The sequence below is a fragment of the Apodemus sylvaticus genome, chromosome 7 (assembly GCF_947179515.1).
Source record: "Apodemus sylvaticus chromosome 7, mApoSyl1.1, whole genome shotgun sequence".
Taxonomy (NCBI): Eukaryota; Metazoa; Chordata; class Mammalia; order Rodentia; family Muridae; genus Apodemus; species Apodemus sylvaticus.
Genome location: NC_067478.1, coordinates 71,285,273 through 71,410,606, shown reverse-complemented (window position 1 = coordinate 71,410,606; position 125,334 = coordinate 71,285,273). Strand labels below are relative to the sequence as shown.

Here is a 125,334-nt window from a genome sequence, read left to right as displayed (position 1 = left end):
CTGCAAGCCTTGGGGTCTGAGGCAGGAGGATTGAGAATTCCAGGTTAGCCTGGGGTACATGGTAAGATTCTGGTCTCAAAAACAAATAGGCTGGAGAGATTGCTTGGCTGGTTTATTGAACACACATCCCAAGACTGATTGATCAAGGATGCAGACTAGATTCAGGAGCTAAACTGCAGCCCTGAGCCAACATGCCACAGAGCTTTTAAACCTGAAACCCACTAACATTTGTGGCAAGCTATTCCACCAGTCAGGGTTTAGGGATAGAGGACTCCCAGTCGGTTGGGGTAGTCAACTGTGGCAGGGGGCTTGCCTTACTTAACAGGTTTGTCTTAACTTGCCAGCCAGATGTTGGTTGCCCAGGTACATGATTCTTTCTGCCAAGTAGGATGCCAATTCCCAGGGAGGTCTGGGGAACTTAAAACTTTATTCAACCCCTACTCAAAATGGGTTCTTATATTGGTGTGGGTGTCTCTCTTATGTTGGGGTCTATCCCATTTGCAGCTTGTAGTAGGTACAGGAAGTGCTGTCAGGCAGTTGGATCAGGTCTAAGCTTATTGTAGCTAATTATACAAAGCAGCTCCAACTGACCTCTATTGTGCTTGGTTTCCAAGAACATCAAAGCACAAAACTTAACAGAATATGGGATCAACTCAGGCATGAAAAAGTTTCCTAGAAACAGCACACATGAAAGTTTCCTTGTAACTGTAACAGCATAAAATGGCTGGCTAGACAGGCCACAGTTACACAGAGGACCTGGGTTTGATTCCCACCACCCACAAAGTGGTTCACAACCATCTGTAACTCTTTCCTGGAGACCCACTGCCCTCTTCTTATCTCTAAAGGCACTGAGCACCTGTGTAACATAGACATGCCCAGGGGCAAAACACTTAACATGCAAAATTTAAATAAAAAAATAAGAACAAAAAATAAAAATCGTGAATGTTAAGAAGGCCATATATGTTGGTCTGGAAAAATCTTCACATCAAGGAACTGCTGTATATAGGTCTGTCCAATTTTTAGCCATTTTAACTATTACTGGTTTCAGTGGAATACTGAGCCGTCCTGAATCACATAGAGAAAATTTCCAAACATAAATAGTTGTTGTTACTCTTGTTCAGTTTCAGGGTTTGTAAAAGAAGACTTATTAATTTTTTATTTTGTGCGTATGAGTATTTTGCCTGTATGTTTGTACACCATATATATGCAGTGCCTGCTAGCGCTCGGGAAAAGGATATTGGATCCCCTGGATTGGAGTTTTATAGGGACGTGAACTGCCACGTGAGTTCTGGGGATCAAATTCCTGCCCTCTGAAAGAGCAGCCAGAGTTTTAAGCTGGCTCTCTTTTGAGCCACCTCTGCAGACCTTTGTGTTTGTTTTCGTTTGAGGTGTTGTCTCACAGTGTAGCCCTGGGTTGGCCTGGAACTTGCTCCCTAGACCAGGCTAGCCTCAAATACACAGAGCCTCTGCCCTCTGAGTACTGAGACTAAAGGCGTGCACCAGCCCTGAGACAGCAGATCTGCGCCCACGAGTCAGCCTTTCAGTGTTCGCTGGAGTAGCATTGCCAAAGCAATACCTGTGTCATAGTAAATTGCATGCCTGCAAAGAGGCTGAGGCAAGGGGCAGGTGTCAAAGGTAAAATGAAGAGGCTTTCGTAAGTTATGTTGATGTAACGATCCTTGGCCACAGCATCAATAACAAGGGCCGTTTCTGTCCAAGGTTGAGCAGACAGCAATGGGGCAGACGTCCTTGCAGAGTGCTCTTGCTTCTCTTAACTCTACCTCCTAACTGCTGGGATTGTGGGTGTGTAGCACCACAGCAAGATTATGCTGATACTGGGAATATAACTCAGGGCCTCGAGCATGCTGGGTAAGTTCTCACAAATGATCTGTAGTTAAAAAAAATAATTAATTAATCCCCACTCAGGGTTTCTTCCTGCCTTTGACCATATATGTTCCAGGATTAAAGACACACACACACACACACACACACATACACACACACACGCACGCACGCGCATGTGCACGCGCATGCGCACGCACACGCACAGCCGTTCTTTATATTTTAATTTGCCTTAATCAGCACAATAGTTGAGCCACTGCCTAGCCTTCATGCTTTTAGAATCCACTTCCCTAAATTGATGACACCTACTATAAACTGTTCCATCTGGGCTGCTCTTAGCTCTGATTGGCCAGCCCACATGGCCACATTTTTACTCCTACTCCATGGCGTGTCTCTCTCTCTCTCTCTCTCTCTCTCTCTCTCTCTCTCTCTCTCTCTCTCTCTCGCTCCAGGCTTCTGTGACACTCTAGGGCCCACTCATCCTCTCACCTCAGTCTCTCAAACACCTAGAGCTGTCTGAATACACCACTGTCCCCAGTCATGTCTTGATAACATTTTCTTTTTAATGACAGAGTATCCTGTAGCTTGATGGGTAAAATCCACACACTGCTTTTATTAGCGTTTTCTCTTTTACCTTCCTTTTAAAAGTTATAGCCTTTGGCCAAGTGTAGCATTGCCTATAATAGCAGCAGTTGGGAAGCTAAGGCAGGGGCGTGGCTTTGAGTGCCATGCCAGCCTGTTATACATAGTGAGATTCTGTCCCAAGAAAACAAAAATGAACAAATACGTAAATGACTGAATGAATAATAAAGTTTTGTTATCCTTAAAAAGTCAGTCACAGGAGCTCATGCTTGTCATCCTGGCTCTCCAGAGCGTGAGACAGGAGTGCTGTGACTTCCATGGCAGTCTGGGCTAGCCTATGTCAACACCCACCACGCCAGATTAAAAAATAATATATATCATATATGTTTATAATGTATTCATATATAATATATTTATATGTATATATGTATATATACATATATAGTGGGGCGTTTTTGTTTTTGCTAGATATGCAGTGTATTCCCGTAATCCTAGCACTGGTGAGGCTAAGACAGAAGGATTTCTGTGAGTTAGAGGCTACCTTGGTCTGTATATCAACTTCTACGATAGCCAGGTCTACATAGAAAGACAGTGTCAAGACACACGCACACACACACACACACAGAGAGAGAGAGAGAGAGAGAGAGAGAGAAGACAGGGAGGTGTCATTCTCCTGTAACCCTAGTATTTGGGAGATGGAGGCAGTAGGATGAGGAACTTAAAGACAGCCTCATCTATACAATAAGTTCCAGGCCAGCCTGGAGCACATGCGTGCCTGGCTCAGATGCTTTTCTCTGAAGGAAGCCATGGGGAAGGCAGTCCAGTGATGCAGACTATAGATGTGGGGGTTGGGGCAAGGCCTGGAAGAGAGAGAGGGTCCTGAAACTCCCACAGGGCTGGCAAAAGGGGGGCGGTGGCCTCTCCCACTGGGAGATGAGTTTCCTTCCTGAGGCTCCTTCTCACGAAGTTCCTTCTCACGCAATGGGCCGGAAGGGGTTATGGGCCTATTGTTCCCTGGCACGCTATCCACCCCCCCAGCCCTCCCCAGCTTTCAGGTGGGTGGGAGAGGAGGAAGGGAGCTGAGCCTGGGCCCTGGCAAGATCCCAGTGAAGAGGGTGCAAGTCCTGGGGGTGCTGGCTCACGCACGGGTGTGCCCAAGGTCTACCCAGCTGCTCATGGTGTTTCCCAGCGTTTCTGATGTGTGTACGTGTGTGAGTGCATATGTATGTGCATGTGTGTGCACACATGCAAACTCACCTGAGGCCTGACACTTTAGACACACTATCTCATTAAGCCTCTTTCCAGCCCTGTGAGGTAGACTTATTATCCTCAGTTGCAAGATGAGAAAAGCCGGATTCAGGTTATGCAACTGGCTAGTGAATATCAGCCAACCGCCTGCTTTTCACTTTCTGCTTCCCAATCCCTGCTGGGCTGGAACACCTCTTTAACTGCTGGCCCAGGACAGCAGTGCAGAGATGAAGGAAGGGAGGGGGCAGGGAAAAGCAAACAAATGTCACCTTACTGTCTGTCCTTGGGAGAGCACAGGTGGCCTCAGCAAAGACCAGAGGCTGCCTTCCTCCTCAGCACGGTGTGAGGTGCACCAGGTGCAGTCCTTGCCTAGAAACATCCCAGGTATCTAACCCAAGAGCTGCCAGACCAGAGGGTCTGGTCTGTGCTGTGTCCTGATAATCAGAGAACAGGGCCCAGGGGAGCTCGCTAAGGGGGGTCACTGAGAGTTGGGGAGCTCTTAATAAGGTCCAGGGCTGTCTCTCTGGACTCCATCAGCCCTGGTCTAGGAGAAACAGCATCTGGATTCCTTGTTAGAGGCGCATTTGCATCTGCTTCCAGACACCTTACCTTATCCACAGATTCCTTTGCCAACTGAAAAATCCTTGCTTGGTAAGTGAATTGCCTTAGGAAGAAATTTACCTGACAGATCTGGGTGAGAGGAAACTTAGTGATTGGATTTATCTGCTGAGGGATGAGGGGTACACTGGGAGAGAGATGACTTTTAACATAAAAGGACCAGGAAGGATCACCTGGATTCGGGGCCACAGCTCTCTTCCAAAAGGGTGAACTACTATGGAATTAAAGCAGTGGAGTCTGGCTGTGGAATTCGCAGCAGACCCTGGCTGGGCGTCTTCAGGCCCCTCTAGAACTGGAGTGAGCTTGGTTTTCACTGTTAGGAGAGAGATCAGAAAGGTGACACCTGACAACCCTTGAGTACCCCCTTAGCTTTCTCCTGTGACATTATTTCCCGTGGGCCTATTTTATCAGGCTCACTTCCCAAGGTAGCTCTGGATATTGTGATTAGCATCCTACCTTGTTCGTCACTGAATCAAAATTCCCAGTGCTGGGGTCAGAGTAGAGGCTGACCTGAACAGTTTAAAGGGAAGACCTGATTGGTGGGAGATGCTTAAGATAAAGATCTGGAGACCCGGAGTGAGAACAGCCTGACTTGGTGTATACCCAGGACCTGCCCAGGACACAGCTGCCAGAACTGGCTCCATCTGCCTCTTACCTGCCATCAGAGACTGTAGTGAGCGAAGAAGCAAAGTCTCTACTTCCAATTCCTCCTGCCTTGGCTCAGGCCAGAGCAGAGCCCGAGGCTACCTGGTTAAAGATTGGCCAAGTGTGCGTGAGAAGCTCAGGCCAACTCCAAGTCCACTTGTGGTCAGATTGGGCAGTGACCATTAGATGTCAATCAACCTACCTGTCCTGAATCTTCCCAGGAAGCTGAGCCCTGCAGAACTTGGATGGAAGAAGTATGGAGATGTCTGCCTGGTGCCTCTTAAGGGTTTCTGTGTGCCCCAATTAGACAGTGGTCTCCAGAGGAATAGCAGGGCCAGATTGGACATGCATTAGGAAATTCAGTTGGCTTTTACAGTATGGGCTCAGTAGACACTCAGCAGCAAGAAGCAAAGGTGGATCTGGGGGTGGTGACTGCTTTTAATCTCAGCAGTTGGGAGGTAGAGGCAGGAGGATCTCTGTGAGTCCAAGGCCATGTTGGTCTACAGAGTGAGACCATGCTTCAAAACAAACAAACAAATAAACAAACAAATCCCACAAAAGCAAAAACCAAGCAAACAATGGAAGTGAAATAGAGCAGGGGAAGCAGCAACTTCTTTCACCTGTTGTGTTTTTCTCTCTCTTCTCCTGCTTTCCTTTCTTAAAACAACAACAGCAACAATAACCTACTTTTATTTTTATTTTGTGATGGGTGTTTTGCCTGCATGCATGTCTGTGCACCACATGTTTGCCTAGTGCTTGAAGAGGCCAGAGGACCCCTTAGAGCTGGACCTATAGACAGTTGCGAGCCACCATGTAGGTGCTGGGAATCAAGCCTGGGTCTTCTAGAAGAGCAGTCAATGACCTCAACCACTGAGCCGTCTCTCCGGCCCCCCTGCGACCTCTTTCTGTCTGGGCTGCTGTTGGGGAGTGCTGCCTCTCCATTCTGGTGGCCAGCCTTCTCTCCTCAGTTAATCCGTCCTGCAAATGCCCTCAAAGATCCATCTAGAAATGTGTTTCTTAGTTGACTGCAGATCCAATCACCTTAAAAATCAAGATTAACCATCAGTACGTGCCCACTTGTGTAATGGCGGCATGACTGTTAGGGTCCAACTCCTCTCGGATTGAATTTGAGGTCTGCTGTCAAAGGCTCATAGCTGGGGAGCTCCTGGGCCCTAAAGGGATAGCTATCACTGTAGTTTTGCTGATGGGGTGCTGGTAGACTGCCTTCTAAATGTGGATTTGTTTATGACCACCATTAGTGCTCCTCTCAGCTTTGTTGAGACAAGGCTCTTTTCCAGAGGTAACAGCCAATGCAGAGACTCGTGACTGGACAGGTGCAGAGGACAAGTGGCTGTCGAATGCTCAGCCCTAGGCAGAAATCTGTCTCAGAGCTTCTAAAGCTTACTGAGGAGGCGGCAGGAAGTCTGTGAGAGCCAAGGAAGTGATGGGTGCCGTGACCCCACAACAGCCCATCCCTACACAGTACGCGGCTTAGTTTCTGGTCAACTTCATTCTAAGCTCTGGAGAGATTTCCCTGTGGTTAGAACGGATACTGCTTCCCCTGGAGTTTCATTTCCCACCATCCACATCAGGAGGTTCACAACTGCCTGTAACTCTGTCTTCAGAGGATCCTTTTGATTTCTAGGTGCCCGCACGCATGTGTGGACATACACACACACACACACACACACACACACACACACACACACAGAGATACACTAACCCTAACCCTAACCCTAACCCTAACCCTAACCCTAACCCTAACCTAACCTAACTCTAACCCCAGGATTTCAAGACTGATCAGGTCATAAACCAGTCCTAAACATCTCAAGCTGTAAGAAGGAGATAGAGTAGGGAATCCCCGTGCTCAGAAACAGCCTATTTAAGGAGGAAGATGCAGCCCAGGCCTTGGAGTGGAACAGCAGCTTTGCTCTAGGATTCCTTGTAGAGAGACATGGCTCCAGTCTGAGGGGGCACGGACCTCCCTCCAGAGCCTCTAGCCAGGTGGAAGGCTTCCTGGTTATGATAGGTAATCTTGTAATATGTTAGTCATACATGATAACAGGTTTTAATTGTGACCTTGTCAGAGGTGTGTTTATGTATCTGAGTGTGCGCATATCACTACTCTCTCTTTGCAGTCTTCAGTCCCACTAACACCCTTCCTCTTCCTGTCAGTCTTCCTTCTGATTCCATGGGTGTGTATGGGGGGAGCCACACCCCTCTGAACTTAACTAGGGTTTCTTACATGAGCACAGGTGAGGGATGATTATTTACAGGAGAAAGGAAAACTCGCACTGCTTATACCACTGAAGAAAACGTGCCTCCCCCCCCCCCCCCCAGGAACCATTAACTGTCAGTACTGGAAAAGAGTGGGGCCTCGTGGTCACATCTCTTACTTATGACTGAGCATTGGCTGGCCCAGTCCTGTCAGTGAATCACAGCTGCTGTGAGTTCATGGGGGCAATAGCCATGTGGTACCTGGAAGACAGCATTTTCCAGCACCCACCCTCCACTTCCTTGGCGATCACAGGCTTCCTGCCTCCTCCTCTAAGCCTTCGAGGGTTGGGACAGGTGTTCCGCCTAGGCCTGAGCATTCCACAGCCACTTGTTCCTGGCACTTTGATCAGATATTAGGTGCTGCAATACTAGCTTTTTTCAGAAGTAATAAGCCTCAGTGTCAATATTTTTCAAAGTCACAGACAACTGTGATTATGGCTGTCTAGAGTGTTGGGTGATAGCACTGGAATATGCCCCTTGGAAATAAGTTTGGCTCCTTCTTATTTCGGCTCAGAGAGTCATAACTTGTAGGTCATATTTGTTTTGAATCTTATGAGTCATAGAAAAAGCAACAATGAACCTAGGAAGCAAGAGCGCAGGCGGAGCCTGACATGGTGGTGGTGGTGGTGGTGGTGGTGGTGGTGGTGGTGCACACCCTGGATCCCAGCAGTCAGGAGGCAGAGGCAGGTTAATCTCTGTGAGTTTGGTGTCAACCTGGTCCACATAGTGCATTCCAGGCCAGTAAAGGGCAACATAGCGAGACCCTGTCTCAAATCAAAACTCAGACAGAGTGCAAGCATGCCCGGGCTTTGCGCAGGCCGCACTGAGCCTCCAGCCCTACGGCTTTGGTTTTTGTGTCAGTCTCTTCTTCCTCCCTTCAGTCTCACCCTGAGTGTGCCACTAACATTTTCCCAACACCTGGAACCCAGAGGTACCCTTAATCCCACCATAGCTGGCATGAAGCCAAGTCCTTAGAATTACAATAGTGATTAAAAAGTCTAAAGAGGCCTCAGGTTAGTTTAGATGTGTTGGCTCAGAGCTGGATGAGTTTGTCCACTGAGCCTCTGAACACTTCACAGCCTTGTCTCTGATTTCCGCAGGAAACTGGTGTTGTTCTCACAGAGGAAACACCACAAATATCTTCTCGTCTTGTTATTTTTATTATTTTAGATTTTTATTCTCATCTTATTTTAAATTATGTGTATGTGCATGTATCTGTGTGGGAGTATTTGTCCGTGAATGTAAGTATTCATGGAGATCAGGGACATTGGATCCCTGGAGCTGTCCAACCTGGGTGCTGGGAACCAAAGTCCAGTCCACTGCCAGGGCTGTATGTGTTCTCACCCCCTGAGCCATCTCTATCCCTATTTATTATTATTATTTTTAAAGATGAGGTCTCTCTAGATGTTCCTAGTTGGTTTGAATCTTGCTGTGTAGCTCACGGTGGCTTTGATATCTCATCTCTTTTCATCACACAATATTTTATTGTGTCATTTGCCATTTTAAAAAGATTGTGGCAAAACACAAAATAATTTGCCTTGTAAGTATGCAACTCACTGGAGATAAGTACATCCAAAATGTGGTACAATGGTCACCACCATCCACTTTCTAGAGTTCTTTTGTAATCCTAAACAGAAACTGTATTCCTTAAATGCCAAGTTTTAATAAAACAAAACAAAACAAAACAAAACAAGATGACAACCGGATCCTCTCTCCTCGTCTGAACCTATGGAAACCTCTAGTTTTTTTTTTTTTTTTTTTTATTCGATATAATTTATTTACATTTCAAATGATTTCCCCTTTTCTAGCCCCCCCCACTCCCCGAAAGTCCCGTAAGCCCCCTTCTCTTCCCCTGTCCTCCCACCCACCCTGAAACCTCTAGTTTTTGTTCTGTGAAGTTACCTAGTTAGTGCTGAAGAGTTCTTTCTGTGAACTTAACTCTAGCAAGAATTGCCTTTCTCATGCCTGTGACCGAATATCTCATGAGAAACAACTTAAGGGAGGAAGGCATTATTTATGGTTACAGTTTGAGGAGATACACTCTACTATAGCTGGGAAGGCATGGAGGAGAAGTGGAAGAGCCAGATCACATGATAGGCACTGAACCGTTTTTAAGTGATCCGTTTTTTGCTGAACCAGCACTTTCTAGAGTTCTTTTGGTGGTGTTTATTTCCACCAGCAATGTATGAAGGTTATACTTCTCCCACACACTCCCCCAATACTTATTATGTTCCATTTTAAAAATTATTGACATCCAATTTATAATGGCTGGTTTTTGTCAAATGAACACAAACTAGAGTCACTCGGAAATAAAGAACCTCAATTGGAGAATTGGCTCCATTAGATTAGCTGATGGGCATGTCTATGGAACATTTTCTTGATTAGTGATTGATGTGGGAGAGGCCAGCCCACTCTGGGCGGTGCCACTCCCAGCCAAGTAGTCCTAGGTTGTATAAGAAAGCAAGCCATGGGGAGCAAGCCAGGAAGCAGTGTTCTTCCATGGCCTCTGCTTCAGTTCCTGCCTCCAGGTTCCTGTACTGTGGCTTCCCTTCATGACTACAACTGTACATTACTTGCTGTGCCATGGTATCTCATTATGATCTTTTAAATTATTTACTTCTTAGGCGGTCTTACTGTGTAAGCTGTAGCTGGCCTGAAACTCATAAAGACCCTTCTGCCTTAGCCTTCCTAGTGCTGGGATTAAAGGCATATGCCACTACATCTAGCTAAAATTGATTGCGTGGGAAGAGAGTTTTGCTATGTTGCCCAAGACTATGTTAAACTCCTGGACTCAAGTAACCCTTCTGTCAGTCTCCTGAGTGACTGGGCTCACAGGTGTGTGCCACCACACTCCCCTTATTCTGGTTTTCATTTACATTTCCTTAGTGATTTGTGATATTGGATGTCTTTTCTTATGCTTATTGGCTAGTTATATAAATTTTAAAGATTTGTTTATTTTTATGTGTATGGGTGTTTAGCCAGCATGTCATGTATATCTGTGAGTCATATACCTGCCTGGTACCTCTGGAGGTCAGAAGAGGACATCACATCCCTGGGAACCAGAATTATAGACAATCGTGAGCCATCATGTGGTTGCTGGGAATTGAACCTGGGGCCTGTGTAAGTGCAGTCAGTGCTCTTAACCACAGAATCATCTCTCCAGCCCTGACTGCATATCTTTTTAAGAGAACTGTTGATTCTAGTTCCTTGTCCACCATAAACTGGAGGTATCTTTGAATTACTGAAGGTCTTTACATGTCTTTGACATTAACCTCTCATTAGAGGTTTTGTAATTATTTTCCATTCTATGAAGTATATTTCCACCTTCTCCCCGTGTGTGTGTGTGTGTGTGTGTGTGTGTGTGTGTGTGTGTGTGTGTGTATGAGTGTATCTTGTGTGTATGTGCACATGCATGTGGAGGTATGTGTGCCCAACTCATGCACATAAGTTCAGAGCCCAGGTGAGGTTCCTTCGTCTATCACTCTCTGCCCTGTTCCTCTAAGACAAGTTCTCACTGAACCTGGAGCTAGCTGTTTGGCTAGGGTAGCCAGCAAGCGTCCCAGGATCTACTTGTCTCTGCCCCACAACTTTGGGTTTACAGGCGGTTATGGCCATGTTCCTGTTTTACATGGGTGCTTGGGATTCCAACTTAGGTCATCATGCTTGCACAGCAATTGCCTTTACCCACAGAGTCATCCCCTCAGGTTCCTATTTTCACTCTCCAGTAAACTTGAATATATCTGAAGACCATGAGAAGTCACACCTTCTATTTGAGGCTAGGACATAGGAGCTACCTATCTACCACAGGCTGCATTCCTTCCTCTCTGTCCCTTTCAAGTGTCCAAAGTCTTAACTCCCGGAAGAACAGCCTGAGGAGAAAGCAGTAAACTAAGCACCCACTGTGACTATGAGGAAACAGACTGAGGCCTGCTTTGAGTCCCAGGATTCAAGAAAGCCAGGCCCATGAACACTGCATGACAACATAAATGAACCTGGAAAGAACTGTGCTAAGTGAAAAGAGCCAGTCACAGACCGTAACTCATTGGATTTATATGAAACAGCCAGAGCAGGCAAATTTATTGAGTCAAAAACTAGATTAGCATGTGGTGTGGCAAGCAAGACAGGGTAGGAGGAATCTTAAATCATTAATCATAACGGGTATGGGTTTGGGGCAAACATGATAGACACTATTGTAACACTGATTGGAGATGAATTAAATGGTGAAAGAATTATATCTCAAAAAAAGCTGTTATAGAAAAGAAGAGAAAAGAAAAGAAAGAAGGGCGGTGGCCCCACTGCCGCCTTGGCCGTCTTCACTTGGAGAAGCGTGGCCATGCCTGGATGTGTTCACAGGTCCTGGGCTTCATGATCAGCCCATAGGTGGGTGTCAGGTCCACCTTCACGCCTGGCAACACACTGAATTCCAGCTGCTGCAGCAGGATGGCTAAGAAGAGGAAGACTTCCCACTTGGCCGGGATCTCCCCGATGCACCGGCGCTTTCCCAAGCCGAAGAGCATCACCTTCTCACTCTGGGTCTTGTCGATGGCCGAGTTGTTATCAGTAAGAAAGCGCTCAGGGCGGAACACAAAGGGGTCCTTCCACTGCTTCCTGCAGGAGGAAGGTGGAACCTGAGCTGTGTGGGGAAGGCTCCAACTTCGCTGTTTATTTCCTTCTGCTATTGCTCCGTTAGTGTTGGCTTTGAGACTGGGTCTCATGCACCTAAAGCTGGCCTTGAACGCCATTCGTGACTCCACGGTCACCTTGTATAAAATTCTGATCCTTCTGCCTCTCCCTCCCAGGTACTAGGATTACAAGCATGTGCTACCACACCTGGTGTTTCAAATGGAACCTAGGCCTTGGGCATGGCAGGTGAGCACTCTACCAAAGGACTGCACCTCCACCATACTAATGATTTCTTTAAAGACAAAATTCTCTGGAAAATGATCACCTTTAAAGACAGTGGATTTCGGGGGTGGGAATCTGTGGGAGAGGGGAGATGGGGGAAAGAAGGGGAAGGAGAGAAAAGGGGAGCTGATGTTGGGATACAATATAGAAGAATAAAAAAAGATAGTGGGGCTGGAGAGATCGCTCAGCGGGTAAGAGCACCGACTGCTCTTCCAAAGGTCATGAGTTCAAATCCCAGCATCCACATGGTGGCTCACAACCATCCATAAAGAGATCTGACACCCTAATCTGGTGTCTGAAGACAGCTACAGTGTACTTACATTTAATAAATAAATATTTTTAAAAAAGATAGTGGGTTGTGATTGTTTTTTAATTTTTAAATTATATTTTTATTTATTTACTTGTGTGCACACATAGAGGACAGAAGACAACCTGTAAGGGTCAGTCCTCTCCTTCTTGTATGTGGGGCCTGGGGATTGAGCTTGGGGTGTTAGGTGTCTTTCCCTAATGAACCATTTCCATGATCCAAGATAATGGTTTTAATATTTATTTAGTTCTTTTTTTTTTTTTTTTTTTTTTTTTTTTTTGGTGAGGGCCTTCCATATCACGTATACTACCAGTGAGCTATTTAAAGAAGGGAGATGCACTCTGGGAGGCAGAGGCAGGTGGATTTCTGAGTTCAAGGCCAGCCTGGTCTACAGAGTGAGCTCCAGGGCAGCCAGGGCTATGCAGAGAAACCTTGTCTGGAAAAAAAAAAATCCAAAAAAAAAAAGAAGAAGAAGGGAGACATGTTTCTCTCCCTCCCCTTCCCAATAGGCCAGTGGCACAGAGCTCACTACACGCTCAGCTTATGCTCATTTTTGTGACTAAAAGTTGACAATACAAGTACAGATGACGTTCTCATATTCAGTACATCCTGGCTTGGATAGGTCTCCTACCTACAGTTCAGAGTGGACTTTCTCAAGGAGGTCATTAGATGATTCCCATAAATCATTTGTGGGATCCTTGTTATATATCTATCAGACTGGAACCTCAGGTCCTAGCTAATTTCCCCTTCCTTTCTTCCTTCTATCCCTCCTTCTTCCTTCTTTCCTCTCTGTCTCTTTCCCTCACTCACTCCTCTTTCTTCTCTCTCTCTCTCTCTCTCTCTCTCTCTCTCTCTCTCTCTCTCCTTCCCTTCCTTCCTTCCTTCCTTCTTTCCTTCCTTTCTTTGTTTCTCTTTCTCTCTCTCTCTTTCTCTCAAGAGCTATGGATCCTACACTAGCCTAAAACTCATCAAGAAGCCCATACTGGCCTTGAACTCATTGTAATTCTGCCTCAGTCTCCACCTCAGTAGGCTGGATTATGGGCATTTGCCACCCACACCACATACCTAGTTAAGTTCTCTGTACAATGAAGTTTGTAAAACAGGGTCTAAATTTTGTCACTTAAAATAAAGGTCATCTAGCAATGAGGCGTTCCTTTTAGAAGCACTTCCTGAAGGGATAGACAGCCTCCCTACTGCAGAGCACGCCCCTTTCCCTGTGAGGGCCATGTACTCACTCATCATGGTTGACCTGCCACTGGTTTATGAAGATACAGCGCTCCTTGGGAATGTGGAAGCCATTCAGTGAGGTGTCCCTCGTTGTGCTGAGGAAAGAAGACAGCTATGTCCAGCTCAGGGCTTGGAAAAGCTGAGACGTCGCTTATTCCTCCCTCCAGTCCATCCCAGTGTCTGACTCCCAGTCTTCAGAGCCAGTACTGAGCGGTCACGTGAGGGTCAGGGAATATGGGGCAATTATCCTTCCCCTTTCTGGGATTCTGCTCTTCAACATTTGTTTGCCAGACTCACTTTGCGCTCAGATGTGCACTGGGGCAGTCTGAAGCTAAGAAGTCAGCCGTTGGTGCTTGCCCTGAGGAATCTGCAGCCTTTTGCTCCAGGAATAACTAGGCTAGGGTGTGAGCTGAGGTAAAGGTTCGTTCTTACAATCAGGGGACACGGGCTGAAAACTCTACACATCATCAGAGGATTAGTGAGCCAAAAGGAGCGTCTACATGGAAGAAGGAGTGCACGAGTCAGGACTGGCGTTGGGCAAGAGTAGAATTTGGGAGCCAGATATGTGGGTAGACGTCTTTCCAGAGCAGACGCCTTTCTTAAGAAAAGTTGGAAGGATTACCCTTGTGACGGACAATGGGGAGGGCCTGACTGGAGAAGATGTCCAAGGGAGTAAATATAAGTGGGGGTGAGTGAAACTGGGGCCGCAGGGACTGGAATGAATGGGGTAGACTGGAGACTAAGATAGGAGCTGAGGACACGCTTCAGGAGGAGACTGAGGTCAGGAATGAGATGGAGCCTGAGTTGGGGCCAGAGCTGGGAAGTTGGGTAGAGGAAAGTATGAGAACTTGGGGGGTGGGGCACAGAACAGGGTCGTTACCTGTGAGGGATGGTGAAGGGGACAAAGGATGTGTATCGGTAGATCTCCAGGATGAAGGCCTCCAGGTATGGCAGCTGGGGTCTGTCAGAAAGCCGTGGTTGCCGATCCCTGCCAATCACTGTGTCTGTAAGTACAAGCAGACCTCAGGGGATGTTCTGTTTGCTCCATGTACTTGGGCCCCAGTGTACTAGTATCACTCTGCCTGTGTTGGACTGTTCACTCATGTTTCTGAGACCCCCACAATCCCCCCACCCAACACCGTATCTGGCCGAGTGGGGGATGCCATATGCCTGCGACTTCCACAGAAGATGCATTTGTAGGTCTCGTGACTCAGAGTCTCAGGGCTTCTCTGACTCAGGGTTGGGAACACTGCATACCCAGCTCCTCATGGACCTTCCTCTGCACCTCAGGCTGGGTCACAAGCAGCAAAATGCTCCAGGAGATGGCTGTGGTGACTGTGTCAAATCCTGGGTAGCAGGGAGTAGGGGGAAGGGGAAAAGAAAATGGACAGAAGGAAAACTCTTTGCTTTTTGTTTTGTTTTTTTCTTTTGTTTTTTTTTTAACTAAGCACTAGCATAAATGGAATAAGCTTTCTCTCTCTCTCTCTCTCTCTCTCTCTCTCTCTCTCTCTCTCTCTCTCTCTCTCTCTGGTTCCCATCCTGTCTACCTTGAGGAAAGAACTGAGTCCTCAATAGACTCTTAAAAGCTGAGCTTGGTGGCTTATATCTAGAATCCCAACATTACAGAGTCAGAGGCAGGAGAATTGCAATAAGCTTGAGGTCAACCTGGGATATAGAGGTGAGGCCAATCTCAACCATAACAAGTCAAAACCAACCAAATCTGAAACCAAAACAAACAAAACCCAATAGACACTTGTCTCTCGGTCAGGAGCTGGGATTATAACCTGAGCTTCTAGGTAGAGAACTTTTATGCTTTTCCCCGCAGGTAAACCTAGACCTCCAAAGGAGAGGGACTTAGTGTAGTTACTCCTAGGAGTTGGTGTCACAACGTGAGGTCACACCTTGATCCTAGGGTAGATGTCTGTCCTGTGTCACCTGACAAGGATGATTAGTGAGCTGAAAGGTTGGGTATGAGTGATAGCAGTTGGTGGATGGAGGGGCAGGAATGTGGCTCCTACCAGCTCCAAAGATGTCATTGACAATGTTGACAATCTTCTCCTGAGGGATGAGACCGCTGTTGTCTTTGTAGTTCTCGCTGTGCTTGAACAGGGCACCTGTGATGTCCTGGATACTGTTCTAGGAGGACACAAGTTTAGGGGAACTTTGGCACTTCGAAGGCCAAATACCCAACCTTGCCCATCCCAATTGATATGTCCCAGGAGCCTGGGAACTGCCTTGGCCTCCAGGCCCTGGGCTGGAGCTCAGATTTTTGAACCCTTTAGAGCATAGTCATTTCGTGTGAGTATTTCCTATAACCCCAGTGCTCAGGTTTCCCAGCAGGAAGAGGTAGGGTGAACACAGGGAAGAAAAGTGACATGAAGCTGGAGCTTACTTAGCCTTTGTTGAAGTTCATTTTCCTGCAGAACAATAAATAGCCTTTAAGTTAGCAACCTACCCGCCCCCCCCATATTGCAAAGCTGTGCCAAGGCTCCATTAACAGGCCTTTGCTTTCTGGGGCCTGGAACAGTCCCCAGAGGCCAACTGCAAGGAAGAAGGAAAGGCTTCGGGTCACACAGGTGCTAAGAGGCCCAGAGCTTTCCAAGGCAGCACATGGCCGTCTTGAGTACTTGGGAGTAGGGTTCCTGAGGGCGTTCTCTGTCGGTGGTGTGGGTTACAGCCTGCCTCCCGACAAGGTCTTACCTTGTTGAAGTCTTGATAGTGCTCCTGGACTGTTTTCTGAAGAAACAGCACAAATTTATCATTGAAGTTCTTAAACCTCTTGAGGGCCGGGTTGGGCAGGTACCGCAGGACCGGGAAGAAGTCCACAGCATTCCCTGAGGAGGCATTCTCCACAAAGTCCCTGCTGCTCCTCACGATACTCAGCATCTCCTCACTCTTCCGGGGGAAGTTCTTCCCAAAGCACATGGCTCCGATGACATTAGCCACTGACTCCACCACCTGGTTGACTGGCTCGAAGTGGCCGACCTCTTTCATCAGCTTCTGGAACTTGCTGATTAGATGGTTGGCCTCCTTGCTCACGTGCTCCTCTAAGTAGCAAGAGGATGCAGATGTCGGGTCTGAGGCTATGGAGAAACTCTTCAGAGCATCCTGGGCCAGGCGCCGGCGGGCAGCCCACACTGGTCCAGAGTCTGGGTTGAAAGTCATGCTCTTGCCGTCAGTGATGAGTGTGAAGCTGTAGAGGTCTGGCCGGCCCTTGAAGTCATCTCCCTGCCTCACCAGGGCCTGCTTGATGGTGTTCAGGCCGCTCAGCACCACCACGGGGGTGGAGCCAATGCGGATCTGCAGCACGTCTCCATACTGCTGGCTCAGTTTTGTCAGTGACAGGTGTGGGTTCTTCCCCAGGGTCAGCATGTGCCCAATGAAGGGCAAGCCCCAGGGTCCTGGCGGGCTCTTCAGTCCTTTGGGAACCTGGGTCCTTGTGGCTCTGACCATCCAGAACACTAAACAGAAGATGGCAGTGGCCAGGAGCAGCTCTGGGGCTAGGGAGATGGACTGGAAGAACGCCATCTCTACCACTGCGGGGGAAATGGAAAGATGGAGTGGTTGAGGATGGATTCTGAGCCTTCCCTGTGCTCTTTCACTCTCTCACTCAGTAGGCGCTGACATACATCCTACGCTTGGCTTTCAGCCACACATCAGAAAAGTGAATGTACCTGCCCTGCATCTTGTTCTGTCAGGGATTTGCCCTTACCCCATCACGAAAGCCAAGGGCTGGCAACTCTGGTGTCTGGATGTCCGGCCCAGGCTGTTCTGTCTACCTCTCTCATTTCCAATTCTGAGACTGGCGCGGATGCAAGTGACCACTCCAAAACAATGACTCTCAAGGCAGCTCCTCAACAGCCCCAATAACAGAGTGTTTGCTGCACTTTCTGCCAGAGAGCCCAACACGTGGTTGGTACCCAAGGAACAGAAGATGCCTCCTTGCCCAAGCGACAGAAGGCCACTGTCCCTGGGATGATATCCATGACCCGTGATATCTTCCTTTCTCAGTAACTCTATCAATACCCAGCAGAGGTACCACCTCCAAAAGTGAGTCTTCATTTATCTCTATGCTTAGAGGCTGGAGTGGGCTACAGTGGGCTACAGCCAGGTCCAGGGCTGCCCAATGGCTGGTGAGTATTCTCTCTCTACCTCTTCATTCCAGGCAACTGTCCTTAGAAAAAGCCCAATTGGAACTGTTTAATTAAAGATAATGGACTAGTGAGATGACTCGGTGGTTAAAGGACTTGCTGGTAAGCCTGATAACTTGAGTTTGATCCCTGGAATTGATGTGGTGGAAAGAAAGGACTGACTCCTGAATGCTGTCTCTGAGCTCCACGCATAAGCTGTGTTCTGACTGACTGACTGACAGACAGACATACAGAGACAGAGATACACATACATATAAACACATACACACACACACACACACACACACACACACACACACACACAGAGGGGTGGGCAGCGGGTTTTAAAAAGAGAAGCTATGGTTCAGGGCTAAGAAGTAAGAAACAAAACCTTAGACCTCTCAGATTTCCTTCACTTCTACAGGGTCCCCGTTTCTCCATCTCTAACAGCATTTAGGTCTCATGAACTGGGAAAACACACAGACGTACCTGACAGGCAGGGACTGGAGACTAGCAGAGTTGTGGGAGTCAGTCCACGACCTCAGGCTTCTGATGAGGGACCTTTTATAGCACCACCCCGTCTGCACTGGCCCAGCTGCCCAGGTCACTTGATATCAAAGCTGGATCCTGCCCGAAGCCAAAAGGATCAATTCTTGGCTTCAAGCCCTGATCCCGCAGCTCCACCTTCCACTTGGGGCTCAGGAATAGCTCTTTGGGTCAGAGAGATAAATATTCATGGAGATTAAAAAATATGACATTTTAGCGGGCATGGTATATTTCTTAGAAAGAATATACTTGTTTCAAATACAGGGCAGAGTTCAGGGTGCAAAAATTAGGCTAATGGAGAAGTATAGCCTCTTTTCCACCCATGAGAATGGGATATGCCTAACCAACCAGGGACAGCTCATGTTCTCACGGAGGCAGATAGGGAGGTACATTATACTAGTGACTTTTCTTGATGTAACAATCTACTAAACAAAAGCAAGGGAGGGAAGAAAGGAAGGAGGGAGGGAGAGAAGGAAGGAAGGAAGGGTTATTTTGGCTCACACTTTTGGAGTATAGTCCATTGTGGCAGAGGAGTTGCAACAGCAGGAATGTGAGGTGACTGGTCACATGGCATCTGCAGTTAGGTGGTCACATGGCCTCTATATCTATAGTCAGGAAGGAGAGAGAGAGAGAGAGAGAGAGAGAGAGAGAGAGAGAGAGAGAGAGAGAGAGAGAGAGAGAGAGAGAGAGAGAGAGAGAGAGAGAGAGAGAGAGAGAGAGAGAGAGAGAACTGCTGGTACTAGAGTCCTTGTTGTTGTCATTGTTGTTGTTAGCCAGGGACTGCGGCCTACACACCGGGGGTCTGTGTGTGTGTGTGTGTGTGTGTCTGTGTGTCTGTGTGTCTGTGGGTGGGTGTGTTTGTTTGTTTGTTTGTGTGTGTCTGTATGTGTGTGATTGAACCTATATCCACAAACCTATATCATACTTGATGAGGACCCTGCCACTGAACTATATCTTGACTGCTCTCCTAATTTTGATTTTCTTTATAATTTTGTATTTTAAAGGGAGGCTCTCCCTCCTGTGGAAGATGGTAAGGAATTAAAAGCCAACAATGGGGCAATTCATGGGGACTGGAGAGAGAGGTTAAGAGCACTGGCTGCTCTTTCAGAGGGTTCAATTCCCAGCACCCACATGTCAGCTCACAACTGTCTGTAATTCCCATTTTAGGGGATCTGACACCCTCACACAGACATATGTGCAGGCAAAATACTAAATGTACAGAAAATAAAAGTAAAGAAATTATTTTTTAAAAAAAGAATATTCGTAACAAGGTTGCTCCTATGGCAACTGGCTTCGTCAACACTACTGGAGGGGGAAAAAATCCAAATAAACCAGACAAGTTCCAGAACCAAAAAACAAAAGAACTAAAAGCAAATGCAGGGCTGGGTATGGTGGCACACATCTCTAATCCCAGCATTTGGGAGGCAAAGGCAGCTGGATTTCTATGAGTTCAAGGCCATTGTAGTCTACATAGTAAATTCTAGGACATCCAGGGCTACACCATAAGACCCTTTAAAAAAACCAAATACAATATGTGAACTTGATTAGATTCTCTTTTTAACCAAAAAAAAAAAAGGAATTTTTAAAGATATAGAAGGCATTTTTGGAGAGTTAACTGGGGACTCAAGGACATGGTCTGGACGTCGACAATTGTACTTACGTATCTTAGTTACAACTCTAGTAAAATGAAACATTTAACTGTGAGTTGGCTTGCAGTTTTAGAGAGTTAGCTCATTATCATCACAGCAGGAAGCTGACAGGCATGGTGCTGGAGCAGTAGCCCAGAACTTTACATCCTGATCTTCAGAGAGAGGGCAGAGAGAGGGCAAGATTGGGCCTGGTGTGGGGTTTTGAAACCTCAAAGCCCATCCCCAGTGACACATGTCCTCCAATAAGTTCACATGGCCTTATTCTTCCCTAGAAGTTCCACTAACAGGGGACCAAACATTCAAATGTATGAGCTGTGGGAACCATTCTCATTCAAACCACATGTAGGAAGATATACTTGTTCTTAGGAGGTTACTGCTGTATGCTTTAGGGGTGAAGTTTCATGATGCCTGCAACCTTCTATCAAATGATTCTGTTAGAAAACAACAAGAACAACAACAACAACAAAAAAACCCAACCCTACATTTTGGGACTGTTGAGAGGGCTCAGTGAGTAAAGGTGATGGCCGCCAAGCCTGACGACCTGAGTTGGATCCCTAGGACCCACGTGGTAGGAAGAGTTGTCCTCTGATCTCCTCGTGTGTGCTTTGGCACATTTACATCTTAACAAATGTGTACTCTCTTTCTGTCTCTTGTCTTTCTCACGCAAAATAGATAAATACAATTTTAAGATATGTATGCCAGGTGGTGTCCGTAGTTGCGGTGGTGGCTGCAGCCAGGTGGTGGGAACTCAGGAGGCAGAGGTGCATTTCTGTGAGTTCAAGGCCAGCCTGGTCTACAGATTGAATTCCAGGATTACAGAGAGAACCTCTGTGTATACACACACTAAACTTCAGGATTAACTTCTGCAAGTGTTAAGGATGAAGATTCCAACAGTGTCACAAAGCTGGTTTGAAGACAACTGGGAAGGAAGGACCACAATTTCTTGTCTTGAGTCTTTACTGGGTTCAGTTCACTTAATTAAAAGAGTCAACCTGGGCCGGGCGGTGGTGGTGCATGCCTGTAATCCCAGCACTCTTGGAGGCAGAGGCAGGCAGATTTCTGAGTTCAAGGCCAACCTGGTCTACAGAGTGAGTTCCAGGAACATACAGAGAAACCTGTCTCAAAAAAAAAAAAAAAAAAAAAAACAACCAAATCCAAAAAACAAAAAACAGCAAAAACAAACAAACCAAAAAAAAAAAAAAAAAAAAAAGTCAACCTGGAAATTAGGCTAAGTTTTATACAAATTCGTTTTCTTCTTTCTCATTGACTAAGTTTAAGGCTTACTCTATTTAGATGCCTGTCCTCCATTTTTTATGAGACAGAATCTGTCTATGTATTCTTGGCTGTTCTGAATTCACTCTGTAGACCAGACTGGCCTCCAATTCATAGAGATCTGCTGTCCCTGCCTCCAGAGTGCTGGGATTAAATGTGTGTGTGTCACTATATATCGTTACAGCTATATATGTGCTTAAAAAAAAAAAAGAACATTTAAATATATGTGTCACTTCATACAACCAGATGTGCTTTGAAAAGAAACACAACAAACTGAACAACCCACCTGGTGCTACATGACCAGGACAGAGCATGAGCCCAAAATGACTGCCTGGTGCTTTGAAGGCCCAGGCAGGCTGACCACACCCAAGACCATCCCCACCTGGAGGCATGTGGCCTGGGCAGGGTATGGCATTCCTGAGACCACTCATGAGGCAATCCCAGATACCCAGAGTCCCCGAGGCACCACTGAGAGGAACAAGTGAGTGATGGGGAGATGGAAGAGAAAGAGAAACAGAAGGAAGTGTGCAGAATGAAGGGAGGCGGAACTGGAGACTCAAGGGGAGTGAGGAACCGCCCCATGTGAGTAGCCAGTGATGCCACCTAAGGTCATGGTGATGTCCTGGCCTATGCTGCCACAGAGGGCTGTGTCTGGGTCAGTGGCCCTGCAGCAGCAAGGTCTGTTACCACTCAAGGCCAGGTAGATGTCCCTGACCTAGACTGCCACCTGGAAGGGGGTTGGGGGTGGAGTGGGGAGGGGATGTCTGAGGGCTGTGCAGAACTGGCCCCACCCCCTGCCTAGGTATTGTGGGAGAGAGCTGGCCTGGAGGGTGAGAGCAGGAGAGGGGTCCCGCCCCTCACCAGATGCAGTACTCAGAAGAACAGCTCGCAGGCCCACAAAACACAGTAGAACTGAGCCTGGTTTTGGGAGTTGTGGGAGAGCCAGCTGCAAGGGTGTGACTGTAGGAGATCTAGCCCTGTGAGTCATCGTCATGCAGTGATATGGATGAGAGAGAGAGGTGCCCTCTTCTGCCCCTTTTCCTCGCCACCTATGGCAGGTGGGAGAGCTGGCCCTGAGGTCGTGAGAGAGGGAGAGCAGGCTCTGCCCCCTGCTGGCTGCAGCACTGGAAGAGCTAGCCAGGGCAGTGTTGGAGAGCTCACCCCAGTGGTGTGGTATAGGAGAGCTGCCAGGCTGACCAGCCCAGCTTCCTCCCAGGCCCAGATCCAGGGCTCTGAGCTGGCCCACTCCAACATCTCCCCCATCTATGAGCTGCTGGAGCACGTGAAGGGGCTGTTCTCTCCAGAATAAACAGTGTTAGGCTGAGAAGTAATTTCATCCATTTTAAGTCATCTCCCCTCTTTCCATTCAGCATTCTTTTAAAGAAGTCACAGTACACCTGGGAAGTGGGGAGCAGCTACATAAATATTTGGACACTACTTACCTGTGACAGATAGCTTTTATTTTTAAAAAGTAAACTACAAGAGGGCAGGGATGTAGCTCAGTTGGTAGGAGACTTCCCCACCATGCACCAGGACCTGGTTTGATCCTTAGCATTTTGTCAATGGAACATGGTGATGCATGCCTATAAGGCCAGCACTTGGGAGGGGCAGCCAGGAAGATTAGAAGTTCAAGATCATTCTCAGACACATAGGGAGTTTGAGGCCAGCCTGAGCTACATGAGAGTGTGTCTCAAAAACAAAATCTTACAATAAAGAAAAGTGCACATATCATACCTAGCTCAGTGAATTGTTTTGTTTTGTTTTGCTTTGAGACAGTCTCACTACATATAATGCAGTGTCCATGCATAATTCCAGGATTTTGAATATGACTGGGGAATCAAGGGAGTGAAGAAAAGACATACAGAAGACACCACACACACACACACACACACAGAGGGGTGGGGGGTGGGGGGGAGACAGAGAGAGGAGGAAGGGAGGGAGAGAGAGAGAACAGCACAGAGAGCTGGGCTCTCACATGGAGAAATTAAAGTACCCTAGAAGTTCAGTGAGTTTACTGTATAGAGTTTAATGGAAAGGTGGGATTTTGCAGTAGCTGAACAAGGAGATGGGGTTATCACATACAGATAAACAAGGAGGTGGAGTTAATGGTACACAGCTAGAACAAGGAGAGAGGTTTAGCTAATCTCAGCAGTAGTACTTTCTGTAAGGGAGGAGTCTTCGTATTGTACATATCCAGAGGGAGAAAGCTGTGGTGGACATTTTCTGCACACACCATCAGTATCTACACACAGATCAGAAGAAAAGCCTTTGCCTCTGAGTCTCAACTCAAGGAGGAGGCTTTGCCGTGTTCTCCATGGGTCTGCGGCTGGGGGTTAGGGGCTCCGCCTGGCTGCACCACGTCAATACCACACATTCACTCAGGACTTTACTCACTTGGGGCTTACTTTGCTTTCTATAGTCTAGTCCAGGCTAGCTTACAATTCAAGAGCCTCCTGCCTGAGGTCCATGAATACTGTAATTATAGGCACATAGCGCCAATGCCTGGCTTCAGTATATCTTTACAAACCTGATCACCTGACCTGGTGACTTCTAGGTCAGAAGGTGTAATGTCATCAGACCCCAGAATTTCCTGCATGTCGTTGTCCACCCCTCTCCCCGCAAGTAGCTACAAGCTGACTTATAATTGTATGGCTTAACTTGCTCTGGCTTTTGAAAAATCTATTTCTTTTATTATTTATGTTACATTATATGCACTTGCTGACACAGTGTGTGTATACCACATTGCATTCAGGAGCTTGCAGAGTCCATATCCTCTGGAACTGGAGTTGTAGATTCCTGTGATATTCATGTGGGCCCTAGGAACTGAACCTGGGTCCTCGGGAAGAGCAGTAAGTACTCTTTAACTGCTGAGGCATCTCTCTAGCCACAACTTTGTTTTAGAAGATTTACTTATTTATTTTATGTATGTGAGTACCTTGTCACTCTCTTCAGACACACCAGAAGAGGGCATTGGATCCCATTACAGATGGTTGTGAGCCACCATATGGTTGCTGGGAATAAAACTCAGGACCTCTGGAAGGGCAGTCAGTGCTTTTAACCACTGAGCTATTTCTCCAGCCCCTAACCCCAACTTTTACATGTTAATTTTATTTGTTTTTGAAACAGAGTCTCATTGCATATCTCTGGCTGGCCCAGAAGTTGCTATATAGACCAGGTTGGCCTTAATGAACAGATCTGCCTTCTCCTCTCTCCTAAATGCTGGGATTAAAGGTATATTCCACTCTGCCTGGCCCCACCATGTTGAGACAGGGTCTCTCTACATAGTCCTGGGTATCCTGAACTCACTATGTAGTCTAAGCTAGCCTTGAACTCACAGAGATTCAACTACCTCTATCTCTCAAATGCTGAGATTAAAGGTATAACTTATCACATTCAGCCACTTTTATTATTTAAAAATAATTTTTTTATTTCAAATATTGAAAATCTTTATTTTATGTGTGTCTTAGTCAGGGTTTAATTGTTGTGATGAAACACCATGACTGAAAAGCAAGTTTGGAAGGAAAGGCTTTATTTGGCTTACACTTTCAGATCACAATCATCCATCACTGGAGGAAGCCAGGACATGAACTCAGGCAGGCCAGGAACCTGGAGGCAGCAGCTGATGCAGAGGCCATGGAGGGTGCTGCTTACTGGTTTGCTCCCCTAACTTGGTCAGCCTGCTTTCTTATAGAACCCAGGACCACCAGGCCAAGGATGGCACCACCTATACTGGGCTGTGTCCTCCCCCATTGATCACATTGGGAATATATCCTACAGCTGAATCTCATGGAGGGAGGCATTTCCTCAACTGAGGCTCCTTTCTCTCTAATGGACACTGGCTTGTGTCAGGTTGACACACAAACCCAGCCAGTATCATATATATGAGTATTTTGCCTGCATTTATGTCTGGAGACCAGAAAGGATATAAGATCCTCTGGGACTAGAATTATTGCTAATTTAGAGCCTTCATGTAGGTGCTGGGAATTGAACCTGGGGCCTCTGGAAGAATAACTAGTGCTCTTAGTCATTGAGCAATCCTTCAGACCTTTAAATTTTATGTGTATGGATGTTTTGCATGCATGTATGTATGTGTACCACATGTGTACCTGGTGTGTATGGAGGCTTGCAGAGGCCATCAGGTCCCCTGGAACTGGAGCTACAGATGAATATGAGCTGCCATGTGGATGCTGGGAATGAATGCTGAGTCTTCCAGCCAAGGAATAGTTATTTCTTGGGTTTTGTTTGGTATTTGTTTTATTATTATTGTTGTTGTTGTTGTTATTGTGGTGGTGGTGGTGGTTTTTGGGGAAAAGGTCTCACTATGCAGCCCTGGCTGTTATCTAAGCCATGGAGATCTGCCTGTCTCCATTTTCTGAGTGCTGGGACTAAATATGTTTACTTGGACCTCTCTTATTTTCTGAGGGAGTCTCTCGGTGAACCTGAAAGTCAGTGGTTTGGCTAGACTGGATGACCGTGAGCTTCAAGGGTCCATCTGTCTCCTCCCACTCAGTGTTTGGGTTACAGATATATGCCACTGTCCACAACCTTTAAATCGTGTTTCTAAACTTTATTTAAAAGTGTTTGTGTGTGTGTGCTGTGTAAGTATTCATGTGCATGAATGTGGGCATGCCTTTGTCAGAGTCCAACTCAGGTTTCAATTTTTAGTCTCCATCTTTTATGAGACAGGGTCTGTTGTTATTCACCACTGTTCACGACTGGACTTCTGACCCTTGAGGATCTATCTGTCTTCTCCCACTCAGAGTTTGGGTTACAGATATATGTCAGGATTTTTCTGACTCCAACAGCTCTTGCAGGAGGAGCTCAGGAATTAGACACCTGCTGCAGAGTCTAGCTTTATGAAGGTTTCTGGGATCTGAACTTAGGACTTCATGCTTCTGTGGCAGGCACTTTACCCACTGAGCCATCTCCCCAATCCACACCTGATTCTTTGCATTGGTTCAAGGGATCTGAATTTAGAGTTAAGGGGCTGCATCCAACACTATGCTAAGCACCACCCAGCAAGAGACAGGGAATACTTCCACAGTCTTTTTCTGTATGTTGAACTCCACCCTGCCTTTCTGGTCCAACTCCTGCTCCTTGTTTTATACCCTGCTCAGTTATCACCAAACTAGCCAGGACCCTCTGAATTCTTAGTCCTGTTCATCACCTGCCTTCCTTCAGGACTGTGAGTAATTTGAATTTGTTGTGATTTGAGATAGCTGTGTGTTCTCCAAAGACCCATATGTTTGATGTTTGATTCCTTGATCAATGCTATTAGGAAGGGGTGAACACTTTGAAGTGCGTCACTGTTGGAGGTTTGGGTCACCAAAGGACCACCTTTGAAGGAGACCCTAGATTTCCAATCTTTATTCTTTTCACCTCCTAGCTTTAGAGTGAGCAATTTTGCTCTGCCATACTCTCCCCTCCACAGGTCCAAGTCAACAGAGCATTCTGATTGTGGGTTTAAATTTCTAAATTATTTTCTTTTTCAAGCTGATAGTAAACTCAAGTATTTGTTGTAAGAATGGGAAGTTGGCCGGGAGGTGGTGGCTTACATGTTTAATCCCAGCACTTGGGAGGCAGAGGCAGGCAGATTTCTGAGCTCCAGGCTAGCCTGGTCTACAGAGTGAGTTCCAGGATAGCTAGAGCTACACAGAGAAACCCTGTCTCGGGAAAAAAAAAAAAAAAAAAGAACGGGAAGGCTAACAAAGAAGTTGACAGAGCCTCAACTGTTCTCTACACCTCCAGTCTTTAATACTGGGACCAGGACATAGCACACACTCAGAAAAAGGTTTGATAACTTAATTAGTACTCACAAGCAGGTATCTGAACCTGCACAAGAGCTTGGTGGCAGCTCTTCTTAGGGAATGTCCCGCTTTGGTCACATAGATGAGTAAGAACAGTTAGTGTTCCCTGAACATCCACTAAGCCCAGGATCTCCTACCAGTTGACAAAGGACATCTCTGCTTCTGCTGCTCTACTACCTGAGCCTCATTTCTCACTTGACTCAGTGGAGACCTGGAGATGGTAAGCGGTTGACCCTAGGCCAGATATAGGGCATGGGCAGAGGAGAAGGCAAATCAGAAAGTTACTATGAGTGAAGAACTAGGGAAATTCACTCTCTGAAGAAGGTGAGTAAGGTAGGGTTGAAGCTGTGGAGTGGAAAGTTAGTCCTGGTTGGGCCACTCAAAGTTTTTATTTAAGGCTGTGGATGTAGCTCACTTGGTAGAGTTTGCCTGGCAGGCATGAAGGCTCTGTCTCCAGTACTGCATAAAACCACACCTAAGCCTGGTACCCGGACACTTGGGAGATGGAGGCAGGAGGAGCCACAGTTCAAGGCCATCTTTGATTACATAGGGAATCTGGGGCCATCCTGAGCTACATGAGACTGTTTGGGGAATTAACATTAAACTCAGATTGTCAGGCTATCCTTCCTGCCCACCCACCCCCACCCCCCACCAAATGGTTTTCTGTTTCTGCTGTCTGTTTGGCACAGCTGTGAAGTGTGCTAGCAGAGCTGACATACTGAACACTTTATTCTCTTGGATTCCAAGTGTGGTTGAGATTCACAGCTCTCCAATGAGTGCTCCAAGCTGCCACCTAAGTGAACTTGTATAACTTCATGCTAGATTCCCCTCAGAGCTGCTTGTTAATGTCTCAAGGCATTTAAAACAACTTTCCTCAACTCAGCATGTGATCCTGTATTCCCACACCCTCTTCCACTTAGTGTAACTTTCTCCCAGCCAGAGGAGACATAACAGGATTCCTCCAACTGCTGCCTCTGCATTCTCATGTGTTGTGTCCATTACCCAGAATACACAACCCCTCCTCCCAGCCACTCCTCCACCCTCAAGAAAGTACATTGTTTTCCACTAAGGATGCTTGTTTAAACCTCACAACCATGAAGCACTGGTGATAAGGCACCTCTATTCCTCCAGTCAACCTTCCCCTCTCATATATGACTCCTCTGGGATTATCCTTCTTTGGATATGTTTCTCCTTGTTGTTCTTCTTGTTGTTCTTCTTGTTGTTGTTCTTCTTGGTCTTCTTCTTCCTCTTCCTCTTCCTCCTCCTTTTCTCCTTCTCCCTCTCTTCTTCCTTCTTCTTCTCCTCTTCTTCGTCTTCCTCCTTTTCTTCCTTCTTTTGATGGAACCAAAATCATGTCTTACTGATTTGGCTTCTCCCTCTTTAGACTATGATGTCTCCTACCTTGTCAGCAATATCTTTCCCAAGTTCCTCACATTTATTCTAAGCTCTCCAGAGTCCCTACATGATCTGCCTCAGCCACCTCAGGATTCTGAAGCATCTCTGGGCTCTCCTCAGGCTTTCTTTGGGATGTGGCTCCTGCCTTCCTTGTGGAGAAGGGGATTTTTATAGGATATTGCTTGTTTCCTGGCTTCCACTACCTAGCCCTTAGCAGTACTGGCCAAAAGCACCCAGTTGTTGTCCCTGCCAGGTTGACTAGCAAGCTCTCTGCCTCCCTCCAGCCCAGAGCCCTCTCCCCTCCCAATGTGTTCCTGCTATCAGTTACTAGCGAAGCTAAAGAGCTTCTCACGCATAGGCTTATAAACTTTGGCCTCAGTTGGGTGTTTAGCCCTGTTCCAAGGTCACCAAACTTTCTTCCAGTCAATTAGTGAGGGATTAGTGAGGCCCATTTCATTGTGACCCTTAGCCTAGACAAGTGTGGTGATAGTGAGTATAAGGCCCAGGACCCCCATGCACAGGGGCTGGGGAACAGCCAGAGCTTCCCTTAACCCAGGGCTTCTCTTAGCAGGTAGAGCCATTGCCTGGAAATAAGATGTCAGGGTCTTAGGCTTAGATTTCATCTGCCAGAGGTCACTGGGCCTTTTCTTTCTGGGATCAATCTCTCTAGCAGAGAAGAAAGAGAGGAACTGGATTCATTAGCTAATAAAGTTCTTGGTAAAAAAAAAAAAAATGAGCAAAACAGTGGGGCTTCCTGCATTCCTGGCTACAAGCCTCAGAGCTGGGTCTTCCTGCCAGCCCAGCCCTGAAAAACAGACTCCCTGGAGCTAAGGCTTTGGTAGGGACAATGGAAATGGGCTCTAGAAACCTGCAAACACATGAACACATGTGGCTCTAGAGCGGGCTGAGGGGTCTACATTCGTCAGTGTCCTGCTTTCACTGCCTGGTCAGGAATTATTTCTACACAAGTGCTTTCAATTCTCTGATCCTTGCTCCAAGTTGGGTACCATGAAGCTTCTTAAGCTGTGTCCAGAGATGCAGTGAGTGGAATGGCTGACTGTAAAGATGCTGAGAAGGTCCACCTCACCTCCTAAGTGGCCTGCCTGTTCTGCTGTTCTGATGCCCAGTTTCTCTCTCCTCTCTCTCTCTCTCTCTCTCTCTCTCTCTCTCTCTCTCTCTCTCTCTTTCTCTCCCTCCCTCCCTCCCTCCCCTTCCCCCCCCTTTGCTATCCTCTTCCTCCTTTTTTTTTTTTTTTTTTGGTTTTTGTTTTGTTTTGTTTTTTTCAAGACAGGGTTTCTCTGTGTAGCCCTGGCTGTCCTGGAACTTACTCAGTAGACCAAGCTGGCCTCGAACTCAGAAATCCGCATACCTCTGCCTCCCAAGTGCTGTGATTAAAGGCATGTGCCACCACTGCCGGGCTCTCTTCCTCCTTTTTAAAAATTTTACTTTATTTTTTATTTTTCCCTGATTTTGCTATATCTGCTGTGTAACCCTGGCTATTGCACTGTTACTATGTAGCTTAGGCTGACCTTGAACTCATGAAAATCCTCCTGCTTCAGCTTCGAATGTATTAGAGTTATAGACATGTGCCACCATGCCCAGTACTTCTCGCCTAATTTTTATCATTACATAGTTGGAGCTCATGTACCCTACCTATAATGCCAATTGACAATCATTTCTACCTCACAGGGACCTGGATATCTGATTAATTTTCCACATGCATATTTTCTGTGTTGGGGTGTAGAGGATGAAGAGGAATATTAAAAGGGTCAGGTGGCCTGAGAATGGCTGCAAAGATGCTGAGAAGGTCCCTCTCACCTCCTATGTGCTTCCGGCCACGAGGAACAGGTTCCCTCTACTCTCTGGAGCTAAGGCAGTGGTAGGGACAATGGAAATCAGAGGAAGAGTGACACCAAGCAAAATCCAACTTTCTGTGGAGAGGATCCAGGAAGGAATACAAGGTGGAAGCCGTGTTTCATTTAGACTCAGAATTGGAACTACTAGAACCCTAGATGGAGGCAGACCTGGTAGATTCTGCAAGAGGCTCTGGTTCCTATCTTCAGGTGCCTAAGGATTTTCAGCAAACATGGTGACAGAAAGAATTTCACATTCTGAGAGGCATGGTAGGGAATAAGAAGGTGAAAGAATCAAAAAGCAGAGAGGAATCTATTCTCTGGGATCAGTAGGGAACTGGATGAAAGCATGGGGCTTCACAGATGTCAAAACGGACAGAAGTTCTTGCCCTCTGGTCTACCTCCAGCAAAGAAGCCTGGGTGATCTTGCTCAGGTTAGAAGATGTCCACACGACTGACTCTCATCTTCCTCGGTGGGATACTTCTTGAATAGGTACACATGTCAGGAAAGCGCCAGCCCCTTCCCACAACCTCTATACATAACTAGAACATCTGGAGATACTGTGTCTATGAGGTGGGTCCTCTTACCAGGACCATCCTCCAGAGAGACACCTGGGAGGCCTGACTTCTGCCTGTGCTCAGTGCTATCTCAGAGAGCACTCCCCTGGCCACCTCATTTGCAGTTGTGAGCTGTCCCCTGCTTATCATTTATCTTTCTATTGCCCTTTTTGCACCGTCACCTGTCTCCCCCCCCCCCCCCAACCCCAGCAGAGGGTAAGCTCTGTCAAAGGAGCATTGCTAATTCTTTTCACCTCTGCATCAATCGCCAGCATCCAGCGCATAGTAGGAGTTTGGTGAATATTTGGGCAATGCTTGAGGGTAGCATGTGACTAGAGTGGGAGGTGACGGGTAGATGAGGTGGGTTTTTGTTTTTTGTTGTTTTGTTTTTTCTGGTCTTGGATGGTAATGTTCTTTCTGGGCTCCGGAGCTCACAGGGGAGGGCAAGTGAAGGTGTTAGTTAGGAACAGGTTGAGTTAGACACGCAAGTTCAGGTGTTCTTCTTACACTAATTTCACTCTGGGAGTACCCTTCAGGGCCAGAGAGCGCCTGCAAAACAGCCAGCGAGGCGTGCCGGGTGGTGCTGCGTGCCCTGCCTCTAAAAATGTGGACACACACTGTTCAGGCCTTTGCTCTCAGGCAGAAGCCGAGCATCGCACGCAAACCCGGCCCTTTGCACCGCTGGCCCAGTCTAGTCGCGCCCTTGCAAAGCTTAGACTATTTCTATCTCTCAAACCCCACCCCAACGCCTCGGGAGAGCTGGCCCTTTAAGAGCCTCACCCATGGCTCCCCTCCCCCAGCTAGCGTGACAGCACTGGGACCCGCGCCCGGTTGTGAGTTGGGTAGCTGGGTGGTTGCGCGGGCCTTCAGGCTCTTCTCACGCAACTCCCGGGCACCTTGTCCCCAGCCAGGTGGGGCGGGGACAGGCAGCCCGACCTCTGCCCCCAGAGGATGGAGCAGGCTCACGCACGCTAGGCTCAGGATCACCCTTTGCGTGCCAAGGATCACCCTTTGTGGCCCCAGACCCCCTCCTGCTGTCTCACGTGGATCCTCCCTCCACCCTTTCCCCCACCACAAGTAGATAGCTCCGCGTCGCCTGCTTCAGTATACAAAACACTAGCAAGCCCTGGGAGCCTACAGGGAGCTGCAAGAGGAGTCTCCCAGGCTTGCAGCTTGCCTGAGGTGACCCTTAGAGGTGCGATCTGCAAGCTTGCCATCCATCCCCACCCCTAAATGAAGCAGCGCGAACTTCGGCCGATACCCAATTTGTGGGGCACAGAGTCAGTCCAATGGCACCACTGGCCTTCCTGTCCTGTGACCTCTGGGCTGGGGTCGTTGCGCTTCTCACGCGAGCTTGGACTCAGTAATCCAGGGAAGCAAAATCACCACCCAGTTGCTCTCCTCTACCAGCCTTTCCCGGCACCCATTGACTTGTAGCAGGCTTGTAGATCTTACACACCCAATGTTTTAGGGGCGCAAAAACAGTGGAAAGGAATCCCTATGACCCGGGATGGAGGCCCCAGTACTCACATTTTAGGCTGCTCCAGATTTTTTTTTCTCAAACCCCTCCCTCAGTGGGATTCTGTGCTATCCACGGAGCGCCTTGAAAGTGGGGGTGACCGCAGTCTTTATTTTATTTTGAATGTTTTCTTGTGCCTATACCTATGTCAGGTGTCCCCATATAGCTTCTTGCTGTCTCATACCCTTCCCCCACCTGCCTAGAGCACTCCCTAAGGCTGTCCCGCCCTCGGTCCCACCACACGGCTCAGATAAGGAGGCGTGGCCAACAGAAACAGAGTCTTATAAAGGTAGTGGTGCCTTCACCCTAATCCTGAAGGAGGTAGTTCTTGGAGCATTCCCCATCCTTCCTGGGGTCCTAGAGAACACTCTTCAGTCCTGTCCCTCCTCACAGTCAAAGGTGAGTGCTTGGGGACTCCTGGATTGCCCCTCCTTCCCAAGAAAAGGAAATTTTTGGTGAAGAGTTACCGGATAGCTCCTCCAAAACAGGAGACTAAGCCTGTATACATTGTGACCAGGTAAATTCCTTAAAGGAGACACTGAGGCCAGAGGAGTAAGAGGACGTGCCTAAGGTCCAGGAGCTAGTATCAGATATTTAGGTTTGAAATGAGATACCCTCCCTCTTCAGGTCCCCCACTCCCACCCCCAGTGACCTCCTGGGACTTCTCCCCTGCACATTTAGCCCCTTCCTTGGGACTGCCAATGGAGGTGAGGGTTCCTGTCTGTGTGGGTAGGGCGGACAGTGGAGATACACTGAGCTTTTCTAGTGTTCTCTGTCTTATTTAACAACTATCCCCGATAGCCTCTACCCTCCCAAAGGATAGCAGGTCAGAGCTGTTTCTGACCTGGCCTAGAGAGGCTCCCTATCCCACTGACTGTGTCTTCTTTCCTTGATGGGACACCAACAGCTCCATAAACTGAGAGCTTCCGGGAACTGCAAACACTAGTTACATCTCCCTCGGCCTTCCACCTTACAAAGACTAGAGGTCCTTAGGGGACTGGTCATGCTGAAATGTGTTTTGTGTTCAGCTTCTCCGGGAAGCCCCCCCTGGCTTCCAGCTGGCTGTAGTATTTGGGGTAGGAATTGTACATCTTCCTGTCCTATGTGGTTCAGAGCTTCTCTTCCTAGGATCTGCACCCTCTGAATTGAGCAATCTTTTTTGTTTGCTTGTTTTTGTTTTTTCAAGACAGGGTTTCTCTGTGTAGCCCTGGCTGTCCTGGAACTCACTCTGTAGACCAAACTGGTCTCAAAACTCAAAGAGTTCCTCCTGCCTCTGTCTCCTGAGTGCTGGGGTTAAAAGTATGGGCCAACACCTCCCAGCTGAATTGGGCAATCTTGTTTTACCCTCTCTCCCGGTTATGTAATTGAAGCCTCAAAGTTAAAATGACTTGTCCAAGACTACCTGGACTGTACTTCACTGCAATGTGACTCTCCTGACTGGGCAGAGCCTTAGAGCAGACAGAAAATTCACTTACCTTTTCTAGAATAAGCCCAAAGAGAAAGCTTAGTCAAAACTAAGCTCAGATCTATTCCTGGTTTTCCTGACTCCAGTCAGTGGTTTTCTTATAGCCCTAGCCTGATAGGAACCTTCCTTTTCATTTCTGCTTTCTTAAGACCCGCAAAAGAGGGGAGGAACCAGACTATTCATTCATGAGACTTGAGCACAACCCAAAGCTTGGCCTGGATTATTGTTACTTGGAGCTGTATCTAGCTGGTCTCCTTCGGCTTTTAAAGTATGGCTCAGTTGAACTCAGGGGGCTAGGGCTAAGAGCAAGGTGGTTGGGCATTGGTTTTCCTGTAACCTCTCTCAGTCCTCTACTAGAGTTTGGTGGGATTCTTTAGATCCTGAAATGAAGAACAGTAAAGAACTAAGAACTCAAATTTTTTGATTTTCAAATGGAGACACCTATAGCAGTAGCTGTACATTCTTTGGGACTTTCCCTAAGAGCTGTAGGCTCAGGCTCTGTCACTATTGCTGGGTGACTTTGGATAAGTCAATGCTCCATTTGGAAGTTGATTTCCCTGTTGCTAGAGTACACAATGAAGCCGAAAAAACAAATGATCTCTAATTTCCCTATAGGATGGCTTCCCCAAAGGTGATGGGTAGGATCCAAAGAGACTTTTCTGGTGATAATTTGTTAATTGTACATTTATTGGAATGTGTTAGGTGGAAAAAATCAAAGCCATATTTAGGCACAGACATTGTTTAGGATGCTACCTAGTGGATGTAAAGCTGATTTTAGGAGACACAAAGGAAATTGGGGTTCATGGAAATCACAGAGATTGGAAGCTACTGTTTGAAATCACACAGTTAAGACAGGTGTTCTAGAAGTGGGCTACTGGGTTGAAAGGTAACCCAGCATTTCCTAGCTGCATAACTTGGAGAACGTCACCTACTCTCTCTGAATCCTTCTGTAGCCTTCCTCGTCTGCTTATGGCTACAATTGAAAAAAAAAATGACTGTGTGTGTGTGTGTGTGTGAAGAGTATGATTAAAATATATTGTGTGAAAAATAAAATAAACCACATTGAGCTTCCTGGGTACTGAGACATCTCCATGAGAGCTCAGTCTACCTGACTTCAGCCTTTCTGCATGTGGGGTAAGAAAGAACTGCGACACGCAGTGGCAGCTCAACAAGCTCCGTTCTGCTCTGGGCCCAGGGAACGACGCCAGGAGGAGCATTGACCGGCATTCGACACTAGGACATTCCTGCCCTCACCCTCAGTCTGATGCTTTCTTTCTTTTTGCCTCATCTCTCAGCAGCCATCTAGACCATGCCTTCTATGTATGGCCTCCCAGCCTTCATGTCAGCCACAGAGCTGCTCCTCGCTGTCACTGTATTCTGCCTTGGATTCTGGGTGGTCAGAGCCACAAGAACCCGGGTTCCCAAAGGACTGAAGAGTCCACCCGGACCCTGGGGCTTGCCCTTCATTGGGCACATGCTGACCCTGGGGAAGAACCCACACCTGTCACTGACAAAACTGAGCCAGCAGTATGGAGATGTGCTGCAGATCCGCATTGGCTCTACCCCCGTGGTGGTGCTGAGCGGCCTGAACACCATCAAGCAGGCCCTGGTGAGGCAGGGAGATGACTTCAAGGGCCGGCCAGACCTCTACAGCTTCACACTCATCGCTGACGGCAAGAGCATGACTTTCAACCCAGACTCTGGACCAGTGTGGGCTGCCCGCCGGCGCCTGGCCCAGGATGCTCTGAAGAGTTTCTCCATAGCCTCAGACCCGACATCTGCATCTTCTTGCTACTTAGAGGAGCACGTGAGCAAGGAGGCCAACCATCTAATCAACAAGTTCCAGAAGCTGATGGCAGAGGTCGGCCACTTTGACCCTTACAAGTATTTGGTAGTGTCAGTGGCCAACGTCATCTGTGCCATATGTTTTGGCCAACGTTATGACCATGAAGACCAAGAGCTGCTCAGCATAATCAATCTAAGTAATGAGTTCGGGGAGGTCACTGGCTCTGGATACCCAGCGGACTTCATCCCTGTCCTCCGTTACCTGCCTAACTCTTCCCTCGATGCCTTCAAAGACTTGAATAAGAAGTTCTACAGCTTCATGGAGAAGTTAATCAAAGAGCACTATAGGACATTTGAGAAGGTAGAGGTTGGGCTGGGGAGAAGAAGCAGGTGGTGAGGGGAAGCAGTTAGGATTCAGGACCAGAACATCATGGGCAAGCTTAAAGCTGGTAGCAGGGTGTATTCTGTCCTCAGCAGGTTAATAAAACTTTTCTTGACTGTCCTTCTGTGCATCCCTAGGACAGGAGCTACTACTGAATGGGAGGAGCCCTGGGTCAGTTCTTACTGGACCAGGAAGTACCTGACTCCTGGCTTTTTATGGTAGAAAAAAGTTAAAGAACTCATCAAATAACTAACAATGTCAGGCTCTGAGTCTCCAGGGTCCCTTGAGTTGGATCATCAGTTCTTTAAGGTAGAAAGAGACTTGGAGAGGCAAAGGGAAATTGGGACAGAAGCCTCAAAATGTCACCTCTTGAACAGTGAGGGGCCAGGCCTGAATGGAGTGGTAGGTCTGGGATATTTCTCACGTTGGGCTCCTTTGTCTCCCAGGGCCACATCCGGGACATCGCAGACAGCCTCATTGAGCACTGTCAGGACAGGAGGCTGGACGAGAATGCCAATGTCCAGATGGCAGATGATAAGGTCATTACGATTGTTTTTGACCTCTTTGGAGCTGGTAGGTGTACTTTGGCTATTATGTCTGTGCTCAGGTGGCCCTCGTTGCCACATACCTAACCACCACCTCTGTTTCATCCTGTCCAGGGTTTGACACAATCACAACTGCTATCTCTTGGAGCCTCATGTACCTGGTAACCAACCCTAGTGTACAGAGAAAGATCCAGGAGGAGCTAGGTAGGTGGTACTCCATTCCAAAGACTCTACATGAAGGACCCTCATAAAGTCTTGGCAACCCCTTAATCCTTTTGAATTTCTGTATTCTGTAGACACAGTGATTGGCAGGGATCGGCAGCCCCGGCTTTCTGACAGACCCCAGCTGCCCTATTTGGAGGCCTTCATCCTGGAGACCTTCCGGCATTCATCCTTCATGCCCTTCACCATCCCCCACAGGTCAGGCCGTAGATCCAATGACATTTGATACTAGGTCTTATTTAGTATACACAGCCCTTTAGGAGTCATGGGAAGGACATGGCATGGGGCAGGGTGTGGATTTTCCCTGTGGTCCTGATCCTGACTGAGCATCCTCTTTCCCCAGCACCACAAGAGATACAAGTCTGAATGACTTCTATATCCCCAAGGGCCACTGTGTCTTTGTGAACCAGTGGCAGGTTAACCATGACCGGTGAGTTGACAGGGGCAGTGGAAACTCCTGGGTGGGATGGGTCCATCCTCATCTGGGTTTCAGACCCCCTGTCCCTTGGGGATTGACCTACTTGATGCTTATAATCCCCTGAACATTGACATTAGCTGTCTTCCTCTGCATACAGGGAACTGTGGGGTGACCCAAATGAGTTTCGGCCTGAAAGGTTTCTCACTCCCAGAGGCGTTCTGGACAAGTACCTGAGTGAGAAGGTCATTCTCTTTGGTTCAGGCAAGCGAAAGTGCATTGGGGAGACCATTGGCCGATTGGAGGTCTTTCTCTTCCTGGCCATCTTGCTTCAGCAAATAGAATTTAAGGTGTCACCAGGCGAGAAGGTGGATATGACTCCTATCTATGGGCTGACTTTAAAGCATGCCCGCTGCGAACACTTCCAAGTGCAGGTGCGATCTTCTGATCCTCAGCATCTCCAGGTGTAGACTGTCCTGGATGCTCTCCAGACCAGGTGGCTGTTCCTGGGATTCAACTTAAGCCAGAAGCAACACAGATCCTGGGACATTGTACCTGCTCCTACTTTGGACTTGTTTCTCTATATGCTGATCACAGACATTGGATACAGCAGATGCCCACAGGAACCTCAAATCCTTCTCAATTTCAGTATCAACTAGGAGGCCTGAAAGGTTAGGAGATACCTGGGCCTCAGAAAACTCCTAAAGAGCTCTCTTTGTGCTCCAGTGGCTGGCTGGTTTGAAAAATACAGAAGGTCATGCCAGGATCTGTCTGGTTACTCTGACAACCGGGAGCTGCCCAGGATGGAAGGAGAAGACAGCTCAAAATACTGACACAGAGGTGCTCTTGCCATCTGCCAAGGCTACACAGCCTTCCCACATGGGTTTATGACACTGCTTGTGGGGGCGCCTTTGTTCACCCCACATACAGACAAACTGGTGTCCCTGTCCTTGCAAAACCCATTTTCCTGTTGAGGAAGGGCTGAGACCTGTGTCTAGAAAGACCCAAGAACAAAAGGACAGACTCTCTGGGCAGTATGACCAGGTCTAGAGTAAATGAATGATTTGTGAGTCATTCAGAGTAAGAGTAAAGTGAGAGTCATGTGTAGCCCAGGCTGCCTCTGAATTTGCTACCAAAGGGGGCCTGAACTCCTCAAATTTTTTTCTGTTCTTACTACCCTACCAAGTGCTAGGGTATAGTCACGGACCATGACATCAGCTCTTCTTCACTGTAGAAAATGTTTTTCTTAGAAAATGTTTGTGCATAAGAGCTTTTTACTATGGACTGTATTTTGCTTATACACTCATATAGTCACACTTTAAGAGATTTAGATAATTTGCTAGTGTAACTGAGAAAATTCTAACTCAAGTATCCAGAAATATATTTTAAATAAAACCTACCTGAGCTAAATAAAAATATTACCTGGAAGTACTATGTGTAGAGAAGTTTTGAACCTGAAGTTAAGCCACAGTCACACCCTTAAGCTCACTTTCCTGTGTCTTCCCTGCTGTGTTTTCCTGAGGGGAGGAGAGGACTGGCAATGGAGAGCTAGAGGGAATGCTTGCAGGCATGTTACCAGTGGGGTCTCCTTCTCTAATGTGTCCCACTTTGATAGGCAGTATTCTCTGGAACTCCTAACAAAGACTGCTTTCTGAAGCCCCCAAAGCTGGTGGAAGGCTCTGATGTGTAAGTGTATTATCTAATTCATGGTAACCAGGGTTCTACTAGCCCTTCATAGGGAATATGAACTCTAGAACTGAGGATGTGACTAGGTGGGGAGGAATGCTGAAAGAGACCCTGGGGTCTTTGGGGGACATTTGAACAGAGCCTTTCTTGAAGGATCAGCATCTCTCTCTTCTCTCTCTCTCCTCTCTCTCTCTCTCTCTCTCTCTCTCTCTCTCCTTTGCAATTCTTTGTGAATTTTATATCATGTATCCCAATCTCCCTATCAGTTTATATCTGTCCTCCACCCTTGCAATCTGTCCCCAAAATTTGTACACACACACACACACACACACACACACAAATAAAATAAACCTTTCATCATGGTAGTTGCAGTGTGTCACCTTGTGTCATATAGTACACTCTTTTGTCCACACTTCTTTCCTTGCAAATGTTCACTGTAATGAGTCATTCATTTGTCTGGTTGGAGGCCTCTGGCTTCTGCTACACTATCAATAGTGGATGCTCACTAGGACTCCTCTCAGATATCCTGTTGTTGCCCTGCATCATGGAGATTCTGCAGCTTTGGATCTGCAGGACCGGCCCCTTCACATGCTCCAGCAGATAATAGATGGGGCAGATGTTAGGGCGGGTGTCCCGACCTGCAGGACAGTCAACAGGGTTCCTTAAGCCACCTAGAAGAAAGGCGATGGGGCGACAAGACAATAGAGAGAGGCCGAACAGCAAGTCTAGTCCAGATCAAGCTGTCAAACTTTAATTTTTACACAAGTCAGTATAAGGGAAGCATACAAGGTTTGGGAGGGGTAAAAAGGGGGAACAATCTCAAGGGGCTGACATCATTTCTAAGAAACAGTTTCTCATAATTTCTGGGTAAGGCTAGTTATTGCTGCTGGAATTTTGGCATGATAAGGGGGTCATGAGGAGGTGAAGTGGAAAGGGGTTGTTATAGTAACCTATCCACAGATGAACTTCAAAAGGAGGGGGTTTTGAGATTTATGTAGGAATAGTTCCTGGCATGGAGATCTAAGTGAGAATGACTCCTGGTATCGAGGTCTCCTGGCATTGAGAGCCAGGTGGGGATGGCTCCTGGTATGGAGAGTTCTTGGCATTGAGTTCTAAGTGAGGATGGCTCCTGGCGGTGGGCCAACTCAAAAGCCCTAGATCTGGGTCTGGGTGGTAGCTAAGCTGGCCAACCTGTCAGCTCTCCCATAGCCACTCCACCAGGGTGAGCTCTCCAGTATTTCCCCTGGCTAGCTCATCCAATGCCACAGGCAGTGAGAGGCAGGTACAGTTCTGGAGAATCATTCTTTTGAGTGGCTTGTATTTTAATGCAGAAATCCTCAACCCTTTGGAATGTTAGAATGGCAGTGTCAGGTAGGGGTGAAGGCCAGACCCACAGAGCCAGAAGCTCTTCTGACATGCTAAGAGGACATACATCTTGGGATGACCTTTCCTAGTATCGCCCCATTCAAGCTCCTTCTTGAACAGCTTGTAGTGGACAGCAGTTACCATACTTATGCTTTCTGACTAGAGTAGATAGTTTCCATCCACCAAGAGTTTCAGGTCATCATAAAGAGTAAACTCAAATCAGAGGGAACAAGGGTGCCCACTTACCATTCTCATGGCTTTTGTTAAAACAAAACAAAACACAGTTGTAGCTGGAAATATATTCTCAGTGGCCGGTTGTCTAGCATGCCCAAGGCCTTGAGCTCCTGTGGTAGCAGGAGATAAAGACAGGATGGTCAAAGGTTAAAAGTTACTCTCAGCTATAGAAAGTTTGTAACCATCCTGGAATATGTGAAATTCTGTCTTTGAAACAGCAAACAAATTTGTTTTATATGCTGTTAGAGGAGCCCATAAAATACCCAGAATAGGCAAATTAAATAGAGTCAAAAATTAAGGAAGACAGGGCAAAGGGAATTGGGAGGTATGGGATTTCTTCTAAATATAGGGAATGTATTAGAAAACCAGGAGTGATGATTGTATAACTTTGTGTACACTAAAAACAAAACAAAAAGCAGCAGTCCAGGGAGGCCTACGGGCTCAGAGGTAAGAACTCTTGCTCCTCCTCCACAGTATACAAGTCACCTGTAGAGCAGCTCACCATCTGCAACCCCAGTTCCAGAGGAAATGACACCCTCTTCTGGCACCTGTGGGCACTTCTACCCCATCCAACATATGCGTATACCATCTCCCCAAAGACCCACACACCCACAAAAAGGAAATATTCATAAAAACCCACAACAATGAATTATGCAAGTTAAATGGTAGGGAAAAATACTATTTTAAAACTAAGGAATCAGAAAAGCATATGTAAAACCATTTATGAGCTGGCAGTGGTAGTGTACACCTTTAAACTCAGTACTCAGTAGGCAGAGGCAAGTAAATCTCTTAGTTTGAGGCCAGCCTGGTCTACAGGGTGAGTTCCAGTGCAATCAGCACTACACAATGAAAACCTGTTTCACCATGTACTATCTTGCCTGGCTAATATCCTAAATCTTAGAGGCAATGGCCAATTCACAGAAATGAGCATTCTAACTTCCTAAGGCCCAGATTGAGATCCAACGCTTCTTATGAAAATAACTGGCCACAAATCTGGGACAGAAGATGTATTAATAAAAGACAAGCTTGGAACACTTGGTCATGCCAGATGGTAAAGATACTACAAAGACTATCCAGGAATAGATTCAGTCACTCTGGACAATCTTGAACAAGTTTTAGGTCTTGAAGATAGGAGAGTATTCAAAAGAACAAATGGCTCCATAGTCATTAAATTTTCCTCTGAAACTTCACAAGCCAGGCGATCTGTAATGCTCTCAACATTCTTACCTTCCAATCTCCTACAGAAGAGCTCTCTGAGCTCTCATGGCCTTTCTAGCCCAAAGTTCCAAAGTCCTTCCAAAAAACGTGATCTGGTCTGTCACAGCAATACCCATTTCTGATACCAATTTATCTTAGTTTGGATTTCTATTGCTTTGATGAAACACCATGACCACAAATCAATTTGGGGAGGAAAGGATTTATTCATCTTACATGCACACATCATATTCATCATGAAAGGATCTGGGAGTTAGGAGCTGGTACGAGGTCACTGAGGAGTACTGGTTACTGGCTTGCTCCCCATATTTGCTCAGCCTTTTTTCTCACTGAACCCAGCCCAAGGTTGCGCCCCCCCCCCGCCCCCCACCGCTCACAATAGCCTATGCCCTTCCCATCAGTCACAAATTAAGAGAAAAGCTTTACAGGCTTACAGCCAGATCTTACAGAGACATTTTCGCAATTGAGTTTCCCTCCTTTTAGATAACTTTAGCTTGTGTCAAGTTGACAAACTAGACAGCATATTTCCTTCCTTCCTTTCTCTCATTCTCTCCTCTCTCTTTCTTACTCCACTCAGATTTCACACACAGAAAACATTCTTGCTTAACCTAGCGCCAACCTCTCAAATTTCCCGGGAGTCCCGCCCCTTGGCACCTCTCTATATCAACGGAAGTGACATCACTCCGGGTTAGCCGAGACGCGGGGGCGTTTCCGGCGGAGGTGGCGGCTGGTTCTGGGTCTGTGGAGGTGGGCGTGAAGCCCCTCGGTGGTGTTTTGGCGAGTGTGGTCGTCTTGGTGTGCTGTGCAGCGCAGGCGGGGGCAGGCGGCGGGGAGGTGAGCACGAGGGAGGCCGCGTGTCCGCGGGTGCTCGTTGGCTGGCGCTTCCGGGTGGTCAGCTCGGTTGGTTTGCTTTTTAGGCTGCAGGCTTCCAGGCCTTGTAGATCTTTATATTGGCGGCGAGGAACTGCGGTGTGTGTGTGCGCGCGCGCGCTCAAGAACAGTGTGGGGTGTGTGTGTATGTGTGTGTGCGCGCGCGCCCGCTCAGGAAATTGTGGGGGGAGGGCGCGTGCGCGCGTGGTGGGTACTCACTGAGTTGGGTGTAGCCCAAGGATTCGGGTTGAAGACGATAATGGCTTGGTCTGTCTCAGGCCAGCTTTGGTTGCCACTGTGACTTCTCCAAGAGCCATTGCTCTTTGCCTTCATTTCCTTTGACCAGTGAGATTAATAGCTAGTCGTGCAAGTGTCACATAGTGGATGACAACTTGTGAGGCACTGGAGTGTGGAAATAAAGATACCGACGCCCTGCCAGTGCGCACACTTAACTGCCTCGATGCACTGCTGTAGTTATCCTTTCCATGTTGTGACTGCAGTTATTTGTAATACTTTATCTGCGGTGTGAGTGTTGGGGTGTGTTGGAGGAATAGTTGTCATCAGTTTAAATAGTTGATTTTCAGTGTCCCGGTCACAGAGCTAAGAGGAACCGTAATCTTTCCACAGTATAAATGACTATCCTTGAGCTGTTTGGATCTCATCTGGAACCCTCAGGTGGAACCCAGTTTTTGTTTTTTTGTTTTTTTTAAGAGAATGTTGTATCCGTTTTATTGGGCACAAAAATTTTAGTGGTTGGTTTCTCTGAAGTAAAAGTCGTTGCAAAAAATGATCTCTTTTTGGTGACAGGCTCTCCAGGCTAGAATTACATGGTGAGAGCCTGTAGCATTGTCTATGTAGATCAAACTGGCCTGGAACTCCAACCATCCTCCTACCTCTGCCTCCAGAGTGCTGGGCCTGGACTCTTTGACTACCAAGGATTATTGATTTTAATGTTACTGAGACATTCAGCCACTTGGGTCCCTGTTCCTCAGTAATACTCCTGCTTTAGCCTCCCTCTGGAGTACTGAGATTATAGGCATACACCAACATACCTGACTGCTTGGCAGTTTCTAATAAAGTCAAATACAATTTCAACTCTGATTTTCTGTGTAATATGAACAAGAACATGTGTAAAACGTTATTTAAAGTGGAACTCAGAGCTTGAAACAAATGAACTGTTTATAATAGTAGACTGGCTAAATTCATGGATGCTTAACCAATACAGTACAGACATGGTAATTAGCCTCTCCCATGGGCAGCAGCTGAATTTCACACTTGTACACTGTTGATCAAAGGAAACCAGACACAGGAACCTGCATGGTTCCACTTCTGTGAAGTTTGAAAACACCATAACGTGGTGTTTCATGATGTCAGAATAGCAGCTCCTTTATGGAGACACAGTGGAGCCCCTGGTGATATTTAGGTCGCAGCTGCATTGGGGATTACTGTGAACATTACTGAGCTTCACAAGATATACCTGTAATCACAGTACTCAGGAGGCTGAGGCAGGGAGATTTTGAGTTTGAGCTTGTCTGGGCTACATAGTGAGGCCATGTCTTGGGTTGCTGGTGGTGGTGGGTTTTTTTTGTGTTTTGTTTTTTTAATGTGGAGTGATACACTTTTATGTAGGTTATAACTTGATAGAAAAGAACAAAATAAAAGGCCTCAAGATTTGTCCTGTGCTAGATATGTAACTCAGTGACAGAGGTTGTTTAGCAACTAGCACAAACTTTGTGTTTGATCTCCATCAAAACACATACATGAGCATGTATTCATGCACACACGCACGCACGCACGCACGTATACATAAAAAAGTCAGCCAGGCATAGTGACATTAATCCCAGTAGCTGGGAGAGACACAGGCAGGTAGATCTCTTGAGTTTGAGGCAGCTTGGTCTACAGATTGAGTTCTAGGACAGCCAGAGCTACACAGAGGACTGCCCAGCCACCAAAAAAAAAAAAAAAAAAAAGTCCTTTTTAGCCCTTTTGTAGCTCCTGTCTATCCTCCTCATTCATAAGGCCCAGCTTTTTTTTTTTCCTAACATGGAAGCCTTAGACTTGTAACCGAGGAAACATACTTAGTGTGTGTGTAAAGGGAAAAGTTTCACTTTTTGTTGTTTTCAAGTGTTGGGGAATAGATCCACAATTTTGTGCACACATTATAGGAAATCATTCTCCCACTGAGCTGTGCCCCCAATCCTAGGACATTTTGGTTTGTTTATTTTGCTGCCCTTGAGCCTGTTTTTTCTGTGTAGCTATGGATATCCTAGAACTTGCTCTCTGGGACAGACTGAATTCAGATTTGCTGCAATCCTCCTGCTTCTGCCTTTCAGATGCTGAGATTACAGGCATGCACCACCACACCCAAGTAGGAGTTTATAAGATAACCCATTTGATGAATTTTCAGTATATTGTCAATGTATTTTATAGGGGAATTTCCAATAAAAAAGGACAGTTAGACATTAATATAGAAGCAAGTAAAAAATTGCACTTAGCAACTAAAAGCCACCTTTTCAAAGTGTTAATATTTTGATTCAGTAGTTAGCACAGTATAAATTTGAATGTAAAATATCAGGGCCTTAAAAATACATATTCATAGGCTAGAGAGATGGCTCAGTGGTTCAGAGCACTGACTGCTCTTCCAGAGGTCCTGAGTTCAATTCCCAGCAACCAAATGGTGGCTCACAACCATCTGTAATGGGATCCGATGCCCTCTTCTGGTGTGTGTCTTAAGACAGCTGTAGTGTACTCATATAAATAAAGATAAATAAATCTTTAAAAAAATACATATTCACTGGAAAATCAAACGAAGCTACTCTCTATTTGATTAAATCTTAGTTGTTTGTTTTTAGCTTTTATGACAGCTTTTTATAATGCATTATCTAATATCTAAAGCAGGTGTCAAAATAAGATTATGGAGTATAAATGATAGGTAAGAAAATTTATGCTACTCTGACATAAAATAGGCAAAATCTGACAAGGAATGGAAATAAGCCTACAGTAGGTGTCTTTGTTGTTTGTTTGTTTGTTCGAATTTCTTTGTGTAGCCCTGGTGTCCTGGAACTTACTCTGTAGAGCAGGCTGGTCTCAAACTTCTGCCTCTGCTTCCTAAGTTGTGGGTAATGGGACTCAAGGCGTGGGACACCACTGCCTGGCCAATAGGTATCTTTTATACATAGTAATCTGTTTAATTTTATATATAGTGATTTATTTAATTAAAAATTTTGTTTGATTTTTACATGCAAAAGTGTTTACCTAAATGTGTTCCTGAGCATCATGTGTGTGCAGTGCCTGAGGAGGCCAGAAGAGGGCAGCAGATTCTCTGGAATTGGAGTCACCAGCTTGTGTGTGCTGGGACTGGAACTGGGATCCTATAGAAGAGCAGCTAGTGTTTTTAACTGCTGAGCCATCTCTCCAGACCCTTTTGTTCAGCTTTTACTTTTCTTAAAGTTTTGGTGGTCCTAAAAATTAAGCCTTACTTTCTTGGATAAATACCGCCCCACTGCTCAGTCAGTCTCTTCTCTCTCTTGAAAGACTTTGCACTGTTACCTGTAATGCACACTCTAAACAACTACAAAGTCTTTGGGTTTTTTGTTGTTGTTGTTGTTGTTTTTTGTTTGTTTGTTTGTTTGTTTGTTTGTTTTCTTGGTAGTCCTAGATGTCCTGGAACTTGCTCTGTAGACCAGGCTGGCCTCAAACTCACAGAAATCCACCTGCCTTTGTCTCCTGAGTGCTGGGATTAGAGGAGTCTGCCACCACCACCTGGCATCTACATGATCTTTACATACATATATCAATATTGCTTATTAATATGCATGGTTTTTTTAGACAGATTCTCACTGTATAGCATGGGCTACTAGAACTCTGTGTAGACCAGCCTGGCCTGCCTTAGATCCACTTGATTGCCCCCTACCCCCCAGCCTACCAACACTGGGAATAAAGGTGTTTTTAGTTAGGCATGGTGGTATGCACCTTTAACCCCAGCAGACTCAAGAGGCAGAGCTACACAAATCTCTAAGTTTGAGGTCTACATAGTAAGTTCTAGTTCCGCCAGTTACACGGTAAGGCCTTGTCTAAAAAAAAAAAAAAAAAAAAAAAACCAATAAAACAAATATGAAACACAGGTGTATGCAATTATACCTCACTTCTTACCAAAGATTCATTTTTTCTGTTTGTTTTCATGCTTTATCACCTCAGTGGCAGAGCGTTATCAAACATCACTGAGTGCAGAGCCTGACATACTTGGTTCCTTCTCTTCGCACGACGTCACATCTGAGACATGGCTATGGATTGGCTAGGCAGTATTGTGTCTATCAACTGTGGAGATAGCCTGGGCGTCTACCAGGGAAGAGTATCAGCAGTGGATCAGGTCAGCCAGACCATTTCTCTTACTCGGCCCTTCCACAATGGGGTGAAGTGTCTTGTACCAGAAGTCACCTTTAGGTAAGTGTCCTGACTGACATTCTTAAAAATCCAGCCTGGTGGGCAGGGTGCTGGAATCAAGGTGATTGACAATATTTTCTTGCCTGGGCTGATTGGAGTTGAGTCTTGTCATAGTCTTACAGACCTTAGGGTTCTGTTGTTCTTCTCAGTGGAGACTGCTATAATACAGTTGTCATCCTGTACAGTCTCTTGCCCGGCTCACACATGACTTAACTGCCAAGTTCAGAAGGGCTGGTACTGGCTGGTTTTGTATGTCAACTTGACATAGGCTGGGAGTTATCACAGAGAAAGGAGCTTCAGGTGGGAAAGTGCCTTGGTGAGATCCAGCCGTGGGGCATTTTTTCTGTTAGTGATCAAACGGGAAGAGCCCCTTGTGGATGGTGCCATCCCTGGGCTAGTAGTCTTGGTTTCTATAAGAAAGCAAGCTGAGCAAGCCAGGGGAAGCAAGCCAGTAAGGAACATCCCTCTATGGCTTCTGCATCAGCTCCTGCTTCCTGACATGCTTGAGTTCCAGTCCTGACTTCTTTTGGTGATTAACAGCAATGTGGACGTGTAAGCTGAATAAACCCTTTCCTCCCTAATTTGCTTCTTGGTAATGATGTTTGTGCAGGAATAGAAACCCTGACTAAGACAGGTACCCTTCTCTTTTTTTTTTCTGGAGATTGGGAGGTTCAAAAATTGGTTTATTCTGGATAATCTTTGGATCAGGGCTTTTAATATTTTTTAATTAAGTCTTTTTTTTTTTCAGACTTGAGACAAGATTTCAGAATGCAGCCCAGGTTAACCTAGAACTCAGAGAGTTCTGCTTGCCTCTGTTTCCCTAGATATTTTAGATAATTGTAATATGTAGGCATAGAAAGTAGATCTATAAATAAAACATCTGCTATTCAACCATATAGAAATTTATTTTTAATAATCTCTGCTATACATAGAATTTTACGATTTATTAAATGTGAAGTTTATTTGAATACTAGTGAGGTAGATGTGCTTACTTATTTTACATAAAGAATGCAAGCTTGAGCTGGCAGTGGTGGCGCATGCCTTTAATCCCAGTACTTGGGAGGCAGAGGTAGGCGGATCTCTTATGAGTTTGAGGCCAGCCTGGTCTACAGAGTTCCAGGACATCCAGGCCTAGACAGAGAAACCCTGTCTCAAAACAACAACAACAAAAAAGAAGTTGATTGGAGCTTGGCTGAATATTTGATACTGTAGTACACAGTATCTTCACAATACTTGGATTTCATAGTTGCCAGTGCTAGGAGTGCTGGTTCACACATAAGACATAAAATGTTGGAAGTGCACTTAGGGCCATTTCAGGGATTGTTGAAAATCCTGTCCTAATCTTAAACCAAAATTCATTTTATTTTTCTTTTAAATTTTACTTATTTAGTTATTTTAATGTGTTCAAGTGTGTACCTTAATGTTTGTGTGCACGCTGTGTGCATGTAGGAGGTCAGAAGACATTGGATCCCCTAGAACTGGAGTGACAGGCAATTGTGAGCTGCCGTGTAGATGTTGGGAATTAAACTCTGCAAGAGCCATAGGTGCTATTAACCACTGATCTATCTCTCCAGCCCAACTATGTATTTGTTTTTTTTGAGACAGGATTTCTCTGCATAACTCAGGCTGGCCTGGAACACAGCTGCCTCTGCCTCCCTAGTGCTGCCTGCTTTTTTTTTTTTTTTTTTTTTTAATGAAACTTTAGTAGCTCAAACAGCAGCTTTTAGAGTCAGACTTCTACTACTTTATGATTTGGAGATTAGCTAGTTATTTACATACTGAGAAAAAACAGTAGGAAAATCGTGAAAGTCTTTGTTTATAATAAAACTATGTTTCTTTAAGACCAGAAACCTTGTATGTAGAGTAGAAACCATACAATTTATAATGTACAGTGGTCTTAAATTTGAGCTGAGGTGTTTGAGGCAGTGGTTCTGTGTTGGATGGCCTGACAGGATGCACAATACTAAATGTGTAGAAACACACTGGATTCATTATGGGATTTGAACTCATTTTTGATCTTTGCATGGTCAGAAGTCTTTCACTATCATCAAGTTTTTTCAAAACCCAAGTTTGCATGTGTGATTCCATATGGTGCCTCAGCCCACGGTTAAAGCTGGTCTCTAGGGAATCTTGTGTCCTTTTTATGTATTTTAGTAAGAACTCAGATCTTTGTCCTTTGAAACTAAGTGCCTGAGCTGTAGATACTTTGTCCCCTGATCTTTCCCAGGTGCATAGTCTATAAGATATCTCTAAATTGAAGACCTAGAGCTGAACACGTTTATTTGCAGGTTTCTTCCTTCAGAGGGCTGGTCATATTGTTGATACCTTTCACCATAGTTAGAAATTTAAGACTTGAACTGGTGACATGCTCAGCAAGTGAAAGTGCTTGCTAACAAGCCAAACAGCCTGAGCTCAGTCCCCAGACCAGCTCCAGCACATTGTCCTCTGACTTCCATGTGCATACTGTGACACTGCCCCTCCGTCTCTACCCTTCCTCTCATGCAATGAATAAATGTAAAGAATATCTTAGAAAAATTAAAACTTGTTAATGTGAGTATCTGTCTGCATTATATAACTGTATACCACGTATGTGCCTGGTGCCTAGGCAGTCCAGAAGAAGGAGTTGGATCTCATGGAACTAGAATTACAGTTATGTGTCCTCTAGAACAGCTAGCCTTCTTAATCTTTGAACCATCTCTTCAGTCCAAGAGAACTGTTTTTTTAAAAACAGGGTCTCAAAAGTATAGCCTTGTCTAGCCTGGAACTCACTCTGTAGACCAGGCTGGCCTTGGACTCATAGAGATCTGTTAGCATGTGTTACCATGCCCAGGGTCTAAGAAAACAAAATCGTAAAAAGAAAATTTAAGAATCATAATAAGTGTTTTTCCCAAATATGATAAACTTTTATTAGAGTTTAAAAGAAAATCCACATCAGGAGCTGCCCAGTGCAGAAAAGCAGAAAAGAGATGGAAGAGAGTCTGTATCATCCTGGCTGCCTTGTAACTGTAAACCATGCTGGCTTCAAAATTGCTGTGATCCTGCCTCTGCCTCCCAATTGTAGGGTTCCTAGGCAGGAGCCTGCAATGCCCTGTTGGTTTCTCCGTCCTTTCCATTGCCATGGAAAAGCCCTTTGTGCTTAGGACTGGCCCTTGGTTATCACTTTACCCTCCCGATGGCCTTCTACAAGCATTTTTCCTGTGGACAATGTCAAATTTTCTTAGTCTCTGACTCTCTGGCTGAGATATCATTCTCTCTACTGTCCTATGCACATGTCTTTTCCAGTGCTCAGACTGAGTTACTTATAAGTAAGTACTGTGTGTCTCTGAATCTTGCTCGTAACCAGGGCTTACCACAAAGTAAGGGCATTATATATGTCTATTGAAGGAGCAAGTGTGTGAAAGAATTTTAAAAAGCCACTAGCATTCTGGAAATCTAAGAAGGCTATATAGTTGTTATTAACAACTGATTCTCTAAAGTAGTGTATGAGTTGGTGGCTGAGCACCCTCTGTAAATGTTCTGCTATCTTTCTTTTTTGCAGAGTGCAGGTGATTTCTTAATCCCAGTTTCATTCTTACTACTTTTCTATTGCTGTTATAATTTTGAGACTTGGACTTTTGTGTGTTTCAGGGCAGGTGATATTACAGAATTAAAAATTTTGGAGATACCAGGTCCTGGAGACAACCAACAGGTTGGAGACCTTCATCAGACAGAATTAGGCCCTTCTGGTGTTGGGTACCAAATGAGTATCAGTCAGAATGGAACAGGCAAGGTGGTCAAGAAGCCAGCCTCTTCCAGTAGTGCTCCTCAGAGCATCCCTAAGAGGCCAGATGTGAAGAGCCAGGATGTTGCCGTTTCTCCTCAGCAGCAGCAGTGCTCAAAGAGTTATGTGGACAGGCACATGGAATCTTTGAGTCAGTCCAAAAGCTTCCGTCGTCGGCACAACTCCTGTAAGTACAGTCAAGTTGCTGTCTTTCATAACCTAGTGTTTCAGGCTGTAAACACTTACCTACTGTTGCTCTTTTTTGGTAATCCTTTATTACTCATATAATGGGGGTAGTTGCAGAGTTTCACAGAGATACAATGTGTTTCTGTCATTCTAGGGCCAGTCCCTTAAGATACCAAGGAAAAGGAAATGTGTTATTAGAGGTACACCCAAGCTTTTTGCCCACTTTGTCACTTTTCTTCCTTCAGGAAAGGTCTCGGATGTGCACCACATTGATGTTTTAAATCTGATAACTTGTGATGGTTGTGATGTCTGAGTTGATTCTACTTGGGCTGTTCCAGCTAATTCTTGAGTATACTTCTGTTCTTAGAGAGGAGGGAACTTAGTGTAGGCCTTACTGTTATCTTTCATTTCTAACAAGCTGATTATTTTGTTGGTTTTGTTTGTTGAAGTGCTGTAGACTGAATCTAGAGCTTTGCAGACCTGTCAAGCATTCTGCCACCAAGTTCCATCCCTATCCTAAATTGAGTATTTTACTTTTATTTCTTTTTAATGCACATTTATTTATGTGTATGTGTGCAGGTATGTGCATGTGGAAGTCAGAGTACAAATTGTGGGAGTTGGTTCTCTCCTTCCATCATGTGGGGCCTGGGATTGACCCCAGGTTGTCAGCATTGGTGGCAAGCATGTTTACTTTCTGAACAATATCACTAGCTCCCAGACTGATCACTTAAATTTCATTGTGTTTAATGTTCCCACTAGAGACCGTTAAGGAAAGCACTTATTGGTATATATTACTCTCTGGTTTTGTTTGCTGGTAACAGATATAGAACCACACATGGGTCACTAGAACCTGTAATGTTTTTAAACACGTGTACTAGAGTAATGTAATTTTGAGACATAACAGATTTATTCACATCTGTTATGTTCCTTAAATACATATGAATGTTATTTTAAAAATTACTTCTAGGGAGGCTGGATAGTCAGTCTATTGGTTAAGAGCACTTGATCTTGTAGAAGACCCCATTTCAATTCTCAGCATGCAAATGACAGTTTACAACTCTCTGTAACTCTAGTCCCAGGGGAATCTGATACTGTGTTCTGAATTCCAAAGGCACCAGTGGTGCACATATGTATATGTAGGCAAAACACCCATATATATAATAAAGTAATAAAATAGATACACTTTTAAAAATTACTTCTAGGGCTGGAGAGAGAGCTCAGTAGTTAAGAGCACTTTGGCTATTAACTCAGAGGACCTGAGTTCAATCCTCAGTACCCAAGTCAAGTGACTCATAACTGCCTGTAACTCCAGCTCCAAAGGTCCTCTTCTTCTGACTTTTGGATACCTGGATATATGCATAGACACTCAGACACATACATGTAAATAAAAATAAATATTTAAAAAAATACTTCTAAATGATAAACTATCTCACTTAGGGTTACTACTGTTGCAATGTGACACCATGACCAAAGCGACTTGGGAGGAAAGGGTTTAGTCAGTGTACACTTCTACATTGTAGTTCACCATTAAGGAAGTCAGGACAGGAACTTAGCAGGGAGGCAGGAGCTAATGCAGAGCCCACAAAGGAGTGCTACTTACTAGCTTGCTCCTCATGGCTTGCTCAGCCTGTCCTCCTGTAGAATCCTGGACCACCAGCCCAGAGATGACACTACCCACACTGAGCTGATTGCCATCCTCATCCCCAGTCAGTTACTACCTTAAGAAAGTGGGCTATAGGCTTGCCCAAGCCTGTTCCCATGGACGCATCTTCCCAGTTGAGGTGCCCTTCTCTCAGGTGACTCCAGCCTGTGTCAGGTTGACTATCCAGCCCACTATTCTTACTTTTCTTGCATTTTATATCTAGAAGAAAATATATTAGGTATTTTAAGTGTATATTCACTAACACATATAAACTCAAACTAGAATCATACTAGAGCCAAGAATTCCCTACTAAAAGGCAGAATTTAGAATGAGCTGCTTTCTAGAGCCCATGTGGGAGAGTTGATTACAAAAGGTCCAGATGCCACTTACTGTCCTTTTGGCTCCTCATTATTGGTCCCAGTGGCCCTGTCATAAGGTTTTAGTATGTTGCTTCAGTTCTGGATTGTGATGTGACATTTGTGTCAAGCTTAACATTTTAAGTTTTAGAAATGCCTATTTGGGGCTGAAGTGGTGGCTTAGCAGTTAAGAGCACTGGCTAGTCTCCAGAGGACCTGACTTCAATTCCAGTACCCATATGACAACTCACAATAATCTCCAGGATCTAAAACCTTCACACAGACAGACACACACATGCAAACGAATACCAACACACATAAAGTAAAAATAAATAATTTAAAACAAAACAAACAAAAACAGGAAAAGAAATGCCTACTTTAAGTGAAAAAGCAATAAAAAGAGTATTTCTAGGCAATTTAAATTCCTATAAAGCAACTGTATTAATTAGTGATGGCCTAAAACAGAAGACTGAAGTGCTTGCAGTAGTACTGTGTAGCCTAAGAAACACTTCGAATGCTGGGATAGAGAATGACTCAGGCTACTTAGATTTTAGTCTTTTTTGAATGAAGTACATATTTTATTCAGGTTGCCCATGTTTTATCCTAATATCTTGTCTTAGAAGTTACTTAGCATCTATTATATTTAGAAATTACTAATCTTTAGCTGACTATGTATTTGTTTATTTTGGGGTGTGTGTGTGTGTGTGTGTGTCTGTCTGTCTGTCTGTCTGTCTGTCTATCTGTGTGGGTATATGGTAGGGATCTGAATTATTAAAGTCCTTATGATTGCATTGCACCACACTGAACCATCTCCCTAGTCCCCCCCCCCACACACACACTCTATTATTTGTTGGTGTTGGAGATTAAACTCAGGGCATTCCAGGTTAGGCAGGTGCTGTGTCATGAACCATGTCTCTAGCCTTGTGAACTTGACAAAAATTTGCAGTCACCCAGCAAGAACGTAACTCAGTTAAGGAACTGCCTCCATTTAGACATTTTTGTTGGACATTTTCTTGTTTAATGATTGATGTAGGAGTGCCCAGCCTACTATGGGTGATGCCACTCCTTTGCCAGCTGTCCTGGGTTGTAGTTCAAAGCAAGCTGAGCAAATGATGGAGAGAAAGCCAGTAAGTAGCATTCCTCCATGGCCCTGCTCCATTCAGTTTCTGCCTGCAGATTGCTACTCTGCTTGAGTTCCTTCCTTGGCTTCCCTCACTGATGAACTGTGTGATTGTTCAGAAGTATAAGCCAAATGACCCTTTCCTCTCCATGCTATTTTTGGTCATGGTGTTTTTCAGAGCAATGGGAAACAAGCTAAGACATTCATGGAATAGTTTTTTTAAAGATTTATTTATTTTTATTTATGTGTTTGCTTGTGTGAATTTTTGTGTGCCACATGGCACAGAAGTTCGAGGAGGGTGTCAGATCCTTTAGACGTAGAGTTATGGGCAGTTGTGAGCCTCCATGTGGGTGCTGGCTCCTTACGGCTGAGAGCCATCTCTCCAAATGACTTTTTCCTTCTTTCACTTATTATAATCTCTCGTGCCAACATTGAGAAACTTGATTCCTACCATTTGCCATCTGTTTATTACTTGGTTCCAATGTATATGTAGTGACACAGAGTGAGCATCACTAATCTGAAGATCTTAAATTTAAGCCGGGCAGTGGTGGCACGCCTTTAATCCCAGCACTCTGGGGGGCAGAGGCAGGTGGATTTCTGAGTTCGAAGCCAGCCTGGTCTACAGAGAATTCCAGGATAGCCAGGGCTATACAGAGAAACCTGTCTTGGGGGGGCGGGGGAAGATCTTAAATTTAAAGTGCTCTAAAATCTGACACTGATGCCACAATTGGAAAGTTCCATACCTATTCACACGTCACAGGTTGCCATCAAAATCAGGCATACTGAAAATATTATATAAAATCACCTTCAGGCTGTGTGAAAAAGGCATTTATGAATTTTGTGTTCAGTTTTAGGTCTTATTCCTATGATAGCTTATGTATATGCAGATATTCCTAGAATCCCAGCCACTTCTGGACCCAAGCATTACTAACTTGTGCTCCCCAGCCCTATGGGAGACTGTCACAGAGAATATAAATAAGTGTATGTGTGAGTCCTTTTGCTTTCATCTTACAGATTCCATTTATTTTCTGGGTTACTCAGAGTTTTTCACCCATGTTGATTTGTTATATTCATAATATAACATATATTATAAATATATATATATGTTATGAATATGTTTCTTATATTCATAATACAGATGAGTTGACATTTTTCATTCCATCTTGAGATTTTTCAAACCTACTTAATAATTTGAATATTTTTGCTGTAATATTTTATGGGTTTTTGGCAAGTATGTGGTCGTATGTTTGTCATTCAGTTTTCATAGCATAGTCTCAGAGTCCAGCCAGTCTTCTGGCTTCACCTGCTCAGCTACCCCTCCGCCTTCTCCTGCTAGTCCTCTAGTTTTCACTTTCCAGAATGTCAGATTAAATCGCACAACATCTTAACTGTTTGAAGGGCGTCTTAGGGTTTCAACTGATGCGATGAAACACCATGGCCAAAAAGTAAGCTGGAGAGAAAAGAGTTTATTTGGCTTATACTTCCATATTGCTATTCATTATTGAAGAAAGTCAGGGCAGAAACTCAGGTACTCAAACAGGGCAGGATCCTGGAAGCAGGAGCTGACGCAGAGGCCATGGAAGGATCAACCATCTGGTTCAGATGGGGGAAATAACGTAACACTTTTATTGAGTGTATAGGTCTCTGTGTGGGTAAAAATCATTTGTCATGCTAGATGCTTGCTTACCATGAAAACTTAGATTAGATCCCCAGGGCCACATAAACTGGACTTTGGTGGTATGCCTATAATCTCAGCAATTGAGAGTTAGAAGTGGGAGGATCAGAAAGTTCAGGGGCACTGTGTCATGACTGCAAATGTGCACAAACATATACTAATAATAAATTTAAAATTAAAAAACCTCTTTTTTAAATTCCATGTCAGCTGAAAATAATGACTCTTAGGGATGAAGACACTTCTGAAATTCTAATCATGGATGTGCCAGTCATTCATTGGCTATATGCTGTTGAATGGTTAAGGCTCTTTTGCTCATAGAACATGGAAGGGCTTTGAGCTCTTTTCTATATAAGCAGAGGTTGTCTAATAGATATGACATTTTGGGGACTCTCAGTGTCTGTAATTACAGCTTCTGAGGATCTAATGATTTCTGCTGGCCTCTGAGGCATTTTCCCATCCCCATCCCAGAAACACATGCACAAATTTAGAAGTAAAATAAAATCATAGGTACTATGTTATATTACTTGGTGCCAGGTTCCCCCTTCCCCTATTGAAGATAGAAATTGGAAAGTATAATTAAACCTTTTAAATGAAAAGATGTTGGATGCTAAGTTGTTGTAATGTGGTTGGGCTTTAATGAACTATTAGATTTGGTCTGAGGTTGGTTCTACTAGAAGTACTCTTGACTTTGTATCTCTTTGGATGTGCTTCATCAGTTTGCCAGGCTGCAAAGAATAGGACTATGATTTGGTAAATGATCAGAATGTTTCCAGTGTTGACAGGCTTTCTGCCATAATTTTGAGTCTAGAACCAAAATATTTCAGTTTGACCATCAGGCACTCTTTAGGACCTTAAGTATAGGACAACATTCCCTTTTATATTATATACATGACAGAAACCAGTTAGTAAATGACACTGGGCCTTGTTACAAAATGTTCTGGCCAAAGGACCTGTGTATCAAAACCTGGCAGAAAAATGGCACAGGAAGGCCAGTTTCCAATCTTAATGCTTGGTCCTTGTTTGAAAGGTATGCAAGCCTAGGAAGGACTGTTTTATCTTTTCCAAGGGAAGTTCCTTGTTCTCCGGCAGCCAGAGGCCAGCCTGCTTAATACATTGCCAGACCATGGACTAAATGAGCCAGTTACTGAGCAAGCTTATTCACCAGGGACTTGCGAGTATTTGTACTAAAGTATAAGGAATTGGGAGACTCGCAGCTGACTATCTTACCTGCTTTTCATTTAAAAAACAAGTCCTATTTCCTAATCATTTTTTTCCTGACTTGGGATTTGTCAGTATTTTCTTGAAAAAAAATATTGATGATAGTATTGGGAAAATAGATAGTCCTAGCTTAGAGTATAGCTCTTGAGTAGATACTCTTATGGAGAGAGGAGCACAAGCCACAGATACTTGAAATCTAAATAAACAGCTCTGGGTGCAAGTTAAATTTGTAGAGTTCCACAGCTAAGCCAAAAATAATGTTCAGTGCCCAGAATCTCTTGGCAAACATCATTTTCTGTCATGAATCCTGCTGCCTTTGTAGTGGCATTTTGTCAGCACACTGAGAGGCTGCTGTTGTACGCCACCTAGGGTTAATTTCTTGGGCTATGTACTGGGCATTGCAGTAGCAATCATTGTCTAGTGTGATATTAATTGAGTATATACTATATTAATTTTCTTGTTATTGACTGATACTACTTTATTAAGTTTCTTGAATTCAGATTAATACATTTCTATGATAGTCATAAGAGCTATTGATTTGTAATTCTTGCCTGTTAATGCAGCAGTCTTTGTTGGTTGCTGCCTTCCATAATGTCACATAACAACTAAACAATATAACAGCACTAGTCTTAGAATATGTCCTCATCAGTAAAAGACTCAGACATTGTAATTTAAAAACACATATAGTCAAGTGTGTGGCACATACACTAGCTTTTCCATGGCCCAGCTTTTCCAAGGCAAGACTTTGTCTTTTCATTTATTTAGATTTATTTATTTATTCTGTAGCTGTCTTCAGACACACCAGAAGAGGGCATCAGATCCCATTACAGATGGTTGTGAGCCACCATGTGGTTGCTGGGAATTGAACTCAGGACCTCTGGAAGAGCAGTCAATGCTCTTAACTGCTGAGCCATTTCTCCAGCCCCAAGACTTTGTCTTTTTTTTTAGCCCTGGCTGTCCTGGAACTCACTCTGTAGACCAGACTGGCCTCGAACTCAGAAATCCGCCTGCGGGGATTAAAGGTGTGCGCCACCACTGCCCAGCAGACTTTGTCTTAAAAAAAAAAAAATTCACTTGCATGTGCACAGACTTACTAAGTAGAGAACCCTGGGTTTTTCTCCAGATGCCTCTGAAATGATAATGATTTGCTGGCATGAAACCGCATAGGGATGGCAGTGTACATCAGTGTAGTAAATTCATGAAGTGTGATTTCCTATAGTTTTTACTTAAAAGTCAGTAATAAAATGTTTTGTGATATCTTCTGCATCCCAGTGGATTGTCCTGTTTGGACCTGGGGGTGAGCACCTCCACCAGAGAAGCATTGGGTTCCGTGCCTATTTCCTAATAGGGAGTTGACTTAATGTTGGGCCAGGGCATTGATTAAGAGATGGACTGTTTGTCCTGTGCTTTCTGCCCTTTAACTGCATATATTACTGATGGCGTGTTATTTTAACTTTGTATTTTCATGCCTGTTCTCCCATTCTTAGCCTAGCTCTGTTCTCTCACCCCCCACAGCTCTGTGGAACTTTATAACTGTCTGGGCTGGGGAAGCATCTCAATGTGTAAAAGCACTTGTGTGGAAGCATGAGGACCTGAGTTCAAATCTCCAGCACCCAAGTGAAATCTGAGCATGGCTGCCCGTACCTGTAACCTGTGCATCTCTGGGGCTGCCAGCCTAGCTCCAGGCTCAGTGAGAGACTTTGTCTCACGGAGTAAGCCAGAGAGGGATGGAGCAGGACGCCTGACGTCCTCCTCTGGACACACACACACCTGAGAACCTTGTAAGAGTGGAGTCCCAGCACGTGCTCACTCTGGCTACACTGTATTCTCTGTAGTCAGTATCGATGGTGCAGTCTGTTCCTAGCACCTGGTTATGCCACTCAGCGTGCATGCCTCAGGGAAGTGTGACAAACTGATGAAAGTGCAATTTAGTGAATTTTCTGAATTTTTCTCCTTTTTAGGGGTTTATCATCTGAACTCTTTCCCCTTCATTATTTTCATTGTGTTTTGTTTTTTTCTTAGAGACAGAAATCACAGATCCCCTACTACCGAAACCAGCAAAAAATTTTCCATACGTAGGCAATTAGGAAAACATGACTTATACTTGCATAATATTTACACTTCAGAATAATGTTAAAATAGCTTCGCTAGTGTGGATTAATTTGTCAGCTGTTTTGTCACTGCCCAGAATCTGTGCTGTGAACACTTTGCCTGATGGAGATATAAGACTATATAACTCTTGATTTTTGTTTTGTTTTTTAAAACAAGATCTCATGTGACCTAGGCCAGTAGGTGACCTTGAGTCCTGCCTTGGACCACAATTTATGGTGCCAGGGACTGAAGCCAAGGGTTAGTGCATGCAGGACAAACACGCTAACTGGGCTTCAACCCATCCCTAAATTCTGTAACTCTGTATGTATACTGTGTTTGTGTATATTTGTGTGCTTTTATGCATGTGTGCATGCTAGTACACAGCCACATGTGCACGCGCTGCTAGAGGTCAACACTGGGTGCCCGCTTTCATCCCTCTCCTTAGTCTCTGAGACAGACTCTCTCTCACTGAACCTGGGACTCTCTCAGGGTCCTTCAGTTACAGGTGTGTCCACCTTGCACCTAGCTTTTATAGCTGTACTAGGGATCCAAGCTCAGGCTGTCATGTTTGCTCAGCATATACTTTAATGGTTGCTATTTCCTCAGCTTCTAGATTATAACATATTGATGACAAAACTAGATGAGAAGCTCTTGGTCCACTGAAGGAGTATGAGAAGGGAGCAGTGCAGCTGAACGGAAATGATGTGTAGGTGTAATTTATAAAGATAATTCTTCGTTCTCTGTGAATGGTTGGTTTGGAGAAATCTATGGGGCTTTCTCTTTGGCAGTAAAAGAAGTGTTGATTGACATATAGCAACCAACGGGGTGGTTGGGTGCTGCAGTGTTGATGTTGGCTGTGTTTGGCTTGTCTTTGATAGTAGAAAATGCTTGTACAGAAGAGATGAAGTTCTGAGAGAACAAGGATAGAAGGACCTTTCAGACTCTCTGGGTCTGTTGTCTGGATTCTTGCCTGCTCTGGGCTCACCTGAGGGTAAATTAGGTCAGAAAGAACCTCGGTTATGCAGAGACTAACAGCTCAACTGCATCTTCCCATGGGCTTCATTCTTGTACCTGATAGTATGTGATAAGCTTCTGTTGCCTTGTGTGGTGGTGCACACCTGTGATCCAAGCTGTTTGGGAGTTCAGGGCCAGCCTGGGGCATTAGTTGGTAACCTTTATAAACAAAACTTCTGTCATCTCTTCCCTTATGAAAGGAAGCACTGATTAGGGTTTTCAGGACTACTGCCTTTTTCATGTTCAGTTATTTGGGTGGTTTCTCAGATTGATTATTCCACATGACATTTTTGTGCTTGTCTTTTTTGCTACTAATGTGACGTAAAAATACTCTCTGCCTTTCCCTTTGACTCTACTCTCTCAGATGACTAACATCTTACATTGGCACACTGATTTTGTTTTTTATTCCCTCCTCCCCCCAGGGTCATCTAGTAGCAGACACCCAAACCAGGCAACCCCAAAGAAAAGTGGTTTAAAAAATGGCCAAATGAAGAATAAAGATGATGAGTGCTTTGGCGATGATATTGAGGAGATCCCAGACACAGATTTTGACTTTGAGGGAAACCTGGCCCTTTTTGACAAGGCAGCTGTGTTTGAGGAGATCGACACTTACGAGAGGAGAAGTGGCACCCGTTCTCGGGGTGTCCCAAGTGAACGACCCGCTAGGTACCGCCATGATGAAAACATCCTGGAATCGGAGCCCATCGTGTACCGTAGGATCACAGTGCCACACAGTGTGAGCAAGGAGTTCTGCACAGGTAAGTCATGCTGAGTCCTTTACTCAGCCCATGCTGAGTGTGCTTAAAAGAAAAACCCAGGTGTTTAGAAGTGGGCATCTTGCATCAGAAATTAGTGACCTAGCTGTTAATGCAGTGTTATTGTTTGTTGGGGACTGAGGCTAACTTAGAACTGAGCTATGGCTGAGGGGTAATTTCAATACTTGTCCCTTTGTGTCCTAGATCTGGCAGATGTAGTGTTCATCTGACCTTTTCTTTGGTCTGGTCTCCCTGATAACTATATATTTCATCAGAAATGTAGCTCTGTTTGCTAGGTTTTGACTGATGCAAGAAAGAATTGAAGATGAGTAAAATCCATGTATTAAAATTGAAGTATTAAGAGATTACATTTGTTTGTCCTACTGCCCTTATCTGCCTTGGCCCCAGAGTTTGGCTGGTTAAGGTCTCAGCCTAACAAAGGTCCTAACAAAGTAGTCCCTTTGTAGTTATAAAAGCCACTGTTTTGTTAGTGCAGTTCTCTTGCCTTAGTGATTTTCTTTTTAGATTGTTTTACTTTTTAATTTTATATGTACAGGTGTTTTGCTTGCATGTCTATATGTGTGCAGTGTGCTTGGAGCCCAGAAGAGGGCACCGGATTCCAGTTTTGAGTTACAGTCAGTTTTGAGCAGTCATGTAGGTGCTGCAAATACAGCCTCAGTCTTCTAGAAGAGCAGCCCCTACCTTCATTATTTTTAAGGATTTGTTTTGTTTTTGACGGGGTTTCACTGTGTAGCCCTGGCTATCCTGGAATGCCCCAGAGATCCATCTACCTCTACCTCCCAAGCACTGGGACTGGAGGAGTCTGCACCACATTCAGCTATTCTGTTTTTAATTTTAATTTTATTTATTTTTATTTTTAAAGATTTGTTTATTTTATGTATATGGATATTTTATCTGTACATCTGTCTGTATACCAGAAGAGGTTATCTGATTACCCAAGACCTCAGTTATAGATGATTGTGAGCTACCACATAGGTGCTGGGAATTGAACTCAAGACCTCTGAAAGAGCAGCTAAAGTCAGAAACTTTGCCTTAGTCACTGTTCTATTGCTATGAAGAGACACCATAGTCAAGGCAACTCTGATGAAAGAAAGCATTTAATTGGGAGCTTGCTTATAGTTTCAGAAGTTTAGCCCATTATCATCTTGGCAGAGAGCATGGCTGCAGTTGGGTGTGGTGCTGGAGAAGTAGATGAGAGCTACATCCTGATCCTCAAGCAGGAGGATGGGGTGTTGGGGAAGGAAGAGAGGAGGGAGGGAGGGATGGAGAGAGAGAGAACTGAGCACCTGGTTCTGGTCTGGGCTTCTGAAACTTCAAAGCCCACCCCCAGGAGCAGACCCACTCCAACAAGGCTACACCTGTGAATCCTTGAATTCTTTCAAATAGTGCTACTCCCTGGTGACTAGACATTCAAATATAGGAGCCTATGGGGACCATTTTCATTCAAATTACCACAAACTTGTCTTCAAGTCTATGGTCTTGAAGCACAGATGGAAAGCAGCCATAGGAGACTGCCTCATCAGTCCCTTTCCTTCCCCAAACCACATAGTCCCCAGATTTGTTAGAATACAGCTGTACAAATCATTGTTGAGTGATCTGAAGAACCAAAGGGAAACCATAATTGTTTACTAAATAGAAAAGAAAATGAGTATGTTTCCATTTTAGTTTGAAGAATACAGAAACTTTACTTGTGAGTGCTCACAGGAAGAAATGTGTAGACACCTGAATTGCCTTTGGAGGACTTTCTGCCTGGCTATTAGATGACAGCTTGTGCGCCCTGTGAAGGATAGACAGACTGCCAGGCTAAGGCTGCAGTTGTTCCATTTCTTCACTGTAGACCCTCGTAGGCAGGCCTCTGTGGAGGAAGCCTCCTTAAGTCTGTGTGACTTAACTCCTCAGGGTTTCTAAACTACTTATGTAAGGACAGGTAGCTGTGCTTAGATTTCAGCCTCCCTCCCGCCTTCTCTCTCTCTCTCTCTCTCTCTCTCTCTCTCTCTCTCTTTCTTTCTCTCTCTCTCTCTTTCTCTCTCTCTCTCTCTTTCTTTCTGTCTGAGACAGTGTTTCTTTGTGTAACCCTGGCTGCCCTAGAGTTCACTATATAGATCAGGTTGGCCTCAAACTCAGAGATCCACTCATCTATGCTTCCCAAATGCTGGGATTGCCCCACCAACCACCCAACCTGATTTTTCAGGCTTTTCTTTCTTTCTTTTTTTAAAGATGTATTTATTTATTTATTTATTTATTTATTTATTTATTTGTTTATTTATTTATTTATTTCATGTAAGTACACTGTAGCTGTCTTCAGACACACCAGAAGAGGGCCCGAAGAGGGCATCTGATCTCATTACAGATGGTTGTGAGCCACCATGTAGTTGCTGGGAATTGAACTTAGAACCTCCGGAAGAGCAGTCAGTGCTCTTAACCTCTGAGCCATCTCTCCAGCCCCCAGGCTTTTCAAACTTAGTTACCTACTAGGCACACCCCTTGACCTACCAGCTGCTGTTCTTCCTGTGGCTCCCGCGCTGTCTTCCCTGTGGTGCTGCAGAGTGTAGGGGAGGAGGGCAGGGGGAAGGTTGAGGGGTGGATTATGAGGTATGTGGTTTCCTGGAATTATGTAGAACAAAGGAAGGCCTAAGCTTGGGAAGACTATGTTCTGCCTTGTAGTTAGTGACTACAAAGGTAAGAGTCCACAGTGAGGGTAAGGAGACCATTTCAGAGCCTTAAGAACCCAAGAAGACATTTCCTGAAGAGACCAAACAGGCACTCATTTTTCCCATCAGATACTGCACCTCTCCAGCTTTGTTTTCATATATCTTTTAATGACAGGAATAGAAAGTTCAATCCTCATGAAATTATTTTCTAAGGAACCATATGCCGTGTGTGCTAGGTCTTGACTAAGAACTCAGGAATAGCCCTTGTGTGGTCCATTCTCCTGGTGCACGACAGTAAGGGCACAGGAAGCCCGGCAGCCTTTTGCCACCTGTTTTTCTCTGTTTTCCCTAACAGCAGTTTTTAGAAATTAATTCCCTTTTTCATGCTAGAAATAGAGCAACAGTTGTCTCACTAAGCACCTTCTGCGACAGGTAAAATCATAATTTCTTCTCCAGCTTCAAAGCACAGTCTTCAAGCAGGCTTTCACTGAGCAGTATTCACACAGCGAAGAGCTGGACATTCTTCAGTTCCAAATGTTAGCATCAGAATAAACCATCTGTCCCGGATATTTGGAGAAATAATCTACATGATAAACCATTTTCTCTTGTGTATGTGAACAAGTTAAGGGAAGACTAGTTATAAGAAGCGAAATCTGATGAATGGAAAACAGACTGCAGTCTCTAAAAAGTGCTGTCTCAGTAGTAGAGTGTCTGATCAGCAATTTATAGGATTAGCCTGGAGAACCCTCAAGTGTAGCCTTGTAGCATTCATGTTTTGAATACTGGATTCTTTCATTTTTGCAAATACCTATAGTGGAAGAGAAGTAACATGCTGACTACCTATTTGGTGGTAGCTTGGGTTTTAGAATTCTAACAGCTTGCTGCTGCTGTCCTGCATATTTATGCAAAGTAGTTTCAATAGCACATAAGCAGGTATTTGGTAATTGGAATACCCCCGCCCCCTTAACAGTATTCTCTGCCAGGAGAGGAGGGGGGAAGACACCCCCCCACACACACACACAGAGAACACACAAAGCACACAAACACCAGAAGAAACTGCTGTGCTTATAATTTGTAACCTGCTCTTAATGTAGTAGGAGCCAGGCATGGTGTGTCACACCTTTAATCCCAGCACTCGGGAGGAGGAGGCAGGCAGATCCCTGATTTGAAGCCAGCCTGGTCCACAGAGCAAGTTCCAGGACAACTAGGGAGGTGTACACGGAGAAACCCTGTCTCAAAAAAACAAAGGAACAACAACAAAAGCATATAGCTAGGGTATAGCTTAGCAGCCAAGAGCTTGATTTGCACGCTTAAGGCCCTTGGCTCAATCCTCAGCATGGGATAGGAGTGGGGAGTCATAGGAGATGGAAAGATATCCTGAATGCTTAGAGCATAAGGAGGGTGTGGATTGTAAGATGCTAGGCATTGAAAGGCAAGCAAGCTTCAGGTGGAGTTGTGAGCTTTAGTAAGGAGCAGAACAGAAGCTCTTGGGCAGGCTTTTCTAGGCTGAGAAGATGTTTATTGGTAACGATGCAGGTACTGGTGACTCTAGTAAGCAGAATGCTTGGGGGGTTTGGTTCAGGGTAGAGTTTGTTGGGTGACTAGAAGGCAATAAAAGCTTTGGACCAGGGCACAGAGAACAATTGAAGGATGTCATTTTAATTAAAAATAATTTCTTACACATGCATGTGTGTGCACAAATGTGTATGTATTTTGCATACATGCTATAGTGCACATGTTAGGTGAGAGGACAGTTCTTTTCTTCCACTGTGTGGATCCATGGCATCAGTCTTGGTAGCAAGCGCCTTTACCCTATATCCTATCTCTCACCAGCCCAACTGAAGGAGTTTAAATCAGAGTAGTATATGATCCCAATCTTACTGGACTAATGGTAAAACTTAACACAGAATGAGAGGAACAGAAAACACTGAAGCAGGATCAGTTTGACATTCAAGATAAAACTAATATATCAGGATTTTGGGCCATCAAGTGTACATACAAAGATGAGAAAGATATGACAGGAGATTTTGATACAGTATGATAATTGAACACAGTTAAACCGTTGAATAAGCCAGAGGACTGAGAGGGACTGGATCTGTAGTAAAAGAAGAGTGGCTATAGGAGCCTAGCTGTGCTTAGGTTGCTTGACTGCAGAGAGCTATATATGGTTTTGTGATTTGAATCCCCCACCCCTCTTTTCTTCTGTAATGCTTTGCAGTTGAGCCCAGAGAAAGAAAATGGTAGACATTCCACTCTGAAGGATAGAGAGCCGAGAGGGTAGTTGTGAGTTTCAGTAATAAGGATTTTGAGTTCTAAGGCCAATAGGAAGCTATTAAGCCTGTGCCCTTCTCTGTAGAGTGGGGTGATCAGATCATTGTCAAATAATGTAGACTGAAAAGCAACCTGCACAATTCCAATTTCGAAGTAGTTACTCAGTAAAGTTTAAATGTAGTTGCAAAGGCTGCCTCAGTAAAATTATGTCAGTCTCCCTGTTTTTGTGGATCGTCGGCTGATACACTCCACAAGGGTAATTGGAATAGGAGGTTTAGAAGCCCTGTGACTGTGTACAGTAAACAAACCATACTGGGACTTGCAGTCAGTAGGCAGATCAACTTTATTTAGGGTAATTAAAAGCTTATAAAGTTTTGGGGGACTGAGGGTAGGGACCGACAACATGGGCAAATGTCATTGGCTGGGGCTTAGGGTACCTGGAATGCCTCATTACCATGGTGATGCATTTCAGATGGCTGAACAGCTTTTGTCAAGAGAAAGGAAATTGATCCCGTAAACTAATTGAGGCTGCATGACATTCCTCATGTAGAGGTAAGTATGGGGTCTTAGAATTCCCTAGATAAGGTCAGAGAAGGAGAAAAACAGCTAAGGGAGGGAGTTTCCCACATTGCACTGAGCCCAGAGGTTATCAGGTCCTGGTGGATTTTGACCTTAATTAGCAGAGTTTTCCCACAAGATTATTTCAAAGCATCAGCATCTACAAAATATACCAAGTGCCATACACTAGGTACTAGATATCTACTCAGTCACCTCAGGATCCTTAGAGTTCTGGACAGCCAAATATGTTAATATCCAAATATAGAAATGGGTTCAGTGCTTAGCTGTGGCTGAAATGGGTGGTGGCACCTGGTGCAGTAGCATTATAATCCATAGCTAGAAAAAACAAAACAAAAAACCAACCAGTCTCCTTGGCTGGGCGATGGTGGTGCACGCCTGTAATCCCAGCACTCTGGGAGGCAGAGGCAGGCAGATTTCTGAGTTCGAGGCCAGCCTGGTCTACAGAATGAGTTCCAGGACAGCCAGGGCTACACAGAGAAACCCTGTCTCAAAAAAACCAAAATCCAAAAAATAAACAAACAAACAAATGCACAGCTAGTGCACATTGAGTATTTGCTGTGTCCAAATACCATTCAAAGTACTCCAAGGACTTAGGTCGTAAGATGTTCATGGCATCTCTGAGATTGTACTGTGGAGTTCTTGCCTTTGTCATCACTGTTTTACTGAAGCTAGGGGACTTGGTCAAGAATGACTTGTGTGTGTTTGTGTGTCTTTATGCATGCATGTACATGTGAATATGTGCATTTGAGGGCACATGTCCTCAAAGGCCATGAGGGAATTGCCTCCCCTGGTGTTAGAGCTACAGACAGTTGTGAGCTGCCTGACATGGGTACTGGAAACCCAGCTCCAGTCTACTGTAAGATTAGCTCTTACTGCTCTTAACTGCTAAACCATCTCTCCACTTTGATGGGGAGACTTTACTAACCTCCACAATTTATGCCCTCTTCTAAAAGGACAGGTGGGGCCATTGGGCATTAGTGCTACAGGTATTGACTCTTGGCAACTATCCTGTCAATTTTACTGAAGGATTCTTCTCTACCTCTACTCTGCGCTGAGATGAAGAAAGTAGCAAAAAGCACACTGTTTATTGTCTTGCAAAGGATCCAGTCTTAAATTTGAGTTAAGCTTTCTGATTTTAGCTCAGACTCATCTCTCCTGACCTTAAGGCTCTTCTTTGACCTCTGGCCAGAGTTGGTTTGTTTCTGCTGTCTTGTGTTTCTTTTCACCCTGGCAAGCTGAGTCTTGTGAGTCTTGATGGGATGTCTCCTCTTCTCAAGGACAGGTTTGAGTCATCGCTTCTATCTGGCAGTTGTCTTCCATAGTTGGCATTTCATTCTGCCTCTGAGTTCTGGGCATTTTCCTTTTGTTACCAAAATCTTTCAAGAACCTTCTAGGATTTCTAAGACTAATAATATATTTATCTCAAGAATAGGTAGGTAGTCCCAGGACTTGGGAGTCTGAGGAGGAAACTGCCTTAGGTTCCAGGCCAGCTTAAGCTTCATAGTATATTCAAGGCCAGCCTGAGCTACAGAGTGAAAACTTGTCTCAAACAAACCAATTATCAAAGAAATCTGTTATGCATGATTGTATATGCTCAGGAAGAATTCTAGAAGAAGTTTGGGATTTTGAAGAGGCTGCTAAAGATGCTTACCCTGAAGAATGTGGAGGCCTCTCTCAGCAGCTGTTAATGTCCTGAGGAAACGGTTTCTCTCCTAGTAAGTCTCCTAACTAAGTGCCCACTTCAGTGTTTTCCATCACATGCCCTCTTAGACCACTGACCCCACCCACTCGGTGAATTCCTAGTCTCCCCTTGAACCTCTCATCACCTTCCCATCACAGGTTAGAACAAGTGCTAGAGAGCACTTTCCAAGGGATGACCTTGCAGGAGACAACAGGATTTGAATTCAATGTGTTTTGACTAGAACACATGCACTGATCAACCTGTGCTCCAGTACCAAGGTTTTCATTCCTCATGAGCAGAGAAGGGCAGAGCCTCGTCTCTGATGTCAGGTCTCTGCAGGCAGACTGCCTTGATAGCCACTTGATTGATTGGGGGGACTTCAGGTTCTAGCAGATCCTTCATTACCAGACTACAAAAGTTAATAAACTTGGAAGACTTGTTTTGGTGTTGTCACTGGCATTAAGAGCTTGTTTGTGCTTATTGGTTCCTCTGGGAAGTCTGAACTCAAATTATGGGCTGGAGCAACTGGAACCTACTGTATTTTAGCCTGTTATCCCCAGTTTGATTACTGGGCTGATCTCAAGCCAGTGCGATTACATTGCTAATACATGTATATTCTTGCAAGTTAAGTTGCAGTACCATGATTGCTTATCCAGAGTGTAAAAAGTTTGATTTTAGACTTAAAGGTAATATCTTTATTACTTTTTTATTACCTTCATTAATCTATTTTCCTTAATGGTATTATCAAAGCCAGATTGTTCTTGCTCAACCACACCCTGACTCCTTGTCATTCAGTTATTTCATTGGACTAGTCATTTTCAGATATTCTGCATGATGACACTTTGGAGTCATCCTTCTGCCTTCCCTTCTGCAGAGAGCTCAACCTTCCCTTTTCTAAATGTAATAGCAGGACGTGCTGCTGTCCTCTGTAGCTGCCCCAGGAGAACATCTCCTTTACTCAGAGTATTCATTCTGGAATCCAAATCGTCGTCGTCGTCGTCGTCGTCGTCGTCGTCGTCGTCGTCGTCCTCCTCCTCCTCCTCCTCCTCCTCCTCCTCCTCCTCCTCCTCCTCCTCCTCCTCCTCCTCCTCCTCCTCTTCCTCTTCTTCATTTTTATTGTTACTTCACAATGCTTTACATTGATGTATTTGTGTAAGGGTGTCAAATAGCTCCAAACTTGTTTCTTCTTCTTTTTTTAAAAATTTTTATTTATTGTTACTTCAAGTGCATTGATGTATTTGTGTCAGGGTGTCAGATCATTGGGAACTGGAGCTAACAGACAGTTGTGAGCTATAATGTGGGTGCTGGGTATTCAACCCTGGTCTTTTGGAAGAGCAGCCAGTATTTTTAAACCACTGAGCCATCTCTCTAGCCCCTCCAAACTTTTCTTCTTTCAAGTTTCCCTTGAATTTTTTCATGACCTTTTAGTTTCTCATGCTACCTCATAAACCCCCGAGATAACCCTTGGAATCACTGTTGGGCCTTTCTGTTCTCACTTTTTTTTTTTTTTTCTGCCTTCATCTCTTTGATAAAACAGTTTGTGTTAAGCCAGCCTTTGGGGGCAGAGAGCAATGCCTTAATTGCATGTACGTTGCCCATCTGGTCTGGAGTTTTGTCTGACTCCTCTGCATTTGGAGCCCCTCCTCTCTTGAGACTACAGACTGGCCTGCCTTTTAAGGCCCAGCTGACATGGAATAATGAGCATCTTTACAGAGCTGTTTGAAGTCCATACTGGACATCATGCTCACACGACACAGTTCAGGATAGTAGACCTTCTTGTTGATTCCTGCACATGTATTTTTTCTGTTCAGATTCTGAAACTCTGGAAATAGGGCCTGATGGGTTTTTTTCTCACTCAACTCCTTAGCCTGTCCCTGGCTTGGTGCTTTGTTACTTTGCAAACATTTAATGATGTGTTTTTTTTTTTTTTTTTTGAACTGTGTGTGGTTTGTGTATGTGTAGCAGTGCAAACTCCATATTGAAACTATTTAAATATTCTAGAAAACCACTAAAATAGTGTAGTAAATAACATACATTCTTCATTCAACCATACATCCTTCATTCAAGGCATCTCAGTTACCATCTGGCACTTTTGTTTAAGTGTGTACGCAGCACGTTTCTGAGTCCTTTAGCATTTAGCTGCACCTAAGCATTGCACTTCCTCCCCAAGTGCATATATTCTGTGAGATACCCATTACTCTATACAACAGACTACAGGATTGCTCTCAGGAAATTCTAAATTGAGACAAAAAGATTACCTACAATACATCACATATATACAAAGCTTTGCAACTGTTTCTAAAATGTTGTTTATTTTCAAGTTTTAGGGAGACATTTTTTGTTATTTGGCTTTTTGAGACTGGATTTCACTGTGTATCCTCCTTTTGCCAAGAATTGGCTGTCATCCTGCTTCAGCCTCCTGAAGCTGCTTTATAGACATAGACCACCATGCCTGGCCTCCAGCACTTAGTTTTAAATTATTATTATTTGGACAAAGTGTGGTGGTGCACACCTTTAATGTGGTAGAGCCTGGGGGGGTGTGCAGTGCTCGCCATGGTGAGCATGGTAGTCAGAGGACAGCCTGTGGCGTCCTGCCCATCAGCTTTTATGTGGGTTTCAGGGATTGAACTCTTGATCATCTGGCTTTTGCAGCAAGTGCCTTTTACTCTGAGCCATTGTGCCCCACTCCTCCAGTAATGCTTTTTGTTTTTACTTTGGGCAGTTTCTCATTACAGAGGCCAGGCTGGCCTGGAACTCAGATATGCCTACCTCTGCTTTCTGAGTGCTAGGACAGGGTCATCCACCAACATGCTCAACTCAGTGTTTTTATAGCTGTGCTTTTAGTTCACCTTTGCCCGTATATAGTTACTTGTCGAGTTCCTTTTGCTTCCTAAAGTCTAGACCAATTTCTATAATGTTTGTTATCTTTTTTTGGTTGGCTGGTTTCTTGATCGTTTGGCTGGGTTTTTTGTTTTTGTTTTTGTTTTTGTTTTTGTTTTTGAGGCAGGGTCTCGCTCTGTAGCCCCAGCTGGCCTGGAACTTGCTTTGTAGCCCTAGCTGACCTTGAGTTCACAGGGATCTGCCTGTCTTTGCCTCCTGAATGCTAGGACTAAAGGCATCTTTGCCCCAGCATCCTTGCCTAATGTTTGTTATCTTTTGTGATGTTCAGATTGCCAGTGTTATTGTTTGCAGTATACACACTATGTTCTTGCTTCCTTTCCTTTAGAGCTTATTTTATTCCTCTTGCCTGTTTCTGATAAGCCTGTCTAGCTTCTTGAACTTTATTTATAAATGTTTTAAAGGAACATTTTGTGATTCTTGTGTGTTCCTCTTGGAGAAGCAAACAGAGCAGGCTCCAGAAAGGTCCCCAGCATAGGACTGGAGGCAGAGAGTATTCTAGCCCACCTCACTCTAGGCTACCAAATTATGCCAGCCATCATCACAGACCAGGGGGAGATGGTAGGAGACTCTGTTCCCAGCTAGAGTGGCACCTAGCTAACATGGAGACTGCTTGTTTCCCCTTATCTCCAGAGCTTCATTCATAGTCTCTAGGACTGTGAGGGGAGAGCTGGATGAAAACGAATCTACTTGTTCCCAGAGTAAAAGCTAGGCTTGGGAAGTTTGATTTATAGAGTAGCAGGCTGCCCGTTTTAAACCAGCCGTACTTGTTCAGGTGACTAGGTGAAGGGATGTGGACAGAGAGGAAGCTCTCCTTTGCATGACTTTGCAGGTAAAGAGGTTTTGAGGTACATAGCTGTGCAACTGGTTGGATGGAATAGCTTAGGACTCTTGAAAACTCAGCCAGCCTTTCCACTGCTCTCAGGGCTTCCTAATTAGTTCTGATAATATGTGCCTGTCTAAAGCAGGCCATTAAAAATGGCTGTTTTAATAAGCTCTTAACATGTAAGGTCAGGCTGCACCTTTATTTAGCCTTGGCACCTGGGACACTACTAACTTACATTTTAAAAGAGGGTAGAAAGAGAGACTTGTTTTTAATGGCACTGTTTGTCACCTTTGCCCATAACAAAAATGGGAGCCAGGCAGGCAGAAACACTCAGCTAACATTTATTTTGACAAATGTTAGGCATTTTTCATTATGTCTTCCTTACATTAAATTGTATTATTCTGCCTTACTTGAGAAGACACAGGTCTAAATGCCATAGAATTGGGCTTTTCACTTGATTCCATTTGCTTAAACCCACAGCAAATATCCTCCTTGTGCCTGGTTTGGGCAATCTATACATCCAAGACTAGATTCATAATAGGAGTAAAAGAAATTTCTCTAGAAATGACCAGTAGGCAGGCAGGTTTTTCTAAATAGAATGCTGGAGCAGTGGATGATTATGAGTCCACAAGAAAACTAATGTTTTTAGACAAGATCATAAATAGGGTGAGGTTTGTGTCTATACATTTGACCAATTGGTGAGACTGCGTTAGTGACAGAGATGCAGCAAGCTGGCAAGCTCAGTGAATCATGGCTGTTGATATAAAAGGATCACCACCCTACTTGAAGGAGTTAAGGATTTGGAATCCAAAATGCCAGTCACAGATAGTGTGTAATCCTCTGATGACTTTCTAGATAGAGCCAGTTTTTTTGTTGTGTTTTTAAAATATGTACGGGTGTTTTGCCTGAACGTATAACTACCACATATATGAATGCCCACAGAAGCCAGAAAGAGTGTCAGATCCCTTGGAACTGGAATTATGGATGATTGTGAGCTGCCATGTGGGTGTTGGGATTCCAGTCTGGATCTTCTGAAAGAGTAGCCATCTCTTCAAGCCCAGTGCCCTTATTTGTTTCCTCAGACAGGGAAGCTAAAAGGTCTTCTTGGCAGTAGGTCTGCTCTTCTGGGCCATTGCATTTGTAAGATGACATTGTTATTTTGGGAGAGCAAGACCTTCGTTATTAAGGAAAGGGCTTCGGATCACAAGTGTTTACTTCGGTGGTGGTCTTTGCTTGGTTCCCTGACCTCTAAGATGTTGCTGGTCTGCAGATGCCGATGGATGTAATGTATGCCACATGAACTACAGAACTCTTAGAATTTTGTTTCTGGTGAATGAAAAAAAACGTTCTTTTAAGTAACTTGACAGTTGTTTCGCTGTGGTCCTTCTTGAGGGCCAGAAGGTTGGGTAGTAAGCATAGGGGGGGAATTACATGTTATTTGAGAGAACAAGTTGCTGGCTGAATTTCTTCCTTCCTTCCTTCCTTCCTTCCTTCCTTCCTTCCTTCCTTCCTTCCTTCCTTCCTTCCTTTCTTTCTTTCTTTCTTTCTTTCTTTCTTTCTTTCTTTCTTTCTTTCTTTCTTTCTTTCTTTCTTTCTTTCTTTTTAGATTTATTTATTTTATTTATATGAGTACACTGTAGCTGTCTTCAGACACTCCAGAAGAGGGCTTCAGATCTCATTACGCATGGCCGTGAGCCACCATGTGGTTGGTTGCTGGGATTTGAACTCAGGACATTTGGAAGAACAGTCAGTACTCTTAACGCTGAGCCATCTCTCCAGCAGCACTGGCTGAATTTCTTAAACTAAGAGGAAGAACTAACTGGGATAGAGAAATAGGATGTAGAGAGCAAATGAGTGGGACTTCCTACCAAAACAATGATGAGAATAGCAGTGTTTAAAGGGTCAGGGGACTAGTTAGTATCTGCTCTGATTCTTGGAAAAGAGGAGCAGCCTGTTTATGAAGAAGTCCAAGGTTGACTTTTCCCATTTTAGGAAAGTAGATTGTTTGATTGTGATGGATGCTATAGTGACCTAAGCTGGATTGCTAAGGAGGGAGAACCATGTTCCTCCTTGCTTTAGAGCAGTGGCTCTCAACCTCCCTAGTGCTGCCAGTCCTTAATACAGTTTCTTGTGCTATGGTGACCCCAGCCATAAAATAAATTTCATTCCTACATCATAACTGTACGTTCGCCACTGCTATGAATTGCAGTGTAATATCTTGTTTTCTGGTGGTCTTAGGCCACCTCTGTACAAGTACATTTGCCACCACCACCCCATTCCCCTCTACCCTTCTCTGTGCTCTGGGTCATGACCCACGGGGTGAGAACTGCTGATCTAGAACAAGTAATATAGGTCGTCATGTATTCTCAAGCCTCAACCTCAGGGAGGAGGCTGGATCAGGAGGCTTGCTCGGTCTCTACACAACCCTGGCTGTCCTCTGCAGACTAGGCTTACCTCAAATTCACAGAGATCGGACTATCTCTGACTTCAGAATGCTGAAATTAAAGATGTACTCCAACCTCCCAGGAAAGGTTTATTCTTTAAAAGTTGACATTTGGGGGCTGGAAAGATGGCTCAGCAATTAAGAGTGCTGACTGCTCTTCCAGAGGTCCTGAGTTCAAATCTCAGCAACTACATGGTGGCTCACAACCATCCATAATGAGATCTGAAGCCCTCTTCTGGAGTGTCTGAAGACAGCTACAGTGTACTTACATATAATAAATAAATAAATCTTAAAAAAAAAAAAGAAAGAAAGAAAGTTGGCATTTGGCCTAGAATAAAGCTCATTTGATATAGTTTTTGCTGAGCATATACAAAATTCTGGGTTCAGTTCTCAGTACTGAATAAACTGGGCATGTGTGTACTTATTTGTAATTCCAGCACTTAGAAGGTAGAAACAGGAGGATTTGGAGTTCAAGTTCATCTTTGGCTACATAATAAATTTATGCTTGGGCTACATGAAAAGTCGGCATTTGTGGAATCTGTGTAGAATGCCCACATTTTGGACCTGATTTCTTATAATAATTTTCCCTTGTGCCTTGCCTCTTTTTTACCACAGACTCTGGCCTGGTGGTCCCAAGTGTTTCCTATGAGCTACATAAAAAACTGTTGTCTGTGGCTGAGAAGCATGGGCTGACCTTAGAGCGGAGACTTGAAATGACTGGGGTGTGTGCCAGTCAGATGGCACTCACTCTCCTTGGAGGACCCAACAGGTGAGTGTCTCTAGACTGGCAGTGCCCTGCTTGGTCAGTCTACACACCTCTCATGCACATAGGAGCTGCTGCCAGGTGGTCACTGCTGCCCCTTAGGAGCCTCTTATGCTGCCAACTTTCTTTCTTTGCCCTTTGTCTTACCAATCTCCTAGAAGTCCTTACTTCCAGGACTGCAGCTGTCTGGACTTTTGAGATCCTTGCTGATTGTCAGATCTGGCTTTGAGAAGCCTTGCAGAGATCTGGGCTTTCATTAGAAAACACATCAGTCTTGAACGCCATCGCTGAGGACAGTTAGGGACACCCTGACAGCCCAGTGAAAGAGGTGGTTTCTGCCTGCCCAAAGGCCATCGTTAGCAGCAGAGCTTGGTCTTACCAGAGGATGTGTCCTAGACCTTCTGTTTGACTTTGAGCACTCCAGAGACAACACCACACCGCTCATGCCTGGGAAGGCTGTCATGGTGAAGGAAGCAGAGAAAAGGGTCTAGAAATTCTCTGACCGTGGTTGACTGGACAGTGTCTCCTGGTTCTAAAGCAATCTAATCAAAAACAAGTTTGATCCAGAAAGGATAGATTTCACTCTGGCCCCAACTCCTTGCTTTGTAGAGTTATGCGTATTTGTCCCTCTTTGTGCTTTGCTGGGGCCTGTTCTTTCCTATGCCCAATACTCTTGTGTAGAAAGGGAAGGGAACTCCCCAAGGAGGGACAGCGTGCTGCACATCCTACCCCAGGAATAGCCACCTGGATTGTCTTGGAATGAATTCACTGGGGAGAAGGGTTTTGAAGCCATTAAGTGACTTTCTAGAAACGGCGTGGGGCAGAGGTAATGCATGCTCTCAGCAGTGTATTCTTCGCCAGCCTGCCTCTCCGACTGGCGGACCTTTGCCTTTTTTTTTTTTTTTTAATTTGTTTTGGTTTTTTGTTTTTCTTTTAGATTTATTTATTTATTATATCTAAGTACACTGTAGCTGTCTTCAGACACTCCAGAAGAGGGCATCAGATCTCATTATGGATGGTTGTGAGCCACCATGTGGTTGCTTGGATTTGAACTCAAGAGCAGTCAGTACTCTTAACTGCTGAACCATCTTTCCAGCCCTTTCCTTTTTTTTTAAGACAGGTTTACTCTGTAGCCCTGGCTGTCCTGGAATTCTCAATTCTCTTGCCTCAGACTCCAAGGCTTGCAGGTACTTGGCTACAGGTGTTCATTACTGTGCCTAGTCCATTTATGATTTTTCTGTGGTTGGTTAGTTGGTTGGTTTTGGGAAAAAATTATTATTTATTTATTTATTTAGACAGGGTTTCTCTGTGTAGCCCTGGCTTTCCTGGTGTAAGGGTCCATGATTCGACAAAGAATGACAGCCCAGACTTAAACAGTATGTAAATACAAAGAGTGCTTTGTTCTGCAAAAGTCCAGCATGTTGGGTGCTCCTCATTACTAAGAGAGAGAGATAACTAAGTGGGCTTACAGGCCTGATTTAAAGCACAGTTAGGGATTCTGGGGTAGGTGGCCTTTCTCTTACTCCATCTCTAGAACATTACCGGGCTGTAGGGGCTGCCTGGAAACTGCTGACCCATTGTCCTTGTTGCAGTTTCTAACTAGCTGCTTGAAGCCCGGGTTTTTAGGCCTAGTCTCCTGAACTGTCAGTTTGAAGCCCGTCATCGAGCCAGCCTGTCTCATCACTGAAACTTGTCTCACTCTGTAGACTTGACTTGCCCTGAGCTCACAAAGATCTGCCTCCAAAGTGCTTGGATTAAAGGCGTGTGCCACCACCACCAAGCCGTGTCTGTTTTTCTTAGTCTGAGCTCTTTGTAGCAGTTCCTAATCCTTGGAAGTCAGACACACTGTTTTCTGTCTGTGCTCAATGTGCGTGTCAAGTGCCATTTTCACAACTAAGTTTTATGTGCTCCTCAGAGCTTCACATTGAAGGGAAATATTACAGACCCCTGATTTAAGAGGAGCAAGCTGTGGCTTGGAGCTTGAAGGACCACCCAGGTAACACTGCTGGTGTAATGGTGCCAAGACCTTCACTCTGCAGGGTGCTGTGGGTGCTAAGACACCTGTCTGCTTTCATGCTGGAGAGGGCTTATGTTGGGGTCAGGAAGGGCCCGGGGAAGCAGACCCCCAAGTCAGATGCCAGGACTCCACAGCATGTATGTAAAGGAAGAAGTAACAGTGGTTCTCAACCTTCCTAACGCTGCAACCCTTTAATACAGTTTTCATGTTGTGATGACCCTCGACCATAGAATTATTTTCGCTGCTACTTCATAACTGTAATTTTGTTATAAATCAATGTAAATATCTGATAAATGAATCCTGTGGAGGGTTGTTCGATCCAAGGGGGCTTAACATCCAGGTTGAGAACCGCTGCTCTAGAAGCTGAGGTAATGGGGTAAAGACTAGCCTGGTGTCTATGTAGAAGATGGTGCTAAGTTTTCCCAAGTATATTTGGGAAGGAAAATCCTGAAATTCCTTTTTCTCTTGACAAAAATCTTCCTCTGTGAGTGGTGATGATTGGCATTGGTCCACCCTACATCTTACAGTTCACCTCGTCTCTACCTTGTGGGCCTCTCTAGGGCTGATCTAAACCTCCTTAGCATTGGTTCTTAGCTTTTTCTAGCAGGAAGACTTTTATCCAAGGCAGGTTCTGCCCTGTTGCCTAAAAATCTCAGTTGAGGATTTCTGTTGTTAGGAATCACATTTGATGCGTTCATTTACACAACTCCCTAGGAAGGAACGAGTTTTCCACAGCATTGCTCTCATCAGATTAGTGGCACAACAATCAAGGACAGTAGGAGTTGAGAAAAAGAGAAAATTAGCATGACTCACAAGTGAGAGGTAAGAGCCTTAATCTGGAGCTCAGAATTTGAAAAGTGAAGGGCTGTGTGCTCAGTGGATGCCCGACTTGCCCATGGTTTGCTTGCTGTCCAGGCCCAGTTCTGGACTCTGGGCTGGTCCACCCAGCATCTACTCCATCTGCAGGCTTCTGGGGCATGTGGAGGAGCTGGTCCTACAGAGCCAGACATTGCTGAGTGGAGCAGGTTCTAGGTCTGCCAACTGGCCCTCAGCTTGCCCTGCCTGATGAACAGATGGGTGGGGACATAGGATGCTGCCTGAGGGCTATGGGTGTAAAGGTAGAGCCTAGTGAGCCTCTGGAAAGCCAAGAGGGCAGGGAGGTAGGTGTGCAGCAGCCTGAAACACACCCAGAGCCTATTCTGAGATGCCCTGCTAGCTGCAAGATCACTCTGACTCTGAGCAGTAGCAGGATATACTAGCCGAGTTCTGGCGATAGTTCAGTATTTATGGTTCATCAGAGACCAGAGGCCTTGAACTAGACTGACAACTTATTGCAATGAATATTTGCATGTAAAGCTGTTTGGGCAAGAAAATAATACTGTGTGACAGACACCCTGCTGTTTCCGATGCCACTACAACTAACAGATATGGAGAGGAGGGAAAGGTGGAGGAGCAGAGGTGCATGTGTGATGGAGAGAGGCCAAACTAGAGACTCTACAGTAGTGACAGGTGTGAGAGAAGGCTGTGTGTTAACCACCAGAGCTATGCGGATGTTTGTGGCCTGTGCTGCCACCTGTGACTGTCTATGAACCAGGCTGCTTCTGGAAACCATATTAGTATCCTTGGGCTATGCTGGTGTCCTTGGTCAGTACTACCACTGGAGACCATGCTGAAGTCCGTGGCTCATGCTGTTGCCAGAAACCTTGTGAAAGTCCATGATCCATGCTCCTGCTGACTGTACAGGGCAAGGGAGCTATTTTTGCAGTGGCATTGCTGACTGCAGACCCACAGTTGAGAAAGAGGGACATAGAAGGCTTTAGTGACAACCTCCACCCCATGCCCAAAATGTAACCACATAGACAGGAAACCATTGAAGAGAACTCTTAAAAATTGTGATAAAGGATACAGAAGTGTAGCTCTCGACTACTGAATGCTTCTGGTGGGGCTACAGGTGGGGAAGGACCTGCTTTTCTTTAAGGGGATGACCATTTGGAGTGTGACTATGCTCCAATGAGTACATGGGCAGTACAAATTGAACTATTGGACTTGTGTGTGTGAGTGTTTTTTTCTTTCTTTTTTTGGAGGGGAGTTATAGGGGTGGTGGACAGACCTTAGAGGACTGGGAAGTAACTGTGATTTTGAGGTGTGTAATGTGAAATTCCCAAATAATCAATAAAAATATAACAGGAAAAAAAGCGAAGGGCTGTTAGGCCAGAGGACATAGTTTGAGCATGGGCAGATAGAGCCTTACAGCTGTAGGAAAGGAGGAGGAACTTGGCTGTGCTGGAGCCACCTAACCATGGGGCCTGGGGTTCAGAGATGGGGCACATGGAGTTGCACCACACAGAGGCTTGGACTTCACATGAGGATAGTTTTGGGTCAGAACATAGTTTGGACAAAGGTTTCTATGTATCTGGTTATGGGTGAAGTAGTGGGAAGAACAAGCAGTGAGTGCCACATTACAGGCCTGGTGGACTTATAGTGGGCTTGTTTTTTTTTCTGGGGCTCAGAACTTGGTCAGCAATGAAGAGTAAGGTGCCCACAGAACAAGTACTTGTTTCTGTGATAGGGACTCAGGGATTGGCCCAGTCTGTCCAGTAACTGCTTCTCCACTTTTGTGTTCTAGGTTGAATCCTAAGAATGTCCACCAGAGGCCTACAGTAGCTCTCTTGTGCGGGCCCCACGTGAAGGGGGCTCAGGGTATCAGTTGTGGGAGGCACCTAGCCAACCATGATGTGCAAGTCATCCTCTTCCTGCCCAACTTTGTCAAGATGCTCGAGTCTATTACCAATGAACTGTCTCTCTTCAGCAAGACCCAAGGTCAGCAAGTGTCTAGCCTAAGAGGTGAGCACCTGCATTGAAGTGTAGCTCAAGGGTAGAATACTTTATGTGTAAGGACCTAGGTTTACAAAGAAAGTGGCTCTCAATAAGGGTCAAAGCTTCCTACTTCCTTGGTAGCATGACAGACATGTGGTGCCACCTGGTGGTGCCAAGTAGAAAGGCATTTCATGGGGAGAGTTTTCTTCATTAGCTCAATATGGTGATGACCTGCACTTAAAATCTGTTTTAGGAGATGGGGACAGGAGGTTCGTAAATTTAAGACCAGCTGGGATTACATAGTGAGAATCTGTGTGGGGGAAATTGTGTGTGTGTGTGTGTGTGTGTGTGTGTGTGTCTGCTTCCAAGGGCATCTTTAAATTACTTGGAAGAAAACCCCCATGCCCTACCCTTTTCCTGCCACTCAGAGAGATTCAATACCCACTGTCTCATAAATATCTATGGGACTGGCACTATTCCAAGTTTTGGGAATAAATGTGGAAATGATTTTTTTTCAAACCTTTTTCCAGCCGGGTGTGGTGGTGCATGGGTTTAATCATAGTTCTTGGGAAGCAGAGACAGGTTGAGCTCAAGGCCATCCTGGTCTACATATCAAGTTCCACGGCTATATAGTGAGACCCTGTCTCAAATGTGATTCACAATGTAGCTAAAAGAGATGAACATACAAGTAATATCAGATCAGATAATATTAAATGTTAGGGAGTAAAATATAGCAGGAAAGACAGAGCATGCTGGAAGTTGGGTCATGGAGGGATTGGAGGTCACACTTTCCATGCCACACTCTAGGTGGAATGGAGAGTCATTGATGGCAGAACAGAGATTTTCTACTAGGATAATTCTTTGTAGATAGAATCTCACCGTATATCCATAGTTGGTCTGGAACTCATTCTGTGTACTAGGCTAGTCGCAAACCCATAGACTCAACCCTGTTTCTAACCTAGCTCAGCTGCTAGATAAGCACTCTTGACTTTGAGTGGGAGACTGGGTTACAGAAAGGTTCTGAGACTCTCTTATGAGAATTAGAGGTAGCAGATAGCCGAGGCAGTAGCTGTACTAGAGGGAGCGATGGAAAGTGCATAGCTTCGGAATCAGTGTGAAGTTAGAGAGTCAGCTCACTAGAGAGAAGCAAGGGAAGAAATAGGAATGGCCCTACTGAGCAGCTCCAGGGGCTAGGCAGAGAGATTCTCAGCTTGAAGACCCATCCTGGGCAACCCAATAAAATTAGAAAAATGCAAAGACAAGGGCTGGAGAGATGGCTCAATGATTAAAAGCAATTGTTCTACTTGCTAAGATCCTGGATTCAATTCCCAGCACCTTCATGGCAGCTCAAAACCATATGTAGCTCCAGTTCAGGGTATCTGACATTGTCTTCTGGCCTTTAACATGTGGTACACATTTATACATACACATAACATGAAAATAGATCTGAAAGAGAAAGGATGAGGAAAAACTTTTAATGTTTTGGCCTCAGTGGGACTTGGCAGAGAAAGAACCTCTCAGGTTAGATGTCTTTTGAGTGTTCAGGGGTTGGAATCAGTGCTGCCCAGGCAGGGAATATTGGGATCTTGGTTCTTTTGTTTCTGAGGCCAAGGAGTGGTCAGGGGGGGATAGGAGGTACAACTAAAGCCAAGAGGAGGAGAAAGCTCCAAGTTCATTCTAGGACCAGGGAGACTCTGCAGTGTGGAGGCTAGGATCCTTAGGAAGCACAGTGCTGATGTAGGATCAACTTGTGACCATAGTGGGACTTAAGTGAGAATGGGGTTAGAGCACAGATGGATGATCCAAGAGGGAAAGGCAAGTCAGGAGGACTAGACCAGAACCACACACAGGCTTCTCTGTGCACACACTTGAGCGATTGATTCATGGTCCACTGGAACTTTATACGAATGTGTTTTAAGTAGAGAAGCTACAAGTCTCTGATTGAGCAATATCATTAACTATAGATCGAGTGCTGGGAATGGATTACAGTCTCACGCAGTGCTATTGTCTTAGGGTCTCATTGCTGTGAAAAGACACCATGACCAAGGTAAACATTTAGTTGGGGATGGCTTACAGTTTCACCACAGGAAGCATGGCAGCATCCAGGCAGACTTGGTGCTGAAGAAGGAACTGAGAGTTCTGTATCTTGGTCCAAAGGCAGCAGAAGGAGACTTGTCTTCTGCTGGCAGCCAGGAAGAGCTTCTCTCCACCCTGGGTGAAGCTTAAACCTAGGACCTCAAAGCCCACTCCCACTGTGACTCACTTCCTCCAACAAGGCCACACCTTCTATTAGTGCCACTTGCCTTGAGCCAAGCGCATTCAAACCACCTCTGCCTTGTTTCTGCCAGTCCTTTCTCTAGCTATCTTAAAACTTTCTATGGTAGCTGCTTTAGGAAGCTGGCCTGGGGATAATGACCCTGCTGTTTAGTCCCATTGCTGCTCTTATCAGGTTAAATGTTTTAGATTAATCTTAGATTAGTGTTGAGACTTCCTGTTCTTACCCTTACAGAGTATTATAGTTTGGTAGAGCAGTGGAGTCTTTTTTTTCCTAAAAAGACAAAAAAACCCATTGCTATTACACTGTACTTGTTTGTGTGGGTGTTCATATGTTATGGCATGTGCTTGGAGGTCTAAGGAGAATTTAGAGAAGGCAGTTCTCTCCTACCTTGTGTATCTTGGGGATCAAACTCAGGTCATCTGGCTTGACAGCAAATGCCTTTTTGAAGTATTGAATCATCTCACTGGCTACTAGGGAAGCCCTTTAGGTTCTGGGAGAACAGAGATTGTTTCCTCCTATCCCTAAGTTTGGGCTGAGTAGGGGAAAGGACCCATTCACATAAGGAATTCCCAGAGAATTATAGGCTGGCTAGAGTAGGATGTACAGGCCAGCTTTTGAGTAGAAATGCCTGTTGCCAGCTGCTGTTTCTGCTGGACCCTTAGAGCATCCTGAGAGGGTTAGTCGGATATAAAACCCTATCTGCAAGGCAGAGGAGTTGAGAGCCTTACGCTCTTGAGAAAGCTGGCCTTTGGAAGAGGCATTAGAGTGGTACTGTCTAGAAAACCAAGTAGGTATTCCTGGGACCACCCACCCTGGTCTGACCTGCTGTCTGCTCCAGGAATTTTCAGATGCATTCTTTCTATCTGCAGATCTCCCTGCTAGCCCTGTGGACCTGGTTATCAACTGCCTGGATTGTCCTGAGAATGCCTTCCTGCGGGATCAGCCCTGGTACAAGGCAGCTGTGGCCTGGGCCAACCAGAACCGGGCACCAGTGCTCAGCATAGACCCTCCTGTGCATGAAGTTGAACAGGGCATTGATGCCAAATGGTCCCTGGCACTGGGCCTGCCTCTACCACTCGGGGAGCATGCAGGCCGAGTCTATTTGTGTGACATTGGCATTCCCCAGCAAGTCTTCCAGGAGGTTGGCATCAACTACCACTCACCTTTCGGCTGCAAATTTGTCATTCCCCTACACTCTGCCTAGAGGGGCTCTGGGCAGCTGGACCCTGTATTCCCTGAAATGCCGCCAAACCCACTAAGGGATGCCTTAAGGATGTGAAGCTTTGTGGGCCTTGTAGACTATCTCTTGGGTTTGTTTCTTCTGTGAGAGAACAAAACATACTTAAAACTTGCCTGCCACCTTCCCTTAACCAGGGAAGGCTTTCCCACTGGCGTGTATGTCAGGGGTAGACCAGTGGCTCCAGGCATCTTTCTACCCTCCCCTGCCTCCATTCAGTTGGGGCTTTGTTTACAGACATAGGCAGCTCTAAGACTGTTTTCAGGTTTACAGCCACTGGGTGTGGGCTGGCACATTGTGGGGTGGGTTAGAGCCTGTTAGGGCCTCCAACCACTCTTCTGTCAGAAGGCTTTATGTCTCCTAATGCTTCCTCTGGCCCTGCAAATAGGCAGCCCACTCTTCCTATAATCATGTAGATCAGGCTGATGGCAGCTAGCCAGAAGACAAACCTGTGCTGTGTCTCTGCTTTCCCCCAAGGCCACCAGAGTTTGTTTGGAAACTTTGGACCCTCCTCAGATGTTTCAGTTTTATGTTGGGACTTTCCTGAGGAGTATAAGGATGATCACTATGGTGAGATTTTGGACTGGCTGCTCTGCTGTCACCTTTAGCAGTTTTGTGCCTGTCAAACTACAATGCCCATCTCCTAGTTAGGCACCAGACCTTCAGGATGCAGCTTTTCAGTATTGGGGAGAGCCTGGGGAAGCTTGGTGCTGAGCCAGAGGAGGCTCCCTGGTGCTTCAGTCCTACCTACCATCACTTCCTACCTCCTTGTCCATAATATTCCCTGTCTGCCCCCTCCCTGCCTCTGGAAATGGCCTCCTACCGCTATCCCAGGACAGGTTACATGTCCCCCTCCTGCCTTGGCTTCACTTCAGTTCTTATGTTTAGGCCTTAATCCTTTATAGTTGACCTCCTCAGGTGTGCAGACTTGGAACTAGTGGCCTGTCTCAAACATGCCAAAAATGAGCCCAGTTACAGATGACCATAGTGAGATTCAGCCATGGGAACATGGCTCAGATCCTAGGGCATTATCCTCAGGATCGTCCTGGGCTTAGGTCCTTCAGGTTAGTAGGACAGAACCATGCCTGCAAGCTTTTCCCCACAGGCTTTCTGTTGTGCCTATCACAGGTTGAGGGATATAGGTAGACAGGCAGATGGGCTCGCTAAAATGTTTGGGTACAGGGTAAACCCTGGCACCATGAGTTTTAGGCTGTTAATAGTAACAGGGCCAGGAACAGATAGATGGTGACAGCCTTTTCTTTCCATCTATCTTTTCTCTTTAGTTATCTCCAGCTCCAGGAAAGGGGCCAGAAGACTGGCAGCCTCAGCTGCACCACAGGATTTTAGCTTTCAAGCTGGGCCTCTTTTCTAAAAGCAGGTTTACAATGGGGACAGCAGGCAGCCACCACAGGCTACTACACACACATAAAATGAAGTAGAACCCTGATCCTGAAGATGGTTAGCATTAGGCAGTTCTCCCTGCTCTTGGCCTGGACCGCCCTAGAGTTGAAAGTGTGTTACTCCTATCTGCAGCTTTTTTTTGAAGTTCCTGCTCAATGGCTGGTCTTAGTCAGGTGGTCAACTTTGTCACTAATGCATGCAGCTCTTGGGAAACCCAAAGCCAGCACAATAAAGTGACAGAAATCTGTGCTATCTAAACTACTTTGTGGAGTGATGAAGTGCTGCTTTTCTAATCCCTAGGAGCCTACCCTGATGGCTGGGATTGCTGGCTGTGGGTGTGGCCATAGTGACATGATGGCTGAGGCAGAACTAGATTCTAATGGTTAGCTGTTGAGAGCTGTGTCCCTTTAAATGAAAATGTAAGAGCCTTTCCTTTCTAGGTTTGGAGAATCTCCTGGGGCTAAAACTCTACTTAACCTTAGAGCAGTTGTTCTCAACCTTCTAAATGCTGTGACCTTAAAATTGTTTTCATTGCTACTTCATAACAGTTTACTAATATCATGATGTAAATATGTTTTCCTCTGGTCTTAGGTGACCCCTGTGAAAGGTTGTTTAGTCCCCAGAGGTTGTCACCCATAGGTTGAGAACCGCTGCTCTAAAGGGATGTCCCAGCTTCTAGCTTACTCATTGGCCTGCCTTTCTGTGTCTGGTCCAATTCACACTTAGCTTTCCACAAGCTGAGCTGCTAAGAAAGACTTTATTAATAAGTCAGTCAGCGGAGGGAGAAGGCAGGAAGCCTGGAGATGGACACACTGGTACCAGGGGGTTACAAACAGTAAGAAACACTTTATTATAACTTTACAACATATAAATAGCTTGGGTCCAATCTGTGCTTTCTGGCAGCTGGGCTCCACATCCCCCCCATCCCTTGCAGGCTCCGCCTTCCTTCACATTGCACTGTTCATCGGTGGCTCTGGCTCTGAGGCCAGTGGGAGAGGCTGGAGAAAAGGGGCCAGCAGCCCAGTCCAGCTCTCCAATTCTTCATGTGCTGGCCTGCACCTGTCATCTGCTGGGGTTACGGCTGCTGTGGAAGGACCGCTCCTCAGGGGTCAGACCAGCAAAGAAGGGGTGCAGCAAGGCTTCTGCCAATGTGATGCGCTGAGCAGGGTCGAACTCTAACATCCTCCTCATCAGGTCAAACAGCTGCACATGCTCCAGGGAGTCCTGGAGCATGTAACTCTGCTCAAGGACACAAGGTGCCTCAGTTTGTTGGCAGGGTTGTGGGAAGCCACCGCAGTCCCCTTGCCTCTGGGATGCCTTGCTGGGATGGGTCGAGGAGGCAATGATGCCTCCTTGGAGGACTACTTCTGCCTTCCAAGACAGAACAGCCGCTCCTTTCATGCTCAGAACTTAGGCTACTAGGTGGGATCTTGCTGGGTTGGTGCCTCTACCCCACATGCAAAGTTCTGATGGGTGGGTAGAAAGAAATCACCTCTGCAAAATGCACTTGTCCAGGTACCAAATTACAGTTGACAGGCCTCCTTTGGCCACATCTAGATCTTCCCTCCCCCTTGCCTCGGTCCTGCCTAGTTCTTCTCAAAATTCAGAGAAGAGAGAGGGACAGGAAATAGCAGTCTGACAGCTGGCTCTTCTGGGTTTTTTCCCCATTACATTCTCAGCCACCCTGTGGACAGGGGCAGGGCTAAGGGCCCCTCAAAGGCAGCACGCAGAAAGCCTCACAGAGAACTGAGACGATCAGGCAGCTGTTGGCTGCCCATCCTGTCTCTGCTGCTTGTTTGCCCAATGCCTGGGATCTCCTTGGCATGAGCTGAGCTGGGGGAGCCAGAAACTGACCTTCAGAGGTTTGCAGTTCTCCTTCACATACCGCCCATCAGAGCTGTTCTCATCCCAAACCAGGCCCCCTTTGTAGAAATATTTCTGCTTCCTAGAAAGTCAAGGGGGAGGAGAAAGGAGAGTCAAGGAGAAGTCCTTAAGGTCTAGGGTTAGGTGGGGAGTGGGCAAAGGTGGCTCCTGTCAATCTTCAGGTAGCAGCAACAGGGCCAGAAAAGAGGTGTGGGCCTGACCTAGCAAGTGAGGACAATAATGTTTACCAGATTGGTTTGAGAGATACAGTAAAGGCTGTGTAGCAGCTTGGAGGACCATGCAGTATTTGGCAAGGGCTGTATTTCTTGGTACCCTGCTGACCCAGAGCCATGGAGTCTTACCTGGTACGGTGGATCATGTGTGATGGGATAGGTCCTAGGATCTTCTCCATCATAACCAAGTGTTCTCTATTTTCATGGGTCTGCAGAAGACCAGGGACAGAACAAGTAGGAATTAGGCCCAACCTCTGCTCACTTTTGGAAAATAAAAAGCATGAGGAAAAGTCAAGAGCCCTCCCTTCTCTAGGAGAGGAAGGGTCCTAGGATCCACCCCAACTTGGTGGTAGCCCATAGGCCTGTAACCAGGGCCAGGGCCAGGCTCGTGCTCTTCAGCCCCACAGGTGGACCTGGCTGGCTATTGGCATACCATGTTGGTTCTTTATGCAAAAGGATGCCTATGATATGCCCTTGCCCAGACAGAATCTTTGTGTACCCAGTCTTGTCCTTAATAAAATCCCCCTACCTGCTTTAGATTCTCCAACTACCTCTTTGCCTGAGCAACTATAACCCTTAAGAATCTAGACTCACATCATGGGGATGGAAGACATCAATTCCTCAACCACACAAGAACTTCCTGCCCAAGTCTCCTGCAATCCACCAATACTGCAGTACTTACCTGGAAGAGTGTAAAGCCACGGTAGTACTCAAAGAGAATGCAGCCAATACTCCAGACATCACAGGGCTGTGCCCAGCCCAGCTCTGTAAGCCAAGATTTGGTAAGATATGAGAACCAACGCCCCAAATTTCTAGGAAGCTAAAAGTCTGGCTGGCAGAACTCTTGCCCAAGCCCCACTAACAAGGTTGTTTCTGACAAAGACCAAGTCTACCTCATCTCAAATATTGTGTAGGCCTGGATGACAGATTGATGGATACTGTTTACCACCACTCGCCTCATTTTGAAACCAGGGTAGCCCAGGGCTGGGCTTAACTGATCTGTTCTGCCTCTACTTATTAAAGGCTTAGATTACAGGTATATGCCACCACATCCAGCTATTCTTTTTTTAAAGATGTATTTATTATATATACCGTGTTCTGCATCCACGTATGCCTGCAGGCCATAAGAGGGCACCAGATCTCATTATGAGATCATAAGCCACCATGTGGTTGCTGGGGATTGAACTCAGAACCCCTGGAAGAGCAGCTAGTGTTCTTAACCTCTGAGCCAGCTCTCCAGCCCCCCCAGCTATTCATTTTAATAACTGCCCAATGTAAACAATATTGAAGGCTATAAAAGCCACTCACCGAGGATCACCTCAGGTGGGCGGTAGTGACGGGTGGCCACAATGGTGGTGTGATGTTCATGGTCAAATGTGGCACTGCCAAAATCTGCCACTCGGATGCTGGTGTTCTTCACTGACTTCTCCTCGCAGCTCTGAAGGCAAGGCATGCCACCCAGGTCAGTCTGCTCAGGTAGATAACCTACCTTAGAGCAGGGCCACACTCTTGCCCACCCAGTCAGTGCTGTCTACCTTGTGCTCATTGTAGAGGGTTTCAAACTCAGAATTCACAAACAGGATGTTCTCTGGCTTCAAGTCTGTGTGGGTCAGCTGGTTCTCATGTAGAACTAGGAGAGGGAGAAGCACATATTGAGAACCCTACGTTTGCCCACCAGGTCTAGGCCCTAACGTTTCACAGCTCTGTGAAATCTCACAAGCATTCAGAGAGCAGGGATGAGAGTGTTTTCCATCAAAAAAAAAAAAAAAAAAAAAAAAACCTCAACCACTCTACAAAGGCAAAGCCTCACCATCTTACTGAAGTGGCGGCATGGGTAAATCCTTTTCCTCAGCACTAGCTATCTAACAGGCCTCACTGCACCAAAGCTGTGACTCTTGGAATACCTGCCTCCACTCTTATGTCACTGGCACTTCCTACAGCTCATTACTTTTCAACCTCAAGTATCTCACTTGGCCAAGATCCTCACAACTCCATGACCCCACCTGAGCCAGAGCACTCTCCACAATGTTTCTACTCCACTGGAGTGAGTCAACACATCCCAGACCCTCACAGAGTTGTGTCCTTTACTGGTTGGTTCTTTCCCGGTCCTATTCAGGCCCTGCACATCTTAGTTCTAAGCCTTTCCCTTGTCATGCTCCAAGTTGCCTTCCAACGTAAGTTCTACAGTGGTACCATCAAAGCTGCTCTTCAAGGTTGGTGGACAGAGGAATGATAGCTTCTCAGGTCCACCTTCTACCTTTTCCTCTTTTCCATAAAGGTGAAGGCAGGGTTTGTAGCTAGGCCACTTCTAGAGTTCTTTCCTGTTTTCTTCCTAACCTGGGGAAGAGCCTGGCCCATGAAGTCCCTGTAGGACTTCAGTTTTCCATGTAGTCCCAGTTTTTCCATCCTTGCACAATTCCTATCTGAAGGCAGGAGAACCAACCGCTCTAGGCCTATGGGCCTATGAGACATTGCAGAACGATCAACAGTGTGCTAGAGGACAGCTAGACCACCAGGTGACTTTTTTTTTTTTTTTGAGGGTAAAGTACTCCACACACCAGCCAACAATGAACACTTACATCTAAGGGCATGGCAGAGCTGGTAGGCCATGTGCCGGACATGTGGTAGGGGATAAGGCTGGAAGTTGTTCTCCTTCAGGAACTCAAAGGTGTTCTTGCCCAGGAGTTCAAAGGCGATGCACATATGACCATGGAAGTTGAACCAGTCAGACATCAGGACACAGAGACTAGGGGAAAAGCACAGGTTGGGTTCAAGCTCTGCCTCACCTGACCCCCAAAAAAGGCCATCGTTCTACACACCAAGATAAAAAGCAAGCCTCAGCCAGGCAGTGGTGGCGCACGCCTTTAATCCCAGCACTTGGGAGGCAGAGGTAGGTGGATTTCTAACTCGAGGCCAGCCTGGTCTAAAGGGTGAGTTTCAGGATAGCCAGGGCTACACAGAGAAACCCTGTCTTGAAAAAACAGGGGGGGGGAGGGGGAAGCAAGCCTCAGAGCCAGAGCACATCTCAATCCACTATCACACCCATGTTCTCTAAGCAAGAACTGAACTTCCTGTTGTGTGGAGGGGCTACATTTGGATCCCAGCTCACTCATGGCACCCAGGGTGAGCAGCCCTGACAGTTACTGAGGGCAGATACAACTGCACCAGTACAGCCCAGGCCTCCATGTACTGCTGAGCTTCTTGAGGGCCTGGGCAGGTGCGTCATCTCTACTGGCTGTAGCACAGCTAAGTGCTTGTAGAGAAGGTGACTGGTGTCTTAAGTGTCCCCAAACTGTTAAGTCCCTTAACTCATAAATGCAAAACTTGGGCCACTTCAGAACACAGAGCCAGGCAGGGGAGAACCCGAGGTCCAAGGGCTCTTTACAGAAAGAGCACCTGTCAAACTCCTTGAGGACTGTGAGAGAATAGTACCAATTCCGGGACACTGAGATGTTCCAGGGCATCCAGGCAGCTGGAACTAGCGAATGCCACCCCACTGAGTAATGCCTGTCCACTCTTTGCAGATACTCACAATTTATTTTCTTTGTCTTTTTCCTTGATTTTCTTGAGAACATTAATTTCTAGACGAGCAGCCTCCCGGTACTTGCCCACATTACGGATGATCTTCAGGGCAACCTGTGACTTCCCTCTACAGAGCAGGAAAGAAACGAAGTTTCCCATAAGCCAAGTGCCCAGCTCTCTCCCCTTCCCTGAAACCCAGCAACTCATAACAAAGCCCACTGCATAAAATACCAGTCCTAAGACTGTGTTCACACTTGAGGTCTAGCCTGTTGAAAGCAACACCAGACCCCTGCTCACCACACAAGCTTCCCTAGCCTCTGTGTGGGTAGTCTTGGCTTTCAAGTTGTTATGTGCATTTAGGATCTCAGAAACTTCCAGCTCCCCGGAGAGAATCCAGGCAGAGGAGTTGAGTTAATCGTGACTACCCCAAATCCCCAGAAGCTTACCTTACAACCTACTCTGTAGGCCAAGCTTTCTTGATCTGGGCAGTAGTGAGACTGAACAAGCAGAGTACCAGTAGTGGGATTTTCGCTGGAAGCTTGGGTCACTCCTTACAGTACACCCTAATCTAGGTCCTTTCCCCCAACTATCTAACTGCCTCACTTTACCACCAGTTACAGAGGGCCAACAACTCCGTTAGTGTCCCAGGAGTGTTCCTGCAGCAGTTGCTCTACCCTTCCTACTCCACCCCACTGCAGGAGGCCATCTGCAGGATGTGAGCAGACAAGGAAACATGACAGCCTAGGCTAGGTTGCCAAGACTTGCCAAAGAGAGCTAGTACTGAGATACCAGTGGAGACCTGAAATCGAGAGGTGCTCCTGGCCCACCGCGGTGTACCCTGATACCTCAAGTGTTGGCCTTGATGCTGGGAACAAGTTCATCGGCCTCTGAGCAAAGACAACTTCAGAATGCCTTTTGCTCTCCCTCTTTTTTTTTTTTTTTTTCTGGTTTCTTGGGCAGTGCAGGCCTAAAGGAAGAGGCCACTACTACAAACTCTCTAACAAGGTCCCTCCCCCACAACAACCTCATCTTTAAACATGTATAACTTATTTCAAAAGAAGCCCCTGCCTGAGCTGCTGGCAGAGCTGAGTCTACCTCCACTGGTCCTGTACTGACTCCCTTTGCAATTCCCTTAAAAGACCCAGGCCCTTGTCTGTCTTTCAGAGACTCATTTCTTACCCCCAACTACTCAAAGAGGGACAGCCCACAGTATAGCTGTCATCCTAGGTTAGAGTTCTTGGATCTGTCTTGTCTACATCTGGTCACAGGACAGTGTGTATGTGTCCCTTTATACTCATTCTAGGTTCATGATAAAGGGGTATTTGAATAGAAAATTGGAGCAGGAGGAAGTTTCTTCGCACATTAGCACTTCATCTCATATCTGAGGGAATGGCTGACTTTGGGTCCAACGGTCTTTTCTGAACAGCTCACTTAATGTGAGAGACCAAGAATAGCAAACCCAGCTCTGTCAACAGTGGCTGAGGTGTAACCTGGGCAACTCTCGAGCATCTTCATATTTCATCTCTGAAGCAGTGACCTGCATAGCTCAAATGAAAATACCAGTGCTCTGTAGCTAATATACTAAAGCAATTAGAGGTTATTAAGGCAGGAATACAACTGGCTCCCCAGAGGATTGCCTAACATACAGTTCCAGGGAAGGAAGCAAAGACTCTAGTCTGACATATGATAAGGGTTAAGTGTCATACTGCTCGGATTGGAGAGAATGATTTGGCCCCAACACTATGGCACATACAGGTACTGCCTTCCCAATCGGCATGGACTATTCATGACCCTAGTCACACTGGGGTAGGTAGTAGCTGTTTGGTGAGAAAGGCCAAAATCTCATTTCCCTCAGCTGGGATCTCTCAGGCAGACACGGGAGGGGCAAAGGCACTATCAGGCCAAGCCAGCAGCATTCTCAACCTTCTGGCCAAGAGGAGAGGCCACTACGTCAGACTTCTGAAACAAGGTCCCTCCCCACAGTCATCTTTAACATCGATGTAACTCATTTCAAATGAAGCCCCTGGCCCTGCTGGCAGAGCTGAGTCCACCTCTACTGGCCCTGCACTGACTTCCTCTGAATTCTTTAAAGGTTCCCAGGACCTTATATGTACCTTTTTCTCTGCCCAAGAAACCAAAAAAATGGCTGAAGCCTGGCCAAAATTCTTCAAAAGCTCATGGGATGCAGCACCAGGCCACATATCTAATGCCACAGCTCAGAAATGGGTAACCAGGGAAGAGACTCACACGAACAAAAGTTCTTGTAGGGATATCACGTGCCTATCAAATCCCAAGAATGTGCCCCTTATTTCATGAGATCAGCAAATCCAGCACACATCCAGCAATGGCGCAACCCTCCAAAAAGAGCTGCACTAGTTCTTTCAAGGGTGTCTGCGCCACATGCTCACCTGGCATGGTCCAAGCACTCCACCACCTTGCCAAAGGTGCCTTCACCCAGGTTCCCCACGATCTCATCTGTGAGAAAGAAGAAGCTGGGCATGAGAGTCCGGAGGGGAGGAGGGTGGCAGCTCCTGCAAGTTCACAGCATTCAAATCCTCAAAAACAACAAAGGTTCTTGCTCACTGCTACACTCTTTAAAACAGAAGTTGCTAGTGTCTGTGTCATTCAGGCAATTACTGGTGGCCCCACTAAGGCGCCACGCGCACTAGAGGCCCCTCCACGCAGGAGAGGTCTCATCTAACAAGGGGGGTAGAAAGTAGAGAGGTAAAGTTTTACGAAAGGTGGCTGTACATCGCTCTTGGAGCCAATCGCCGATCCGGCACACCAGGTGGCCCTCCTTGTCATCTTCCACACTCCGGCTGCTGCGCTTACTGCTCTGTTGGCTTCTCTGCATGCACCGCCCCCCGAAACGCCATCCGACCAATCGCATGGTAGGCGGTTCCGATTGACAGATTGAGGTGTCAGTCAAAGGCAGAGGTGGAGACGGTGAGGAGCCGGTGGGTTGGTTGGTTGGATTTTCCAGATCCCAGCATTTCATAAGGCACACAGCATATATAACGATAGGGATATTGCAAGGGACACGTCAAGACACAAACTGACTTCAAAACAGAAAAGCAAAAACAGCTACAGGTATGTAAGAAAACTCGGACATTATCTCTAAGAAGAGTGCCACAAATGCTCAGAAAGATGTCCAGCCTCTGACACAGAGGGGCCAGGCCCCGAGGACAGCCACAGCCCTGACTCCCTCCTCTTCTAAGTCTCCCCCTCCCTGACCCTCCCATGGATCTGGCCAGAGCTGAAGACGGCGTGGCTGGCCCAACCTGGGTCCAGCCTTCTGGACCGGTTGTAGGGCTATCCTGGCTTCAGCAGCAACAGTATGCTCAGCCTTTCTTTGCCTGCCTCTGCTGGCCCACACAGCCTTACAACATATTCAACAGCTGCCACATAGAACCAAGCTACTACCTGCCCCCACATGACATCCTTGGCCAGGCTTAACCAACTACCAGAAACACTTCTGCTAGCAGCCCTCCTGCCACCAGACTCCAGCAGGAAATGAGCCTGGCCGAGATCCTTTGGGCCAGCCGACCTTCAGGCCCCAAGCCAGCTCCTGACTTGGCCTTAGGACTGTGCCACTCCTAAGCCAGACCCATCCCACAACAACAGAGGGCACCAAAAATAAGCAGAGCACCAGACTTGCACTGCCACCCAGTGGCAGCATATGGCACTGTGTGAGGCAACAGGCCATGCTTGAGTCACCTGCAAGAGTCAACCTTCAACTCACACCACTCAAGTCACAGAGCTAGGCAGAGAAGATACCTTCACCAAACCCACCACTACTAAGAGGCCTCTTGGCCAGCAGGAGGACACCACGGGAGAACAAACAGGAAGAAGAGAAGACAGCACATAACCTTGGAAACACAAGTGACTTTTCTTTTCCATGGGATTGAGTACAGTGGGCTCTTGGTCTGTTCAACACACAACCCTAGAATGCTAGTCAACCTCTGTTCTTTAAGTGGCCTGCAACAAGGTGAGGCCTGGGACCTCATCACGCAGACAGCTGCCTCTCCTTACCATAAGTAACCCACCTACAAAGGAACAAGGTAGAAGAGAGCCCGGCTGGAAGTCAGATGAGAAGCTCCCAATCTGAGCTGACTGACAGGGCAAAGTGATGTGCTCTTACAGACCAGCAATTTGGAAAGGTAAACACAGAAATTCAAGACCCATATCAAAAAAAGAAAGGGCTAGGAAGCCAGGCGGTGGTACCTAGCACTCAGAAGTAGAGGGAAAAGGATCACGAGTTTTAGGCTAGCCTGGAATACATAAGACTTTCAAAAACAAAGAGAAGTGTAGGGAATGGGGTGTGATACAGTTCAGTGGTAGAGTACCTGCCTAGTATGTATGGGCCCTGGGTTGGACTCCCAGCATTTAAAAAAGAAAAATAAAATTGACTGGTAAAGTGTCCATTTTTTATTCGGTAATACAGACTCTGGTCCTCTGTGGAGGTGGTCAAGTCCACATTCATCAAAGCACTTGGCTATAAGGTAGGCCTGATGGGGACAGACCTGATATGAAAAAGACCAGGCCATATAGCCCCAAACCATAAACCAACAATCTTAGTAGCAGCCCTGAGAAGTGTGTCCCAATCATGTACACCATGTAGCTTGTGTCTGGAGCAGTGGGTAGATATAGACAGGCTGGAAATCAGCCAACGCCGGAGCCACAGCCCCTAGAGTTGCCACTGGCAAGGGGCCAGAAGATGGAAGGCATAACATCCTTGCTCAGTTCTGTACCACACAGTGCACACGCAAGCAAGCAAGCACACACACACACACACACACCCCACATGTGTGTGCCCACAATGGTTTATGTACACAGGGTTGCCAGTACTCACCCAGACCAGCTAGCCTGAGAGAAGGCGAGAAAGAGGTGAGGCCTTTTGGCCCCTGTTAGCACACTCTGGCCACCACTCACCGAGGAGGCGCTGCTACAAGACCTGGTTCGGCGTTTGTGACAGTGGTGGGCATGCTTGCGGGTACGGTATGGCCCCCTCTCTCGTGACCGTCTCCGATGTCGAGAACGTGAAGACCCATAGCAGTCCTCCCCAAAGGATGGGCTCCGCTCTTCACACCGGTATGTATCGCTGTCACGGTGCTCCCGGTACCTCCGCTGGTAGGGTATACGATCATGGCTGCCAAGAGGGAGTAGCGGCATGAGTCACGAAGAGCCATACTAGCCATGTTCCTGCCAGCAGGCATGAGGCCTTTGGCAGGGTCCCTGCAAAGGCTCTCAAGGAAAGCCTGTTAGAGTTGAAGTATCCAGGCCCAGGGGGAGTGAATAGGAAAAGAGAAGGTACAAAGGTACCAAGCTTACTCTCCAGAGCCTAAGTGTCCCTCTAGTGCCACAGAGGGAGAAAGGAGAAGAGGAAGGGGAACACAGAAGTCCCAAGAGTAGCAGAGTTGACCAGCCTGGTACAACTGTAACTTTGGTCTAGGGACCCAAATAGGACTTGAGACCAGTCTTTCAAGGATAGGGTGATATTCCTACTTCACTGAGGAAGGCTCAGGGGTAGGGTACTGGCCTAGACAATACAGAGGGGAAAGACTACTCTGTGACAAAGAAAAAAAGATGACAAAGAAGGAAGTATGGATAGCAAGGATACCAAAGAGGTCACAGGGCAAAAATCTAGGGGCAGCAGGGCAGATGCAATCAATCACCTAAAGGAACCTGAAACCAAAGACTCTGGGTCATTTGCCCATCTAGCTGAGGAAAGCAGCGTTTCTTCCAACCCAGATTCCACTCACCTTCTGGACCGTGATCTCCGAGGGGGAGGCTCCCTTCGGGATGGGTATCGCAGTCGACCTTCGTGCTCCCGACTGTAAGACCGCCTCCTCTTCCAGCGGTAGCTCAGGTATGGGTCTGGCTCTGGGGAACGGTATCGCTTACAGTGATGCATCTAGGCCACAAGAAAGAGAAAGCCCTGCTCAACACACAGCTCACTGCTTCCAGCCACAGGGCTGCCTGGTGCAGCCAGGTGTTCCTGAAGAAGAGGCCCATTGTTCTATTTAGGGGCAGCCCCTCCCAGGGGTTTATGAAGTAAAGAAGAACTCTGAGGTCACAGTGACAGAACAGCAGACAATGGATGGATGCCTCCCTCCTTTGCCAAGTGAATAAACAAACAGGTGCCTCTCCAGCCTGGCCTCGGGGCCTAAACACTTGAACTATGGAAGTCAGGGCCCAGATACACAGATGTAGTGGGATGCTGAGCACTGCCAGAAAAGATGCCAGGACAGGAGGGAAAGGAGAGCTTTTCTGCTCAATTTCTTCATGCCTATGGGATCCTATAACCTAAATGTTGTAGAAGCCTGAAGCTAATGAACTGGTGGCATAGAGCCAAATCACTAAACTAAAACTTGCCTGGCTAAGCAATGAACTGGACTCAACTCAAAAAATTCAAACTCAGTCAGTGAGGAACCACAGGAGAAATAAGAACTCTGACCCTTGAACGAAGACACAATGTCTCACCAATATTCCTTACTTCTACCAGGTTCCAGCCAAGTGGGCCTGGGCCCAGAAGGTCTGCCCATCCAGTCTCAGCCCCGGAAGGTACCACAATCCTCAGGGAATCTAAGCTGCTTGCTTGAGGCACATTTTAGTGGCCCTCAGACCAACTAGCTTCCCATACCAGGTGTTTCCTCTTTCACTAACAGCGTCACTGTTATCCCTTCTAGCTCCTCCCACTCCAGCACTCCTGTGCGCTATCTCTGGAGGAGCCAAGACATGGCTGTAGGTCTACACTGGGAAGTAGGACAAGTATTCCTTAGCCACTGGGTACTTAGATCCAATACAGAAATTCCCAAGTGGGACCAGCAGCCAGTTGAGAGACATGGCTATGTGAGTCTGGCATCGGTTCCACCCATATCCAGCCCCTTCCCATTTTCTCCACCAGATGGCCAGGAATGAGAGAGAGCACAACTTGTTTGCTTTCCAACCCTTCAATTGCTCACACCCAACCTCTAGCGGTGCAGAGACCTAGGCTCACCCGACCAAACACCTTTTAAACAAATCCATCAAGGCTGCTCCATCTCACCAGCACAGTCCAAAGATGAAATAAGTACTTGTGTTATGAGCAGGATGGGGAGGCAATTTATCTAAACCTCTGGGAACTCTAAGAAAGGCATTGCCATCTTCTATCCCACTAGCAACCCACCAACTGAAAAGTCTGGGCACCCAGAAAGCTTTGGTGATAAACACTTCATAAAATCCGTAACTTGTTTTCACACTCATCTGAATGTCCCACCACCCCATTATCTTATGGAAGGTGCTCAAGCTATGGCCTGAAAGCAGTATCTCACGTCTCACCAACTGACCCAAAAGACATCCTGCTGGTCAGGGCACACATCTTCCCAAAAGGCAAGTGGTCCTGCCCATCTTCACCAGGCAGACAGAGCACCCTAGGCATCCTGTCTGGAGGATGTGGTAATATGCTCTAATCTACAGCAGGCCAAAATTTTCCTTTTGGGACTTAAAAGGATTTCTGTGACCCCATATGTCTACTCAAGTGGAAAGTCACAGTTTCAGAGTCTAATGCCAACCTGATCCACAGCACTACCCCTTCACTGTCTGCCTTTGGGCAAGTTATTAAACTGCCTTGAGCTTCAGCCTCCTCTTGAAACAAGGGAACAATAATCTCTTACAGGCTCCATCAGAATTAAATATGTCCGCCCTATACAGTCAAAATCCTAGCACAGGTTTGGGCCACAAGAAGTACTAAAGACAGCCTTTCATTAGCACTGAGAAGGTTCCGGGTAACACTCAGGGCTATGTTGAATGCCTTAATTTATAATTCCTTCCAAGGGACCGGGCAGGAAGTTTTGGCAGGAAACCTTGAACTCGATCCCAGTGCTGCTACTTACTGTCCCTGTGGCCTTATACAAGTCACTCTAGACCTCAGCTGTCATGCCTGAGAAATGAAGATAACACCTCTCAGACTGACAGAGATGGCTAAGTATTTTGGCCACGAAGTACCACACATAGGCAGTAATGGAGATCATCTCCCTTGCAACGCATCCCAGGCAGGTGAAAAATGGGAAATACCAGGTGGCCCACGTCATCCTCCCAGTCAGGTCTTTTGAGCCTATTTCTCACAAATTCCCTCATTCCATGAGACCTCAGCAGAGAAGCTTTTCAAAACTTAAGGACCACAATTATGCTTTGGGAGGTTCTGCTCTGCAAAATGTAGAAAAAGGCAATGTGACCAATGAAACCAAGCTAAGGATGCCAGCTTTTCTCTGAGCACAGGCCTCTCCGGCTTCTCATTTGCTGTTCCTGGCTAGAGAACCGGGCTAACAAGAAGAGCAGCCAGCCAGGTCAGCGGCTGCCCTCCCGGATTCCTGCCACCCAAGCGACCCATGGTTATTTTTGGCTGGCAGTGCCCCACCACTGCAACCTCAAACCTGCCACCTCGCAAGCTGCGGCTGCCACCGGGCAAAACGCTCCTCCTTTTCAAGGGCACGGAGGAGGGAAGCTGGAAGGCCGCCAACTCCGCCTTGATGGGGGCTAGACTCAGGCAATTCCCACCCGAGCATCAGGGCACCCGCACCCGGAACTAAAGCATAGAGGCTCCCGACCGGACCGAGGAGCAGCCTGGACATTTGTACTCCTGGCTTGATCTGGTCCATTCTCCGGGATGGAGCGGTTCCATCATAACAAAACACCGAGGGGGCCGGCGGCCCGCACTCGAGTCCCTTCCGTCTGCCGGGATCCCAGAGATCTCAGAGCCCCGTTCCCCGTAACCGCCAAGGGAAGACCCAGCGACCAGAGGGATGGCCAGCCTGGGCCAGAATCAAACTCCAGGCGGCACGCGAAGGTGGTCTGCGGGCTAAGCCTCGAGCTCGGGGCAGGGAAAGCCTTTCCAGGATAGCCTAGGTCGGACTCGACCCCAGCCTGCGGGCCGGCGCGGGGCCCAAAGTGAATCTTCCCAGCCGGCTCCGAGGCCGCTGGAGCTCCGCCTCCAACACCGCGGGAACCAGAAAAGGGGTCTGCAGTGACCGCCCTCCGGGAGAGAAGCGGCGGGTCAGGGGTGAGAGGTCGGGACCGCGGCCTGACGTGGGCCGAAGAGGGAAACAGGTACATGCCGAGGCCCGACCGGGTGTCAAGGTACCTGTACCAGCTTGGCCGTCCCCACCGACTCACCCCAGCTGCCCGGCCGCGGGCTCGGGCCCACACTCACCGTCTCCCAGGCTCCGGCTGCGGCTAGGCCCCACTCCCCACTCCGAGCGCCTCTTCCGCTTCCGGCTCTGGCCTCCGCCCGTGGCAGCACCGCCCCCTCGCGTGACGCAGCCGTCGGCGGCCCGGGCTCGACCCGGCCCAGAGGCCTGACCGCTCTAGCCCCTAACTCGTAGACTCTGGGAGACTGGCCTGCCCTGCCAGGGTCCGGGCCGCATCGGTGGAGGTCTCTTCCCGGAGGTCCCGGGAGCATCCTCGGGCCGCGGCCTGCCCCTCTCCGTGCTGTGGTGCACATAGGCCCCCGAGGCCGCATCGGTGCGCGGCCGCGACCGCGGTCTGAGGCCGGCTCTGGGCCTAAAGTCGGAACCCACCGAACTGCCAGGCTGGGGCCGCTTCCCCGCCGCGGCCCGGCTGTGCTCGCCAGCCACTTCCTGCGCGCGGAAAGGACCGGCATTGTCCTCCCGGGGCCCGGGAGGGCGCTAGAGACGAAGGCGGCTGGTGCGCCCGGGCAGAGGAAGGCGGGCGCGACTCCGCTTGCGCGCAAGAAGCAAACGACACATTCTGCTCTCGGCTTGTGCGGGTTTTTTGAAAGTCTTGGCGCCACGCCCCAGCTCGCTCAAGCTTGACGAGCAATCTCCGGGAAGATCCCCACGAGCCTCGGCGGTGGGGTCTGACGGAGAAGACGTCCCCTTCCCTTGAACACCTCAGAGCGTCTTGCTGTCAGTCAGTAGGGTTGCTGGGATAAGAAACCCGCGCCACACAAAAGCCCCGCGCCGCGTCGCGCTCCCGCTCTGCCACTCGAGTCACTCGGTCAGTCCTTTTGCTGCGGCGTCGGCGTGAGGCGCCCAGTCTAGACCCCTCCCACCTACTGTCCAACGCTTTGTCGTGGCAGGATCATGAGGTCTTATTTTTTCAGGCCGTTCAAGTCGCGGTTCTTTGGTTGGGCCTCGCTTTGACAGCGTCCCCGCCTCCGCGCGTCGCGCAGCCAAGCGGGCGGGTGCGGCGCCTAATTGCCCCACGCCACGCGAGGTCCGCGAGGCTGCGGCGGCCGGCCAGGGCGGGGCACAGCTTTAGGAGCTCACTGACTCAGTGGGGACAGCCAGGGTTTCCCTAGTGCCCCCTCCATGTACAGGATGCGCGCCCACCAGGTGCTGTCGCTCCGCAGCCCCTCTGCAGTGATGAAACTGTCTTTAGAGTCCTTTGCCTTTGGTTCTGACGTAATGGCCCATGGCCCGGCATCTTCATCACCGTCGCTGAGTGATTATGTTTGCTAACGCAAACCCAAACTGACCCCCATGGTCACCTTCTAACCACGCAGACATTCAACAGCCATTTCAACTGCTTCTGCCCCTGCGTCCTGCCCCATTGGTTTCCAGCCTAGGAGCCAAAGATTGAAAAACCTAGGCGTCAGAAGATGCAGCTCCCACCTGAGACCAGGTGACAGAAATTCATTCATTCACAGGTTTCTGTGGTGTCTTCACCTCCCACCAATGCTGCCCACCCATGTTTCCATGGCAACGAGAAAACAGTATCCTCCAGTTCAAGGCTCACAGCTTCAAAAAGTTCCTGTTTCCTGCCCTACCCCAAGCGTCAGAAATGGGGTAGTTTAGGCAGTCTTCCTGCTTGCCCTTCTAACATGAGAAATCTAGGCAATCTACCAGCAGCCCCTACCCCCTCTACAGAAGGCACCTCTTGCTGACACTGATACAGGAGCTGTCTCCTAGCCCTGTCCTCTCCAGAGGCTGCAGTTTGGCCTTCCTTCTTGATAATCTCCTATTAGACCTTCATCCTCTTGTCTCTCTTCATAGCACCTAGCAGAAGGAAAGAATTGGTCCTGAAGTAAACTTAGGTTGACTCACTTCTCCTATGTGCGTGTCTCATCTCTCTAGTACTCTGTTCAGAAGAAACTTGGACTGGCCTCTGTACCCCACACTTATCCCCATGCTCCCCCAAAAGGAGGCTTGCTGCTCACCCACTGCTCCTAAGCACACACTTTCCCCAGCCTGTGCCCTGTGCCCACCTAGACTTTCTGTGTGACTGGTCTGCAGCATGACTCCAGGGCCCCAAGGCGATTCCCGGTTCTGCTTTTATTCAGCTCCTACAACTATTTCTATCTGTTTTGTCCCTCCCAGGTTCATGGGCCTCTGTGCTCTCTCTTCTGTCTGCCCTTGAATTCTCCTCTGCCATATCCAGAGGCAGAATGTCCTGCCTGGAATGAATTGATGTCCATTTGAGCCTCAGCTCTCCGGTCACCTCCCTGGGAAGCATCCTGGGAGGGTCAGGCTCTTCTCTGTGCTGGCGCCATCCTCTCCTGGCTCTCATCTGACACTCTGGCTTGGAAGCCTCTTAAAACAAGCTCAGCACAGTTCTGCTTCTCAAGGAGGGCAAGAGGCGGCCTAACTGGAAGCGTCCTGGGCCTAGTTAGGGTGGACTTGTGGGCACTAAGCCAGAGTGCAGGTCAGTCCTCGCAGTGTTTGAGAGTGAACTTGGGTGGTGCTGACATAGGAAGACAGCAAGGAGGGGCTGTGGGCCTGGAGTGGAGGGAGTGGACCTGCTTAAAGGGGGAGGGGCCTGCTGGAAGGTAGCGCCAACCTGAGAGGGACAAAGTTCTGGGAATGTAAGAGCCCTGAAGGGGGGGTAGGAGAGGGGTCAAATGGAGGCATCTTCTAGGCCCTTCCTAAAGCTAGAACAGGAGTCCTGGAGCCTGGGATGGGAAGGTCACATCCCCACATCCTGTGAGTGGATGAAATCCCAGGAGGACTTGGTCCAGCCCTTGTGAAGAGGCCAGTGGTGAGAAAAGTTGGTGCCAACCAAACTGCAAGCCCATGAGTCCCTTCACCAAAGTGGTGGGCATGGAAGGCAGGAGTGAAGCCAGAGAAGTACCAGAGCAGAGATGAGGGTTTCTGGCTCCCCACATCATAAAGTAAGTAGCTTACAAATATCCATCCGAGACCTACAGTTTCCATAATCTGTACTTGGAGGAAGACCACTGGGCAGTGGCAGTTGGGAAAAGTGGGCTCTTGAGCCGGTAAGTACTGGGTACAAAGTCCAGGCTTTCCTGGACTGCCAGCATGACCTGAGGCACCCATCATCCTGCTTTCAGCTTCAGGTCCCTCCCAAACTGGCTCTTGTGAGGATCAAACAAGGTCCTGTTGATTGGGGAAGGCTGTCTGCCGTCAGCACCCACAGCTCAAGGAAACCTAGAACTGAGCACAAGATGGGTGGGGTCGATGTGTATATGAAGTCTGATTTGCATAGAGAGACTCTGGGCCAGGGGTGAAGGGTGGGCTGGGCCCAGTTCTGTATCTCAACCCTGTACTTAGGAACCAGGACTGTTCCATATCTGAAAACTGCAGGGCTTGCTGCAGAGCGTCTGTGGACACACCCAGCCTCCCCTGCCCCAGCTGTCCCTGGCACTCCTACCTGTGGCCACTGATCTGTATCTACCCCCAGAATGCCACTAAACAGCTAAGTGAGGGAATCAACTACAGTACCTCCCGGAACCCAGGTTACAGCAAGTCTCCACTCTTCCTGGCAGGTGTTCAGACAGACCCACGTAGGAGACAGCAAAGAAGCTTCCTGTCTGCTGGCAGAGAACAGGTGGCAGAACATGAAGCTGGCCAGCCACTGTGTGCAGTGCTAGAGGCCTTGTTGAAACAAGTCCAAATTGTGCAGAAGTGTGAGCACAAGATGAGGTTAAGCCAGGCCTGCTGTGAGTCAATGATCACAAAAAGAAAAGGAGTCTCCCATCCTCTCCCCCAGGTCCTTCTTGCCTACCTGCAGCTCAAAGAAGTCTTCTAAACTGACGGTAAGTTCCCCTTACCAGGATGTAAGCTCCAAGATCCTCGGAGCTCCTATCCACAGCAGGACTCATGTCCTCCGAGTCTGAAGGAGACGAGGGGAGGGGGAGGGGGGAGGACGGAACACCCAGCAGGGAGGCCCTGTTGAACAGGGCTTTCTCATGGCTGTTTGTGGAGCCATGCTTATATTTGGGAGGCATGTGCTAACTGAGGCGAGAAACACTCACTGGCTGGAGACAGAGGAAGAGGCAGGATAGTGCTTCTTTATATAACCAGATAAAGTGGCTATCACCAGAGATAGGGAGGTGACTTTGTAGGCTGAGGCTTTCTGGTAAGGTCACCACCTCTGCTCTCTGCAAGGATATGGGTAAAGCCTCTTGGACTGCCAAGATTTCTAAGTTTTAATGACTCAGAGTCTCAGCCCCATTGATGACTCTCGTAGATCCAACTGCTCTCCACCGGGCCTGGAGAACCCTCAGGACCCAGTGGACAACCCATCTCCTTAGTCTTCCTGCTCTCTGGCATTCCACAATAGAGCCCCTGGTATGGCTGTCCTGGGCTCAGGAGCCCTCTGCAGCTACAAGGGAGAGGTGGTGAACCTCAGATCAGCTAGGGTAGGACTTGCACATCTTGAGCTTGCTCTGTAGTAATAGATAGCAGTAGGGCAGTCTACCTTCCTCCACCCCTCCCTTCCCCAAGCTATGAGCCACACTCCCTTGTGTATAAGCTATGACTCAAGATACCTGACTGGCCATCAGCTGAGCCTGTAACTAGGAATCGGATTTACCCAAGGCTACAGACTCCTGCTTGGCGAGGTGAAGAGGGTGAGCCAGCACTCCACAGCTGCTCTGCAGGCCTGCTGCCTTCAGGGTTATGTCCAGCAGGTGGAATGCTCTCTGGCCCACTTGGAACAGTAGAGGCACCTGCTGTGGGGACCCCAGGAACAACAGGAATGGAAGATGGGAGTCCAGAAAACAAGTGAGGGTGAGGACTTGGAAGAGACAGGAGTGCTGGGGCAGGCAGACGGCCCCTATTGTCTTCCTACTGCAGACAGTGGCAGGGAAAGCTCAGCAGCCTTTGGAGCAGATGTGCTGACAGCCCCTTGGCCCACAGCCTAGCCTAGGGACCTCTAGGGTAGGGATGACTCCAGAGCTCTGCCTCCAAATGGGTGTATGGCAGAGCTCTGCCTCCAGATCTCTCACAGCTTCAACCTTGCCCTGTACTTTTGTCTGACCGTCCATCTTGAAGCAGGACCCAAGGAAGGAGTGCAGTAAGCAGGCTTTAAACCAGGTAGAAGGATACCCTTTTCAGGCTTTCAGCATTCAGTGCAATTTCCCCTGGTCAGATGGAGAAACTGAGGCCAGACTGTAGAAAGAGCTTACATAGGTACACAATTCAAGTTGTAGGGAGGTCCCAGCCACAATGTGTCCCTTGAGTGGGAAAAAGCTCCCAGCATCCTTCACTGTGTATTCAGAGCAAATGTTGAGGCCTGGCCTGCATAGCCAGGAGCTGAGCTGTGGTGATGACATTGCCAGATGCCTCGGGGGCCCAGGAAGAGTCTTCCTGGGAAAAGCTGACATCTCTGCCCTGGCTCTGGAATGGCCTCTGTGAAGGAACATCATCTGATGCTTGTTCAGGTGGGTTAAGACCCCTGGTAGGAGAAATCTGGGTACAGAGTACAGCACATATATACCTGGGGGGCAGAGAAAGAACATCCTGGCCCTATTTCTGGGGACTTCTGAGATTGGGCAAGGGCTACTAAGAACAGGTGAGAAAGAGAGTGACCAGGAGAGACCAACTGGAATAGGCCTTCACACAGTGTAACCTGAGAAAGTTCATCTACACAGCAGTTCCCATAGCTGGCCCACCTCTGCTGGTTGGTAGTTCAAAGCTGTCATGGATGGGCCTGGTACTGTTCTTGTGACCCAATCCCCTAATGAATAAAGGAGCCAATCACTGGGCGAGTTGGCAGGACTTCTGGGTTGGATGGAAGAGAGGAAGCAGGAGAGAGTTAGGTTCTCTTTGGACCTGGGACAGCAGAGAGGTAAGATGTAGCTGCTTGAGTTTCCTAGGAGGTATCATGAGTGATCCACCAGACAGATCAGATTTTAATAAGTTTTACAAGATTAGGTTTTAGTTGTTGTGCCCAGTGATTGAGTTACTGCTGTTTCTGAACTAAGTTTATGCTGCATTTTCCTTCATGTAGCTCGTTTGGATTCAGAGAGAAAGGTACAGCAGCCAAGCGTGGGTTTACCTGACACTGGGTTGGTATGGTAGCGACTCACCAGTGGGAACCTAGCAAGCTGGGTGGAGAGACTGGAGTTCAGAGTCAGAATCTCTGTGCAATAACAAGTCGGCCATTGCCCACCAATGCATAGCCGGCCAGGGCACCAGGGCAGAGGCATAAGGGAGTGAACGTGTCCAGTCATTTCTTTTCTAATATTTCCCAACACAAAGCTGGCCTAAAGTGGTAGTTGGTCCACGGAAATGTCTCTGCAGCTGGAATGGTGGCACTACAGTACCTGGAAAGGTTGGTGTGATTTGAATAAGAATGGCCCCCAAAGGCTCCAATATCTGAATGCTTAGTCACCAGGTAACGGCCTGGTCTGAAAGGATTAGAAGGACTAGGAGGAGCTGGAGAGATGGCTCAGCAAGTAAGGGCACTGACTGTTCTTTCTAAGTCCTGAGTTCAATTCCCAGCAACCACATGGTTGCTCACAACCATCTGTAATGGGATTGGATGTCCTCTAGTGTGTCTGAAGACAGCTGCAGTGTACTCATATACATGAAATAAATAAACCTCATTTTTTGGATTTGGTTTTTTCTTTTTTCTTTTCTTTTCTTTTCTTTTCTTTTCTTTCTTCCTTTCTTTTTTTTTTTTTTTTTTTTTTTTTGAGACGGGGTTTCTCTGTGTAGCTCTAGCTGTCCTGGAACTCACTCTGTAGACCAGGCTGGCCTCCAACTCAGAAATACCCCACCACCACCGGCTAAATAAATCTTTTTTTTTTTTTTTTTTTTTTTTTTTTGGTTTTTCGAGACAGGGTTTTTCTCTGTAGCCCTGGCTGTCCTGGAACTCACTCTGTAGACCAGGCTGGCCTCCAACTCAGAAATCTGCATGCCTCTGCCTCCCAAGTGCTGGGATTACAGGCGTGTGCCAACACGCCCGGTTTAAATAAATTTTTAAAAAAATAAATAAATAAAGGATTAGGAAATGTAGCCTTGTTGGAGTAGGTGTGACCTTGTTTGAGGAAGTGTGTGGCTGGGGTTGGGCTTTGAGGTTTCAAAATTTAGGCCAGGCCTAAGAGCTAATGCTGGGCTCTCTCTCTCTCTGTCTTTCTCTGTTTTCTCTGCCTCTGCCTCCTCTCCTCTCTCTTCTCTCTTCTCTCTCTTCTCTCTCTTCTCTCTCTTTCTCTCTCTTTCTCTCTCTCTCTCTGCCTCCTCTCTGTTCTCTTTCTCTCTCACTCTCTCTCTGGATCAGGATGTAGCTCTCAGATACTTCTCCAGCATCATGCCTGCCTGTCTGCTACCATGCTCTCTGCCATGATGATGATAGACTATGCATCTAAAATTGTAAGCAAGCCCCCCAGTTAAGTGTTATCTTTCATCAGAGTTGTCTTGGTCATGATGTCTCTTTCAGCAATAGAACAATGACTAAAATAGTTGGGTTCCCAAGACAGAATGGCTCAAGAATTCAGGGAAGAGGGGACTGCATGGGTAAATCTGTCAGGACTGAGCCACTATTCTGAGTGTGCTAGATTCTTCCTAGGTAAACAAGAGACTGAAGTGAGTTGGGCCAGAGCCACAGACTACCAAGGGCCTTCTTGGAGCAGCTATAAGGCAAGCGGACAGTGTTAGAGAGCCAGGCTCAGGCCCTGTACTAAGCACTCCCATAATTCTAGTACTTAGAAGGTGGAGGCAGAAGGGTCAGGAATTCAAGGCTATCCTCACTACACAATGAGACTGAGGCCATCTGGACTAGAGGGGACCTTGTATTAAAGAACTGAGGAGGGAACTTCTATCTCCACTACTCATGACTACACCCAGAGGAAGAGGTCTGGGTAATGTTGGAGTTAAGTCTCGGTTCTGTGCAGGGCAATATGAAGAAGATACCTGCTCAACTCAAGATGTGTGGAAACTAGAGTGCCAGAACAGAAGACTTCTAAGTGTGCGGGAAGACACAACAGAGACTTTACTGTCCATCTAACAGTAAATGCCATCTATCTTTGCAAGAATAAAGGCCCACACAGAGTCCAGAGTGCTTCATTTATCTACACACCTCAGTTTCTGGGAGTTACCGGTTTCCCTCAGGAGGGAGCTAGAGGAGGAGTCACCTCCCTGGTTGTATCGTGAGGAGGCAGCTGACTATTGGGGGCATTCCAGCACCAGGTGACAGTTGCTCTGATATAGATAGATGCATAGATAAATACATAGATACAAGCATAGATACATAGATGACTCCGGTAGGGCGTTGGTGGCACACGCCTTTAATCCCAGCACTTGGGAGGCAGAGGCAGGCAGATTTCTGAGTTCAAGGCCAGCCTGGTCTACAGAGTGAGTTCCAGGACAGCCAGGGCTGTACAGAGAAACCCTGTCTCAAAAAACAAACAAACAAAACAAACAAACAAACATAGATGGCTCCAGAGGCAGAGTGGGGTCTGGCCTTCTCAGGTGGGGCTGCCTCTACTCCTGCTCTCCATTCTCTTCCTAACTGCAAGCTAATGAGGTTCTCCCCCTAGCTGAATCCTATGCCTTCTTGAGTTCCCATCCATTCAGTATGTACTACATACCTGGGCTTCTATTGTACAGAACCTATGTCAAGCCTGTTTCTTGTCCCCAAATCACACGACTTAGGGGTACACAGGTCAAGAAACATAGGACTACACTTTAGAGGGCTCAACCAGGGGCTGGACAACAGATAGAAAGACGCTCTCTAAAGAAGGGAGTTCTATACTGCTCACCTGTAGTGACAGTTTGATAATTCTGGAATTTTGGCTTATTTTAAAAACAGAAATGTTATAAAAATGTGCTTTTGTTTTAATCCCAGGTGTGGGGATGTCTGCAGCAGCTTGGACTGTCTGCAGCAGCTGACTATGATGTGCCTCATGCTCTAGTGGAGACAAGGCTCTCCCAGCTGAAGATAGTTTCTGTGATTGTGTGGCATTTGGAATTCTGGGAACTTTTTAGAGGATATATAAATGCTAGAGCCCTGATAGGCAGCGTTGGTGGCTGTTGATTGTTGGGTGGGGGTTGTGGTTTGCTAGTAGCCATGGTCAAAGAAGAAACAGAAGAAATTAGATTCACTGATCTATCTATCTATCTATCTATCTATCTATCTATCTATCTATCTATCTATCTATCTATCTATCTATCTCTGTCTCTCTCGCCTGTCTCTTCCCTCTATCCTTCTTTCTCTCCTATCTAGTGATAGGGGGTGAAACTTGGGGATAAAATGTGGAAAAAGAGGAGCCTACAAAGTAGCAGACTAGCTACCCTGACCCCTCCCTGAAATTTGCCTGGGTATTTTCCAGGAAGAAATCTTAAATACAAGATGTTTCAGAAAGAGAAAGCAACACATCCAAAGGCCCAGAAAAGAGCACACTGGGCGGGAGCTTGTCAGTGACCTCTGACCCAGGCTGGGCATAAACAGACACCTGCTAGCTCAAGATAAGGAACCGAGGACAAAGTAAGGATACCACCCAAGTCCAATTTGGTGAAAGCTTTGAGTTTGCTGGGGTTCCTTACAGGTATATGAATGAGGGGTGATTCTCAAGAGAAGGAAGGACACCCACTGTGTCAACGAGAGCCCACCCCACCTTCTTGAAAGCTGGAAACCTGGATTTCATTGCACAACTCACAGGCGGCTCAGCTGACAGTCTTCCAAACAGTGCTACCACAAGCTCGAGGAGAGAGACCCTAGCACATCTGTCTCAGGGACTTCCGAGACTTTTTGAGTTGCTTACTTCCTGAGTCTTAACCTCTGTAGAGAGAATATCTTGTTTGTATGGCCGTGGCACCTGTCAATAATAAATCTGGGGCTGGAGAGATGGCTTAAAGGTTAAGAGCACTGGTTGCTCTTCCAAAGGTCCTGAGTTCAATTCCCAGCAACCACATGGTGGCTCACAGCCATCTACAATGAGATCCACTGCCCTCTTCTGGCTTTCAAGCATACATGCAGGCAGAACACTATACATAATAAATAATAAAAAAAAAAATCTGGTGACCTATTGCTTAGGTAGAATATAGGAGGGGGACATCTGGGAGGAGGAATAATTCTGGGAAAACCAGGAGAGAGCTCTGGCCAGGAAGATGTGAGGGGATGGACACATGGTACCCGAGCACAGGGAACAAGCCATGTGACAGAATGGAGGCTAAAATAATGAGATATTTTAAGTTAGATCTTGTCAGAGAAGAGCCTAGCTACATGGCCAAGGTATAGGTAAATATATTTTGAGTCTGCATCTTATTTCTGGGAGCATGGGACTGGGAGGAAGAACCAAGCCCTAACTTTTACAAACCCCTTTTAGAACTTCCTGAGTCTTAATGAGGTTCTTCCAAGATGGAATGTTTTATCTCTAGGGAAATTGCTACACAACAACTGAAGAGACGGCTCATGAGAGAACAGCATCTAAACAAACCTAACCAAGTTCCATCCCTGCAACCAGCTTAAAGGTGGGCGGAGAGAATGGATTTCATAATGTTGTTCTCTAGCCTCTGCATGTGCACAGACACAAATAAATAATACCTGTCCTAAATGAGGTGAGGGGTTACTGTGGGAGGTGGCATGCCAACCAGATCAAGGGCTCAGGTGCCTTAGGCCCTGACACCCCCACCCCCATCCCTTGACTCCAGTCCCAGCACAGTAGCCACCTCCTGGCAACCTTTCTTTGATCTTAGGGCAAATAAAGGTATGAACAGACTGAAGCGTGCATGCATGATCCCACAGACACATCACATATGAACACTCTCCCAGCAGTGTGTACACATAGCAAGACGCAGATACCAACAAGTGACATCACAAGGGAGCCCTGGTGATACAATATTATATGGGTAGGGATGGATTCTACACAGAGACACAGGCCTCTGCTTAGGCTGGCCTGTTAATATGGCTGGAAGGGAGAAGAGACTGACCAAGGACTCACCTATGAACAGGTGCGTATCCCAGCTCTGGCAAAAGTGGCATAGAATGTGCACTCCAGTTCCTAGAGCCCTGAGGCGTGTGGTCCATGAATCATGAACCAAGCTTACCACAGTACTCTTTACCAGGTAGAGGCTCTACTAGATAGAACAGCAGTTGGTCAGGGGCTGGATGCAGCTTGTGCTGTGCCATCTGAATGGCACATCCTCCAACAAGTTCTGCCTTCTAATTCTTTTCCTGGCTTCAAGCTCCTTCGACCCCACCTGGCTCTTAGTCTCTACCTCAGACTGTCCTTAATCCCAGGAGTGTCTCACTGCTTAAGGCAGAGATGAGAAATGTGAACACTAGTTTGAAATCCTGGCTCCATATTACCTGTGTGACCTTAAGTCACTGGTACTCACTTCTCTGAGCCTCAGCCATAAAAATGAGAACAATTGTCCTCTCATCTCCTGGTTACATATATAGCTAATTATTACATGCATCTTGGGCTGTAAGTATGGCCACACGAAGAGAGAAAGTTCCCTTTGAAGTCAGGATTATTGTGGCTGGAGAGATAGCTCAGTGATTAAGAGCACTGACTGCTCTTCCAGAGGTGCTGAGTTCAATTCCCAGCAACCACATGATGGCTCACAACCATCTGTAATGGGATCCGATGCCTTCTTCTGGTGTCTCTGAAAGCAGCAATAGTGTACTCACATACATAAATACATCTATGGAAATCAGTATTATCTATAGTCACAAGAGCTGCCCACACGGGAACCCAATTCTTGCTCCCCCATGTTTTAGTTTGCTAGCTAGCCTTAACCTCAGGCTAAAACAGTTCTGCAGGCTGGAATTTGAGTGGCAGACCCTGCTGCAGGGTCACTACTATAGGCCGTAGGCTCTACTGGCTCCTGCAGCCTCTGCCATTGCTGTCACCGGGTCCCTGCCTGCACATCCATGGGCCCCCAGGCCATTCCTGCATCTGAAGAGGAAAGAGGTTTATCTTTTCTGTAAAGATCATGGTCACATGGGTTAGGACCTAGTTCAGGAGCCTCCTTTTAATCTGGTTAAAATCTCCAAATATGGTCATATCTTGAGGTGCAGAAGACTGCAAAAATCCTTTTTTTGGGATGCAGCTCACACAACACCCCCACCTTGCTTCCTGCTACTTTCTTGTTGGGTGGGCGGGTGTGACTTAGCATCTCAGGAACCAACCAATCTGTTTCGTTTGTCTCCTTACATGACCCAGGGAGGATTACAGCTGCCAAGAGGCCCCAGTGTTCAGAGGATGGTGGAGGGCACTGCTCAGGACACCTATCTCCTCCACAGACAAGCCGTGAGGGCCGGCAGGGATATGCTACAGAGTCGGGCCCTTTGCAGTGGGGCCCTGCTCAGCCTCAAGGGAGAGATGAGGGCCTGGGAGGAGGGTGCAGTTTGCCCCTCCCAGGAGGCCAACTGGAGCAGGACACAGGAACTGGGGATAGGACAATCAGATGAATGCTGAGGTGAGACTTAGAGGAGCTAGGAACAGCTGGAGGATAGCCCCCATGAGATCAGGCCCTCAATGGACCCTTCCTGAGGACCCCCAGAGCTCTTGCAAAACAGTGAGAGGTACAGGCGCTGTCAGTCACTAGCACCCCTTTCCCTGTGGAGCCTCCTCTTTCTGTATAATGGGTCCAAATTCCCTGTCCAGGCACCTGCCGTTCGTGGGCATTCAGACCCCAAGAGTATATAGGGCTTCCAGCGCTGCATAGCTACTCCGTTCTAAGAGTAGATCCAGGCATGGGCAGATGTATGGTGACTACATGTATGAGGGCAGGGCCAGGGTTTGGCTGCTGGTGGTACTGGAACCTAGTGTCAACTGCTAAATTGAGAATTGGCCCCTTGGTCAGTGTAGCCTGAGCTTACACCCAAGGACAGGATATGAGAACCTAAACAACTGGCCAGTTAAAAGGGAAGGCAGCAGTTCCTGCAGCAGCCCAGGTGTTCCTGTGTTTTCAGCACCTGCCCCTTTCCAGAGGTAGACCTCTGCAGAGGTTCCAGGCCAATTCCCGGAGTCCTACGGAAATCTGGGCCCCAGTTTGGCTTCTCTTTGGGGATCACTCAGGTGTTTCTCTCATGCAGGCACTAGCTGTGCCCCACTCCCTCAGCCTGTGGTAACCACCGTGGACTTGACCTTGGATCTACTAGACATCATGAATTCCATAAAATCCTGGTCTCAGCTCTACTGCTGGCTGGGCCCCATGCTGTGTCTCCAGGGCTCAGATACCTACTGTGGGTCCACCGGGAACAGTATTTAAGGGACTTTAAAGAGCTGGAGCACTTGGATATACCGTAATCTCCTTAACTTTACAGAGTATGGCCTGTTTCACACTAGAGTGGACTACTAGCTATGGCTGGACCTAATGGTGGGCAGAATGGAGTGGAGACAAGGGACAGGCCAGTCCCAGTGGTTGCTTTGCATCCCAGCACCCAGCAGGCTAGAGAGGAGCTAGAGTCTACACGATAGGCTCCAGCAGAGGCCATCGGCAGAGCTTAGTAGGACAGGCTGGTGTGGGCTTCCACAATCACCTTTACAGATGCTAGTTGACCCCAGGTTTTCTAAACACATTCTCTTAAACTCCAAACTGGCGCAGGTCCTAGGGGTAGGACCTGGGTACAGGACACAGCCCTGGTCTCCCTCTGCCCTGTGCAATGAGTCCTCTAAGGCTACACTGGGCCCTTGTTTCTAGGAATTGGAGGAGCTAAACACCAGAAGTCCTGGTAGGGTCCAGGCTGGAGGTAAGCCACAGAGGTTGGGGAAGTATATGGAGTGAACAGTGGGGTCTCCTCACAGGGCCACGCATTCTTTCCAGACCCAGAACCAATTTGCTCTGCCCTCACATCTCCTCAGGGGCTCAGGATGGGCCAGGCAGCTTACAGCTGTCAGGGAAGACCCATCTGCCAGAGGGTTCTCGAGGGAGCCTGTGGAGGGGGCTGGGAGGACCTAACATGAGGAAAAGAATGACTTCAGGGATTCCTAGCCATTGTTAGGGCATATATCTGTGGTTATTTTGGGACTTTAGTGAAAGGGACGCTTTTATTTTATTTATTTATTTATTTATTTATTTATTTATTTATTTTTATTTTTTGGAGACAGGCTGGCGTGAAACTCAGAAATCCATCTGCTTCTGCCTCCCGAGTGCTGGGATAAAAGGTGTGCACCACCACTGCCCAGTGAAAGGGAAGCTTTGAGTGAAGCACTGAACATTCTTTCTGCCTCATGTCTAGGTAACTGTGTGTCTCCTGGTCTCTTGGTGTCAGCCTCTGCTCCTAGGTTCCAATCCCATCCCTGGAGACCAGTAGAGCACCTGAAGACAACTGAGAGTCAGGGGACAAGCCCAGGCTCTGTAAAACTAGCCCTGAGCACTGGGACTGTCACAGCCGTGCTCTGGAAGCTCCAGAGACCCAGGTTAGCCCTGCCCACTTTTAGAAGATAAGTAGACCCGGCATAGGGGCCTGGACACACAGAGGAACACGGATTCCTTGGGGAACATGCTTTATGACTATGGCGTGGGAGGTAGCTACAGCCAGAGATCTGTTAAAACCCTGTCCTTATCCTCTCTCTGCTATGGGGCCTAAAAATGCCTGCATTAACCTGACTGCTGACTCTTGGTAGATGAGGCCTTGTGCGTGTCCTTCTCCAGGTGGATCTTGTGGCTTGGCAAGCTACGAACAGATGTAATCAGCTAGAGGTGCCAAGATCCACATCTGGCTTCATGTGCCTGCTACCACAGGAATGGCAGCAGTGACCCTGCCTCCTGCTGGGGAAGCCCTTGAGTCCTGGCTTTAGAGACTCAGTCCTGTTTCCTGTTGCCTCACGCAGCTGCATAATCTCCCTTCTAGCAGGAAGACTGCTAGGAAAGTAGCTTGCCCCAGATCACACAGCTAAACCCTTGGTCTCTTAATCTGTCTCAGAAAGGTGTTTGCTCTCATCTGGTTGGCATGAGCATCCTCAGCAGCCACAGGCAAGGTAAGTTTGGGATCTGCATCTCCCTCAGCTAGTCCAGCTGTGCTGGCTATTTTTATGTCAGCATGAAACAGTATATAGTCATCAGAAAGGAAGGATCCTCAATTGAGAAAATGTCTTCATAAGACTGGGCTGCAGGCAATCATGTGGGGCATTTTCTTAAATGGTTATTGATGGGAAGATGGGTAGCCCATTGTGAGTGGTGCTAGCCCTGGGCTGGTGGTCCTGGGTTCTGTAAGGAAACAGGCCATAGAGCAAGCCACAGGAACAAGGCAACGAGCAGCGCTCTCCCATTGCTTCTGCCTCGGCTCCTGCCTCCAGGTTTTTGCCCTGTTTGAGTTTCTGTCCTGATTTCTTCCAGTGATGAAGAGTGATACAGAAGTGTAAACTGAATTAACCCTTTCCTTCCCAAATTGCTTTTGGTTATGGTGTTTCATCAGCAATAGCAAACCTAATTAAGAGTAGAAACAGGATAAACTAGCACCAGAATAAACTGGTACCAGGATAATAAATATGTGTGATTGTCACAGAGCTGACCATGTTTGGGGGAGGATTATGGAAGGACTTTGGAATGTTTGGGCTAGAAAAAGCCATTGAGTGTTGAAAACTTAGTGGGATGTTCTTTAGGAGCTGGGAAGATAAAAATGTTGGTCACTTAGATGATGGAGGCCTGGTTTGTGAGGTTTCAGAGGGAAGCAATGACTCTACCGGGCCACTTCTGTGATGTCTATGGTGTCTGGTCAGGTGGGGCTGAAGAGTGATTAACAAGAGGCCGGCATCATGGAAGTGAGACCTTTTACTTTACAGAGACAATTGATGCGGCTCAGCTGGAGCTGAGCATTAGCTGTGATTGAGACCAGCATCACTGAGGTGAAACCTCTGGGAAGTGCTTCCTGAGAGTCAGCCCTCAGAACCTGTGTCCCGAGGTTGCTAAGGCTATACCTCGTACTGGCAACCAAACTTGGTAGTAAGAGCCAACAGCTGGCACTGGTTTTGAAGGCATGGGGAGCAGCTGAGGCTTGGCACTGAGGGGTCAGGAGAGGCTATTGGTGAAAGTGCAGCACAGCTGCAGCAGACCCCAGCATCTTGGAGAATCCAGTACTACGGAACGACCACCAAAGACAGCAGCAGAGAGCGAAGCCCACCAGAGCCTAGAGGGCAAGCTCTGTATACTGCAGAGGGTAGAGTCAGAGAGGTGACCGAAGCCCTTTGGAAGAGTCCAGAAGATTGTGAATAGATCCCAGACATTTGACACTGAATCACAGTTGGAGCTTGGCTTGGCTTTGATCTGATTGTGACTGTGTCCTAATTCTTTCTCCTCAAAGGGAGAAAATATTAATTTTGTTATTTTATTTGATAGGAGCCCACAGTTTGAGAGATTGAAAATTTTTTAATGATTTATTTATTTTTACTTTATGTGTAAATATCGGTGGGTATTTCACCTGCACATATGTCTATGTGAGGGTGTCAGATCCTCTGGAACTGGAGTTACAGACTCTTGCAAGCTGCCATGTGGGTGCTGGGATCTGAACCCAGGCCCTCTGGAAGAGCAGTCAGTACTCATAACTGCTGACCCACCTCTCCAGCCTTAAAAGAGACTGAATTTTAAAAGATATTTTAGATTTTTAAAAGAGACTTTGGATTTTTAAATAGAATTTTAAAATGTTTGAATTCGTGAAGACTGTCAGACTTTTAAGACTTGGAATGTTTTATATAGTGATGTTCATATTAATGTGTGCTCTTAGGGGTGAACAAGAAGGGGAAAAGTCACAGCTTAACAATGATGTGTTTGTGTGTCAAGGAGTCAGTTGTGCTGGCTAGCTTTATTTCAACTTGCCACAAGCTAGAGTCATCAGAAAGGAAGGAGCTTTGGTTGACAACATGCCTCCATGAGATCAGGCTGAAGACAAGCCTGTAGGGCATTTTCTTAATTAGTAGTTGATCAGGAGAGGATCCAGCCCGTGGGTGGTGCCATCCCTGGCCTGCTGGTCCTGGAGTTCTATAAGAAGGCAGACTGCACAAGCCCTGAGGGCTCAGTCAGTGAGCAGCATTGGCCTGTGCGTTAGCCTCTGCCCTCAGGTTCCTGCCCGCTTTGAGTTCCTTCCCTGACTTCCTTTCATGATCAACAACGAAGTGGAAGTGGTATCTGAATAAACCCTTTCCTTTCCAATTAGCTTTTGGTCATGGTGCTGCTTCACAGCAATAGAAACCCTAAGACTGTTAGGGTCCAAGAACCACCAAAGAATGAGATCCCGGACTCGGATAGCATGCAGAAGCAAAGAGCGAACCACTTCAGCTGAACTTCCTGCATGCAGGGGTCTCCCCAGTTGGGATTGGAGACCTCTGGGTAGACTCCCAGGCCCAGCTTTTAAGGTCAGTTAGGGGAACTCCAGGGAGAGGGGTGTGCCCTTTTACCTCGATGGGTTAGCTCTGTTTCTAGGGGTCTGACTGATTCTACAATTGTTAGGCTCTGGAGACTTTCAGGGGATGATGGTGGTGTTTACTCATTCTAGCTTCCTCTTCTTTCTTTAGGCCAGATGGCAAGGTGTCTTTAGATTTGGCTGCCCACAGGTTCCTGGATCTGGGTTCTCATTTCTGGGAAACAGAAACTTAGGTCTTGTCTCCTAACCTGCCAGTTTGCAGCCTGTCATGGAGTCAGCCTGGCTCTGGCTAACACCAGAGTCTCCTCAAGCCCTTGGCCATTCTTTTCCTAGATATCCTTTCCCACCCTGCCATGTGACTTCCGCTCAAATCCATATCAGCAGGGGTCTACAGAGTCAGCCATGGCACCTGCTTGCTTCTCTGCTGAGTTTCCTGAGACTCTAACCCAACTTTTTAAAATCTACGCAGTCTATCTGATTGTGGACCCCTTCCTGAATTGCTGGATGTTCAGTGAGAATAAAAATTGGGAATCTGCCAACTGCTCAACTTCCCTACATAGAGAGAGATGGATTTTGGCGAGAGCAGATTATTTCTCAGGAAGTAGATTTGATGGAGAGATTATGGACAGGTCAAGGGGGCCTCACACATTGAGGAGACATCTAGTTGACCTCTGGGGTGATCTATAGCAGGAGGGGGCACCATTCATAGACGAAGCATCCTGGGCCTTTCCCTCCCCTAGCCCCAGCCTTTAGCTTTCTTACAACCCCAGCTCCTCTTTGTCTCAGTGGCTCCAGTGTAGGGAAGGCCACTAGCTTGTTAAAACTGCCTGCCTCTCGCCATCTCTGCCTTCTAACCTTTTGAGGTGTGGGGCCTTGTTCTGTAGCCTGGGCTGGTCTCAAGTTCCTGGGTTTAAATGCTCCTCCTCCTCCAGCCCCTTCAACTGCTGACACTACAGACATATGCCACTATGCCTGGCTCCTCTTGTCCCCCGTGTATCTTAGCTACTGTTTGGGTTTATACTTCAATGTCCCCAAGCTCAGCAACCATACCACACCCTTTTCTGTTCTAGCCATTCTCTTTTTCCCTTTTGGTTTTTCAAGACAGGGTTTCCCTGTGTAGCCTTGACTGTCCTGGAACACACTCTGTAGATCAGGCTGGCCTCGAACTCGGAGATCTGCTTGCCTCTGCCTCCTGAATGCTGGGATGAAAGGCATGCGCCACCACTGCCTGACCTGCATGCCATTCTTGAGAAGTTCATTCTATCCAGTCATGATTCAAAATCCTTGCCCAGTCCCTCAGCCTTCACTCCTTTTCCTTCTAATGATGACCTCTGTTTCTTCAGAGAATATATTGGGTCTCCTTCTGTATTATTCAGGGTTCTCTAGAGTCACAGCACTTACGGAATATCTCTATATGTTAAGGGAAATTATTGGAATGACTTACAGTCTGCAGTCCAACTAACCCAACAATGGTCAGCTGTGAGTGAGAAGTCCAAGAATCTAGTAAGTTGCTTAGTCCCATGAGGCTAGTTGTTTCAGCTGGAATCCTGAAGAAGGTTCCAACAAACGTGCTTGCAAGTAAGTGCAAGCAAGCAAAAATGAACAAACTCTTCCTTTTTCCATCGTTTTTATGTAGGCCTCCAGCAAAAGGTATGACCCAGATTAAAGGTGTACACCACCATGATTGGATTTGGGATTTGCTCTGTCCCAGGCTGGCCTTGAACTCCGAGATCTGCTTGCCTCTGTCTCCTGACATAAAAGGCGTGCACCGCCTTGCCTAGGCTTATGCTTTCCGATGTGCCCTCCATTTCTGGATTGTAGTTCATTCCAGATGTGGTCAAGTTGACAACCATCACACCTCCAGAGGAGGGATGCGGTCTGTTTGTGGTTTGTGACTCTCTGCAGGGTAGTCAGGCACCCGACCCACACTCTGCTTCCACTGGCTCTGGGGAATTCCAGCAGAGGAGAGATGGCCAGTCATGGTGTACCTGCTGGGTTTGTGTCAACTGGACACAAGCTGGAGTCATCAGAGAGGAAGGAGTTGAGGAAATGCCTCCATGAGATTCAGCTGTCAGGCATTTTCCCAACTAATGCTAAATATTGGGGTTCAGGAATCTCCCCCCAAACCACATGAACACAGATCTTCATCAGACAGGAATAGTTTATTGAATGCACACCTCAGACTGATTGATCACGGACATAGCCAAGACTTTAGGAGCTGAACCTATGATCCTGAACATTTCCCAGGCCCAGTTTATAAAAGCTAAAACCACAAAAACCACAGTCAGATCATATGCAGGTGCTGGAAGTGCTGCCTGGTGCTCAGCCCTCACTCAAGCTATTTTAGACACAACAGTTCATACTGACCTTTAATCTGATGGGTCCTAAATGATGCTTATGGTTGTGGAATTTCTTAAGATTAACAAACCTTATAACACACACTACATAACAGGGGATGTGGTTAGCATGACCCTGCTCTGAGTCAAGTTATTTTTCTGCATCACTGACTGGCAGGCATTTTACAGTGACAGTAAGAAACAGCTGGCAGGCATGGAACAAAATGGCTATAGCTGGGTTAGTGGGGCAGGTCTCAATAATAAAGCAGGCTGAGCAGCCAGGGGAAGCAAACCAGTAAGCAGCACTCCTCCATGGCGCCTGCCTCAGCTCCTGCCTCCTGGGTCCCTGTTTTGAGTTCTTGTCCTGACTTCCTTCAATAATGAACAGCAATATGGATGGGTAAGTCAAATAAACCTGTAACTTTAATTATTTCAAGTCCTATTTTTAAAGATGGTTCTTAAATGCTTTAATCTCCCTTGTAGCCCATCACCCACCAGAGGTAATGGAAAGGAAAGGATATGGGGCCAGAGGAGTAAACCTGTTTAGATAGGTTCTTTGGAGCAATTTCTGTCTGTGTTGTCTGGAAATCGGCAGTTCGGTTCACAGGTCAGCAGCAGCAGCAGCTCAGTCCACTCCAAACACTTCACAGATACACCAGCAGGCCAGTTTGGGAGAGCTGGCATAGCAAACATGAATCAGCAGTGGTGGCACTACTAGCAGAACTAGCCAGGCCTCAGCCTCGGCTCACGTAAGTAGGAGGGACCAGGAGAAGTCCTTGCTCTACCTCTCAGTGAAGCAAAGATCAGCACAGACTCGAGACCCACAGTGTTGCACAGCTAGCTGTACCAGTAAGGCCAGCTCAGCCTCTGTCACTGTCCATCAAGTTCTATTTATGCCCTGAAAACATCACGTGCCCTCCATGGGCCTTGCCTCCGCACATGTCTTGCCTTAGTAGGTTCTTCTCTCTCAGCTGACATTACTCTGCCAATCAGCCTGAGTCCTCAGAAGTGGTAAAACATTTTTTTTGTTTTTTGTTTTTTATCACGTTTCTCTCTATGGAGTCCCAACAAGTGCAGCTCAACTACAAATGTAAGGCAGACCAACACATGCATGTTGTTAGCTAAGAATCCTTCATCACATGTCCTTTCACATGTTTGCTTTAGCAGAACATCCTTTCTCCTGTGTCTGCTTCAGTGAAATGTTCTTTCAGGAGTCTGCCTTAGTCTTTCACCTGTGTCCACTTCAGGAAAACACTCCTTCATGTGCTTGTCCCAGCAAAACACCACCCAACACAACTGACTTTCCAAAGAAGCCCTAAAGTTTCCACTTCCTAAACCCTTTTCTTCCCAACTTACTTTATGGTCATGGTGTTTTGTCAAAGCAATAGAAATCCTAGCCAAGACACATGGATAGCAGCAGATGTTTTCCCTTGTGCTAGGGCCTCTAGGTGGCCCCAGAATAGGTACAGAGTACAGCCAAGACCTATTGACAGATACCCATGGATCCTTTGCCTGCCTTTTCTCCTTTACAGAAGGGCAGCCATTTTGGAGTTGCTCATCAAGCACACTCTACTCACTATATACAGGTACACAATGAGCAGCAAGCACTCCACAGGCTGCACAGCATGAGCACAGTGCATAGGGTGCTTGGCATGGTGGTTCTAGATAATCCAGGCCCCGCTCACCGTGCGGCTAGCTGTTCAACCTCTCTGCCTAGTTCCTCATCTGTAAAGTAGGTTCCAAAAAAAATGACAAGTCTTACCTGATAACTGGGTAGAGGACTGAATTAGTTACATTTCCATTTCTGGGGAAGGGGGGGGGACAGCATTGCCAAGGCGATTTCTAAAAAAAGAAAAACTGTTTATTGGGGCTCACGGTCCAGAGGGTTAGAGCCATGATCATTAGAGCAGGAGCATGGATGGCGGGCAGGCAGGCAAGGTGCTGACGCAGAAGCAGAGAGCTCACATCTGATGCACAAGCAGTCAGAGAGGAGAGCTAACTGAGCCCTCCCCCAGTGTTACATCCCTTCATGCTCCCCCAAAATATCCACCAACTGGGGACCAAGTATTCGAATATATGCGCTCATGGGGCCCATTCTCATTCAAACTACCACAAAAATGAAAAGGAGTTCATCCAGGTAAAAGTCAGACACCAGCTCATTGCTGCCACTGTCAGTGCCCACTGCTGTGACACACACCCAGGGGAGAGTTTTCACAGCCCTGGGGCAAGTGTCTGTTCCATTTATTCAGAGACTGGTTTCCAAATCTGTCAGACTGTGTCCCCTAATCCTGACCACTTACACTTTTCGGGACTTGGCATTGCTTGCAACTTCAGAGCTATGGCAGTGTGTGTGCTCTTTGATTCTTAGTGAGGTTGGCTGTGTTGTCTTCTGAGCCACTCTAGTGCCAGGCACAAGTTCCTCCCCAGCTCTATCGGCATCTTCTGAGATAGTTGTTTGTGGCTCTGTCCTCCTTTTTCTTGAGACTGGGTCCCATGCAGCCCAGGGAATCTCCTACTTACTCCTTATGTAGCCAGTGCTGGACTTGAACTTCTGATTGTCCAGCCTCTGCTTCCCAGTGCCGAGGAGCCTCCATCTCTCCCTCCAGATTTCCTTCTCTCCTTTTGGCTTCTGTCTTAGTAATGAACAAGCATCCAACACTCCATCTCACCTTGGCAGGCACCTTTTCCTAGTTTGTCCTTTTTTTGGAATCCGGTCTCATTATGCAGCTTTGGCTGGCCTGGATTGGGCTGGACTCATTTTACAGATAACTGTTTCTTTCTGAGTATTGGCATATGCCACCATGGCTGGCTTTACTTTTATTTTCTGTGTATGAATAGTTTGCTTGCATGTATACATGTGTACAACATGTGTGCTTGGTGTTCTTGGAGGCCAGAAGAGGGCAGTGGATCCCCTAGAGTTGGAATTACAGATAGTGTGATTACCACTCGAGGATGAGGAATCAACTCAGGGTCCTCTGAAGGAGCAGAGAGTGTTCTTAATAGCTATTTTATGGTTTGATGACCTTTTTGTTTTGTTTTGTTTTTGTTTTTGTTTTTTCCAGACAGGGTTTCTCTGTGTAGCTCCAGCTGTCCTGAAACTCACTCTGTAGACCAGGCTGGCCTCAAACTCAGAAATCTGCCTGCCTCTGCCTCCTAAGTGCTGGGATTAAAGGCATGCACCACCACCACCCGGCTGTTTGATGATCTGTGTGTGTGTGTGTGTGCGCGCGCGCGCGCGCATGTGAATTGGTGGGCTATAGAGGAATTTGAAAATATTTCCTCTTATTTTCTCTGGCATCTTGAAATAGAAGGAACTACAGTGGCCTGGTGTGGCTCTCAGATTCAGTAGATGAATTATTTGGGAAGGATTGGGGGGTTTAGTCTTATGGAGTAGGTGTGGCCTTATTGGGGGAGGTGTATCACTGGGGATTGGCTTTGTGCTTTCAAAAGTCCATACCAGACCAACTGTCTCTGTCTCTCTTCCTCTTGCCCGTGAATCAAGCTCTCAGCTACACTCTAGAACCATGCCAGTCTGCTTCCCATCATAATTAACTAATCCTCTGCTACCACAAGCAAGCCCAGAATTAAATGCTTTCTTATAAGCTGTCTTGGTTATGGTGCCTGTTCACATCAATTGAACAGAAATTGAGACAGTTTACAACCCCCCTACAGTGTCACTCCTTACTCCTTACCCAGAAGCCTGAGGTGAGGCTGGCTCTAGGTGTGACACACATGACTGGTGACTAGTGATTAAAGTGCTGGTCATTTTTATTTTTTAAATAGGGTCTCATGTAGCTTAGGTGGTCCTAGAATTTCCTAGGTAGCTGTCATGTCTAATCTTGGTTGTCAACTTAAGAACATCTGGAATGAACTAAAACCCAAGCAGCTGGGAACACCTGTGAAGGATTTTTCTTGGTTGAATTGAGGTGGAAGACCCACCTTAATCTGGGCTACAGCTTCTGGTAGAAGGAAGCTTTTTTTTTTTTTTTTTTTTTTGGTTTAGTTTTTTTCTTCCTCGCACTCACTGACAAATTCATCTGTTCTGTTCTTCAGCCACCTCTTCAGACCCCTATAAACCACTCTAAATAACTCATGTATCTATCTATCTATCTATCTATCTATCTATCTATCTATCTATCTATCTCTCTCTATCCATCCATCCATGATCTGTTCCTGATCTATTCTGTCCCTGGCACTAGAGCCTATTTCTTTGGGGTTCTATTGTAGACTGAAAATTGGCAGCTCTTTTGTGACTTCCCTGGGATTCGTGTTGTGGACTGAAGAGCTCTGGATCAGCCACTGTTAGACTGCTCAGTAGTTCTCAACCTTCCTAAAGCTACATACAGGTCATGTTGAGGTGATCCCCGACCATAGTTATCTGTGTTGTTACTTCATAACTTCAGTTTTGCTATTATGAATCATAAATAGCTGACATGCAGGATATCTGATGTGTCCCCTGTGAAAGGGTTTGACCACCCTCCCAAAGGATTAGCAACCTATAGGTTGAGACCCATTGGATTATTGAGATCACAGCCTGTAAGCCACTCTAAAGCATCTTTTAAAAAAAGATTTATTTACTTATTTTATGTATGTATGTATGTATACTGTCCTGTCGCTGTCTTCAGACACACAAGAAGAGGGCATCAGATTCCATTACAGATGGTTGTGAGCCACCATGTGGTTGCTGGGAGTTGAACTCAGGACCTCTGGAAGAGCAGTCAGTGCTTTTAACTGCTGAGCCACCTCTTCAGACCCCTATAAACCACTCTAAATAACTCATGTATCTATCTATCTATCTATCTATCTATCTATCTATCTATCTATCTATCTATCTAATCTCTCTATTCACCCATTCATGATTATCAGTTTTGTTGCTTTAGAGAACCTAATTGTATTAGGGTTCTCTAGATTCAGAGCTTATGAAATGAATCTCTGTATATACATATATATGTATATATACACACATGCATACATAATGTGATGTGCTAGCGAGGTGAGAGCAATCAGGCAAGGGACAAAATCTTCCTTCTTCCATGTCCTTATATAGATTTCTAGCAGAAAGTGTGGCCTGGATTATAGATGTGTCTTCCTGCCCAAAGAGCTGGATTAAAGTGTGTGTCTTCGCACCTCAAGATCCAAATCAGAGGTGTCTTTCTACTTCAAAGGTCAGGACTAGAAGTGTATTTACCCACCTCAAACCAAGCAGATTCTCTCTCACAGGTATGTTCTCCATTTCTGGGTTGTAGTTCATTCCAGATACAGTAGCAAGGATGACCTTGATCCATCTTCTTGGTTACTGTTTTTTTTTTCCGTTTTGTTTTTTTGGAGACAGGGTTTCTCTGTGTAGCCCTGGCTGTCCTGGAACTCACTCTGTAGACCAGGTTGGCCTCGAACTCAGAAATCTGCCTGCCAGAGTGCTGGGATTACATTACAGGCGTGTGCCACCACCGCCCGGCCTTCTTGGTTACTCTTGCTGTTCTCATATATATATGTGTGTGTGTGTGTGTGGCCTGACCATTATAGTCCTAGCAGGCCTGGAACTCACAGTCTCAGCCAGGCTGGCCTCTTGTTTCTTGAGTGCTAGGATTAAAGGTATGCCATTCTGGCTGGGTAGATAGATCCATCTTCTTTAAAAAAGTTTAAAAATTGGCTAGGTGGTGGTAGAGCACGCTTTTAATCCCAGGCTTTGCGAGGCAGAGGCAGGTGGATCTCTGAAGCTAGCCTGGTCTAGAGTGAGTGACACAATAGCCAGGGCTACAGAAAAACCCTATCTGGAAAAAATGTTTTATATATTCGTGTCACAGCATATGTATGAAGGTCAGAGGACAATTCTGGGAGTGGTGCTCTCCTGTCAATCAAACTAGGCGTCAGCTTTTGGGACAAGAGCGTTTACCTGCTGAGCTATCTTGCTTCTATGTGCCAGGTGCTGGCATCACAGGCATGCCCGGCTCCATCAGGCTCCCTTGACCCCTTTAAGGCAACTGTATTTTGTGTGGAGGTCAGAGGACAAGTGGCAGGAGTCAGTTTTCCCCAGATAACTCAACAGGCTTGGCAGCAAGGACCTTTGCCTGCTGAGACATCCCACTGGGGCTTGTTTTGTTTCTTCCTTTTTGGGGACAGGATCAAGCTATGTATCTCATTGAAACTCCAGCTCCTTGTGCACAGCCTAAGTACAAGTGC

The 125,334-nt window shown here is 46.6% G+C and overlaps 4 protein-coding genes and 1 long non-coding RNA gene across 8 annotated transcripts; 3 read left to right on the top strand and 2 right to left on the bottom strand.

Moving 5' to 3' along the window:
• Positions 1-11,469: 11,469 nt before the first annotated feature.
• LOC127688996 (cytochrome P450 1A2) lies at positions 11,470-17,179 on the bottom strand. 2 transcript variants are annotated; one of them, XM_052188221.1, is made up of 6 exons: positions 16,352-17,179; positions 15,670-15,787; positions 14,909-14,998; positions 14,532-14,655; positions 13,660-13,746; positions 11,470-11,820 (listed from the first exon to the last, which is right to left on the bottom strand). In XM_052188221.1, the coding sequence occupies exons 1-6, from the start codon at positions 17,177-17,179 to the stop codon at positions 11,526-11,528; spliced, it is 1,542 nt and encodes a 513-aa protein (XP_052044181.1). In that variant the 3' UTR covers positions 11,470-11,525. The 2 variants fall into 2 exon arrangements, with proteins under 2 accessions (XP_052044181.1, XP_052044182.1); XM_052188222.1 differs by lacking the exon at positions 13,660-13,746.
• Positions 17,180-32,706: 15,527 nt separating this feature from the next.
• On the top strand, positions 32,707-38,526 carry LOC127688993 (cytochrome P450 1A1). The gene is made up of 7 exons (XM_052188218.1): positions 32,707-32,779; positions 35,141-35,991; positions 36,459-36,585; positions 36,672-36,761; positions 36,854-36,977; positions 37,123-37,209; positions 37,355-38,526. Exons 2-7 carry the CDS (start codon positions 35,155-35,157, stop codon positions 37,662-37,664), a joined length of 1,575 nt encoding a protein of 524 aa, XP_052044178.1. The 5' UTR covers positions 32,707-32,779; positions 35,141-35,154; the 3' UTR covers positions 37,665-38,526.
• Positions 38,527-42,375: 3,849 nt separating this feature from the next.
• Edc3 (enhancer of mRNA decapping 3) lies at positions 42,376-84,968 on the top strand. Of its 2 annotated transcripts, none has more exons than XM_052188219.1 (7): positions 42,376-42,528; positions 46,762-47,007; positions 50,635-50,954; positions 60,492-60,827; positions 74,810-74,963; positions 79,601-79,818; positions 82,939-84,968. In XM_052188219.1, the coding sequence occupies exons 2-7, from the start codon at positions 46,844-46,846 to the stop codon at positions 83,271-83,273; spliced, it is 1,527 nt and encodes a 508-aa protein (XP_052044179.1). In that variant the 5' UTR covers positions 42,376-42,528; positions 46,762-46,843; the 3' UTR covers positions 83,274-84,968. The 2 variants fall into 2 exon arrangements, with proteins under 2 accessions (XP_052044179.1, XP_052044180.1); XM_052188220.1 differs by having other exon boundaries at positions 42,377-42,441.
• A 565-nt stretch (positions 84,969-85,533) lies between these two features.
• Positions 85,534-100,497, bottom strand: Clk3 (CDC like kinase 3). 2 transcript variants are annotated; one of them, XM_052188216.1, is made up of 13 exons: positions 99,516-100,497; positions 96,088-96,239; positions 95,258-95,474; positions 93,077-93,173; positions 92,734-92,800; positions 90,336-90,452; positions 89,383-89,549; positions 88,339-88,433; positions 88,112-88,241; positions 87,486-87,568; positions 86,933-87,012; positions 86,562-86,652; positions 85,534-85,946 (listed from the first exon to the last, which is right to left on the bottom strand). In XM_052188216.1, exons 1-13 carry the CDS (start codon positions 99,963-99,965, stop codon positions 85,770-85,772), a joined length of 1,923 nt encoding a protein of 640 aa, XP_052044176.1. In that variant the 5' UTR covers positions 99,966-100,497; the 3' UTR covers positions 85,534-85,769. The 2 variants fall into 2 exon arrangements, with proteins under 2 accessions (XP_052044176.1, XP_052044177.1); XM_052188217.1 differs by having other exon boundaries at positions 99,479-99,543.
• Positions 100,498-102,450: 1,953 nt separating this feature from the next.
• LOC127689009 (uncharacterized) lies at positions 102,451-107,562 on the top strand. The gene is made up of 2 exons (XR_007978811.1): positions 102,451-103,319; positions 107,403-107,562. It is a non-coding gene; the product is annotated as an uncharacterized LOC127689009 (long non-coding RNA).
• Positions 107,563-125,334: the final 17,772 nt, after the last annotated feature.

Excerpts from the sequence above, each read along its gene's own strand:
- Edc3 (XM_052188219.1), top strand. The coding sequence starts at position 46,844 with ATGGCTATGGATTGGCTAGGCAGTATTGTGTCTATCAACTGTGGAGAT. Across the intron at positions 74,964-79,600 it reads CTCCTTGGAGGACCCAACAG|GTTGAATCCTAAGAATGTCC; the intron begins GTGAGTGTCTCT and ends TTTGTGTTCTAG. Across the intron at positions 79,819-82,938 it reads GCAAGTGTCTAGCCTAAGAG|ATCTCCCTGCTAGCCCTGTG; the intron begins GTGAGCACCTGC and ends TTCTATCTGCAG.
- Clk3 (XM_052188216.1), bottom strand. The coding sequence starts at position 99,965 with ATGCCGGTCCTTTCCGCGCGCAGGAAGTGGCTGGCGAGCACAGCCGGG. Across the intron at positions 89,550-90,335 it reads AAAGACAAAGAAAATAAATT|TCTCTGTGTCCTGATGTCTG; the intron begins GTGAGTATCTGC and ends CTTTTCCCCTAG. Across the intron at positions 87,013-87,485 it reads GTGGCTTTACACTCTTCCAG|ACCCATGAAAATAGAGAACA; the intron begins GTAAGTACTGCA and ends GGTCTTCTGCAG.
- LOC127688996 (XM_052188221.1), bottom strand. The coding sequence starts at position 17,179 with ATGGCGTTCTTCCAGTCCATCTCCCTAGCCCCAGAGCTGCTCCTGGCC. Across the intron at positions 14,656-14,908 it reads GAAGGTCCATGAGGAGCTGG|ACACAGTGATTGGCAGGGAT; the intron begins GTATGCAGTGTT and ends TTGTACTTACAG. Across the intron at positions 13,747-14,531 it reads CCCTTCACCATCCCTCACAG|CACAACGAGGGACACCTCAC; the intron begins GTAACGACCCTG and ends TTCTTTCCTCAG.
- LOC127688993 (XM_052188218.1), top strand. The coding sequence starts at position 35,155 with ATGCCTTCTATGTATGGCCTCCCAGCCTTCATGTCAGCCACAGAGCTG. Across the intron at positions 35,992-36,458 it reads ACTATAGGACATTTGAGAAG|GGCCACATCCGGGACATCGC; the intron begins GTAGAGGTTGGG and ends TTTGTCTCCCAG. Across the intron at positions 36,586-36,671 it reads TTTTGACCTCTTTGGAGCTG|GGTTTGACACAATCACAACT; the intron begins GTAGGTGTACTT and ends CATCCTGTCCAG.